Source organism: Gallinula chloropus (genome assembly GCF_964237585.1).
Source record: "Gallinula chloropus genome assembly, chromosome: 7".
Classification (NCBI taxonomy): domain Eukaryota; kingdom Metazoa; phylum Chordata; class Aves; order Gruiformes; family Rallidae; genus Gallinula; species Gallinula chloropus.
Window position 1 is genome coordinate 1,688,207 of NC_140092.1, and position 144,179 is coordinate 1,832,385.

Sequence of the window (144,179 nt, forward strand, 5' to 3'; positions counted from 1 at the left end):
ATTAGCAGTGTTAGTCACACTGCCTGCTCTTTAAACCGTGAGGAACCTGGGCAGGGTGTAGCAGCTGGAAACTGGATACCGGTGCAGTAATGCCTGTGACCCACAGGATGTGTGGTTAGGGGGTATTAGTATTTACTGTCACAACAAAACCTTGATTTCTGAGGCAAATTGTGATCTCAACTGTGTAAGTTTGTAAACCAGGGGTTTCTCTGTGCTTGCTGTATGTGGGGATGGAAAAAGGCAGTTTGGCTTCTCTGCTTTGCTGTGACTTCTCGGTGGTGGGATCACTGAAGTCATTGTATGTCTGATATTTGGTTTTTAGGATCCTAATGACATTCCTCCTGAATTCTGAGGGTCAGTCCTCAGGTCAGGCTGCTGCAGATCTGAAGGCAGCAGTGTAAATGGAAACCAGAGTGTTCATTGTGACCGATAGCACAATGGGGCAAGAAACTTATTCTGGGGTGTGTATTTGGAGAAGAAGAAAAAAAGTTCCTGGATTCACTTCTACAGGAGTGTGCTAAAATCAGCTTCTATCCAGTGGACTGAAGCTACTCGCTCAGATCAGAAGTGTTGACTCCCCAGGACATCCCAAGTTTCTGAAGGCAGATCCGGAAAGTTGAACTTGATTACTGATGGTACGTAGGACGATGTTATGGTGGGGGATAGCCTTGTAAAAAGACCTGGATGGGGAAAGATGCTGCAGGTTAAATGTCTTCAGCAGCACTGCATGCCAGGTCACTTTTTGATGGATGCTGAATAGGAATTTGGAGGGCTAGTTTTACTCACCGTGCTTTAATGTGTGTCTCTTCGCTCACCAGTGATGATAGTGTTAGAGAGGGACTGCCTGTCCTGCTACTGGTATGAAGTGGAGCAGGTCCATGATGGGCTGCCTAGATGGTCAGAGCCTGGGTGTATGAGGAAGGGCTGTGGGAGCCAGGCTCCTTCAGGAGGCTGAGGGAGAAGATCACTCTGTCCCAGCTGGTGGGCTGCAGAGAAGATGGACCAAGACTCAGAGGTGTGGGGCAAAAGGACAAGAGTCAACACCTTGACAACTCCCAACAGGGGAAGTTTGGATGAGATATAAGGAGAAACAAAATTCCCAAGGTGGTAAAGCATTTGAGCAAGTTGAGTGGTGGAATTCCATCCTTGGAGGTTCTCAGATCCGGATGGGAAAAGGCTCTGAGCATCCTAGTCTAGTGGGATCTGCGCTGAGCAGGAGGCCGGACTAGATGACCTCCAGAGGTGCCTTCTGACCTAAATTATTCTGTGGTTCTAAATATAGCATGTGGGAGGGCTAAACTTGTCTTTGGCATGATTAAAATTACATTTAAAGCTAGAGCAGGACAGCAAGGCAGTGCTTCTGGGACTCATATGCAGCACCTCCAAAAAATATAGATACAGGTACACTTTCATAACAATATACCAGCTGGGAGTTTCAGGACTGTTTTAAAGCCCTAGCTATGTCTCAGGGTGTGCATGATGCTTAGATGTACTTTGTAAGGGGTCAGATTTAATTCTCCAGGTCATAAACTGAACAGCTGAATGGATTCAAGGCTTCTATTTCCTATTCTGTGACAGATAATTAAAAGACTTAATCTCTTGTACAGCTGACCTGAGAATAAAGACAATGCATTCCCAATATTCTGTAGGTTTTCTGTGTAGTAGTGTACCCAGCTTGTCACTTTCAAGATAGTGTCTTGATTTAAAGCTGAATTTTGAGACTCTGGATTTTCTTGTGGACTGAATGTAAAATAATCTCCCTAGATGGAAGAGGTTGAATCTCATTAGTATAAAACTGTCTGTAAAATTAGTATTGAAAATATTGAAGAAAAGGAGCTATTTTTAAAAGATTAGAGCAATTTCAAAGTTAAGGAAGCAAAATTTATTCTATTACCTTTTCTAATTATGTCCATGCCTTGTCATGCAACTCATAAATGGCCTGATACATACCAGAATGTAGGATTAACACACAAGCATTAAAGCCTTTCAGGAGGTCTGAGTGTGTTTGAAAGGTTTTGGATCAGTGCTTTAAGTAAAATAATTAAATCTTGCTGCCTGAGTAGAATAATACACTTTAAAGTGATTGTTATAATTCTACCTCTCTACAAATGTCATCTCACTGGTTGGAAAGGGAAAATACAGAATGCATGATATTAAACTCTCTGCCTTGGGTTGTCAGTGTGGTGTCAGATGCTGGAACTGTGACATGATGGGGGTCAGGAAGCTGTATGGCTTGAGGCATAAGTGCCTGTCATTCCCATCTTCCAGACTGAAATTCAGGCCAGGCTTTTCAACTCTGTTTCAACTCAGTTTTAGAAGAGGAACTAACATTGAGATTGCATTGGGATTTCTAATGCTTAGTGATATGGTAGAGTATTACTCATGGAATAGCTTGAAGAATTGGGGCTGATTTGTGTTTGACAGCATGAAAAACACTTTTAGAATGTCTGAATCTGGAGCTAGGTCGAGTTTAGGGTTTCTGCAAGTCACAGGGGCTAATTTAGAGATTTCTGGGTTTGGCACCTGACATCTCACTGGCTTGTGTAAGCAGGCTGGTTAATCAGCAGAGAGAAGCACTTCCAGAAGATGTCTTATTTTGCACAGCCCCAGTGACAGTTCTAGATAGATTTATTACAAATGTGAGGATTGTGTTGCATTAAGGAATTGCTCCTAGTTCTCAGTTCAATGTGTTATCCCTTACTGTGTCCTTCCCCTCGCTCTTATGTAAGAAACTGTGTTGCTGAGGTAATTCCATTGCATCCTGTCATTTTCCCTACCCTGAGGATCTCATGGGTCTTTGCACAGAGTTGGGTATCATGCTTTGAATAGGAAATTGATACTCACTTCTTCCAGCTTGATCAGATTAACTTTATCAGACACTGTTTTTCTTAGGTAGCTCACTTAGTGCTACAGTCACATCCCTGTTTTCAGAGAGTCCCCAGAAAATCACAATAACTCTTTGAAATTCAAGCCTGTTCCTACGGAGACACTATTGAAAACAAGAGGTTTTGAAGTACAGATACTGCCAGCACTTAGTAGTGTAGAAAAACAAGTCAGACTAGAGCAAATGTTGATTTAATTCCTTACAAAGCAGAACTGTCCTTTTGGAATTTGGTGAAAGCAGAGCTGTCGCTCGAAATGATAGAGAGAAATGGGATGTCATAGAAAGGGTATTTACCATCTGAGTCATCATTTACTTTATGAGTATTTGGATGGGGAGGAGAATTATCTTTGCTTCTATTCTGTTGTAGAAATAAACACTGGAAATGTGCTGTGGTGGCATGGATCACTTGCCCTTTGTGTGTTCCATTAAATTAAAGTTGAGCTTCTGTGGTTAAACCCAATATTTTTTGTGTGATACCTTGGGGGTAGTGCAGAACCAGATTGTGCCTTGATGCTCCTTTGGTATATGGTCTGCAGTGGGGAAGAGAGAAAAGAGCTCCCATGTTTTGCAGACCTGCAGAACATTAAGGGAGACTCACCTCCTCCTGCCCCATGGGGTGTCCTAGCGCTGGTGGAAGGAAAGTGTGAAGGAACTGTGCACCCAGGAAAAGGATTAGAGGTGGGGGAAAGGACACATCAAGGTGGGTCAGGGAGAAGCATTTGTGGCAAGTGGAGAGAAGCTAGGAATAAATGGGGCTGGAAGCAAGTAAGTTGGCTGCTGGGTAGCATACCTTCCCTGGCCCAGCCAGGTGCAGTCTGTCCTGTTCTCTGAAGCTGTGTGTGTGCCTATGGGGGACTGGCACCCAGCCTCCTTGCTGGCTGCATGTGAGAGGCATCCTGCTTCTGCATCTTGCCAATGGGGTGAAGAGCAGTCATCAATGTGTAGACCAAAGTCATATCTAAGCAGTCGTCTCCTGTGGGAAGCTGGAAGGGAGCTTGAAGTGTTTAAGGGGGAGTGACTGGGACTACAAACAGCCTCAGAGCTACCCATGCAGCAAGAAGGGGATGTGGTAAAGCATGTAGTGTCATGGGCTGAGTCCATGAGCAAAGCTGTCTGTGTCAGTGATGGCCCAACAGACCACATCTTGCTTCAGTGGCATGTAGGTCATGGAGTAGCATCCTAGTTAATTGTTGACTTAGTAGGTTATTATTAAAGACTTGAATTGGCAGGATTATTGGCAACTGGAGCAGCTTTCAGTCAGATGGAACTCCCTGTTTCCTTCCCTCACACAGAGGAGGAGTGACCTACATCTGCCCAGTGGGATGTGCAATGGGATTGCCAACCTCCACATTGCAGCAACTTGCTGGGCTTTTCTAGGTTAGGGACAGAGGTAAAGGCTTCTCTTGGGACAGAGGAAGATAAAGATTTTTCTAATGCTGTTGCAAAGGTAGCTGGTGTTCATCTGGTCTTGGCTGCAATTTTAGATTAATTGTATATTTTGGTTTGTGAGGACTTACTGGGTTCAGTCTCAGTGGAAATGAACAGCAATTTAGATGAAGAAGGTGCTGCAAAATGGTTTCTTCTGCTTTCTCTTGTTCTGACTTGAACAGTGCTGTTTAGTGCTTTCCTCCAACTGTATTGTACATTTTTTCCCCTTCTGAATCACACTTCTCCTTGTGCAGGGCTACAGAATCACAGAACAACTCAGGCTGGAAAGGACCTTGAAGGGTCATCCGGTCCAATCGTTGGTGGGAAGGGGTGCCTACATAGCACCCTTTCTGGTTATATCTTGAAAGCATCCAGCAGTGGAGACTTTACCACATCTCTGGAAAGATTGTTCCAGGGCACAATTATTCTCACTGTGAGAAATCTCTTTCCTGCATCAAGAGGAAATGTCTCCTACTGCAACATGTACCCAGTGTCCCCTGTCTTCTCCATGTGGCTCCTTGTGAAGAGAAAGCCTCCATCCTAGTTGTAGCCACCCTTTAACTACTGCAGTGATGTGATGAGGTCCCCCTGAGGCTGCTCTTCCTTCTTTTACAGTGAAATCTATGTGAAATGTGAAAACTCTGGCAGCTCCTGTCTGTGCTCACCACAGCCTCACCCTGAAACAGCACTGTGACCAGACCTTTGCCATCACTTTCTCTCACCTCCTCTAAACTAAGGTCTCTGTGCTGAATCAACCTGGGACTAATGGGCTCCAGCATCTCCTGCCCTCAGACCACACATAACCCCAGTGCTGTTCCTTGGGCACAATGTACATGCTTTGTCTTTCAACCCTGTTGAAATCGTGGGAGTGAGGTGACTGTGGGATTTGTCACTGCATTTTCATCCATCCTTCCCTGAATTGCAATTCCATATGTCTATCTGGGAAAAATGGTGTGCCATGTCTTTCTCTTCTAAGCAGGACACAGTTTTATCAGGTGTTGCATCCTCCACTTCTGTCTGCAAGAGCAGAATGTGAAGCTTCAGGCCAAAATACTCAGTTTGACTTAAAACTCATTTGTTGTTGAGTAAGGGGCAATGGATTAAAGCTAAAGGAAGGAAGGTGCAGATTAGATCTTAGGGGGAAGCTCTTTCCAGAGAGAGTGGTGAGGGGCTGGAACAGGCTGCCCAGAGAGGGGGTGGGTGCCCCATCCCTTGGGGTGTCCAAGGCCAGGTTGGATGTGGCCCTGGGCAACCTTGTGTAGCTCCAGGCTGGAGGTTGGTGTCCCTGCCTGTGGCAGGGGTTGGGGCTCTGTGACCCTTGGGGTCCCTTCCAACCTGTGCCATTCTATGATTCTAAGAGGGCAGGTTTCAAATCAATCAACCCAAAACTCGTTCAAGAAGTGGGTTGTATCAACAGCCCATAAATGTATCCATCGGCAGTGGAAGTGTTAGTTGCAGGACTGTGCAAAAAGTAGCACCGTTGCTCCAGGCTCTGGGGTTGTGTTTGTGTGAATATAACACATTTTCCCTATAAATGTGGTGTTGAAAGATAATTATTGCAGGAGTTGTCTAGCCTGGTGTGAAAAGGGAGGTGACATGCTGATGTATCTGATGGGGATGATTTGTAGCTAAGGAGAAATTCTCCTGCTGTGGCAACTTCACCAGGGTTAACAATTTGCACCTGTTTACTGTGACTTTAGCACCAGCACTTCAGTGATGTCACTGCTTATATATATATGTATTTCAAGTAACTATGTGATTGCAATAATCCAGCAGCTAATGCCCTCTTCATGCCAAATTAAGCAGAGCAAATAAAGCCAGGAGTGCAGTTTTTTATTTTGGAGTCATTATTTGAGGCATTTTTATATGCTATAGAATACAATATGAAAAAGAAAACCTTTGGAAAGGTCTGTAAATTACTGTTTGTAATCCTTTTAGGAACACCATTTCATGTAGCATTAATGGCAGATTATGAAATTGTAATTCAATGATGGGAGGTGGTTCGTTGTGGCTTGGTTGGCAAAATGAACCCTTGCTTTCTGCATCATTTTCTCTTGCTTTTGCTTTTTGGTGTTGCTATAACAAGCAGGCGTTATTGTTGTTCTGTTTGTACCAGGGAATGGAAAGAGAAATGAGCCATGGAAATTCCTTCTAAATGGTTTTTTTCCCAGTCCCAAACATTTGCTCATTTCCGAGCCAGGGAATGTGCTCCTGCCCCTCCTCCCTCTGATGGCACAGATGGAGCAAACAGCAGCCTGAAGAGTGACGCCAAGCAGGGGTGCAACCTGTGCAGTGCTGCAGACCTGTGGGCCAGGAGAACTACCACTGAAGGACCTAGGGTCCCAGCTCTCCATAGCTTAAAGCCCTAAAGGGCTGATAGAACACAGCTTGAGTTAACTGGTGAAGATGCTGGAAGAGATTACTGGGTAGCCAGGGAGCTGCAGAGCAGTAATAGACATGGACTCCAGTGGGTTTTTTAATTGATTTGTACGATTTCAGAGCCACCTATGCTAGAACTGAGGGATAAAGAATATCAATTAATCCAAGAAAAAAATAATCTTTCTGCTTTGTTTCTTGGGATTAAAGTGGGTTCAGAGACATACGTTAACTTCAGATGTTACTGTAAACAGGGGAAAGGCTGAACTTTCTGGTAGCGATGTGTAAATTGCGAAGATCAAATCTTGGCTGAACTGAGATCAGAATCAATGCTCTTGAAAGTTTTCCACCTAGATCAACAAGAATTTTAGTGATGGGCTTTGGTGAAGTCCAACACCACCACATTTCCAATTTTTTAAATAGTTCTTAATTTTCAAAACAGCACTCTACATAGTTGGCAGATTCCTCAGTGATCATCAACCAAAACGGAGCTATTTAAGTAGGCTTTGGATCTGACCCACTGCTTTGCAGCAACATCCCTTTATAGAGAATGGGATTTGGAAAGCAGGCAGAAAAACCTTCTGGGGCGTGATCACTGTGGGCTCAATGGAAGGATTAAAGGGCTGGGAGTCAGGTGTGTGCATGTGGGATGTGTAGAGCTGCAGATGAGACCGTGTCTGAAATCCTCCATGTCCTCAAAGGGTGGGTTTCTTGTCTGGGGCTTTACATTTGCCATTCACAGTCTGGATCCTGTGCCAGGTTTCAGTGTCTCCCTCCTCACCTTTGAAAAGCTGAACAGAGCTGTCTCTGAAAAGGTTGGGTTAGAATTGCTGCCATGAGTAAGTGAAGGTTTACAGCTCTGGTTCTCTGTGGGATGTGTTGGGGTTAAACTTCCAGTTTTCCAGGTTGGGAGCCAATAGCCCTTTCTGTGGAAATGGAACCTCCTTGTCTTGCTGCCAGAACTGGAGAAGCCTTTGCTCTTTTGACACGTCCCTGGTCACCTCAGCAGTCTCTTCTCAGCACTCTGTCCTTGCCTCTGCCACAATTTACTCTTTATATTTCCTCTGACAGGCCATTGCTGAGGTGAATAACACTGAGGTGTGTAACACTGTTACTGTAGTTTGCACAAGAAACACAACTGCTTTAGACAAGAGCAAGAAAACACCTCTGTGTTTTCACCTGCCTCAAGCTCCAGCTTTAAAACACAAGGCAGGTAGCAAAAGACAACTTTTAGCAGTTGCTGGCCTGGAACAGGAAAGCGATTCCATTTCCACCTGCTGCCAGCTGAAATCTACCACTGAACCTTGCTCTTGTCCTAGGGAGCTGCTTTGGCAGGGGTTGGACTCGATGAGCTCTCCAGGTCCCTTCCAACCCCTGTGATTCTGTGATTCTGTCCCAAGGAGTGGTGTCTACGTGCATCTGGCAATGGGTACCCATCCTGGCAGTGCTGCACGTCGGAGATGGGCTGAGCCACATGGTTTTACAGCAAGGCAGCCTGGCTCAGAGCAGGGTAAATTGTCTCTCCTCGTTTCCTCCAACATATATGTGGAGGACCCAACAAAAGTCCCTCTATTCATGTTTTCTAGGAAAGCAAGGAGGGTAGCTCTTCAAATAGAAGATGCTCAGATCTGCTGGGGGACACCAAGTAAACAAAGCACTCAGTACCCCACAGTCACACAAAAGTTTTAAGCTCCAAACAGGTCCCTGTAGCTGCTTTAGTATCCACTACATGTGGAAAAAGGGGGAGAAGCCAAAGGAGCCTTCTTGCAGTCCTCTGTGGACAGCTGGGAAATGGGAAGCGAAAAATCAGCTTGCTCTGCCTTTGGACATGCTGAGGAGCAGGCTTGAGGAGGCTCCTAAGGGTGCTGTCAGACTTGGGGCTTAACCTGAATGACATTTCAGGCACAGGAGTCTTTCCTTCTGCCTAGTCACAGGCCTCTTAACTCTCAAAATCTTCCATTTTCTCTCAAGGTTTTTCCCTGCATTCATTTAATTTCTTTGTAGGACACCTCCAGAGCAACGTTTCTGGATTCTAATTTCAACACATGAGAGGGCAGGTTGTATCTTTTTTCCAAATAGCACCCAACCCACATTATCTTTTGATCATCTTGCACGGGAGGTAGCTGGTGACTGCAGCAGTACAGCAAAGTCTGTGTAACTTTCCAGAAGAGATTGCAGCCATGAAGGACCTGGAAGTCTGATCACTGCAGTGTATTCTCCATTTAAACACTCAAAGTTTTCATTAGTTAAAAATTCAGACCATTTCTATGGTAATTGTATATGTAAGCCTGGTAAAGCCACATGTAGTGATTTCTTTCTCTTTATGTGCATGTAGCTTCAGCCCACACAGGAAAACAAAACATCTTTAAAAGCCTGCTCTGTGCTTTAATTTACTCCCAGAAGAAATACCCAAAAAATGATCTTTGTGTCTTTGCAATGCCTGTCATCTTTCTTGTACCATTCGTGGTCCCTTAACTGTCAAATTAATATTGTAGTTTAATTCCTCCTCTATCAAAGGATACAAATTAGCTGTTCTAACTTCTGTGCCTCCTATGTACAGTTTTTGTCCACGCCAGCAGACGTTGTTGCCAGGTTTGGATGGTGGGTTTAGTCTCTGCAGGTCTCGTTACAGTGCTGCTCCTGCTGCAGCTGGGATGCCTTCCCCTAGTACCATCCATCCCGTTACCCCATTCCCTTTCCCAGCTCACTGCCAGGTATTCAGCAGATGGTTCAAGTTTCCCTTTTGGGCTCTCAAGTCCTTTCTCCAATTATTCTCTTGTAGTGCCTGACCTTTTAGAAACTAATACCTTCTGTTAATTGCTGCCCTGAGCCATATTACATGGCAATTTTTTCTGCACTAAATGGCAGCCTATGACCTCTACTTAAGCAGATGTTTTCTTATCTGACATCGACTCTGTTTCTTAGCAGCCATCCCTATCAGGTTCCTAAGGTCAGCAGGTTCCCTCTGCAGCAGGTTAACTTCTGAAGGTGTGACCCATGGTGCCACTGCTGTGGCTCTTGTCTGACCTGTGTTGCTTTGCAAACCACTTTCTGGATGTGCTGATACTGTCACCTCACAACAAGACAGGGTCTTTTGTTCTGCAGTCCTCTAAGGACTCTATTTATGGGTTTGATGCACCCCTTTTTCCCATTGTACAATCCCTGCTAAAGGCTTTGCAGGCTCTCTTTGGTTTCTGCACTCTATTCCATGTGTATGGCTTTCTGAAGAACACTTGATGGTGATTTTATTCTAGTTGGGGGAGTAAAAGAGGATAACGTGGTTTGGTCTGGACCTAGGGCTGCTGTAGAGAGGTCCCCCTGTGAGAGAGGAGCTGGGAGTTGGAGAAGTTCTGGTTTCATTCATCTGACTAGCTGGCCAGCAGACAAGGGCTGTCATCATGAATTTCAGGGCTGAAGTAAACTCTTCATTCCCAAGAGATAGCAGGGAGCAGAGAAGGACTCATGACCCAGTTACCTCTGGAGCAGACACAGCTGCCTGCTCTCTGTTATGCAGAGCTCTGAGTAGACTCTCAGCCTGATCTCACATTTTAAGTTTCCCTGCTTCATAAATATGCAGCATTGTCAGTCTCTCATACTTCAGAGCTTTGTACTACAAGAGCCCACAAATTGCTGTTTTTCTCTGGTATGCTTGTGTGTGTGTTTCAGTTAAAGATGACCTTGTATACAGCTCATTGCTGTTCAGGTGATGAGAAATGTTTTCTCATGCATGGACTTAAGGATGGAAGTATTGGGAAGCCAGATGTTTAAATTCAGGCTGGTTCTGAGTGGGAGGGGTTTTGGTAGAGTGCAACTGGTCACTGAAGGCGCAGTTGGGTTGACTGTTAAGTCCTTTCCCAGCAGGGGTGGGATTGACTCGAGAGAGGCTAGGCAGAAATTTGGAAGACATGGGTTTAATGGTAGAGCCTTTCTAACCAGTGGTGCTATAGGTTATAAAGAATTTACAGCCAGCTAATCCGTTTCAGTGTGGCCTAGATTTGTTGCTAAGTTGCCTGGCTGCTGTTTGCAAAGCCATTGGTGAAGGCATTGACCTCAGTAAGGTAACCTTGGTGAACGGAAACCTGACCCAGGATGGTCAAGGGAGGGCATTGCTGTGGCTAATGACACTTCAGGTGAAGCTGTAGAGGAGCCAAATGCCTCTTCCTTTTCTCTAGCAAGGGTAGTGTGCTGTTACTACCTTGAAACCTGGGGAGTTACAGGTGTTGGTGTGAGAAATCAGGTTGAAGCCATTCTGCTTGCTGGATCTTTTGCAGCAGGAGCATTGGCAGGTGGTGGTGTGAGCTGTCCTGCCTGTGTCTCTGCTGCTGTCACAGCTGTCTCTTGTCACACTCCCTGTGTCAGCCCATCACACTAATGCAGTACAATAGTCTTGTTCCTGTGTACCTACGAAGCCCAGGAGCAGTGGTGGAACCTCACATAAACCCCATCAAAACCCTCTGAGCCCTTCAAGCATGGTTCTCCCCTTGCTGCAGCCAAATGCTGACACCTCAGGGGAGGCTCAGGGATCACACCTAGAATTGTAAATACGAATTAGCCTGCTATCAGACTGCATTAGGGTCATATAACATCAAAATGAGAGTTATATAGCACTTAGCCTTGGAAAGGAACAAGCCTGGTGAGCAGAGGGAAAGGCTGTGTGAGAGGGAAAGCGCTTTCACTTTTCCTGCCTATTAATTTACATTCCTTCAGAAGGCTGCTATTTAGCAAAGTGCCTTCTGTCTTTCTGCCAAGCTGAAGTAGCCTCTGGGAAAAACGAAGTAGGCCAAACTCTGCAAATATCTGGAGAGCTCAGCCAGGGTGGCTGCTGATGATCCAAAAGAGCGTGGAGATGGGTTTGGCCTCATGCAGGCAGCGCAACAGTATTGCCATGAAAAATACTGCCAGAAGGTTTTCATGGCAAAAGTCAGCTGCTGCCCGTGTGTAAGAATTGTTAAACATGGAGTAATTTATAGTTTTGATTCAACATGCAGAACCTGGGATTGTCTGACCTGCTCTCTGGGTCTCAGGCTGTGTCAGGTGGGAGCTATTTAAAGGCACCGACCAAGTCTGGCATGGCCCATGTCAGTGGTGTACTCGCCATATGGATTTCTGCAGTCAGAGCTCCTCAGCTGCCTTGTAGAAGTGCCTGTTGCTTTCCTGATAGTCAGTCCTGGACAAACAAAGCAGTGTTTTGCTTTGTATCTGTTACAAAATGTCAAGATATTTCCTGTAAGTAGGAAACCGAAGAGAAACATTCTGAAACTGGGGGAAATTGATTTCTGCTTTAGTTGATGGGCATTTCTGTGACATCCACAAACTATCGTCTGTTTCTGGCTTCTCATTAGGAAATATTTTCAGACTTCATCATTTTATTTAGATGCTTCTGAAGCTTTGATGCTTTTGGATTTAAAAAAAAAATAAAGTTAAAGAATAAAAAGCCTCCACCCCCTCTTCATATAGTGTTGATGAGAATTCATCCGTAGTGAGCAAGCTGGTAAGAGCTTGAAAAAATTGATAGAAGTTTTACTAAGCTATAAAATTTCCTCTTTATTTGAAACAAGCTCTTTTTTCCTTCTCTCAAAGAAAAAAAAAGTATTTCAACTTTTTAAAAAAATGTTTGGGTTTTGGTGGAGATTGGAAGGTATTGAGCTTTCTGTGAAATGATTCGGCATCGACTGTTGAGGTCAATGGAGACAGCCTTCACCATGCCTGGAGACAGCCTTCACCATGCCTGCAGACTGGGGCAGTTCAGTAGATTTTTGAATAGGATTTGGTGCAAAATACTCTTCAACCTGCATAACAGAGTGAACTTCCTGTGCTTTGTGTGCACGGTGCTTCACAAGCTGTGTTGCTTTCACAGCTCACCCTCAGCAGCATCAGATGCTGTGGAGACCTGTTTTCACATTTGCACCCCTGATAGTTGGTATTTGTCAATAGAGAGAAAAAGCTGTTTCCCTGCTGCTTTGTAACCAAGTAGGCAATGGCTGGGTAAAGGCTGGTGAGCAATAGAGGAGGGAGAGGGTTTTGGCTTCTGTAAAACCTGCAGAGAATGGAATACTCTGCATTATGAAAAAGGGAGGTGTAGTCCTGTTGCTGTCCCAGTGCTTTCCTCCAGAGTTACCCAGGTTATCTCCGAGCCATCAGTCCCTGTTCCAATGCATAAGCCATGTTACTGCTTTCCTACAAATTCAGTCCAAAGCAAGCGCTACGGATTTTAATTCTCGTGGTGTATTCACATCAAAACTGGGCAAGCATTGCTTTAAATAGCTTAACACGTCGCTGTGGTGCCAGTGATGCGCAGTGCAACTCTGTGTGAGCAATCAGGAGAGATTTTTGGCTGCCTGGCATCTCACTGACCACCTTCAGGAGAAAGACCTGCTTAGATCCTCTCCTTCCGAAATCAGTGCTGTGCTCTCCTGCACCCAGGGGAAGGGGCTGCCTAGGTGGGGATGTGGCTAGCAGGGTTTCCCTGCTGCCTCAGCCTGTGTTTTTAATTTGTGGCCGGGCAGTTGGCAGGTTTCCCTCCTTTAAGTCTTTTTTTCCCTAGGTGCCCTGCACCTCCCTGGAGTGGCTACGGAAGGTGGCATCACCAGATGCAAAGGCAGCTGTCGCTGGCACGTCCTGCGTCCGGTCCCTCTGGGACCCTGCCAGGGGTAGCCCACCCCTGCGGACGTGACAATATTTAGGCTTCTGCAGGACTCTATTTTTACACGGAGGCGAGGTGTTGGCTCACCTCCCGCCTGGGCGTGGGTGCTGCAGGAGTCATCTGAGCCCTGGGCGCGTTGGTGCCGGAGCAGGGAGGACAGGCTGCCGCAGCTCATGCTCGCCCACCGCGCCGGCGGTGCTGCTCCCCACCAGCCGGACACGCAGCAGCCGTGCTTCTGGTGGAATTCCTGTGGGGATGCCGGAAGATACAGGTACAGTGTGACGACCCCACGTTTTGGGGAGCCTAGACCTGAAATGACTGTTTTCTCATCCGGAGCTGCGGTAACTAAATCAGATGCTGTCATGAGAATAATTATTCAGTGTTTAGGTGGAAACACAGCAGCGTGGAGGAAGATGGTTAAACAATTGATTTTTAAATCATGCTTCTTGTTCTTTTAATTGTATGAATGATGTTTTGGAAATTATAACAATGCCAACGTTTAGCTGACAGCTCAGTTTAAAAACTTTCCTCATTTTATTTCATGTAAATTGACTTTAGACTTTATATTAGCTTCTATTGAAAACAAAACCCAAAAACAGACAAATTGTTTTATAAAGATATATTGGAGTGCTGGTTCTATATCCTTTCTTACTGTAATCTTGCTCAACCCATACAAAAATAGCCTTCGTGTTGCTGCAGTAATGGTTCCTAAAATCCAGCAGTGTTTTATTCCCTGCCTTTGGATTTGGTAAATGTTTAATTATAATAATAAGGGCAGGAGGTTAGCTTGTGCTAGGCTTGCTTATGTGATGTGAATTTTGCACTGAGCATATGGTGAGATTGTGTGCTGTGTTTCCTCTCATCTATTGTTTTATTACTTCACGTTCTGCTGGGTAATATCCTCCTCTGTCTCTGATCCCACGAACTACATAATTAGCAGTGAAAGCAGAGATCGCTTCAGTTGTTCTCCCTGCCTGTTGTCCTGTATCAGCTATAGATTTCTGGTTTGGTGGTGATCCATAGGAAGTGCTGGGAAATGCAATCCTTTCCCTAGTGCCAAAGGAAAGGCTGTGAAAGCTGTTGTTTAGGTGTAGTAGGTGCAGGTGTAGAGATCAACAAGAAATGTGATCCTTGAACCACGTCTTGTGTATTTTTGGACTATGTGAATTGGTTAGAGACCAACTGCCATAAAGTTTTATTGAATGTTTTGAATTTACTGAGTTGCCTACGTGAGCTAAAGAGAGAAGCAGTAACAGTGCTTTGCTGGAGAAGTTACAGCAGAGGCTGTGGGAAGAGCAGCATTTTGGGGGGGTGGCTGGGCCCACTCAGTGCAGAAAGGCCCCACTGGGGAAGCAAGCTTACTCATTCGTGCCAGTGTGGGGACAGTCTGGCTCTCTGTACAGCCAGCTGGGGGTCTCGTGGGGCTGTCTGGTGTGGACATTCAAGGCAAAACTTCTTTAGCTTTCCCTTTTACCTTTGTGTACTTCTGCTTTGTTGTGGGATGTATGGAAGGAAAACGTATTGTGTTATAATGGCAAGGCACTGTAAGGCATGCAAACACATTTAAACCAGCTTTTAACACAAGCTGCTACTTGGGAGTAAAACAGTTTACCTCTAGATGTTTAACATGCAGCTGCAGAGCATCTGGTCCTAACACATGTGCTGCTTGGGCATGTTTGATACCTGTCCATTTGGGCACATCTGCTCCCTCCTGCCCTGGTGCCTGGACCACTGGGTGCATTGCTGGGCTGGGGAACTGCTCTCCCTGAGCATGGATGGATGGAGAAAACTTGTGATGTCTTCATTTCACAATCATTCTTTCTCTCATCCTTTCTGCAGACAGGGTGGTCAAGATCTCAGGACCCCATAAGGTTGTGTAGTGAATCACCAGGGTTTAGAGGAAAGCAAAACTCAAACCTTATATCTAAATTAAATTTATAACTCCCATGTAGTTCTCTGAACACTATGTGCCTTACCCTGTTATTACTGTGATATATTATCCTTACCCCCACGCCAGCAATCAAGTACTTCTATAGAGTCTTTGTATTTTATAGACAGACACAAGGCGGGTAGGGAGCAGGGGCCAGCTTTAGGCACTTAAAAAACAAGAGTAACTCTTCACAGGATATTTAGTCACTCAAATACTTGTTTCCTTTGCTTTCATCTGGGTGTTTTTAAATCCAACCCTGAGTGTTTGGACTGAGGGGACACAAGAAGGGTTTGGAAAAAAAGCAGCTTGAACTCCAGTCCCTAATTCCAGTCGGGTGCTGGTGCACTTGTCTGCTGCTCCTTTAATCCTGCTCAGAGAAGATTGCAAATTTAATTCCCCTCGGGGCTGCCATGAACCACACCCTCCCAGAATTGCTTGATACAGCATTTCAGCAATCACTACTTTGTCCTGTTTCTCAAATACGTGGGGAGAAAATGGCATTTGGGTCTTGTGTCTCTGTATTTTGGTTTTCAGTCACCACCTCTAGATGAAGGGTTTTGGTGTCAACACACAAGATAATTTCCTGCTGATTCCTTCATGCAGAATAGCTGTTAGCAGAGCTGTGCATTTCTGGTTCACAGTTGGAATTCAGCCTGTGCTTTCGTTCAAAAAACTGAATGTTTTTAGGAGCAAAACAGCTGATATTGGTAATTTTAGATATTTTTGCTCAAACAAAATATTTCCATATCGTGAAGTGAATGTAATGAGTTGTGAAGAGGGATGTTCCTGGTGAATTTATGGACGAACCAGTAGTGCTGATTTAACTTTTCTGCTGATGGAGGGTTGCTGTGGAAGGCAAATGATATATTCATATGAGCCTGGAATGAAAGGCTTGCACTTTAAAAAAAAAATAATAAAAAAATTAATCCAATCTCAGGAGAAAGATTAAAAAAACCCCAAGAAAGACACATAAAGAATGGAGAGGGGAGGGAGGATTCTGTGATTCTAAATTGTGTCATTTGTCCCTTTGTCATTTCAGGCTTCTAATCACCAAGAAGAGTAAATCTAATGAACTGGGTTATTTTCAGAGTAGGGTTAAATAATGTGGACTAAATGGGATATGTGGCCTTTTTTGTGTCTATATATTAAACAAAGTGATCTGTAGGCTTCATATTTGAGGTTTGATCCAAGATTGAATGTATATGCTTAAGCATGAGTTGACTTAACTGCTCCATACTTGATTGCAAAGCTCGGGAACAGCTTCTGTGAGTCTCTGTGCTGAGTTTAACCAAAAGGCACCAAACTGGAAGGAGCATTGGGACTGTGACAAATTCTGCAGGTTTTGGTCGTACGTCTCTTCATCAGGTCTGTAATCTACCATAAAGATCTTTCTCATTTGGCTACCCAAAGCCTGATAGCAAAGGAGTTTCTCATCCTCTGTGTGGGCTGGTCCTAGACAAGATCTTTTGTCATGGGTTTGGTTTCCCTCAGCGATTTGCTCTCATCTCTCTGCTGTGAGCTCAGTGACATTTTCTCTCTCAGGCTCCAGAGTGGAGTGTGACCAGGGACTTGTAAGCATCTTCTCTATTTTGTCACCACCATCAACTTGTCCTGTGCTGTTCCCAAAACACAGCTGTTTCAGCCAAATCTTGTTCTCAACCCTGGCACCTCATCCTGGTCTCAGTGTTGTTAAATCCTACCAGTCTAGCAATGGTTCAGGAGCTGTGTTTAGTCAAAGGGGGACTTATTTTTTCACTATGTATTGTGGATTTTCATGGATCCAGTGTATCTTTCACAAAGTTCATCTCTGTCAGGCTTCAGCCTTTACTCCAAAGTAGTGCCAAAACCAAGGTGCTGTGCTTTCTTTTTAACTTAGAAAACAAATATAATTTATCCCATCCTTTTCCCACCTCTATAAAATGCTTGAGCAGTTTGAAATTTTCCCTCAAGAAATGAGCTCAACACCAAACATGAAGAATGTCAATATAAATGTTTGAAGTTGGCAAAGTTGCAGACACTTGAAAACATCATTTCACGTTTGTCGTAAGATGAATCACGAGCGATACCACTGTCCACTCTTCCCCTCTCTTCCCAAGCCAGCAGCATAGAAGTAAATCTGAGGAATGTGTCTTATTTGACAATTTATTTGACAAGTCATTGCTAATTCAATAATCCCAAATTTAGCTGGCTGGAGGGAGGTTGAGCCTTGATATCAGAAATATGTGAGCACTGGATGTTTGGGAAGACTATTGGCAGTGATGTCTCCAGCAGCCAGAACCTGTACACTGGTGGTGCTGTGGAAAGAGTGTTTGCTAGTTCTTTTCTTGCTGTTTTTTGGTCCTTGTCAAAAAGTGTCTGCAGTGAGATCATTTGAGAGTTCAAAGATTGGGGGAGGCAACTCTGCTAGGGGAAATGAAGACGATTGGGCATTCATTAATATTTCTTCTTAGAAAAAACTCAATATTAAAGTTAAGAAGGAAATTTCTATTTTCATTAAATTCTCTAAACCAAGGCATAAAGCTAGCATTTAGTTTTAAATGAGCTCTTTAGTCAATTAAGATCCAAGGAGAAGTCTCAGTTCATTACACTCCATCAGTAATTCACTATTTCCCTCATTGAATAGGTTGATTGTATCTTCAGCTGCTTGTAAGACTGGTTTTGATACTTAAAGGCATAAGAGTAGAATGCTGAAAATTACCATATAAACATATTTTCTTGAAAATTAATTGAAACATTTTTAAGTTGACATGTGGTTTCTCAAAATTGTGTCAGTGATTGTAATTTCAACATGAAGCACAATGTATTTAAAATACTAAAAATTAAGCTAATGTATCATTAATTACATCATTATGTTTTGCTAGATGAATGAATAAGTATTTAAAACTGTCTTCAGAACTGCAGTTTTATAATGAGCCTAAAGGCCCTGTATTCTCACTGGGGTTTCATGTGAAATATTGATTAGCTTGGCTCTAAAGCAAGAGGAAAGCAAGATAATTATTCATCTGGCTACCATGGGTATTTTAAATATGGTTTGTGTTACTCCCAGATTAATGGAGGAATTCCAACAGAAATACAACATCCTTTCTGTTAGAATTTATTTCGTATCTGAGTTGTTTTGCCATTTGGAGGGGTTTTTTGTGATTTGTTTTTAATTCTCAACCTTGATGCAGAGACCTGAGGAGGAGGAAATGCACTGAACAGTTCTGCCTTGTAGTCCTGGCCACTGAGCTCCAAATGCAATGTGGGAAGCAAAACTTATTCTGCTGCTTTGCTCCAAGTCCAGCACTGAACTCCCAGGGGCAAAAGAACAAACAGAAAGAAAGGAGTTTCCTCTGGAAGGAGAGATGTTTTGACTTCAGGGAGAGAGGGGTGTGCTCGGCATGAAGGGCTGCGCTCAGGGCTCGGCCGTGGTGCATCCAGGTGGCTCTGGCACACACTCTGTGCCGTGGCTGGGACACCCTGTCCAGGTCACAGCCCTGCCCGCAGGATGCCCAGGGATGCGCTGTCATGTCCATCTGCATGCTGCTGTGCCCACCTGGGGCTGATGCCTCTGGGGAGATGCTCTTCAGATGCAGCCATAGGAAGAGTCAGGCATGGAAAAAAAACCCCAAATAATTCATTCCAATCAGAATTTTCTATCTCAAATGTAACTTTTTTAGGCCAACGCATTCTGGGTGTGGTCAGGTCTCTTTAAGACAAGTCATCCTTGAATTTAATACGACAAACTTAATGCTTGCTGGTGACTTTGGAGAGAACAAACCTTCTTTATCCATAGTTATGAACTGTTACCCGCCACTCTACTGAATAACTTGGGAAAACACTTTGTTTTCATTTCTTACAGGGCTGATTCTTTTGCAGGGTGGGTAGTTTGCTTTGGGCAGGTTACAATAAAGAGAAATTCTCATGTCAAAAGTTTAAGTACTGCAAAGTTCAGAGCTTCCTCTGTTTCCTTTTGAGAAATAAGGCAGATGTTCGTATTAGCTTGAGCTGTGTGTGCCATTTGCCCTCTGTAAATCCAGGCATCTGCCTTCCTGTAAACTTGTAATTGCCTGTCATGCTGTGTTGTTATTATTGGATATGTACTTAATTATAGCCAGGGCTTTGGAAAACAGCTCCAGAGTTAACATTGCCTTGAACAAGACTTTTTGCCCATCCCAGCATGCGTAATTTCAGTGAACAAGGCAGAATGCTAATGGGTGCTGAACAATGCTACAGGCAGCTCAATCCTGTGTATCTTCCTGGGGAAAAAAATCCCAAAACACTTGACTTGCAAGAGTAGAAGGTTCTGGTTTGGACAAAATTACAATCCAGTGTGTCGGGTTCCTCCCTGCCCCCAATCTTTTTCTTTCTTTCAGAAGCCTTTTTTTCTGAAACAGCAACTCTGATATTACAGTAGGAATAGAGAATAAAGGTCTTGGGCTGTCTGAGTTTAATCCAGTCTCTTGTAAGTTGATGAGTTGTGCTGCAGCAGTCTGGTGCAAAAAAATTACATCCCAATTTCATTTATTTTTGATTGCTGAGGAAAGAAATGGGTTACGTGGCAGTGAGATCCCTTGGCTAAACCCTGAAGGAAAGCACGTGGGATTCCCATTTATGCTTAGTATATTGCCCTGGGAGAGGTTGCTCCATCTTGACTAGTTGTTTGGTAAGTTTAATTTGAAGCTGAAACCTTAAAACATTGATCACTTTGAAATAGCAATCCAGCCTTAGAATGAATATGCCATATTGAAGAATGTCATTAAATACGTAGTTTACTTAAAATGTTTGATGTATTTCCCTGTTAATAGTATTTCTTCACACAGGAGAAAAGCCAAGTCTCTTGAGTTATCGTACAGCACCTTTATAATGAACTGCCTTGATATTTGCTCTCTAGACTCCTTAGTACCCTGCGATAAAAAATTGATGGAGGTACTGCAGTAAAATAGCAAGAATAAGGTTGTATCTCATCTGTTCCACATTGGGATGCCAATTTATATGGTTATCAACTGCCCAATAAATGCAATTTCTAATTTACATCACCAGATGGCAGCAAATTTTTAATTAATTTAGTATTTTACTAGCCAAGATAAACCTAATGTCTTGAAATCATGGTTTTCTTACAAAATGACAACAACCTTTGCTTAATGGTCAGATGTACGTGGTATTTACAGGGATGTCAGTGTCTCAGAAGTATGAAGTCAAAACATCCACGGAAGTGTATCTCTATCTTAATATCAATTAAGAAGGCAATTACCTTGGATTTTAAGGATTAGTGTAAGAGTAGCTAAGTCGTGTTCAAGGTATTTTGGGTGAAAATCTATAGTCTTGGTTTTCTTGAAGAGAAAATGCAACAAAGCATTTCTTGAAATGCAGGCAGAGGTTCTCAAGACTTGACCATGTGGATTCTTCACTCTGTAAGAAATTCTGATTTGTTTGAAATGTTTGCAGGCACGAGCTTTGAAAGTTATGAAATGGGAAGGTTGGCTTAGCTCCTGTAGCAGGTATTTCCTCCTCTGCTGGCCAATGCCAGAAGTTGAACTGTTTTATCAGCTTGACCTGTTCTGTCCCAGGTCTTAATTGTCATTATTTGTAGGTCTTACAGAAGATTCATCTGATGGCCTTTAAAATGACCTACCTTTTGTTTTCCCTTACAGTTTCACAACCACAGGCTGTACATAGCCAACTGGAGAAGCCATCAAGTACTGCAATTCTCTGCAATAACTGTGGGAAGCCGTGCAAAGGAGAAGTTTTGAGGGTTCAGAACAAATATTTCCATATCAAGTGCTTTGTTTGCAAAGGTAAGTGTGTGTGTCTGTGGTTACTGTGAGTAGGCATGTGCATTAGCACCAGGCATGTGAACTTATGGTCCTGAAAACTTCACAAGCATGTTTTATGATCCAATCCATGATTTGTTACTGTAAGATTATAAACATCCCAATAGTGGAGTGTATTTTAAATGGGTATAAACCTGTGGAGTTTACTGTAGAGTTGGGACCTGAAGAACACTTCAGGAGAGCTGATGTGAAACACAGTGCAGGGGTAGGAGAGAATTAATGTTTGCAAAGTAACTCAGTGTCATCCTTCTCTGAGCTTAATAGCACATGCCCCAGCGTGGGCTGTGGCCACCTCTGTTCAGACTCTCTTGTGTTGGACTGTGATGCTTGAATACCAGTGTCACCCTCTGTGCTTTCCCATTTTTGGGAGAAAGTGCTTGCTTTGGTGCAGGCTGGTGCCTGGCTGTGATAGAATATTGTCACACTGTGGATGGTGGAAGGATGGTCAGGGAAATGGAGGATTAGCTGACACAAGACCCTTCTGTAGATGCTTGCTTGGATGAAAGTTTATCTGTGAGATCTAGTTGGTTTTGAATGTACAAATGAGTTCATGTTAAAGGATGTTTAGTGGACAACCTGCTTAGCTCATTATAAAGTGGTACCTTGAGTGACACTTGTGGCACAGCCTAGAAACATGAGAATGGCTCTGGGCTCAGCTGGGTCAATGTGAATACTTCCATATCTATTTAGGTGGAACTATCAGAAAGAAAACTGCCAGCTACACTGGTTTTTATAAATCCCATAGAATTAAGTATATAGTATTCACCACCTGAGTCAGCCTTTAATGAGTTAGGCAGGATTAAATGTTTACCTCAGTAATTGTGTGGTTTGTGAAATCTCACACAAGAAAACCAAGCATAGTGCTCGATCTTACAGAGCAAAAATATTGTGGACACCTATTTGGAACCAGGATGGTTGTTAAAGCAGAACACAGCCTGTACATACAGCTTTCCAGCTCTTTCCAAGCCACCTGCTCTTATGGCCAATTTGATTATCAAATTAGTTTTTCAAACCTAACTCAGGAAGAGAACAGCTAATTTGTTATTCAGGAGGCTTGTCTCCCTCATGAAGTCTCAGTAGCATACTGATATGTGCTCCATATAATTACCTTCATGAAATCCAGGCCTCCTTTTATACAGATCTGCTATGAGAAAACACTGTCAAGTCCTATGGGAGGAACCAGACACAGTTATACTCCCACATTTTTATTTCATAGGGCATTTCTTCTTAGAGGTCACCAGGTCACCTGCAAATGCAGCAAGTGGACTCAACTTGTTCAGTGACCCCAAAGTAAGGCTGTGTGGAGGCTTTTTTCCCCACTCCCATGCAGAAGATGATGATTAATATACTGTAGAGGCTGTATTACCCCTACCTGTCTGCAAGGGATAAGAAGAGTTGGTTTGCTTCAGAAAGATCTTGCATAAAATGAGGGAAACCAATTGCTGTGTCAATAAAGGACAAGCAGGTTAGCATCTGTTAGGCACCCATCAGACTCAGCTGGTGCAGGAGGTAGTGTCAGAGACAAGTGGTTAAACTGCTGCTTGGTGTCAGGGCTCTTGGAGTACGGATATTCCTCCTTACTAATCATTTTGCTAAGGTTGCACACATAGTTGGGTTTTTCCCCCCCTTCATTATTTGAATGCCATCATTTCTTTTATCACTTTTCAAGGGTTTCCATCGATTTGCTGACATCCTTCTGGTATCTGTTTTTGTTTTGTTCCTGGGTTTTATTTGTTACTTAGGAAGCATAAGTTGCTTTCTAGTGTGGATGTACCATGCTGCTAGGTGAGAAGAGCTTAGGAACAGAGCACTGAGCACACTTTTCACTAGCTAGCATAAAGGGCAAATAAAATCAGGTTCAGGAACTGTGATCTGGGTTTTTAATTAGGTGCTCAATGGATGATGAAATGTAGTTAATGTGTTAGAATTTAGGACTAATTACCTCCTCTCAGCCTTGGAGGAGAGGTTCATGCCATGACCCCTTTTCTGAACCCCATTTCTTGTCATGCTGCTGGACTGTTGTGCATGGGCAGGTTGATGATCCTGGGAATGTATTTACCTTAGAGTTGACTCCTCCCTGTGGTGCATTTATTTTGATGGTACTCAGCCATCCTCTTTGCCCCCTCTTACCTCACCCACCAAAGACTGCCCCTTGGAAGAGCCATGTGCAGCTGCAGGACACTCCCAGTACAGATCATCTCACGTGTGGGCTGGCTGCGTTGCCATGCTTAGGTGGTGCTGCCTGCCTGCCTAGACTGACTGCATCCACATGGAACCACCTCACAGCCTTCATCAGAGAACCTTAGATATCTGCAAATCTGCAGGAAGACATGGTCCTTCTCACAGTGTTTACAGATGTGTTTAGATGGAGACCACAAAACTGACAAAGAACCCCTCAAGAAGGACAAATTGAGAGTGTCTAGAGGCATCTGAGGTCTGTTTGGATGACTTCACACTTATTTCTGAATATGTGCAGCATGTGAAACCATTTGTTTTATATAGCTGCATAAGTTATGAGGCAGAGACATTTGACTGTTTCATTATTCTAGCATAGAAAAGGAGTTTTTTGTATTGCCAAATTGTCCATCTATGAGGACTGTGAGTTTCAGAATGGTAACAGCAAGCATGTAGGTACCTTGGTGCCTTTTGCTTTTAGATTAAATTATACAAGCAAGGAAGGTTAGTATGAAGTCACTCATTCCCATCCAGTTCTTCCTACATTCCCCAGACAATGATTCTAAGAAAAGTTGGAAAAATGGAAGAATTATTCAAGTTACACATCCAGATTAAGAATTTTAATATCAATGCACTTTTTTCTTAGTATAGCAGTTTATGAGGACTTCCAAAGGTAAATAGGCATTATAAATAAGCTTTATACTCACATCTATTCATGTATTGTTTCGTTTTAAAAGTGCACATCCAATCTGCTGGTAAAAGTCTGTGAGGAAGCTTGCCATCTAGTGTCACTTCACATTTTTACTTTTTCTCTTTAAAATACCTCCCATTTTAATTTGGTTTAATCAGAATGCAGTTATAATAACGTAGATGTCTTCAGCATCATGTTCATTAGACTTCAAGGGCTCTGCTTCCTGTGTTTGTGGATTCTCTTACAGTTTCTTAACTCTGTGATGAAAGCACCAAGGCAAATGACAAAATGTGATAAAATGTTGATGACTCAGACTGTCAAATTAAATTGTGTTTTCTAGTTGGTTCTGAGGGTGCCCTTCAGGTCAGGACTCCTCCTCATACAGGGGATGGTATTAGGCCAATACTCGTGTGGAGCTCGATTACAGCAGCATAACTTACTGACCCAGTGGAGACAGAGGCTGGTGTAGAATTGTAGATAGGAAAGATGTAGGTGCTGCAATTATATTATCCTGGGTAACCTTTCTGACCTACCCAAATGGTGGAAATTGCCTTGGTTTTGGAGTGTTTGTCAGATACTTATTTTTCTTTGGTGTGGTGGCATCCTGGCGTTTCCAAAGTAGTAGGAACCTGTGGCAAATACAGCACTTGGGAAATATTGGAAGCATGAATCCAAGCCCAGTATTCCCAGGATAGTTTGATTACACCAGCTTTGTGTAAAATCAGAAACTGGACTTTGCAATGTTTTATATAGTGTGTCTAGCACACCAGAGTGGGCCATCCATGGTATGTTTGCACATCTATTTCCATGCAGAAATCCTGCAGCCTCCACCCCAGTGAAATGGGGAAACCTGTGCACTCCTGCCAAAAAAGGTTCTTTGTACAACGTCACTCCTGGGTGAGAAGAGCTGTAACATCTGTGTGTCCTTTAGCAGCTTGGCCTTGATGAAAGGAAGGAAGCTAGCAATCTGAGCCATGGATATCAAAACATGACCACTGTGCTGCAGCAGCTTTACTTGCCATGTCTGCTTTACCCCTAATCAAAATTCCCCAGATGGCTGTCTTGCTGTGGATGCAGCACATGCAGTCCTCTGAGGTGGCATGGCCAGCAGTTTCAAGCATAATTTCTCCCCTATGAATTTTCATCTACTTGTTTAATTGACCTGTTAGAACCTATCACATCTTCAGCTGGGGTTGGGTCTGGGTTTCTCTGGGTCTGATTCTTGAGGCACTACATTTTCCTGGGAATTCTGAAGAGGCCCTGGGCTGGATTTATCACTTCTATACCTTTTTTTTTCATTAGAACATCCAACACAACGTGGAGTTGCAGCATTTATCATGAAGCCATGCCAACAGCAAGGGCTAAGACAGAATATGTGATTAAAAGGTTAAAAACAGCAAGTAACTTGGTAATAGGAGCGATTTGTTTGTTAGATCAAATGCTTCTGCTAGGATATAAATATGCTAAAAGCTATGCTCTGTAATCTGAGGGACTTGCGTTTGAACATAGCTCTGGGGTTTCACATTGCAGAATGGGAGTCATTTACGGGCAGCTCACTAGTAGGGTTTCTGAGTGCCAATTTCTGGCAAAGCTGTAGCAGCTGATGGCATGTGTGGTATCTTGGGCACTGGGGATGCCACGTAATGGCTCTTGTTCATCAGGCACTCTCAGCAACGTGCCTGTTGCTTCCCAAGGACTTCAGGAGTTTGCAGTCCAAGATCATATTAATTCATTATTATAGGGGAAAAACTGTGGTTTTGATGCAGTGCTCTGAGTCTGGCTGGAATGTTATGCTGGGTTTGGGGCTGACTTACCAATGTCACATTAGCTTAGGATTTTATTTCATTGAAATAATGAAAATTATAATCACTTTTGCCAGTGCAAAAGGGATTTAATGCAGTTGCCAATGGTTCTGTGTGGTGGCTTTGAGATTTTTGAACTTGAACTTTAAAAATCCTTAATTACTAACTTACTAAAAGCAGTTCAATAATCAATCATGGTTAAGGGTATTGGAAAAGGAATACCTTCCCAACATTTAAGTACTATTATTTCTGGTTACAACTTGATTTGTCTCCTTGAAAGGATTTGAGGTTCTTAGGGCATAGTGAAGCTATACATGACTCCCATCTTTATACCCAGGATATCACATACTACCCCACTTTACTTTCTTACTAATAGACAAGTACATTTCTCTTTAGTCTTTTCATTGCCTTGCTTGTCTCCTTATTTAAATCTTTGTAGTCCAAAGACTGGGAAGTTATGCTGGAAATTTAAGTCCTCTTTAGAAACACAGATAGGAGTTTTTGAAGATGTAATTGCTGAAACTTCTTGGGGAAAATCCAAAGTACAGATACAGCCTCATGCAGAAGACTTTTGCATTGTAGAGGGAATCATCACTGGGAAAAGCTACCTGGGAGAGGTGCTTATCCATGCTGGGAATTCTGAGGTGGATTTTGATAAAAAATATGGAGAGTATATGGAGACAAAGGAATGGAGAGTATAAAACTCACCCTAGTTGAAAGAAAAGTAGAACCAGGAGAAAGCTGAATCTGTTCACAAATGCTGCCTGATGTTGGTTTGATGAAGTTTTAGATGCAAATATAAGCTTTGCAGGCAGATAAGGCAGTTTTGAGAACACATAATTCAGCCCACGTTAGATAGTGTCATTTTGAACTACTCAAGATCTTCCAGGATAAAGTTTTTCCCCACTCAAAAAATGTCAGTGCAAGAAAACCTTTGTGCAGGGGGGGGCTTCCTGTCTCTGTCACACTCTTCCACGTGGGGATACAGCCAGCAAGCTGGAGTAATTACTGGGTGTTTCCACACACTGAGGTGATGTGAAGCCTGTGTAGACACCCAGAGAGAGTTGTTGGATAAAATTCATCACTGCCACAGTGGTGTTAATCCACCTCCCTCTTTCTCCGACTCATTAACATCAGACCATCTGCCATATCTGTGCATAGTCAGAGCAAGCTCTGAATTTGCAAACCTGTAACTGGAACCCCAAAACATCATGATGAAAAATCAGAAAATATTTATTGTTGTTGCTTTTCATGGGCTCTTTTTTTTTTAAAAAAAAGCAAACTGTTTTAATTAGTCTGGCAAATAACAGTAGTGTTTTATCATGAACATTTAAGGTGCTAGTAGGTTGAAAATGGATTTAAGCACATAATTCTCTCTTAGGTCTATTCAGCATGTTCATAAATTTAAGATAACCAAACTGAGCTTCCACTTAGCAGAAGGGAAATGGAACTGCCCTTTCTGATGCAAAAATTACTAGATGTTTAGTTCCCATAAATTATAAAAGTGCATAGGAAACTCCCCAAACTGTCCATTTTAATTGGTACATCTGAGTTGTCCTTGTTTTGTCAGTCTCATAAGAGCATTCTGAATCTCTGAGAGTTTTCCTGCTCTGAGAGGTACACTTGGCACATTGATTTCTAAGTATCGTGGCCAGTAGAGCTTGTGAGCTTGTATAGATGTGCTGTACGCTGCATCCTTTATAGCTTTATCAGTGCTACACATGCATGGTGAAGTGTTGTAAGATGAGTAAGATCTAACCCACAGTTTTATCTCTCTTACCCTCGCCAGAAAGTTGTTCTGGTTCTCCTCTGGCAGCACTGCCAGGGTGGGAGCTGGGGAAGGGGCCAGCAGGTCTGCCCCAGGCTTTCCTCGTGCTGTATGCTCCTAGTTTTGCTTACCTCTGACTGCAACAAAATGAGGTGAGATTCCAGCCCTTCAGACTGTAGTGGGCATTTCAGAGATGACAGCTGAACTGCTGCCAGGGACTGACAAGCTTGAGTATTCTTGATTTTACAGACATCTGCTTGGAAAGACTTAGATGCAATCACTCCTACATAGAAAGGGTGACTGGATTGTATGGATTACATACCATCACAAGGGTCCTTCTGTCTTGCTGCTGCCTCCCCTACAGACAGAAGTTTCAGGTGGAAGTTGTCCAAGAGGGTGCAGTTATTCCTGTGCAGACTTCACATGGTCACCAAACTTCCAGATGGGGAAGTTGTCCCCAAAACCACTGTGAAAAGCTGACCTGGACTTACTGACACCAGAGCACACAACAGAGGGAGTATCACAGTTGCAGTTACCTTCTGGAAATGGGCTTAGAATGCTTCAAATAAATTGCAGGTCAGTTTGAAGTTGTTTAAAAGCTGAAGCAGTGGAAGATTGTTTCTCACAGGGATAATGGCAAGGAGAAATGCTCCAGATATAATCATGGGCTTTTGGAGAACAGGCTCCCAGACTGCATCAATGGGGTATGAAGGCATGCAGTTTAGTTGCCAAAAGAGAGTTATGTCAATGACATACTTCATGTCATTCTTGGGTACTTAGTGAGCCACCAGCATCCATCTCAGAGTTGTAGGAAAATCCTAGAAATGGATGTAAAGCTGCAGTGCTGAGGAAGACACTTTTATTTAGCTCTGAGCAAGCAGAGATCTTCTCTTGTTTTTTCTGTAACAGCCTTGTGATTCTGTGAACTTTATGACCAGCTCTTTGTACCTTCTGTCATGCTGAGGGTCTCTGCCTCTCTCTCTCCTGTTGGGTTCACACCTAGTTGCTTGCATCAAGCAACAAATGGGAGAAGAAAATACAGGCTTCATACGAGCAGTTACAGGCTGATAAGCCAAATTCTGAATCCTCTCGCAGGCTAGATGCAGAATGGCACTATTTGGATGACAGAAACTGTTCCATCCTGCTGTAGTGCACAGCAAGTGTGGCATCCTCCAAGCCTTTCAGTACAACAGCTGGTTTTAAGGACCAGCACACAGCCAAAAGACTAATCTACTTGCAGTAGGCTCATTTGCCAGCAAGGAAAACAGAGATGCATTTTATATTCATCCAGTGCAAGTGGAATACTGATGACATATAATAGTGGGCTAGCAACATGCTTGAGGTGCATTAATTAATTGCTGTAACTGATATTTATTTTTATAGGCTGCAGGCAATAAAGAATTATGGAGTCAGATTGAGTGTAAAATCACACAGCGTAAACGACAGTGCTCTGGGTGCTGTTGAAGAAACTGGGCTGGGAAGAGAAGTAGCCTGTTTGTAAGTGGAGAATCACAGAATCCTAGGCTGGTTTGGGTTGGAGGGGACCTCAAAAGCCACCCAGTCCCAACCCCCTGCCAAGGGCAGGAACACCCTCCACCGGCCCTGGTTGCCCAAAGCTTCATCCAGCCTGGCCTTGAACACTGCCAGGGAGGGGGCAGCTACAGCTGCTCTGGGCAGCCTGTGCCAGGGCCTCACCTCCCTCACAGGGAAGGATTTCCTCCTGGCATCTAATCTAAATCCACCCTCTTTCATCTTAAAGACAAACCCCTCAGATCTATAGCAGGTATTTAAGTGTCTGATAACTGCAAACCATCTTGAACCAAATTCCTGAGTTGCCAGAGAAGCCTTCCTGAGGCACCCTCCTCAAATTGTGTGGATATCCTTCATCTCAAGTCCCACAGCATGTCCAGGTATTGTCTTGCCGCCAAATACCATGAGACAAACATTTATTCACTCTTAAAAATTACTCCTAAAGCTCATAACTGTTCTGCACAGGCCATTGCAGGGTAATAGCAATGCAAGCACCAGGTTACTCAGTGTTAGTCTCTTCATTATCATAAGTGCTATGTTTGCAGTGCTTTTCTTGTTTCACTAAAATTAAGCTCAGTAACAGTTGGGAACTGTTTCTAGCTTTTAAATAGCCCTACCTCCAGATACTCATTTTCCTTGACAAGTGTTGGGTAGGAGGGGATCTGTGACATAATCCTCATTTCCTATCCTACAAGAGTGAGGTCTGGTAGTTACCTTCAAATGTGCTCCCTCAGCTTCCTCCAGCTGAGTTCTTGTCTCTGCAGATGTGCAGGATCATCTCAGTTGGTCAGTGTCTCTCTGTCCATCGAAGCAGCTGGCAAGGGGCACACATGTCACCTGGGGGATGCTTAGTGGGTCTCTTTTCAGAGCTGCTCTTCTCAGCTTTAAATTGGGACAATTTTAATTTCCAAGGAAGTTTAAGTGGAATCCCTGTGTCCTTGTATGATCAACCAGGTGTTGAGCTGAAGTGTATCAGACTGTTCAAACCATACAGGAGCACAGAAGTGTTCACGACTGGGGTTGTGGCTGATGGAACATAACTGGTGGTGGAAGGATCTGCAAAGGGCATGGCAGGAATATTTGGATTGCAGAGAAGCTGTGGCTTCCCCCCAGCCAGCAGAGTCAGTGGGTGAGAGGGAGGGCATAACCACAGAGGTTCCTTTCTGTGCCCCAGATATGCACATGAGCTAGATCTCTGGATTCAGGAATACATTTAAGGATTTTGCAGAGGGTCCTCTGCAAAGGGTCCTCCTCAGCACCTCTCTGAACTGTGATGTATGTAGTCAAATGCCAAAGTAAAATGTAAAGAAAGGGCTAAAAGTCCACCCTGTGCAGTGTTCTGTGCCAAAAATGCACTAATGATCTCTCTCTTAGTAGTTTTGCTTATAGCTAATAATTTTGGAGAAAATACTAGAAGAACTAATGACCATTGACAAAAATTGAGATTGAGGCCAATGTGGAATCAGGGTCTGATACAATTTTTGCAACCTCTGAGTGCTGAAATGCTGAAAACCTGTATCACTCATACACATAAAACTCTGTGTGATGGCTGAACCTGATATTAAAATCTCTTCATCCCACCTTTTTTCTCTGAAGAAATATTTTACTGTGTACCTCACACTTTTGCATTAAGAGCCTGTTTTCCTTTAAAAGTTGTAATGAAAACAATGTTATTTAGCATGGCCCATGTAAGATTGCTTCAGCTAAAATCTTCACTGGTTATGTTTTTAGTGACAAATCAGCTGGCTTTATAAAAGAAATAGGGAAAAAAGTTGCAGTCCTCTGCCATAAAAATGTTCTTGTATGTCAACTGATTCAATTCAGTGCCAGTGCACTTCAGGAGAGTTAATAGCCTTGCTGAGCAGAAGAGGTTATCAAATCTCTGAAGAAGAATCAGCATGTCGATCACTAGTCTCAGTCCAATTTGTTACATAGGTAATTGGCTCCAAATAAATTTATACTGTAACCTATTTCTATGTCTGTTTATTTCTACTACTGTATCACACAGTCTGGTACTGTCAGTGAAAAAGGAGCTTGTTTCCTTATTTCCATGTATTTCCACTGTAACTATAGAATTCAAGGACTTGAAATTTCATGCAGCATCTGGGACCAGTTGAATAAAACTGTTAGGCATTTGTTATAATGTTTGTTAAGTGCTGATTCTGTGGAAGAAAACCTGCATCTACTTAATTAAGTAGAATCATTAAACAGAAGAACTGTATTTTTTAATGTTGATCTTGTAGGCATGGTATTGGGTTTAAGGGACTAAAATTCTAAGATGTAAAAATATATAATTTCCCCATTTCCTCTAAGCTTGTTTAACATCTGATACTTTTTATGGTTCTGTGATCTCTCTCTCATTATCCTTTAAAATCATTAAGCTAATATTTTAACTGTATCTCATAATCCCTTTTTAATATTGCTCAGACTTCATTCCACAAGTATAGAGATCTGAGACTTTCTTCCTCATCATTTTTTCCTTCTTGCTGGGATGCTGTTTCACAAGCTCCTTCCTGCCATGGTTAGAAACTCTTCTATTAATTTGCAGTCTCCATTTATTCATGACATGGGGTTTCTCACTTGTTCTTGTGATAAATTTCTCATTTGGTTTAAACAGCTCTTCATCTTGTTTGGCCCATGTGCCTTACTTAGCACTTCAAAACTTCAATGACTTGTATTTGTCCTGTGATGACTGGTATTTCTCAGTCTGCCTTTCCTTCTGTTCCTCAGAAGGGTTTTTTTTTTGTTACTGTTGCTGCTCCTAGAGTGTTGTGTAGCAGAAGCCACTAGAAGAAAGAGCCCATTGCTCTGGCGTGCTGTTCCCTTGTTTCTGCTTGCTGCTCACTTCAGCAGATGAGTAGTGGCTATAGTAAGATGTGCCACTACTGGCATAAGGACATACTCTCTAGGGAACTAAACCCTCCCTGCTCACTTCAGAAGCCTAATTATGCCCGTTAGCATTTTTCTCTTCTTTCCACTCTGCAAATGCAGCACTGTACATTACAGTTTAGAACTGCTCCAGTGCATTGTTAGTATCAGCTCAGCGTGCTGCTCAGCCTCACCTTAACTCAGTAGTTGGTGTGTGGCTTTGTCACGCCAGTACATATCTAGGTGACATATGTAGACTAAAAGAACTTCATAATACTTATCCAGTTGTGCCATATTTTTAAAGAGTCTGTCCAAAAACCATGTCGTCACTAAAAATTAGAGCACAGGTGGGAAATGAAGTGCATGTGTTAATCCTGTGTGATAATGTCGTGGACAATGCATTCTAAGTCATCTGACCCACATCTGTTTTCTGTGTCAAATTCAATACAATTGGAATTTACTTATAAGAAAGGTTAATTAACCATGATTCTCCATCTTCATTCTTCGTGGACATATACTAATACAATTCCAGTATGATTGTCGTTTTCTGTCACTTAGTGGTTGTCACCATCACCAGGGAGAGAGAAGAGTTTAAAGAGGGCCTTGACCCTAGGCCTCTAGCTACTAAGATGATTAAAATAGAATGTGAATAGATGTGTTTCTGAATGAATGTGCCAGGCTCCATTGCTTTCTTGGGGTTTCTGTGCTGTGAGTATGTGTTATTTTGTGCCTGGAGCAGGCCTGCTGGAGACTCATTTCTCAGAGCTTAGATGCAAGATGACTGATTCTGGTGTGGCCGGCAGCCTGAGGCGGGAGGCGTTACATGTGGAAGCCAGAGTGCCTGTGGACTCTCGGGTACCTAAACAGAAGTCTCAGTCTTGAAATTTAGACTTTGAGGTGCCTGTGCTGTTTTGGGATGGAGGAGCTGAGCAGCTCTGCAGTGTGTTGCACATGTAGCCCAAATCTGACAAGCAACATCCCCACTTCTCGACGCGCTCCCCTAGGTGCACATCCCCAGGAGCAGAAGTACACAGCAACAAGCCTGATGCTGTCACTGTGAGCAAAGCAGTAGTCAGCACAGCAGCTGAGTCCCCTTTTTGAATAAATCAATTCCAGTTGGCTTTCAAAGATCCTGATAAATACAGATGTGTGTTGTCTGCATCTGACTCCTGTATGACTTCAGCCAGACTGTTGTCTCTCTCCTTTCCCATCTTACATGTTCTCAAAACTCCGGCCTAGCTCCATCCATGGTGCAGTGGAGAAAGCCCCTGAGAAGTCTCAGAAGGCTCTGGTACATCAACTTTCTCCTTTTCCTGCAGATTTTAGATAGAATTAAAAGCTTGGCTTTTGCCTGGAGCAGGTTGTTCTGGTGATCACCCCAATTCATACTTGATGTGTGAGGTTTATTTGACAAATGTAAGACCTGATTTTTTAAAAAGGATCTTGTAAGCTGCTGTAGAGGTTTACAGCAGTTGCCAGGCACATCAGTGCCTTTTATAGGGAGCAGTATTCTAATAAGCATTGTGTTCAGGAAGAATATCAGGTGATTGTAGGCTAGTCTGGCAGAGACATTTCTGGGTAACATTGGTGCTTTAGATTTTGAAAGCGTGTATCATTTATGCATTGCCTTTAACCTGTTCGATATAGCAGTGTGTTGTGTATGCTAGCCTTGATATCATCTCTTAAAGCTCTAATTCTGCACTACCAGCCTCTGCACTAAGGTTAATGTTTTTACTTGGAATAAATAACAAACTATTCCTGTGCTAAATACATTGCTGATGTAACTTACTGTAAAAAGGTAGTGTTTCTCAGACTTGCTACTGTTCTGAGTTCACGAGCCCTTAGATCAGAGTGCTTAAACACCCCACTAGAAACCATACTGATCACAGTTGAAAAGTCAGCATTGTCATAGAGAGCAGCTTTTCCTTGTCCAGCCTTCTGAGTCTGCCTTTTCTCTTCCTGCAGCTTGTGGATGTGACCTTGCTCAAGGAGGATTTTTTGTGAGACAGGGAGACTACATCTGTACTTTGGACTACCAGAGACTCTATGGCACGCGGTGCTTCAGTTGTGATGAATTCATTGAGGGAGAAGTGGTCTCAGCACTGGGCAAAACCTATCACCCAGACTGTTTTGTGTGTGCTGTCTGCAGGTATGTTGTCTACATGAACTTCTATTTCATTTAAAAACTAGCTTTTGCAAGGTGAAGGCCAGGTGTTCAAATTCATAGCATAGAGGTGGAAAAAATAGTTCTGTTTTCTAGTATCCACTCATTAAAAAGTAGTAGTGGGTTTTGGGTGTTTTTTTTCTTTGGGGGGAGAGGGGGAGTGTGGTATGTGTTCTGTTTGGGTTTTGTTTGTTTGTAAAGCAAATTCTGAGCATCTCAGTTTTTCTCAGATGCTTTGTGTGTTATGTTGTGAGGCTTTCAAAGTACTTGAGAAGCTGCCCCTGCCTCTACCATCAGCCCTTTTGCCCCAAATGCTGCTCTCTTTCTCCAGTGCCTGCTGTTTGGCCTTTTGATGACTGAAGTTACAAAGGATTATAGTGCCAGTGGCTGAGTCTTTTGGGGAGCTGAGTGGATGCCATATTAATAGGGTTAACCCAGAGTTTGACAGTGTTGCTTCCCAGAAACTACAGTAGTCATTTAAAGCAGGACAGAGAAGTCTTGGGCTCAGAAGCACGTATATCTGTGTGGGATCTCCCCAAAGGTCTCCAGCAGCTGTGGAGGTGACAAGTCACACAGCACACAATTTTGCCCCCTACAACCCAGTGTAGTTAAGTGGGATCTTTTCCCATGTGGGTGTGTGCAATGTGACCCTGTATAGGTGGGGATGTTTTCAGAGTCTGCAGTAGAAGCGACTGATATCCATTTGAGTTGGGTTTTAACCCTCTTCTGTGGAAACAGCACAAACAAATCTGCTGAAAACTCCCAGAAGAAACTTTCCAGCCCACCAGACCTTCAGGATATGCACTGTTATAGTGGTTAGAAGGAAACAGAAATGCAGTTATAATTTTTCTGGCTAAATTTGAGCCTTTAGCAGTACAAGAGAAGTAATCCCACATTCAAAGGAGAAGCACAGCAGGGCACTGATGCACCACATTGTAGATGCTTTGTGTGCTGGTGCCGCATCCAGGTGGCTGTGTGGTCCAAAACCAGCATGTCTGTGTTGCTGTGGCCATCTGCCAGCCAAACCTGCCCAGCTTGTAGGGCTGCCAAGCTCAGATGTCTTCCTGTGCTGATGCAGAAGCAGGACTTTGAATTCCAGAGCAGCCGTGGTTCATGGCAGGATATCCATTTAATGTATCAGTTGTGGGAATAATTATGCCACCATGTTAAGGGGAAGACTCTGATACTGACAAGCTTTTGTTATATTAAATTCTATCAATTCAGTTTTTGCTGCGTTTAATAGGAGACTTTTTCCTTTTGGATACTTAAAACAAACAGGAAAAGTAAAGATGATAAAAAATCCTAAAATCTTGTTTAATGAATTTAATTGGCTGATGGTGGATCTTGTGAGTTAACTGCTGGTTGCACACACTCTTGGCCATGCAGCCTGTCAGTATCACAGTTGTGCAGATAAGCACAGATAATTCTTGGTACCTTTCTTAGCACCAGTACTGATTGTAAAGTGAGGTGCTTCTTCATTCAAGAGAAAGAGAAAATCTGTTTGATTCCGTTTCCTTGCTAAATGTGCTTGTATCCTCAGGGACACCATTAGGGTTTAGCGTTGGGACATAAACCATTTACATGTGTGTGCTTAGTGTGCTATTTAACTTGGGTTTCAGTCAGGCTGTTAGATATACTGACCTCCTGCTGTATTTAGTCAGCCCTTCAGCTGAGAGTTTGGAGCTTGATGGTACAATTTGTCTTGTTTCTAAGGAAATTCAGAACAATTTTCCATATGACTAAGCTACTTGTTCTTAGATACCTAAGAATTCAGGTGAGCTGAATTGTAATACAGTGAAAATACTCACTAGAACATGATACAAATGTGTATATTGAAGAAAAGCTGAAGCTTTTAAAAATTGTTTCTGATACAATGGTATTACACATTAAAAAACAAAGTTCAGAGGAGTTACCTGGCCTTCTGTATAACTAAATAGTTGGATTAAAAGTTTAATTACTGCTATCTAGGACTTCAGTAGAAAGACACAGATTGGCTTCCTTTGCTTTCCTTAGAAAGATGGACAAATTCATGTTATGTTGTGTTCATCAGAGCCAGCGAATGCCCTGCTGACTAGCAGGATGCAATTAGTGTCTCCCAGGGGGATTATAACACTGCCTTGTGGTGCACAGCTAAAGAAGAATCCTGTTTATAGTTTTGAAAAAATCAGACTAGGTCTTCAAGTGCTTTAAATGAACATTGCATCAATCACCCCACTCTCTGCAAGCCAGACATAGGATTTATGTTTGTTTTTTTTAAGGAAGGTGTCCTATCTAAACATCATCAGCACTTATTTTATTGAGTGATATCCTCAGTAATAATAATTTTCGTAGATTATAAATACCTGTGGTTTAAGCAGGAAAAAAAACCCCAAAACAACCCAACAGGGTTGGTTTTGTTTGCTTTAAAAAAATGTATCAGAAGGCCCAAAAAAAAATTGAAATTGGCATTTGATTTGAATGAGGTACAGGACTGTAAAGCACTCTACCTTGGCATTCTCTTTGTGTACTAACAGAATCACAAGGTTGGAAAAGACGTTTAAGATCATCAAGTCCAACCATTCCCATCCTAAGCTAAACCACATCCCTAAGTAGCCTTTTTTAAACACATCCAGGGTTTAAACACTCAGCCCCCTCCCTGGGCAGCCTGTTCCAGGCACTGACATCCCTTTTGGTGAAAAACTTTTTCCTAACATCTAATCTGCCCCTGCCCTGGCACAGCTTCATGCCACTTCCCCTTGTGCCATCTCCTGTCCCCTGGCTGAAGAGACCATCGCCCACCTCTCTGCACCCTCCCTTCAGGTAGTTGTAGGTGGTGATAGGGTCTCCCCTCTTCTCCAGGCTGAACACCCCCAGCTCCCTCAGCTGCTCCTCAGAGGATTTTTCCTCCAGCCCCTTCCCCAGCCTGGTTGCCCTTCTCTGGACTCGCTCCAGGACCTCGATGTCCTTATGGTGAGGAACCCAGAACTGGACCCAGCACTGGAGGTGTGACTCAGGAATACCATTTGTGGCCTCATTTGGGATTGGACTGGGCAGAAAGCTTAAATAATGTGCCAAAGCAGGCTGAGGTGCTCAGCTCATCCCACAAACTGCATCTGATTTTGCCTTTTACAGTGTGTGCACTCTGTTAGAAATCTGATTTCCAGAAGGGTGTGAACAGCCTCTTGCTCAACAGGGTGTCTGCCAGGCCCCTACATACTTTTATGCTTTCCAGTGTGCAACCCCATACTGATGTATGGGGATATTTTTCTCTGGGTGCAGGACTTAGCATTGACCCTTGTTGAAATTTGTGTAGACAGAAGACAGCAATTTCCTCTTTGTCTCATCAGGATTAACACCCTGGGTGAAATTCTTCCCCGTGGAGTAACCTTGAGGGATGTGACTGTATCAGGTACAAGCTAGAGCAGAACCTGATCCTGTAGGTACTTAGGTTGCAGTCTAACATTACCCCTGACCCAGGCTAACTGCAGTTTGAAATGAAATGAATAGCTTTGCTCTCCCCACAGCCCTGACCATATGCTTCTGTTAATGTTATTATATCAAATTTAGTTGACTGTTCAGCCACAGAGTCAGACCAGGAACTTAAAGAACAGAAGACCATCAGTCTGCTCTGAAAAAATAATTAATACTTTCTTTTGGCCAGGAAGGCTTGAATGACTTGCCCACAGCTGCATAGGTTGTGGCATTGTGCAGAGAACAGAACCAGGACCAGACCTTTCAGGTTGAGTGCACAGCTACCCTGGATTAGGCTGACAGTGGTTAGATGTCTTGCAATGTAATTTTGTTGGTCAGTTCCAATGTAGAACGAAATTCATTGGGAAGTAAATCATAGAAGTTGTATTAAAATTCTACAAGCCATTTCAGAGAGCTCCTTTAAAGATGCTCCTAGTTCTCATTTTAAAAATAGATTATCCAACTGTGAAAATCACACTGAATATTTTTTAAAGGATAAATAGCTAATTAAAACCCCTACCTAGCAATGTTCAGTGGGTGACTGGTGGTGAGATGTCATTATATTCAAAGGCAGATACACTGCTCTTAACCTACAAAGCTATATATAGTCCTGCTCACAAGTTAAAGAGCTCAGAAGTTGAAACCTCGTTAATTGACTGTTACCACCTTCTGTTGTGCCTTCACTTGTACTGGGGTTGAAATCCTCAAGCAGGACTGCTTGTGAAAGGGAGAGGTCACATGTTACAGAAATACTGGCAAATGTGTTGTGTGTGAATTCTCAATTCCCAGTAAAGCAAATCACAGTCTCAGAACGGTTTGTGCTGGAAGGGGCCTTAAAGATGGTGAAGTTCTCACCCCCCTGCTCTGGGCAGGGACATCTCTCACTAGACAGGCCAACACTGAGGCCTTATTACAGGTTTGGAAAACCAGGAAGGGAAGTCAATGTCTGCCTGTAGATTTGGGTGGACAACTTTTAAGGACCATTTTCCTGCTTTTATGGAGCCAGGTATCTTGCAGACCTGGAAAACTTTCTAGAAAAGTGAAGTTATTGTCCTCTCCCCTTGGAATAGAAGGGCACAGGGATGAGTTTCTGAGTTTTCAGAAAATAAACCTAAAAGGGTGGGAAGCCCCACATGCCCTTCCCTCTGAGGAGAGACTGTGGCATGCTATGGTACCTGTGAGTTCTGGCATGTTCTGTGGGTGTCATCTACCTGGTTCTGTCTTTGTCCCACAGGAGGTCAACTACCCTATGCTTCTCTTCTAGTTTTAATGGATTTCTTTCAGATTGTCTGATTGTCTAATGTGGATGAGCCAGTTCAAAGTAATCAGTCCCTGCTTCCACTTTACCTGATGCTTGGTGCATCTGTTTGACGTGGGCTTCTGTGATCTGCTGGATTTATGTTAGATAAATCATTAAGTAAAAAAATATATATTAACCTTCCCTCTGGCTACTGTTCCTAATATACTAGATTCAAGAACACTCATTCAAACTGGTACTTCTTCAAAGTAGGGCTCCTGGATCTATACTAACATGGCATTTGACTGCACCAGAATCTCACATGGGTCATTTGCTTGTGTCAAAGAGCAAGACAATTTAAAGGCTATTCTGTAAAATACCTTGCCTTAGCTTAACTTTAGGTAAGTAAGAAGGTAGCAAGTATTTGGGGTACTAAGTTATCAGTGAAGGAAAAAAAGTGAAAATCAGATTGATTATTACTTATCCAAAGATACACAAATATTTAAACTCCATATCTCCTTATAATTTTTGAAGTATTGCCTGTGATCTAGAAGAGATGATCATGTTGAACAGTCATTTAGACAGTTGAAAACAGATTTTGGTACCACTATTTAGAAACAAAGCTTTGCTTTTGAACATCTTGAGGTTATGAAAATTTTCTTTTAAAATGCAACTCAGCTGTGGAATAAGCCACACTTGCATGGCTTAGGGAGAAAAACAATATTAATTTTTCACAAGAAGTATCTGTGTGGCTTTTCTATTGAAGACAACCTCTCAATTGGTATGAATTTGATAGTGGGGGGAGTGGGTGGAGAGGATTGTCATGCAGAGTTTTAAGGAAATGTTCATGAAATAATCCAATCAGACAGACTTCACCATGAAGCAGAAGGCCCATGTTATGTTTGTGCCCCACTTAAACCATATTTTGCTCACTTGGGATTTAGTTGGACATGAGCTTTGGGTGGAGTGAAATGTGTTTCTATATCCTCATCATCTTTTGCTGCATTAGAGAGTGATTTGTCCATCTGGTCCTCTTACAGAAAAAACATCATCTATTTCCGTGCCCAGACAAGAAAACTCAAAGTGGAAAGCTTTTCTTTTAAGCACATGAATAAAAAGGTGGATTTAATTAAGTGCTAGGAGAGCTGTTGAATAGAGCAAACAAGTAATGCAGATGCTTTGGGGTTTATAACCAGATTTTCTCCTGTGAGAGTTCACCAATATTTGCTTTCTGAGCAGAGAATGACTTTGATATGATTAAAGTTGGGAGGACAAGCACTGGTTTTATACATAAAGTTATCACTCTCATGCAGCATTTTAACAACATAAATGCAGCTGCTTTTCATGTTCTTACTCCCTGTGATGCCAGTTATCTTTTCCTTTTGTAACTGATCCTGTTAGTGATCAACCCTTGCTGATACTACATTTCTTAGTTACACAAGGATTTGTACTTGAGTGTTCAGGCTGTCTGTGTATCTTCAGATGTCTTTTTTTTCTTCTAAGTAGCTTTAGTATTTGCCTTAGCAATTGTCTGTTTGATACATCCCTTCAATACTTCAGCCTCCTGACTGAGAGACTGTGAATGAGAACTGGACAGGCACAGGAAAAGAAACCAGAGTAATAATCAGTTCCTTGATGGAAAGCTCTTCCATTTTGACCAAGGTGTGAGCCTGTAACCAGTTTGCTTGTGGTTGTCCCACTGTAGGCTGCCCTTCCCTGCGGGCGACCGGGTGACGTTCAACGGGAAGGAGTGCATCTGCCAGAAATGTTCCCTCCCCCCTTCCAGCAGCACGGGCTCCTTCCCTGTACAGAACCTACGAAGTAAGTAGAGGTTTCTGTTCTCTTTTATTGGCACTTCTTGGTCTGTGCAGGTTTAAAGAACAGAGTTCTACACCAGTGTGGAACTGGAAATGCTGCCGTTATGCTGCATAAAAGATGTCAAGAAACACAGTGTAGTCCTGTGAAAGAGTGTGTGCTGGTTACCTGAGAGAGTCTGATACTAAAAAGAAACCCCCATGGTGACACAGGGTTAACAGAACTTCTGAAAACCTCTTATTAAAACTGGAGTAAATGGAATTATTTGGAGCAAGGCATAATATAGATGTCCAACCCCAGCCAAAACAAAATCTATCATGAAATTTAGTTTTTATTTTTGAGTGTTCCAGTATTGCAGCAGAAAATGTCAGTGGCAGGGCTGCATGGCTAAATACCTCAGAGGAGATGCTGATGTAGGTAACAGGACCAGAGACATTTGCCAGCTCATTGCTGTATTTATCAGAAGATGCAGACACTGCAGAGAAGAAATGTTGGTCTTCTCATGGCAGCTTTGCTGTATCAGATCATAGAGTGGCATTGTTGCTGTAAGCTCTGTTCCTCTGCTGATTTGTTCACTGGGAGCTGCTGTGCTTTAACAGTCAACCACTGCCTTTATGTAACTGAACAGCAATTCAATTAAAAAGCAGAGACAGAGATATTTTTAATGACTATCACATCACATCGAGCTGGCTGAGGAAGGGTGCCATAGTTTGGATATAAAGAATCCAGGCCGGTTTAAGGGAGAAATCTCCTCTTTTATCATTTTTTTTTCCCTCTCTCCATTTCCACACACCCCCCACCCCCACCATTTCTCTAGAGAAGTCTTTACCCATTGCCTTTCTCCAGTTTGCCAGCAAAAGCTGCTGTGTGGATGCAATGAGAAATACCAGGCTGATTCCTCTCTTCCTAGTGCTGTTCTGGTTTTGGGGAGGGGATGGGATGGATTGCCCTCTCTCTTAGATGCGTTCTCCTGTCACTTTGTCCAGAGATGGATCATCCTCAGCCATCTCATCTGGCTGCATTTCCCTTTAATGACCTGTCATCTGTTTGTCTCCTTGTCATATGGGAAAAGTGTCTTTGACTGTAATGGACTTGATTTGCATGGTTGAGTACTGACAGAACAGCTTTATTTGATTATGTGTGATACAGAATCTTGTAATGTATTTACATTCCCTGTCTCTGTACACACACCCCCCATGGGAGTTTCTCTTGTTTTGGATTTTCCCAGCACTCTCACTTCACCACACTGAGTCTCCACAGAGCCCAGGCACCTACCTGCAAACTTCAGCAAACCACTTGCCTCAAAGGACATAGCACAGGATGTGTGTCTTTGTGGCAAAACTTGACCTTGGAAAACAAAAGTTTAGCTTTCCCCCCCCCAAAAAATCTCAAACTTCTGTATTTAAACTTCAGACAGGTGTGCTTTAAATCTCATTACAAATGGTGGAAGCCTTTCCATAGGGTTTAGTGGAGTTGGCTAAGAGTCTTTGTTCAGATTTTGATGGGATCTGCCCCACAGACAGGATTTCTAAAGTAACTTGATCTTGTCTTTACCTGAGATTAACCAGTTCTGTTTTTCAAATGATGCAATGATGGGGTGAGCTTGTAGATATAATGACTCCTCAAAGGGCAAACAGAAGTCCGAATCTGGCCTGCAGGTACATTGTACCATGATGTTGCCAGGATCCCAGATAAATATCCTCCTTACATGTGTAGATTGTATCCTTTCTTATCTCTTCCTTCCTCCATTTCACCAGTGTCTTGCAGTGCAGCTGCAGGCCAGCTTCTCCTGACTTCATGGCAACATGCAGCACCCAGCTGGCTCAGGAGCTGCAGAGCTCATGGGACTCAGGAGACCAGCTAGCAATGGTAGAATCCCTCCTTGATGTGAGGAACAGAGCTGTGATGGGTCAATGGGGAGCACTGTAGCCACAAATACAGAGCAGTGTGTGTGCATGTATGCATAACAGGACACATGAGAGCCTGACCAATGGCATTACACAGAAAGCTAATGAAATATCTAAAAAGATAATAAAGACCTTTGGAAATAATATGGAATATATGAAAAACCAATCTGTAATGCCAGCTAAGCACCTAATCCATAACCTAGAGCCAGTGTCTCAGGAATAAACAAGCAGTGTCAGGGACATCTTGATTGAACTGGAAGATTCAAGGTCCGGAATGTCTGTAGCTATTCAACATATTATGCAAAGCAATAAATGGTGTTAATGTCTCCTTGTGTTAAAACAGCCTTCTTAGTAAAGACCTTAATGTTTTAACCTACCAGTTATTTTTCTAAAAGAACAGTAGTGCTCAAAGCCACATGACTTCAAGCCAGATGAGTCAAGGACCAAGTAACGTGTTGACCCACTGTCACGCTGGTTTACTCTTGGCTCAGAGCTGCCTGATACATACTATGCATTTGTCAGCCTGTTTATTTCTGACTTGGGCTCAGGTATGATTTTAGGGCATCTCTTGGGACAAAACGAGCTCCCAACATCACTGCCCCTTCTGACCAGTCCTATTTTCATCTTCCCACTTTGTTTTTGACCTGCTTTATGCATCACATTTGGAAGAAAGGAAGAATGTCTGCCTGTGTTTTGCCTGAGTCCTTGAATTTGTTATTATTTTATAAATACCTACCTGCCTCTCCTGTTTCTTTTATAAAATGCTAGCTGTGAAAACCTCTTGTGGCAGTGTTGATGTTGAAAGTGTACTCAGGGAATAATATCAACATATAGCAGCAAATTTATGTGCTCTGCAGAGTTATTGGTTGAAATCAGGTGAGTCACCAAAGGATGCTGCATCCAAGACAGGAAGACAAGGATGTTGCACCAATAGGCACTGTTGCCATAACAACCACGATATTTGTTTTTAATTATCTGGAATTTAACAGAGAAAGCAGGGGTTAGGAATATAAAAGTAGCTCACAAAAAGCTTCATTTCTCCCCACCCAGGCATAAACCAGATGAAAGGTGAACAACATCTCAGCACATGATGTTGTATTAAATTGGGGAAATGAACCTCTAAACCAGTGAGATTAAATTAGATTACCAGATGAACTCCTGCTGCAGGAGAGATCACAAACAAGTTTCTTACTGCAGTTAAAGGATAGATACTGCAGTATTCACTGTCTTGTAGGACTAAATCCAGACACATAGCTAAATTCAAATGTTCTGATCTGTGGCACACACAGACTTTTCCCCATATTGGTGCTCTACAGGGTGACATTACAGAGGCAATTATTGCTCCCTTAATCCATTCCAAGTCCACTAAAGGAAAATAAGAACTATCATTTACTGTTATGTGCTCAGCAATGAAACATTGACAGTAGTGCCAGCAGAACATCTCATTAGGGTCACGTAACCAGCTAAATAGACTCTTAAATCAGAAAGTTTTAAGAAGATTGTTTAAGTCTTTTAATGAGATCCTGTGTTTGAAGTTCATTCTTAATAACTAGATAAGTCTTTTCTAATGCTTTTGTGTATCTTTTTCTTTCCATGCAAGACGTGGGTGGGTTTTTTTCACTTCTGGCATCTCTAAATGACTTTTCAAGTGACTTTCAGGGTTTCTCTTTTCTCTGGAAAATTATTGGTACACCTGAAGAATTCATCTTAAAATATTTTAAAATACAGTTTTAGATAAGATGCAAGATCTTATGGAGGGTTAAAAGGGCTACTGGGGTATTGATACTAGAGTAATTTTTTTACTGCTGTTTATTCCTGTCTTTCCACATATTCCATTTGAACATTTTATAAGAAAATTATATCTAGACAGGAATCTGCAGAGTCAAAAGTGGGAGCTGGACCCTGTGTGGTCCAGGATTAATTTGGGATATAGAAAATCAGGTTCAAATTCCATATCTACATAGCATCCCTGAACAGTGCCCTTGCTGATGGGCTGTTGCCATGGAAGCTGAGAGTAGATTTGGCTTTTGCTCCCATAATCAAAAGCATCCATCATTTAGAGAAAAAAAGAAAAAAAACCCAAACCAAAACGAAAAGCCCAAAAGCTTGTCCCCAGCTATTTTTTCCAGGGAGTGTAGTTACTTCACACATAGCCTGTTTAACCAGGATAGCTTAGCCTGGGCTATCCAGTATGATATGCTTTGCATTGACATTTCCTTAGCAGTTTTTGGACGTTTATATAACTGAATTCTATAATATACAACCAACCATTGTTGTCACATGGTGCAGTATCACTACTACTCCAAAGTGTCTAATGCCTCTCAGGTACTGGTGTAATTTCCTTGGTTACAGAATCATAGAATGGTCTGGCTTGGAAGGGACCCCAAGGATCACAGAGCTCCAATCCCCCTGCCACAGGCAGGGACACCAACCTCCAGGCCTGGAGCTACACAAGGTTGCCCAGGGCCCCATCCAACCTGGCCTTGAACACCCCCAGGGATGGGGCACCCACCCCCTCTCTGGGCAGCCTGTTCCAGCCCCTCACCACTCTCTCTGTAAAAAACTTCCCCCTAATATCCAATCTAAACCTCCCTTCCTTTAGCTTTAGTCCATTCCCCCTTGTCCTGCCATTGTCTACCCCTTTAAAAAGTTGGTTACTCTCCTGTTTGTATGTTCCCTTCAGGGACTGGAAGGCTGCAGTGAGGTCCCCCCACAGCCTTCTCTTCTCCAGGCTGACCCAGCCCAGCTCCCCCAGCCTCGACTCACAGGGGAGCTGCTCCAGCCCTCTGAGCATCTTTGTGGCTCCTCAGAACCAATAAGTTCACATCAGAATTTTGTTTTTGTTTATTTCCACAGTTGCAAAAAGAACTTTGAACCATGAGGAAACCTTTCAGCCCCAGAAGTGAAGTCTAATATGAGAGGCTAATTATTTTATTTTAATCTCAGAACTTTTAGGTCTTTTTTTAATTTTATTGGGCTGATCTGTGATGCTTGATAAATTAATCAGCAAAAATTCCTGTCTTGTAAATACAGTGCAACTTTAACATAAACCTGAAGTCACTAGGAAACCTAAGTCATCAGGTCTTGCTTTGAATGATTCATGCCTTCTAGCAATGCCAAGGCAATAGCTGGGCAGCACCTCTTGTCATCCATCAGTGAGCAGCCAGGGCTGAGCTTTAAAGCCTGTACAAGCTGTTACTAGGACACCAATGGATCCTCATGCTGCAGTAACCAGTGTTGTTGCATGACCATCTCGAGCCTGTGATTCACTCATTTTGGATTTTTCTCTTGCAGATTGTGGAGGCTGTGGTTCAGAAATAAAAAATGGGCAGTCATTGGTTGCCTTGGACAAACACTGGCATTTGGGTTGTTTTAAGTGCAGTACCTGTGGCAAGCTACTGAATGCAGAGTACATCAGCAAGTAAGTGGAGTAAAGGAGCACTTTCACTCAATTTTCAGCATTCTTTTAACACCAAATAAGTAATTTAGCATCATATGTCCCTTAGTTTTTGTTTATGAATTTTTGGAGCTATATAAAATTAGAAATTATTATATAAATTCTTACCTAAGTTGTGTTAAAAGCAGAAACAATCCAATGAAGAAAAGTAGAAGTCAAATTTGTCCATTTATCTGGACTTGGACTTGCCAAAGCAGCTGTGCTATGGAAGGGCAATGGATGGAGAATGCTTCAAAGTCCTTTAGATACGCCCTTAGTTGTCTGAGTTTGGCGTTGCTCTGTGCAATGCTGTAATGTGAACAGGCAGATATTGTCCTTCCCATGTGTTACACATAATGAACTTTTTGACAACATTTTTGCTTAGGGAGGTGTATATCATGCTTTTGTAGCTCCTGACCCTCATGTGCTCAGATATGAACTGAATGTGGTGACAGCCATGAGAGGCCACAGAATTCACACACACATACCAAGTCCAATGCCAGTGCTCATATCAGTCCAGTGAGATACAGGGATTTCTGCTGCCAAGGCACCTGGGATTAATTTCCACTTTAGAGAAGCGTGTTGATATGATGAAATTTTCCTAAACAGCAAAGTCAGTCAATCACTAGTGCTTTGAGATGGGAGAATTTCAGAGCTGATGTCCCACTGACTTCCAAGAGTTTTTTGAATTTAGACTAACACAAGTATAACACTTAATTTTACAGCTTGCACTGGAGAAACAATATTTAATAAAGAGGTGTTTGTAAATAAGGGTTTGTATTATCATAAATGTTATGCTGCTCTGCTGTATTTTGGTACAATGCTTTTTTTCCTGCTTGTTATTTAATAATTGAAAAAGATATTGTAAATATCTAGTTAATGTGAAAGCTTCTTTTAAAAAAAGCTAAATGCCAAAGAAATTAAGACAAGAAGCATCCTGGCTTCAATTAATTAAATTAATTATTGTGATAATTTATAGGTTAGTCTCTAAGTAATCCTACTTGTATGCTATAAAATGAATTTTCCTTTTTCTCCAGGGAAATTTCCAATAAAATTATGCCTCTGCTAATAAATCTTTCTGATCATGGCCTCTTTTAGCATAAAATACTAACCATATTTTACTATGTTTAACTTGCACTTTGGAAGAGAAGAGTCTCCAGTTCCTTCTCATTTATTTTCATTTATCAGTTTAATGGTCTGCATATAAAACCTTGTAAAATTTTGATCTAAATGTAAAATTAACAGATATGTTCTTTTCAGAGTAATAGCCCAAGTGTTCTGGTTCTGTCTTTGTAGAATAAAGGCTGAGACTTCTTATTCTAGTCTTCATATTTTTGCATTCTATTTTGTCTGAAGTCACTTGCGGTGGGGAAATCACTGCTCACATCATGGATGTACTGCAAGATCTCTGCTGCTGCTCCTCATTGCTGACTTCCACAGAGCAGGTTCCTGAGTTGGTTAATCCATGATTGTCTTTTTTTAAACAAGTCCAATCATAATGTCAGCCCACTTCAGTGTTAATCAAAGTCTGGTTCACAGACAAGGAGTCGGTTGAGAAATTACACTGTGTGGCCTTAAGCTCAAAGTGCAATTACATGATAACTACAGAAGGAAATCATAATATGTAGAAATAACTCTTTTTTTCGAAGAGCAGGATACACATGGATGAAGTTTGATGAGTAACAAAATCAAAGCAAATGGTGTGAGACACTGAGTGACAGAGACCCTGGTGTTATGACCCGGAGAGAGGTGTTGATGGCTGGATTGGGTACTGAAGCGACAGAGGGGTATCATGGTAGACTTGGAAGGGCCAAAGTAGTTTAATAACTATTCAATTTGTTACAAAATGAATAAGTGCAAGTATCTGGGAAGTGGGCAAGTCCATCACCACCCTGTGAAGTGTTGAGCCATTAATGAGTTTTATCTGTATCATCTCCTGGCGAACTTATAAGTCTCCTTTAAGCAATCTCTGTATACCCTGTTCTTCCCTAGGGATGGTGTTCCATATTGTGAAACAGACTATCATGCCAAGTTTGGTATCAGATGTGACAACTGTGAAAAGTATATCACAGGAAGAGTGCTTGAGGTAAGGAGAAGCTGTCATTCAAACGCATCTCAAAGTGTACAAAGATACTCTTGTATGGTCATGACTGAGTGTTAATGCAACAGTTTAACATAACTTTTATTAAATACTAGGAAAGTTGTCTCAGCAACGAACATATTCCTTTGAATGAATGGAATTTATCCATTGATCTAAGTGTTTGGTTATCCAGTCAATGCCAACAGCTACCCATTTTATCTTTCTGCCCTTTCTCAGTGCCTTGTTAAGTCTTAGGAATACTGGAGTTTGGGGAAAGTTCACCAGATTTCTCAATTTAATCTTTTCTCTTCATCAATTAAGAGTATCTAGAGAAGACCCTAAGGATTTCCCCCCAAGAAAGGAAACATACAAAGACCTAATTATCCAAGTGTTGGACAATTACAGCTGTGGAAGTGACTGAGAAGTGAGTGGGAGGAAACACTGAGTCCATACTAGATGGCATGGTATGGGTTAGTGAATGGATGGCTTTTCCATTATCCAGTCTTTTTGACATTTCAGAAATCAAACATTTTATAAGGGATATGAAGGAGTCTAAGGACAATTTTCTCACTATTTATAGAAACCTCTTTCTCACTAGTTAGAGAAAGCTCTTTCAACCTCTTTCCTCCTGTCTTGATCCTCTGAAACTTAGTAGAGAGGATCAAAACAGGAGGAAACAATAAAAAGTTTTAAGAAATGTAAGGGGTGACCTGCTCCATGTTCTCAGAGATGTCAGCTTTTGACATTGAAGGAAAGGTAGTAAGTGGAGGTGAGCTTTGAAGATGGAGCTAAATACCTTACAATTTACGTGGTAAAGATGAGAGGTAAATGCAGAGAGTGTCATGGTCAAAGCAATAGCAAAGTTGGGGTGTACTTACCCACAGCAGGTTACAGGGAGCTTCAATTTCTCTACTGACACTTGGCTTCATAATATTTTTTTCTGTCTTGGTTCCTGCCTTGAAATATATGTACAAAAATATTCTTTTTATGAGGCAGTATTTTAGCACAATATAATTAAACAGCGTGATGTTATGAAGAGCTAAGTCCTTGCTGTCTCTGGACAATGAAAAGAAAAAAGGTTTAAAAAAATTCAAAAGGCTAAAAATGAGGTTGGTACAATAACAGTGCTCAGTTGGATTTGGAGGCATGTGGAGGCATGTGTGGATGTGTCCGTTTCCTCTAACTGCTTGGTGAGATCATATTGAGCATTATGAGAATTCCTTGGGTTCATAGATGGACCAGTAACAAAATTAATTCTTTTATAGCTGTCGTAGGAGTTGTACCATGACTGTTTATATCCATCATTGTGGGTCTTGGTGGTGTTTTCTGCTGGTCCGTGTATGCACCACTCTTCCCCTTCCCCAGTGTTTCCCTGATGACAGTGCTGTAGCACTGAGTCTCTTCTTACTTTGGTACTGGTGCAGACAGGGAGTGGCCTTCAAGTCTGTGGCATCTAATTGTGGAAAAAATACTTTAGCAAGACTCTGAAAACTTTTGAAGGAGGAGAAGGACAGGTAAAGAGAAAGGACTTCTGTGATCTGTAACAGCACAGCACTGTCAGACAGTGTCATTATCAGATAGGAAAGATAACAGGGCAAATGGCTATTAAAAGTGGGGGAAAACCTTAACAGCTATGCTTACTGGGCAGAGGAATTGTCTCCCACTTAGATCATATTTAAAAAAGACATTGGACAAGGCATTGGAAAATCTACGTTAGGGAACAGTCCTGCAATGACAAAGGGAGGGACTCGATGACCTCATAGGATTTTTTCCATCTCTGATTTCTGTGATAATGTCCAGAGGACAGCTGCTTCCACAATCACGCTGTGCCCAGATTTTATAATATTGTCTCCCTTTCCAACACTTGTTCACTGTAACTGTTTATTCAGCAGACCAGGAAGGGAGAGTTGACTAGTGTGAGTTACTGATAACATAAAAACACGGCTGGTTTTGTAGGTTGCCAGCCAACTCTGATGATGTCTTAGTCACTTAAATACTTCCCTCAGCCCATTTTCTGAGGGCCACATCCATCCCATGTAGTAAATTGGCTTAAAAGCAGGATAGCTGTGTATGTAATTCCTTTCTTGTTTTGTTCTTTCCCTCCAGTTGACCTTGGCCTGCCCCATCTCCAAGGGAACTTGTATGGGGAAAGCTACAAAAGGGAACCAGCAGCCCAATTAGAGACCGTAAATTCTTCTGTTGCTTTTCAAGGCAACAGTTTTGCTTTCTTTTTACAAAATCCTGCCCACCACGGCTTGTATGGGCAAGGTTTGCTTTGCTTGTGAAGCACACAGAGCACTGTTTAATGCAACATCAGTCCTCATCTGAGCACTGACCGTGTCTATTGATAAATCTACCATCTTAAATCAGGAACAAGAGGTGATTGGAATTAATGGTTTGACTGAAAATGCAGTGTGACAGAAAACCTTTAGGGAGAAAAAGGGTTTATTTTAGTGCTTATGCTATGGCTCTGTTGCCAAACCAGTAATAGCTGAAGTCATGTACTAACACAGAAAATAAGCATGCTTTAAAATAACCAGCTGTTGATTTTTATAACCAGCTATTTCCCTTTTGTCATGGTGCAATCTATTTCTCTGCATTTGGCACTAAAAATATTTTTTTCTCCCCTTTTCTATCACAAGCAGTTATTTATTAATTAAAATCTCAACTTATGCTAATGAGTGTATCATAAAAATAGACAAAATAAGTGTAATTGCCTTTTTTTTCTATAAATATGCTGCGTTTCACATGATAATTCAGAGCCTGATACAAACCTCTTTCAATCAAGAAGACACTTTCCATTTGTTTCTGTGATCTTTCATCAGGATTCTAGCTGTGCTTTGCTGGGAGGAGGCTGAGGAGGATGGCCTACCTCCCAGTCCTTCCCACACGACAGGCTGTGCAAAGGCTTGGAGAGCTGTAGAGGAGCTGTGTGGAAGCCAGTGACTCCTGGTGAACGTGACTGGGTTTCTTTACTACCTGATACTTAGAAACTCAATTCCAGCAAACTCGGTAGTTGTGATTGGTCTCTGATAGTTATTAATTCTACTGATAGAGTCTGATTTTTAGCTTTTTCAATATTTTCCCCTTTAACTGATGGACTCTAAGGGGAATTTATAGACAACAGTCTTAGTTCCTCTCAACTTTTACTTAGCAAACCTCAGTGAACCAACTTCTGCCTGTGAAGTCAACCTCAGGCTTTTCTGGTGATGCTGGGGGATTTTCTCACCATCTGTTGCCAGCTGAAACCACCTTCTCACAGCTTGGATGGACATTGTATTCCTTATGATGCTTCACCTCTACCTTGTGCAGTGATAGTAACCCTTTGTAGTATTTCTAAAGAAAGTACTTTCCCTGCTATATCTTTGTCTAAGCATGGGGGTTTTTTCCTGTGGCTTTGTTAACATTGACAGCCTGTAGTGAGATATGACTTGGGGGGATGTCTCTTCATCTGCTGTTTCAGCTAATGATGTCAGAGAAAGCCTGGGTTGTTAGAGGAAGGCTTCGTATCCAAAGATAACCTCCTGGGGATGTTTTGATAGAGAACATGGTATAGGCTGTGAGGGGATCAGGTGTAGTTGCCAGTGATGGCCAGGCTGAGGTGTCTCTTAGCAGGCCTCCATGACCAACTCTACTGGTAGCTGATGAACAAGCTGGATCTCCACCACCACTAGCTGGTGTTTTAAATTTCATGTGAATAATAGTTGACAGTGTAGCATGTTGGAAGCTTGCTTTTGGCAAGGTGCCTTGGGGCTTATTTACATGGAACCCAACTGCTTCTGTAAGCACTGAGGGATGTTTTCAGTGCTTGATTAGACTTCTGTCTACAACTGTCTAATGGTTTACAGCTGCAGGGTTGTGGTGTAAATGTTTCCTACAAGTGCTGGCAAAATTGGTTGTATCACTAAATAGAAAGTTTACTGTAGTATCTGACATCCTAAGATGGCACCATGGCACTTGGTATACATGGAGGAAGAAAGGGTTAACTGCTTTCTGCTTTAGAATGCCTAGAAAAGCACAATCAAGATATGTTTTTTTTTTTTTAAATATACAAATCATAATGTTGTGCTACTTTAAATAAGGGATCAAATGCAATAGGCACTTGACATGAATGAGACATGAAATGTCACTTACATGTCAATTAAATGCCAATTATACTTCAGTAAACATGAATCTGATTTTTTTTGTAGTTTGTTTTTTGTTGTGCCCCAGGGTTGGGCTGGCTTTATTTGCAGCTGCATCTACTTTGTAAATCAATTGTCTTTCCCTCTGCAAAAGCCTCAGTATAGCCGAGAGACGAGACTAATTCTTTACAGCAGGGTGTACGAATTCCTGCCTGCAGTGTGGAAGAATGGTTCATTCTGAAATGTCTGTTCCCCTGCTGTTTTGCTAACAACAAAACCTAGTGATGTGTGAAAGGTACTTGAGCAGCTTCTAATATAGGCATTAATACTGAAACACGCAGGAAAAGCGGCTGGGTCTGTATGCAGGAAGGGAGGAAGGGTTAGCATGGGCAGCCTTGTGAAGGCTGTCAGAGCACCAGAAGCATCCAAGTGTCAGCACTAATCTTCAGATAGAAACTGCTCTCTATGCCAGATTTCTCCCAGCACAAGAGAAGATGGAAAACTCTTGGAAAAGATACATCTAAATAAATCAGCGCTAGCTGGTGCAGCAGGAACCCACCTAAGGTAGGAAACATTAACTAGCGCTTTCCCTGCATCATGTTTACTGAGATGTGAGGTGTTTTGCAGCTTGAGAACAGTCTCTGGTGCCACTTGCATTTGTCTGGGGCTGCTGCTTTGCAAGGGCAGGTTAATAGCATCGTCAGTGCTGGACTTGGCTGGGAAAGTGTTAATTGGCAGTTGCTTTAGACTTTTTTGCTTTAAAGAAGGCATTATTAAAAATACTATCAGCAAGCATGTAAATAACAATGAAAAGGGTTTTAGCCTTAGCTTTTAGCCTTTTCTGTAGCCCAGTTTTACTGGCTTGGATACATTCACCTTGACCTGTCTCCCACCCTCATCCTTTCCCTTTTACAGCCGCCTCCTCTCTCCAGAAAGAGACACAGAGCTATACCTGTCTGTACTTATAACCTGAACTGGTAAAAACTTCACATTTTTGGCATGTCAGGAAGACAAAGTACATGTTAAAAGGAACTCTCTGCATAGTTTTTACCTTGCAAATAAGCTTTTAGGTTTGTTGAGTGAGAGCTCTGAGTAGTATTTGGCAGTAGCCTAAACCTGCCACATTTTTACCAAAGTACCGGGTTTTGCAAACTGTTTCTGAAGAGCAGAATAGGGAAGTTCAGATTTTGAGGGAAACAGTTTGAACTGGTTGATGCAGAGGGAAGAAGTACTATGGCAGGCTTGGGTTCATGTGTATTTTTTCCAATTGCTTGCTTGCTTTTAGGTTGAGGATTTCCCTCGTATGTACAGATCCCCCCGAGCCCAGTAGTGCTCCTGTGCCTTCATGCCTGTGTGGGTTTGTGGGTGCCAGTTTCAGTGTGGGGTGGTCTCTTATGCCCAGCAGGCAGGTGAACAAATACTGCCTGTGACCTTTTCCCGTTAGGCAAACATGTAGTACTGGTTTTCTTAAGTGATCTTAATTGATTAATTAAGGTATTAGAGCAGCACTTTCAGTAGTTGCCCTGGTACCTTCTGAGCCTCAGACACAAACAGCACAGGGTACACCAGTTACAATGCCTCTCTGAGCAATGTGTTGCTGTGGTGATGCATTATTACCTAGTATCACTTGCCAGCATTTGAATGTTTTGACAATGTGAAATGTTGCACTTTTTGACTGTCTTCAGTTCCTAATCCTGTTATTTAATGTCATTTCTTTCATGTGTGGTGGTCTTCTGACCCGTGCCTGGGGCATACTGCTCCGGAGCTGGTGCCCTTTGCCTACTTGTGATCCAGCCAACAGCACAGGCGCCTCCTTCCAGCTCTCTCCCGTAACCATGGCAGTGGTGCAGCACGAAGTGCACTTAGTGACAATTGGCTTTGTTGATAAAGTATCTCCAGGATGCTCAGGATCACATGACAGCAGTTCAAGGTGTCTGCTGATAGCAGGAAAGCTGCCTGTGTGACTCCATTTCTTGTATCTTCAAGGTTTTTCATCCTGCCAACCTTCAGAGTTCTTTGTGCTTCCTCAGAGTTCTTTTTTTCCACCCAAAGTGGGAACTTCTGAGTGGTGTCTAGAAATGGAAATGTGTGTATGAGTGCAACTTCCTACTTCCAGGAAGGACTCTTGGTGTCAGTTCATCATGAGACAGCAGCATTTCCAGTCCTAGCTAAACTTAGGGATCCAAAATACCAGTCTTTGTTCAGGCACAGAGTGAGAGACAGATCTTTGCTGCCTGGATCACCATGGCAAACATGAAAAGAGCTGTGCTGGCTTCATCTGATGAATCATCCTGCCTCTCCAGGGCAGTGCCGTTTGGTTGCAGTTCCATTCTTCCCATCTGAAATGGGTGGGCTAAATCCACAGCTGCAAAGTGGAAAAGGAAGGGGAATACGTCTGCAAGTCATCTTTCTCCCCCTTCACTCTCCCATATCAAGGGATGGCAGAAGTGAGAGCCAGCTGCAGCTTGTCTTGGTCTGTAAGTGGGTTGTAAGGAGTGGGAGAGGAAAGTGGAAAAGAAATGAAGGAGGTTGTTGAGTAAATGGAAAACAGAAGCCTCTTCCAGTCTCAGTGGGTGGCAAGAAAAACTTGCAGAGCTGAGAAGAAAAAGACAAAAGGAGCAGATCACCCCTTGCGTAACAAAGGCAACCAAGTACAAAGTCAGTGATTGTAGACATGGCAGATGATTTTGGTTTACGATTTCTCTGCAAATTCTGTAGAAAAAAGCACTGTTGGGCTTTTTCAGCTTCTGTCTGACTGTGGCAGGGCTGAATTTGCTCCTGAGTCCGATCTTGTTTGCAGATGTCACAGAATGAGATTGCAGTTATAGTGCTGATTTTCCTAATTATTCCCTTTAGGGTTTTAAAGTTAATTTTTAATTTCTATTGTAAGCATTACAAACTTCTGAAAGTCCAGTGTAGAACAAGTTACTGTCATTCTGAGATAGTAGATGACTCTCCTGGTACATTCAATCTGCACTTTATACCTGGAAGAATAAAAAAGCGTGTGGGAGGCAGTAAAAATGACTCAAATGTGGGTGGAAAATCTCAAGGCTCTGCGAAGTACAGCGGGATGAGCCAGAACCAAGACAGTATGAAATAGCCGCACGTGTGAGACAGCAGAAAGCTGTAATCCGTGCTTCAGGTGCATGTAGTGAGCATTGCACGTGACCTGTTTCTTGGCATTCATGATAAATGAATCCAGTCAGAAGATGAGAAGGATCAATTCAGACCGTTACACTACATGTACGCTGGTGTAGGCCCTGTTGGAAATGGTTCATTTGCCCTGGCACGCTGCTGAAGTGACTCAGTGGTGAGTCAGGTCCACTGTGACTAAGAATTAGTAAGAGTTTTCCTCCACATAATCCTCCCTTTTCCTCCTGGCTTTCACACTTCTCTGTCCTTGGCACTGTTGTATACCATAAGCATTAGATAGAAGCCAAATACCTCTACCTTGATAGTGTTGCCTGTCCCTTCACACCCAGTAGCTGATGTGACAGCTGTTTACTAACTTAACCAGTACTATATACAACTACTACTGAGTAATGCTTCAAGTTCTTCTGTAGCATGTGCAAAACTCTGGCTTTGTTAATAAATGCAGATGGAGATTTTATGTGGTTGTGCTCAAAGCTGGTAATCCAGCAGAGTTGTCTAGTCCAAGCAGCAATGGTTATCTGATTTTCTGGATATCATTACTCAATTTTGCAAGTACCTCATGGACCCCGTTATGGAGCCAGTATATTCCATATAACACGTGCCATGTGAATGCACTGGCAGTTAGAAACGTGTGACCATGGAGCAACACTTGGTGGTGCAGTGCTGTGCTCTCTGGGGATAAAGACAGAAAGGCAAAAATCTGGATCCTAGATTTTACACTGTCCTTAGCATTACACCCACAGCACACAATCCCATCTTTAAGTGGTAGTCAAGAAAAGAAGTTATTTCAACCTAGTTGTGAAAACTTGATAGGAAGATTTTCTGGGCCAGTTCTATGCTGTTAGGTCAGAGAGCTATTAAGTAATAACTAATTTAGTTCTAGGAGCATATATCAAAATCTTGGCTGAACCCAAGTTAGGGAACTGCATTTACTTACAGTAATTGTAAATACACTTCAATAAATCAGTGCAGTGACTCATTGGGCATTTAATGTTAAAATTCCATACCAAAAGATACTGATTAACTGACTTGCTGATAGTTTAGGGGCTGAAGCACATATCCTGTGAGGAAATGTTCTAGGAGTTGGAATGTTCAGGCTGGGGAAGGGATGGCTTTATGAAGACCTAATAGCAGCATTCCCATCCCTATGAGGAGGCCCTCAGGTTGTGGAGATGAGCTCCTTACTGAGCTTAATGGTGGTAGAGCAGGAGACAACTATCATTACTTGAAAGAAGGGAAGATTCTGACTGGGTAAAAAGGAGAGGGGGGGAAATCACTGTGAGGGTAACAAACCATTAGAGCAGTCTGTCCAGAAGTTATGCAGTCTCTGTCCTTGGAGATTTTCAATATCCAAGTGGAAAATACCTGAGGAGACTGGACAGAACTGAGCATCAGCCCTGATGGTATCAGATAGCCTCCTGAGGTCCTTTCCAACCTGAATTATTATTGAATTGAAGTTTTAAACTTCTGCCAGCCACTGCAATACTTAAGTATTTTCCCCATTCCCATCCCAAGTTGTACCTCCTTTCCACTTGAACAGATAGCAGTAGTCAAACCCTGTGTCTTTTGTAACAGCTTTAGCCCTTCATTTCAGGATGAGGAGCTGCCTGATGGAAAGGCTTATTGATGGTGGGTGGTTTTGTGCTTTATTCTGTTTCCCTTTGAACAAGGTGGTTGTCTGGTGATGTCCCAACTCTCCAGCAAATTTGTTCCATGTGAGAAGCTTTTAACTAAGAATGCTTTATGCCAGTCTTCTGTGGGCTTTGTTTCTGGGTCACGCAACTGCACCATGCCTTGGCATTCCGGCGGGCTCAGTGCTTTGTAGGCAGAACTTCCGTTCTCTTTGTTCAGGATAGGACACAGTTAGGACTTCATTAGGAGATTTTAGAGCATGAGCATGGCAGGATTTAGACCTACCTCACTCAGTAGATGACAGTGAGAAGTAATAAAGCACTCTTACAGAAACCTATATTGTATTATACCCTGAAATGGAAAATACACTTTGATTTGATTGAGTCATTGCAGCAGTATAACCTTGTCTTGCTTCCACAAACTTTAGTCCCAGAAGTAAATGATGTCAGTTACCACCATGCAGTTTGATAAGATAGATTTTTTTTATACTATTTTTTTTACAGGAAAAAGTTTACTGAAAACTTTTTATTCTCAGGAAAAGGAACCAAATAGTTACAAGTTTGTTTAACATATTAAATGATTTTTTTGTCTGCCTTCTTTCTTCCCTTAGCTAGCTGCTTTTTTGAGTATTACAGTGAGATAGGATGTACTTAGACTTCATGGGTGAGAGAGAAATCTTTAGTCTTCTTCCCAGGACTCAGCTCTTGCTTTGAGCTCTCAGGCTGCTCTGGTTCAGTCCCTCAATTGTCAATCCATAAGCAGTTGTCGCTCGTTACCTGCAGTAAAAAAAAGATATCAATCACACTCCTAGCAATGGCATGAAAGGCCAGATGAGCAATGTAATGGTGATAGAGTTACAATTATTATACGCAGAATCTTTTATATATTCTACCACTTCATCAGTTATTGCAGCCACAGCCAGAGAACGAGCTGAGTATTTTGCTGAGCTGTCTGCAGTAATGTAGTATCATTTTCCTGAGTGATGACAGCTAATTTCAAATCCAACTTTAGGTAGCTAAAGTTGTTCCTTCCAGTTTTGCTAGCATTGCATGTTTCCCTGGCTGGGAGTTCATAACTGTTCTGCAGACTCTAGGATAACACCTCATACTGTCTCCAGATTGAGCTTCAAACGATGGGATTCACATTTGTCGCATGGGGTTTATTTTTCTTTAGATCAGTCCCTAAAGTTGTGAGAAATGAGAAAACATGGTTGTATATACTTCATTGCAGAGCTTTCTGGTCCTGATCTTGTTTTAAATGTGTTTTGTCAATGTGTTGCGGGGCAGGTAGCAACACTGCAGTGTCCCCCACTTCAGACAGGGAGTGCTCAGAGAGCCTCAGCTCCTCTGGGAAAACGTTCCTCATGTTGACTCAGCCCTGAAGGCTCTGCACAGAGATTTGCTGTTCAACATAATCCCTCGTACCTAAAAGGAATGAGGCAATTCCTAATATTTGGCCTCAGATTGTTAAGGACTGTTTTGATTCCACCTTTAATCTCCACACCAAGACTTTGGCTTGGTTGTTGTGGTAAGCTGGTGTAGTCACTTGAAAAGAAATTAAACTGTGGGTAGTGTGCAGTGTTGCTAAGAACATCTTCAAACTGATCTTTGTAATAGTACTGTCTTCACATCTGGCTGCCTGGGCACAAAGAACTGGAGCAGGCTTGAAGCACATGTAGGATGTTGGGAAGGTTTCTTACGCTCTACCACTTGAATCGTAAGAGATCTTTCAGAGATGGATGTTGCTTCTTTTGTGCTATGTGTGTGTTGATATTTTATTAAACACTGAGGCAACAATCTGTCAAACTAAGCTTTCAAACTGTGCAAAGAAGTAACCATATGGTTAGGAATTTGTTTGCTGCATTTAACTCCCCCACATTGGTATAACCAAGAAAAGAGAAAAAATAATGAAGCCATCATTACAACTAAACTGAAAATATAAAACTGTTGCCATTCTGAGCTCATAAAATTTCTGGGATCTGCTGGAACTTCATGTTCATCTATGAGATGAAGCCTCTGAAGAGAGAGGAAAAAGGGGCACTGATAAAAGCTTCCTTGCCATGTACCCAAGTGATCTTACTATTCACTTTCACACCCACTACACACAGGCCTTGTGGTTTAACAGAATTTGTGGTGCCACAAATCAGGACAACTGTGTAAATATATCAGGGAATATTATTAGTTAACTCCTGTATGAAGTCCTGTCACCTTTCATTTAGAAAGGTAGTGTGACCTGTTATAAATAAGGTGATCAAGAGTCTGCCACGTCTTGTCTCCTGTGCTTTGCTTAGAAGCATGTAATTTATATAAAGGGAGAACAAAGATGAGTGTCAACAGTCTGAATTATATGAAGAGTTTGAGTATGTCCTGTTTTATTTCAGAGTTGCTTATAAAAAATCCAGGGGAGTTACTCTGGTGGGAGGGTCGCTGAACAGAACGCTCACCCACCTCCCCCTACCCCCCTGATTTTTCTGTTCTACTTGGATCCAAGCTCTAAAAAGAGGTGTCTGTGTGCCATTCTACAACTAGTTGATGTTACTTTACAGAGTGAATTAAAATGATGTTTGGCTGTGCTGTTAAATTTAGGGAAATAAGACTTAATTCTGTGATGCATCTGGGTTATATGAGAATGTGTTCTGACAGCTTATTTTAGCAAAGGAGTAATTGAATTCCCCCAGAGACTGTTAGCCTGGGAGTTGTAATCAATCGAATTATTAGCAGTGCTTGCACAGTACAAATCTTCCAAGGGGAATTTTATTTATTTCAGCTAGAAATCCCAAATTTAAGATCATCTCATGACAGATAAATAACCTTCTGTGCTTAAAAACCTGCAGTCAGTTGAGAAATTCTAAACCTCAGATTTAATCTAAGCCAGGTACTGGTACTTCCCACTCTGGTACTCTAGTGTGTTGACACAGATTCACAGAATCACAGGGGTTGGAAGGGACCTCAAGAGATCATCAGGTCCAACCCCCTGCCAAAGCAGGGTCCCTAAAACACGTCACACAGGTAGATGTTCAGGTGGATCTTGAATCTCTCCAGAGAAGGAGACTCCACACCCCCTGGGCAGCCTGTCCCAGGGCTCCCTCACCCTCACTGGGGAAAAGTTCTTCCCTGTGTTGGTGTGGAACTTCCTGTGCTCCAACTTGCAGCCATTGCCCCTTGTCCTGTCCCCACAGACACTGAAAAGGGGCTGCCCATTTATTTCTGTCTCCTACACTTAAGATATTTATAAACATTAATCAGATCCACAGTATTTGTGAACATCTTCTAAAGTTGCAGAAATCACCCAGCAGTCTGCACAAATGGCACCAGAAAAAGCCCTGGAACAAAGTTCTTTTCAAAATGGCAATTCTGATGCTCTTATTGCTGATTTGAAATACAGCAACAGATTTTTGGGGTGAACCAAGTTAACACTGATGAAGTACAATCAGAGACTCTTTAACCTGAATGTATCACTGTCCTGAATTTGGTGGTGTGAATGGCAAAATAGCCCCCAGACACAGATGATGTTCTTCAGTATAAATATCTGTGAAGATTTTAACATTCAGTCAATGAAAAAGGGTAAGACAAGTCATCCCTGAAGTAACAATGTTAAATTTCTGTATTAATAGAAGAGGCATTTACAGTGTAATGCTGTGAATGCATATTTATATGTTGAAGACAGTGGGGCAATACTTGATGGTAATTTCTTAGAGGTACTCACAATTCCCTTCAGGCCTTTTCCAGATAAGCAGGTTATGTAGCATTTTATATGGACCAAAATTTGCTTATTTTTAACTCCAGGAGAATTTCTGCTGAAGTCAGACTTAGCTTCACTTTAAGTTAAACTAGTTTAACTTAGCTCTAAGCTTTACAGTTATTTGGTCTCCTGGATTTTAGTCATAATAAAAGTGGCATTGACCTTAAGCCACAAATCCTGGGCCATTCTTTCTATCACAGAGGAGTGTGTGTCAAAGAGAAGGAAGGAGATGCCAACAACCCTGGAAACTCTCCTGAGGAGCAAAGGCTGCTCCACCTCCACTAGTCCAATTGTTCTTTCAATTTTGCTTATTTCAGTTCAGTAAGGGTTTTGAAGAGTGATGGGTGCTGGGAGCATGCACAAGAGCCATCTTTGGGCTGCTCACCTTTGTTTTGTGAGTATCATCTGAAAGATGGGGTATGGGTGCAGTTTGGAGAAGAACACAACTCCCTGAATGCTATTTCTGTCACTGGCTCAGGCCAGTATTGCTTTGCAGTGCTGCTGTCCCTGCCTGTGGGAACCAGAGCGAAGCAGTTGGTCCACAGATGGACACAGAACTGAGTTTTGGCCAAGCTACCAAAATTGACTCCTGCATAAATCCTGTGATCCTAGAATTTTGGGTGTTTTTTCTGACAGTCATTTGAGGTTTAGTTGACCCTTGTTTGTGTTAGATATTGATGTTCTGATATGGATGAGCCCTTTCTCCTCTTCAAAAACACACTGAGGCCAATGGAGAGACAGTTTAAATTAATGGGGTTATAAGGTAGTTAGAAATTTAAATTTCTGAAAATAGGTGAGGTACTAAGCTGTTCTCAGCAAATTTAGGACTTGGTCCTATTCGTATTCCAATCAATGAAAATGGTGATATTGAATGACTAAGATTAATCTGAAAAGAACTGGTAAAGCTCTTGACTTGTCTACATGAGGGATTTACTGTGCAGTACCAAAAACTGGCAGCTCTGAACTTGCAGTCCTATAGGCAACACCACACACATTCCTCATGGAAACTTTATTAACCATGACCTGCAAGCCACATTCAAAGCAGATACAAGCATTCCTTCAGCAGCATGGGCTTTGCTGTGTGTTAAAAGTATATGATCAGTGGGACCACAAAAAACACTCAGTGAAGTTCAAATGCATGCTCAAGGTTATGACCTCCCAGCTCCCTTCTGCAGGTGAGTCCTCAGCTACCTTGCACTTGGTGCACAGTATGCTTATCTCCAGGAAAAATGTGTTATCTAGATAGAATTCTTTCTGTTCTGCAAATTGAGAGACTTAAGTATTGCATCTCAATGTATGGGTGTAGGCAAGACCATAATGGCATTGGAATTCATCAATTGTCTGTAATAAAAAATAAGCATTGTGGTGGTAGAGACTGTTGAGCTAATTTACATTAAATAATTCATTGTAATTAGGCATATCCTAAATGGCAAAAAAAAACCTCCTCATAGTGAAGCTACTAAATTGATCCATGTACTTAATCATCTGCACCTTTTTTTCCCCAAACAGGCAGGAGAAAAACATTATCACCCGACGTGCGCACGATGTGTCAGGTGCAGCCAGATGTTTGCAGAAGGAGAAGAGATGTATCTTCAAGGTAAAAAACCAACCAACCAACCCCAAAACCCAAACTTGTTACACTTGGCAGCGTGGTCCTCATCCCTGTATCTACAAGCATGGCAGCTGAGCTGATGTGCACACACCCTCATTCTATAACTACCAAAAAAGTGACAAACACAATGTGGAGGGTGAAGAAAAGCAAATAACAGGCACTTGTTGCTTCTTACTCACTGTTTCTTCTCTCTCTGTTCAAATCCAATACCCATGTGAATCATAGAAAAGATAAGTGGTAGCAGATATTTCCTGCAGATGGAAGTCCATTTACTAAAACAATATGGATTTTTTCAATAGTCCAGAGGAAAGGTAAGGAATATATGGGGCAGCAGGTTCCCTAAACCAGTCCTAAGTCATATTCTGTACCCATGGCCCATTTGGGAATGAGGAGAAAATCTGAAGGTCCTTACCTGAATTCCTTTCAGTCAGACTGTCCTCAGAGGATAAGTCTGCTGTGTTGCTGAAGCCCTTACCAGACTATATCCCTGTATTTATGCAGTCATAAGCCTGCAGCACTTAGGAGAACTCTTATGCAGGGAGAAATTTGGTCTTCCTTGTCAGGGAATTCTGGCAGTAATAGAGAATGACTTGCACAGTTACTTATCCAATGGAAAAAAAAGTTATTTAACATAGGTATGAGCTAAAATCTGTATTTTGTTTGTAGCAACTTTTAGCTGTGCTAAACTGATCAGAGAAATGAATGTCTACACAGTTAAATGCAGGATCAGGCCCCAGGGAAAATGAAGGCTTTTGCATATGTCTTTGGTTGGCAGGATCTTTTCAGAGGAAAACAGAAAAGAGAAACTCAGTAGGATGTGGGAACTGCAAGGCTGGTGTATCATCCTAAAATCACATGCTTGCCCACATCTGTGTTACAACTGTGCAATTGTGAGTTTTCTAGAAGCGTCCTTTGCCATCATTCATTATGCTGGATAAAGTTAGACTTTATTTAAAGCACAACAGTGGTCTCAGTAGCATCTAATTATTATTTATTGTGTTATTTAAAATGACACTTCTATTGTAACTTTGGTTTGCAATAAGAACTAGCTCGTTAAAGGACATAATGATCCTTGTCTGTGCTCATAGATTCTCCCTCAGGAGCCAGAAAATGCTGTGGTTCTTCCAACTGCAAAGTAGCTGGGAAAATAAATGCTTTAAAACAGATATCAAACCAGACCTTTGCTTCTAGATTTCAAGCTCTCTGAAAGTGGGTTGCAGTGAATCTTCTTTTGCAGTTCAGTCTGTTATAAGGGTGAATATTTGTCAGGTTTTGTGCTGGGTTTTGATTCCAGTAATCTAAAAGTATGCTCAGGTCTCATTCACTTCGTTTTCTGATGCATGACACACACCAGCTTACAATCATACACTTTTTGCCTTCACATGAAGATCAGTTTCCCTTAGAAACTGGTGTTAACTTCATGTAAGATCTGTGACTAGGGATTTGAACTGCTGGACCTGATGTGATAGATAATAGAAAACGTCAGAGCCCAGGGTTTTGTAACTTTTACTTCATCCCTGTGATAATCTGCTGTGAAGTTCCCTTAGGTGTTGCATGTTCCTTAGCAGGAATTGAGTCGGCAGTGGTCATCCAGTAGATGACTTTTGGGTAAAAGGACTCTTTTTCTTCTGTGTGAAAAGACCTCAGATAGGAGTAATTAATAAGTTGATCTAAATAATTCTTTAAACCATTAGGAAGATTTAAATCCATTTATGCAGCAATTGGGATAAACATTTTCAGTCAGCCAGCTCAGACACACTTATAATTGCAAGGTAAATTAACATTGAATTTAAAGGTGTTGTAAAGATGTCTTAGTGGTTCAGTCCCAAAAAGGTTCAGTAACTTCAAAAGCATAATTTATCTGTTCTGTACTTATAGATAGTCTTCCTGCTGAAGTCAGGGTTCATCTGGGTTGTTTTCATGAAATAAATTCTAATGATCTCCATCTGCCTTCTGGGAAATAGACTTTCTGTTTCTTTCTCGTTTCCAAAACCCACTGGTTAGAAAACTGTCAAACTGCTGTGAAAACAAAGCATTTCCAATAAATCTTCTTGCTGCTCTCCACCCAATATAAACATTAAACATTTCTAACACAAAAGTTCTCAACTTGTCCTTTAGTCAGGCAGAAGTTGCCGTGCCCTCACATTATTTAACCGTGTGGAGCTTTAGTGGGGGGCTTGGCTGAGCTCTGTAATAATTGTAAATTGGCAATTCTTTTAAAAATTATTTTTATAGTTACACACATTCCACTTCCATTGAACACAAAGTATTGAAAACTGTGTTCAACTTTTTGAAAGGTATTTTTTTTTCCCCTTGTGAGTGATGTAAAACTGTGAAGCTTCATCCTCAGCTTATGTTTTCTTTTACCTCGGGGGTTCGTAATCCTCTCTGCAGGACTGACATGCAGGAGGGAATTGGTTCATTCTGTATTTCCTGCTTCCTTTAGGATGGGTATTGCCCTGAATTTATGCACTTCTTTAGTGTTTCACTTGTGGGAGACAAACGTATAAGAGGTGCAAGGTCAGTACAGTCAGTAATTCAGAAAGGCAGGCTGGATTTTCAACTAGTGTTAAATGCTACCATGCTATTCTGTCCCATCACAACCTGCTTCTCAGTATGCCCTGGGCCAGGCCGTTACAAGAATGTGTATAATAGGAGTACAGGAAATTCTGACTGCATGTGAAGAGGAAAAACAGGTGCAATGAGAGTGGAACAGGTTGCCCAGAGCTGTTGTGGGATCTTCCTCTTTAGAGGTATGTGGGACCCAACTGGGCAGAGCCCTGAACTGCCTGCTGTAAAAACACCTGCACTGAGCATAGTTTGGGCTGGAGGAGCTCTGGAAATCACCTATTATGCTTCTTAGGTCTCAGGTTTTGATGCTGATCTTGCATATTGTACATGCACTTAGCTTTCTGAAGTGTGCCTACTGGCTTACTGATGCTGAGAGTTATCAATTTTAGCTTGGAAAGTATCCAGGACATAGTGACTGCAGTGGAATCAGTGTACTGTGTCCTATAAAACCTTCTAGCAAGTTTTAATAAGGTTCTTATTTTAAACCTCTTAAGGGTTGTTTTGATAACTAAATTAAGCAGAACTTTAAATTTCATTTCCAGGTACATCCATTTGGCATCCAGTTTGTAGACAGGCTGCAAAGGCTGAAGAAAAAAACAAGGTAAAAAGAAAAAGACCATGTTTTTACTTAGTGTTATTCCATTGTCAAGTATCCCCCCTTTTTTTTCCTTCCAGCTGCCATGGAGGGAAGGATTTGGGGTTTTTTTCCACTGCTATAATTTAAAATTTTAAATTACATAAGTCTAGTAGGTTGGTTTAATGTAATAATGTAATATAAATATTCTGCTTTTACTTAGTGATTAAAGCTACAGCTTCAGGAGAATGCTGACCTAAGAGTTATATACAAGCTGAATAAGGAAAAATGTGAAAATAGGAATTAGGAAAAGAAAAAAACCAAGTTAATTTTTAACTTCTGTCTCATTATGGTGTGATCAGTGAGCAACCTCTTCTCGTTTTATGTGGCTCTGCACTTAAAAGATCAGAGGAGTTTCACTTTATTTGTTTTTACAAAAAAATATTTCCTTGGAATTCCTTTTTTATTCTTCCTTTGTAAAATGTTGGCAAGCCAGCTCCAACTTAATTTAATCTCTGGCTTTAAGTACCTCCTTAAATTGGATGATTTGTGCATCTGTTCTGTGTGCAAGGGGAAAAGTGGGGGGGAGGTTCTGGCAACTTCAGTAATTACAAGGTTAGCAGATGAATAAGATGCCCCTAGGAAATGAAGAATTAATCTGTGGCTGGGGAAATGATCTCTCTGAAGTGGTGGGGCTGAGGCACAGCTATCTCATTTGATGCAGAGGGCAAGTGTGGGGCTCTTCAGTCCTAGTGTCCTCTGGTGATCCAAGTTGTATCCCTGGTATTCTTTTTGGAAAAATCAAGGCTTGGCCAGAAGGCACATGGGACAGGTCAGAGCAGCAGGCAGCAGCTATAAAAAGAGTGTTGAAGAATCTGGTGTGTTAGCAAGTGCAACTTTTGTCTAAACTACAGCTTTGAAAAAAAACTTGGTTTGAGCTTTGCCCTGAAGATTCTGGCTGTGTTTTTTGCACTGATGTGTTTGGGAAGCAAAATTGCTCTGGTATTCTTCATGGCAAGCTCTGAATATGAGACAAGTAATGTTTCAATATCAAAATTAATAATACATCTGTATTTACAATTGTTGAAATAATAAGTGCTGCTGACTCAGCATAGTATTATTAATCAGTATTTCAGGCTTCCTAAGGATTTTATGCTGACTGAGTAGCTGAAATAGCGATAGAAAGGAAGACATCTGTATCTGAAAGCCAGTGGGAGTTTTGTCTGAGTAGGGGGGAAAAAAATAACCAGAATGGAGCTCAAAGACTTTTTTCAACTCTAGTCATTTTTCCTTTTCTTTGGGTTTTCCTCTTTCTTGGTCTTTATGGTCATTGTTGAAAAAACAAACCAAGAGGAAAGGGTGATGTTTCAGAGAGGGCAGTAATGCACTTTTCAACATAATTTGTGAAGCTGGGAATAGGATGTACTGGTTGAGAAATTTTCTGGTCAAGCCTTGCAAGTTTGTTGTTTCAGAGGTATCTTTCTGTATATTTATAGAGATGTATACACAGCATGTAATTAAAGTGGGTGACAAAGGCAGAAGGAGTAACTGGCACCACACTCCAAGACTTTGGAGATGGAGTGGAAGGGAAAAAGAAGTTGTAAGAGTGACAGCAAAAAGGAAAATGATGGGAGAATGTGATTGTAAACTCATAAAGGAATCTGTCAAACAGAAAGCAATAAAGGTCTGTCACTCAATGCCAGAATGATTGAAAACACAGCCAAACCAGCTGAAGATTCCTTTTAATTTGGCAGTATTATAGTCGGAGAGGAGAGAACTAACCTACTGGGTGTCTGATTCAGGCTGCTCTCTATGGTATCGTGCTGTTTGCTGTGAGTGAATGGCATGGTAACATGTTCCAGAAGTAGTGTGGATTGATTTGATGGTATCACCTTAGAGTAAAAATCACCTTGTGACCCTAGACTCAGAGCTTCTATAGCTTGACCTGTCCCTGGCAGTGCCCCAAGGCTGTCCTGGCTGCCCAGAAAGGCTCCAGGCCATTTTGTTCTGAAGGGAGGGGAAAGGAAAGTCATATGCAAAATCATTTCTGCGTTTCTGAAAGTCAATTTGATTGACTAATGGTATTTTCTCTTTAACTGTTTGGTGTGCCTGTGTGTTTTGAGCTCTCTGTGGTATGTGCTTTTTGACTGCTAAAGGTTAAATCAAATGAAATGTCTTGCACTCTCTTTTTGAAGTAAGTTACATTTTCTTTCTATTTCTTATCTGCTTCACTTCTGCCATAGGAAACGAGGACTTCATCTGAGAGTATTATTTCTGTACCTGCTTCAAGTACATCAGGTTCCCCAAGCCGGGTGATCTATGTGAGTACTTCACGCTTCAATTCATTCTGGGGATGGGAAAAACCTTGTGCTTCCTCCCACAGGTCAGCACCTTGTGTGGAAAGCTAGCGTCTCCAAGCCACTGCAGTTGGTGGTTCCTCTAAAGTGGGCTTTACTTTCTCATGTTTAAGAAGTTGGAATACTACATTTACCATAACAGATTCCTGGCAGTTTCCTGTTATGTTTTGTGGTCTATTTATAGCACTTATATTACCACTGGAGCTGGCTTGTACCAAAACATGCAGAGTACCACAGTGCTTTCTACAAGGGAAAAGTTTAAGTAAACAGTGCAGCCCACAGGTAGATTACAAGCTTGGGTTTGAACACAACTTGTCTAAATGGAGCTCTTGAGCCTGCAGCTGACTGCTTATGAAAACCCTCGTGTGTGATTGCAGGACTTGCGCCTTGATGAATGCCAGTCTCTGTCCTCAGAGGACCTTTGATGTGTTCATGGCCTAAGAAGTGCTAGCTGTGGAAAGCTCCTAGAGAGGGTTTAAAACAAGGAAAATAAAAGGTTTTGCTGTACAGAATTTTTCAGTGCCAGGTCATCACACCCTACTCGTTATAGTTGCTGTCGATAATGTTCATGACTAAATTGTCCAGGCTACCACCAGCAGGTAAAACACTGGGGCATGTTCCATACAAACACCTCTTGGGCTATTCTTTGTCCTTAGGTAGACAGGTTGTTCTCATCGTGTAAGGCAGAGAAAGTGGCTGGGGATGTGATTGACTGACGGAGGGGTGGTTATGCAGAGATGAAGGGGATTTATCTTCTGCATTGAGACAAGCAAAAACGTGCCTTGGGGACAGGCTTCTATTTATTTTTTCTTCAAGTAAAAATTATTTTGAATGCAATATACTTTTATCTGAGTAAGATCAACCTGGAAGTGGAGGAACTGCCCTGTATCTAAATGCACAGTGGTGTTCCTGAGCTCTTCCTCCAACAGAGCTCCGTGCTGGTGAATATGAGTATAGTATACTACTAGTAAAAAAATGTTGTTGCCTCAACCCCTGTGAAGACAATTCATGCTGGTAGGAGCCTGTTACCATCTAAGTGCTTTCTTCAGCTAGATAGTCTCTCTCTCCCCCCAAACATGGACCACTTTGTTGGTTTTTTTAAGCATAAGCATTCTTCTAAGATTTATATTTTTTAGTGACATTTATCTAACTATTGGATGATCCTGTTTTTTCTTGCTGTTTGTGATTATAGCTTTAAATATGGTTGACAGCTTTTAAAAGTCAAGGACAAACTTCCATTCTCTCTTTCTGCTTCATTTTTTTCCAAAGGATATCATTAAATCAGCACACAACTCTAATGTTTGTTACTCTCATACACTTCAGAGGCAGCTGGGACTGTGAAGGAATAAAGTTCTCTAGCAAGTATGAGTCAATTAGGAAAAAAGACTCCCCAGAGGCTTGCAAGTTCTTGCTGTATCTGTCTCATCTCTGACTGCTTAATTGTCAAAGCTGTGAGATTGATTAAATCCCATTTTGGCTTTCATGAACAGGAAAGTAAAAAGAATTAAAACCATGTTCTTGGACTTCTCTCTCAACAAAATGATTCTTTGGCTGTCTTTTACATCTGTTTTCTATTATAGGAGTATCATGACAGAGGCATGCTCAAGATTTGTCTTGGGTGCTTTTTGTGATGGGTTTTACCAAACCTAAATTCATGCTGCCACTGAAATGAAGGTCCCACCCACACGTGGCCCTGTTCCTCTCCAGCAATGTCTCCCCATCTCCTCTTTGGTGTTAGTACTAGTGGCTACAGAGGTATCATCAGTCAGGTTTGAGACCAGATTCAGCTAAAAAATAACCCAGGGAAAACCTCCAGACAACCAAAGAAAAAACCCAGCCATCTGCATGTCTCTAAAGCGAATGCAGAAGGCAGAGCAGAGTGGGAAGGTGCACACAGGACAGCTGCTTGCACCAGTAGCGTGGGTTCAGGTCATGAAAACCAAGAGTGAAATTGTACCTTGGCAACTGGTGAGGTCTATAAAATATTGTGTTGGACAAAAGAAAATTTAGAGAGAATGGTTAAAGCTTAGGAACTGTCAATTTGAGGAGCTCAGACTCTCAAAGTCACTGAGTCAGAGAAACACAATTGTTCTGAATAACACCCTGTCCCGTGGGAGCCGTGATCCTGGGTGGTTCGTTGTCATTGAGTGATCATCTAGGGGAAGATGAGGAAAGCTATAACTAAACCTGAGCATGGTTCATACAGCTGTACTTGTTTTCATTCTGTTGATATCAGACTTTGCTGTCTCCTTGCATTGACAGAGGCCAATGCCCTTTGAATGCGGTGGATGGATTATATCTAGACTGCAATTCACCCCAGTGCACACGTCCCCTCAGAGTCCTTAAATACCACGTAAAAATCAGTCCATTTCTAATTTCATTTCTAAATTAAAGCCCTACTTTATATGTAGCTAAATTTCATGAAGAGAGAATTAGGAGCTCCCTGCAAAGTTGTGTCTATCTGGAAGATTTGCAATAGGTTACATAACTGTGTTGTATGTTCTCATACTGGACATAGAAATCCCTTATATTTTTGTTCAACATCATATTTGCAATTACACAATTGTAAAATTACACATCCCAAAAGAAATAGGTACTGTAAACTTAGAGCATGGTTTTAACAGAATCCAAAATATCAGATTATTGAAGAAATGGCTTAAAGTCTCTTAGCTGTAATTTGAGCTGTCCCTACCATATTGGAATTCCATTCCTGTATTTTAAAGTAGGTGACCCAAATAAAATAAAAAACAATGTAGGCTGAATGTTTGTAGAATTGTTTAGAAAGCAACTTTATCTCTAAGGTGGCTTTTTCATGCAAATTTCCCTACATTTGGATAATTAAACTGAAAGGAATTGAATAACTAGATCAGTTTTGCTCTTGACAGTTCTGCAGTCTAGTGGGAGGATCTGGTTTCAATTCTACAGGAAGAGGTAGGGGCTAAAATTACCAGAGGTTCACATTTCTATATTCCCAATTCTGAACTTGCTGGGTTTACGTGAAGAATCTCCACAACCCTGGATACCTTAAAATAGAAAGTATCACAGGCTCCTTGGCCTTCCTTATAGGTGCAACGCTGCCCAGACCTGATGGGCAGACTCAGTGTTTTTGCATGATCTGTCCCTGCATCAAACCTTGCCACTGGCTTCACAGCAGGGGGGATTTATTCTCATTCATTGCTCTTTATCTTCTTAAAGTAGCTGCAAGGAAAGTGAGATCTGTAAATCACTGAAGGATCATGTATTTGATTAAAACACATTTTTTTTCATTAGTGTTGAGGATCATAGAACCCTAGAATGGTTTGGGTTAGAAGGGACCTTCAAGATCATTTAGTTCCAACCCCCTTCCACTAGCATGGGTTGCTGAAAGCCCCATCCAACCTGGCCTTGAACACTGCCAGGGAGAGGGTGTCCACAGCTTCTCAGGGAAACCTCTGCCAGGGGCTCACCACCCACACAAGGAAGAATTTCCTCCTAATATCTAATCTAAATCTACCCTTTTTCAGTTTAAACCCATTACCATTTGTCCTGTCACTACTTACCCTTGTAAACAGCCCCTCTCCAGCGTTCTTGTAGCCCCTTCAGGTACTGAAGGCTGCTCAGAGCTCTCCCCAGAGCCTTCTTGTCTCCAGGCTGACCAAGCCCAACTCTCTCAGTTTGTCTTCACAGAAGAGGTGCTCCAGCCCTCTCATCACCTTCATGGATGTCCTCTGGAGTCAGAGTAGAGGGGCAGAATCACCTCCCTTGACCTGCTGCTCATGCTTTTGATGCAGCCTAGGAGACTGTTGGCTTTCTGTGCTGCAAGTGTCCACTGCTGGGTCACGTTGAGTTTTACATTGACACCCCCAAGTGCTTCTCCTCCTGGCTGCCCTCAATCCATTCTCCACCCAGCCTGTAGTTGTGCTTGGGAGGAGAATATGTGATGGTTGTGGTGGCTCTGTGGCTTTGTTCCACTTTCTTAGGAGGAATCTTTCTCCTTCCTGTGTTGCTTTAATTTGCACAAATTCATACGCTGTTTTAGAAAAAGAAATAAGTGAAAGTTGTCAATTTCCCTAAGAAAAAAACTTCCCTGGGAAACCTGTTGAACTTTTCTTAGCTCATACTAAGAAAAATATAATCATTGCACACATAAATCCTGGATACATTCATATTTTTGCATGTGGCAAATGTTATTACAGTTTTACAGCTGATCACACTGAGATTGTCAGAGAATAACAACATTGGCTCATCATTTCATTACCAGCAAAGAGCTGAACTGGGAAGGAGAAAATTACACTGCCTGTTTCTCCACCCTCAATGTGGCCAACTTGTGGTTCTATCTACAAGACAGTACGTGCTGGATACCATTTTGGTGCAAGTTACCATTATGCTAAGGATAATCTGTGCAAGTGGCATTTTGATGATTATATGTTGGTATATGTGTAGAAAGAGGTGAATGGGGAGTGACATAGCCCTTCCCTTCTGTTGGCTGTGTGAGTCTCATAAAAGGATTTGAACTTTGCTTAAGTGGCATCTGTGATCTTCCAGCTAATCCACCATGGTGCAAATCCATCATCTGCTGGTTTGTGAGCAGTAATTAAGGGTGACTTAGACATAGCTGGGAAAGGACACTGCTGTGGGACACGGCTGAATGGGGAAAATTAAAAGACCTGACTAAAGTTTTTCAGCATCTGGAGAGTATCTGTTGGAAATGTGTAGGTGGTGGTTCACTACTGCTTATAGTAGGGGAACCCTGCACACTGAAACCACTTTAAAATGGAAGGCATTTTGCCTGAAAAAGACTACAGTGTCTGTCCCCCATGTCTCTTTGTGGAGATAGCATTAAGTGGCATATAACCAAGGGAACTGGACTGATGCCATGCTACTCTTATTAACCAAATGTGAGTGGAAAAAAAAGAAGTAGAAAATGCCAATATATAAAAAGAAACCAGCAGTAATATTTAGCATTGTGTGGTAACTACAAGATTTAAATGTGGACAAATGGAAAAAGTGATTTATTATTATGATTATGACTTTTCTATCTACACTTACCTATCCTTTTCTAATTGCATCCTGATCATATTCTTTCTTATTCTCACTGCCTTCTTTCCTCCTTTTCTTAGGCAAAGCTTGGAGATGAAATTCTTGACTACAGGGATTTGGCTGCTCTTCCTAAAAATAAAGCCATCTATAACATTGACCGCCCAGATATGATCTCCTATTCTCCATATATCAGTTACTCTTCAGATGACAGGCATAGTTACGGGGAGGTACTGAAATATGGGTAGTATTTTTTTTTTTTACCATGAATTTGAGATTTCATTAAACATGTTGCTGAACACTCTTAAATGTGCATAATTTGGAAAAACCCAACACGCTGACTTTTATAGCTTCAGCTAATGAAGTCATGTCATCCATTCATTCACAAGGCATTTCAGCCTTCCAAAAAAGCAAGCCATGGGTTCATTTCACTTGGTAGTTTGTGGAAATTAAAGAATTGCTTTCTGTGATCGTTGTTTAAACAGCTGACGTGTAATTAAAATGTGTTTTTCTGAGAGAGGAGTTCTGTGTGCATGTGGTAGGAAGCAGGAGCCATTGCTAAAGGTAATGCAAAAATCAGAAGCAAAGCCAAATGTCTTTTGTGATTTTAATTTTTGTTTTTCTTTAAAGTGTACCATGCCATTTTGGTAAAAGAGCTATAATATCATTTTCCTCTGTACAAATTTCTTTCCACTGTCCCTCCCTGAAGTCCATCCTCACGAGATGCATGCGTTTCGACCTGCTAACACGCAGAGCTAATATTAGGCTAATATTAGTTTGTGCTAATGAAATCTAACCTGACATAATCTGACTGGTACTAATTCTGATTTTTTGTGGAGCATATTTGTACATAACTCCTGTCATGCAAGTTAGCTTTTCTTCCCTAACTTTATCTACCTTTTGTTTGAATTCCTGATTTCTTTTCTAATTTTAGATATTTTTTTACCAGTTGATCCTTTTATATGTACTAGGTATATTATGGAGATATATATGGTCTAGAATGGAGGTCTTATTCTCTATGAGTGTAAGTGAATGAGTAAAATAGTACAAATTAGAGCCATACTGTTTATAATAGCTCCAGTCTTGCTATCACTTACACCTTTTACACTGAATCTACTAAAGTTTCAGCAGCACTCTCAGGTGTGCAGCACATCTATTGGATCTTGCAGACTCTCTGCCAAACTCTGCACACAGTAGCTCTATTATAATGCAGGCTAAAACAATTAAGATTGTACCTGGTAAAGGTTTTAAATGGTATTTAGGTTTCTGAACTCACAAAACTGAAAGTGGTTTGCTAGCCCTGAACCTCTGGAGTACAGACATTTCCTTTCTGTGTCAAAGTTTATGGGTGCTGGTAACGTGTGTGGCCACCTCAACTGCCCGTTTACATCTAGACTTGGCAGAGGTGCATAGACTAAACAACCTTCCACCCAGCTCCAATGGCTCCTCACTCATTGCACCTGCTCTGAGGTGATGGTTATACAGGCATCACACACAGCTGCTGGAGGGAGAGCTTCTTCCTGCCTCTCCTCAGCATCTCCTTGGCCACTTTGTGCTGCTCCTCTCCATTGCCAGAGCAAGTGCCTGTGTGGCTGTGCTAAGGCTTAGGCTTTTTCTAGACTCCTGGTGTGACCTGCTGCAGGTGGAAGAACCACCCAGTGGTGCTGTGAAATTGCCCATGTTGGTGGCAGCCCTCTGGCCTTTGCTGGGACCAAGCAGCTGTGACCTGGACCCACCCAGACATGGTCCTGTACAACCCGGTCTAGGAGACCTTTAGCAGGGATGTGGACTAGATGATCTCTAGAGGTCCCTTCCAACCCTGAACCTTCTGTGAATCTGTGAAAAAAAACCCCAACAAAAAAACCTCAGCAAAGAGGATATTTCTGCTGTCATCTGCTTTTAGTGGGTAGCTCAGTGGGTAGCCCGTGGCCAGAGGGGTTTATTGGGACAGCTGGATTCATTGCCCTCTTCAGAAAATATGTACCTTAAGAGAGAAGATAAAAGAGACCACATCATGAGAGACAGCTGTTTCCCTTGGGGCTGAAGGAGACACCTTGGCTCACTCAGAAGTATCAGGAAAACCTGCCTGGAAAACGTGCTTAATTGCTCTGAAAAACCTATGTGGGCCCAGGAATGGGTGTCTTCTGCATCTGCAGTTGCTGGCATGTGGGGTATGTTTAAGTTTTAAGCTATGTGTATTACATCACAATTACCAGCCTTCAGGTGGACCAGCCACATCTGCTCTTTCCCCAGTGTTAGCACCACCAGCTTCATGCTGTCTCAGGCAGGTCTGTGCTGATGTGGGCATTCCTGGCAAAAAAGAATGAAAGAAACAAACAAAACCTACCAAAAAACCCCAACCAACCAAGCAAAAAACCCAGAGGATTAATGGCAATGGCTCACACTCCAACCTACACATTTTCATGGTGCTCCAAATATTTATGCCCTTGATATTGCTGGGCAGGGGAGGGAAATTCTCTCTTCCAAATTTCAACATTCTGGCTGCTACCTGCAGCTGAAGTTAATTGAGATTTGCTCAATTAACCAAACTTAGTGTTTCTTTTCCTGTGAAAGGAAAGGGAATGAACAGCACATTGTTAAATTACATGATGTGTAATTAAAAAATAAATAGTATAGATTTTTTTCTTTCCCTCACTACAGCCAGCTCTGAGCATCAAAGTTCGACTGCAGATTTTGGAGTTGCTTCAGTACAGCTTTATCTAGAGCTTGTGTGTAGTTTCAGGCAGTTGTTACAACTAAGAGTTTCCCTACTAGCAGTACTCTGTGCAACACAGGACTGGCCTCACCAGACTCCAGGATTTTGTACTAAAGAAATCAGAAAAGTTTTATATGAAATTATATCATATTCCTTATTTATTTGTTTAAAAACAAGTAAAAATTGCCCTAACTTGATTGACAGGTGTTTTTCCTAGCTGTGTCATGTGTTATACATGGATATTGATATTTTAAGAGTAGCTCTTCCTGATATTTTAAGAGTAGCCCTTCTCACAAGTAACATCATGCATGAACTTGTATCACTAATTTGTTGTGTGTTGCTGTTTGCAGTCACCTCAGTTGCTCTCTCCAACACCTACTGAGGTAATCCCCAGTGCCTTTGTTCTCCTGTTCTGACCCATTTTGTGATGCATAAACCTGGTCATATTGATAACCAGCAGCGTCTGAAATGTGGGGTTTGGCTCCTGCCTCTACAGTGCATGGGGATATCTAATTTCTGTTTTCCACAGTGTTACTTGTGTTGAATACATGCTCTGCTTCTGGATTGTCATCTGTATGCATCTATCTCCACTGTCATCCATGTTTCTGCTTTCCAAAATAAAGGTTGTATTGTGGTCACTTCTTCAAGCTCTGCTAAATAAATTCCTTTGGGAAGTATGGTTTATGTTAACATTTCAAGCTGCCAGTGTGGGTTGAATGGAAATAATGCTTAGCATAGCTTTCTCTTCTTTTCTTTTCCCACAAATAGTTAAATTATTTATACTATTTGTGCAGGCAAACCATTTGCACATACCTGAACTTCTAGGTCTGTGTATTTTGATGTGATTTCATCATCAAAGCCAGTCATTGTTTCAAGATACATCACCTTGGAAGCAATGAAAGCATTTCAAGTAATTCCCAGATAGTAACTCAATTACATATCACTGGCCTGGCTAATTACTTCGTTATCCTAATTTTATGTCAAGAGAAACTATTGCAAGATTTTGGTTATAGAGGAGAGTTGTGGGTTTTCATGAGGGTTTGTAACTTGCCAGCTGTCACTGTAAGCATTGGTTAAGCAGAGAAGTTAACCAATAGAAATGTCATTTAATTGATAGTATAAAAATTACTATGTCCTTTATTTAATATTGGATTTCATGAACTTGATCAGCTGTTCCTTACAGAGACACAGAGTACACAAAAGGTAAGGTCTGAAATAATCAATATGAAATATGGGTGTTTTGGAGGATTAGAATAATTTCCTTTAAATTAGCTACCAGTCAGCAAATGGTCATACTGTGAAATTCCAGAAGTGATGCTGGTGTAGAGGTTGGTGCTGCCATGGTTCATGCTGTGTGAATTCTCCTGGTTATGTACCTCTGCCACGCTCGCTGCCTTTCTCTAAAGTGTCAGTGGTCAGGTGCTTAGCCAGAGTTGTCACTAGTTTTCCTGCAGGGATTTTTATTAGAGGAAGATTTCACTGTTCACACAATTGGACACATCATAGACCACTTGCTAACTTGTTATGGTATTTAAATATCATTGCAAGTCTTTCTAGAGGTTGTTATACTCCTTGTAGCTCCCTTCACAAGGATTAAAATGGTCACTAAGCAGCATCGCTGCTTTGGGAGGGGAACATCTCAAACTGGGCAAAGAGGGGTTGGGGGCAGTATGCCTACAGAGTGCTGCATGCTGGGGAAGGCGTTAGTTGTTCCCCTTTGGTTTTTAATAATTTCCACTGAGATGGATATTGAGGCAGTAATGCTGCTCACCACTGTACACAGCAGAGATTTTCCATTTCTGAAAATGCAGTCTGAGGTGGAAGGGACAGAGTGCACTTGAGCCAGAGTAGATCTGATGATGGGAGAACATTGCTCATCTCCATAGATTCAAGGATAATCCCCTAGAGGCGAAATGGAAAACAGCATTTGCTTAAAGTGAAATAGATGGGTATAATTAAGTTGTCCTGATAGGAGTCTGGAAAATGTCAATGGGGCTAAGTAGGATCTCCTATGTGCTTAAATGATCCAGTGGGAATCACACAGATGTCTAAAGATGTCCCAGGATTCACGACACATGGCTAACACCTGCTATGGTATAGTCTGTTTTCACTCACTCCTACTGAAACAGGAGAGAGGAAACGTTTTGGAGTATGACTTTCTATAAGGGGACATCTGCATGTGACATTGATTTGTTCTTATCTGACATTAACTCAGTCAATTCTAACTTGTCTAAAACCCAAAAAAAACAAACCCAAAAACCCAAACAAAGAAAAAAAAGAATTTGCTTTTACAGCCAGTTTGCAAAGAGTCATTTCCACATCTAAGTGACTCAGTAATGCTTTTACTGTTTAGATGCTACGTGCCAATTGCAATTGTAATTTAACTGGCTATAGAGTGAAGGGTTTGAATGGGTGTGTGTGGTTTTAAGTGGCTGAAGCCCAGGTTTTGGTGGGAAATGGATTGCAAGACTTGCTTTGCAGAATGCTGCAGTATTAGTGTTCATGCTATATAGATTTTTTCCATTGGTCACCTAGCTTGTAAGGACCATGTTGTACCATGCAGTATGCTGGACAGTTGATACAGCAGACACAGTCCTATTTCTGTGATGTAATAAAGCCAACAAATGGTGGGGTTTGTGTTGTATGTAACTGCTATGCAGCCATTCATATGGGTACAAAGTGACCATAGTACTATCATGCTGACCTGATCCCATCTTCCACCCATCCATGTATGTTCAGGGAATTACTGTGTCCTGAAGCAACACTTCTAGTGTTATGCGCTTTTCAGGTGATACTGTCACTATAAATCCATGTATGTGTTCACTTTCCTGGGCACACTATTGTCCTCTGATACTTGGCAGAGCTCCCTCAGCCACGCTTCAGTGGTGGTGCTTACGGCTGAAAGCCACCTCATTTCATTGGGATTGCATTCCATCTACAGGGCACAGACACGTGCAAAATGGCATAGTCTGCTTGTTTCTGAAGCAACTTCTCCTTCTTAATGACATATTTCTTCTGTTCCCCTCAGGGTGACCAAGATGACAGATCTTTCAAGCAGTACAGGACGTCAAGTCCTAGCTCTGCTGGCTCGCTGGGCTACGGTCGCTACACTCCAACCTCCCATTCTCCTCAGCATTACAGCAGACCAGGTAATTGAAAAGCAGCCTTACTTGTTCTCTAGACATTTCCACTAGTTTTTCTTGCACTGTAAGTAGTGTAGGCTCTGGTAGGCAGGGATTTAAGGTGGCGTAGTGGTTCGTTGCAGTATTTTATTTGCTGAGAACAGAGAGTCCCATAAACAAGTGCTGCAGGAGTGAGCATCTAGGAAAATGAAAACAGGCCTCTGGAGAGATTGATTTTTGTGTATCTGTAAACAGAAGATAGAACAGTTTAGGCTTGATTTTGGTCCCATCCTGCCTGAAGCCACACGTTCAATCCACAGCTCTTTCACAGTGCAGCAGAAAACACCTGCAAAGCCAGGGGGGTTATCAAGTGACTTCGTACCCCACCTTGACCATGTCTCCTCTTCACAGTGCAAGAGCTGGAGGAGTGACTAGTGGTTCTAATGGCTGGATTTTGAGACCAAGATGCTATAGTTGAGAAGTCTACATTAATGGTTATTGCACCTTTGGGCTGTAGTGACAGCTGTGTTGATGTTCTTGTTGCACATAGAGGAGGGATCACCCCATTTTGATCTTTGCATGGGGCCCCCACTCCAACGCCCATCTGTATTTGGGTCTTTTGCAGAATTTAAAGAATTTAATCCTTAGAAATAACCCAACTAATTTTTTAGAAAATTAATTTTAAATTAATTTTTTTCTAATTTTTCTCCACTCCACCATTTGAGTGGAAAACCAGAGCATTTCTATTATTTTCTTGGTGTCTTTTAATTTAATTTGGGATACATTATAATTGGTACATAAACTAGTTTGGAAAATTAAGAGTTCTTAATCTTTCCAGTGGAAATGAAAACATTATGGGCCACACACACAATTTTTACAGGAATTGAATATTTTACTACGTAAAGCCTTTGATGAGGTGGAAATGAGACTGAGTACCAAAGATCTATTAGAGGAAGGATTTGTCTCCTCTGAAGGTCTGGCAGCTGCCTTACGCTTGAGCTTAGCTGCACGCAGAAAACAAGGAGGAAAGATGAAAGAAAATCCACACTAATTCTAATGTTTTACAGCTTCATTGAAAACTTAGAAGACGGTCATTATAGTTGTTACCTCTAGTAATTGCCATTTTTCCTCCAAAATATGTTATCTGGAGATTGTTACAACAAAGCAAAGAAAGAAGACTTCTGAGAACGTTTTTCAACGTGGGTAATCACGTCTGACTTTCAGAGCTGAGATAACCACAGGGTGTTTCTTCAAATGCCTAAATCAGCCGTGCGCTTCAGGTGCACGGGCAGCGGCGAGAACTGGCCCCGCTCATAGCACAGTTCTCAGCAGAGGCAAGGCTCCCCCCATCTCATTTCACTAGATCCATTGTGAGCATCCCTCATTCCCCCTCTCAGTGCAGCTATGCTTGTTGCGGTGCCTTTTCTGGAATATTTTCTGATGCGTTACACTCTCAGCCTTCCACTTGCTGCTCTTTCTGTCCTCAGAAAGCCCGTGTCCCTTGGCCAGTCAAATACGGCCCCCATGAGGGTTTTAGCAATAACCAGAGAAAGATAAAGTCTTAAATATAAACTATCTGTTTTCTAAGCATCAGGAGGAAAATGTTCCTGGAAAAAAGGATGGCATTGTAATCTGTGGCTTTCAGTAAGTGAACTAAATAGTTTATTTTCACTTACTCTCTGTTGCCCCCAGCTGGTACTCAGAGTCTTGGTACCAGTAGCTGCATCTCCCTGCCCCAACACCCAAGCCCTACATCTACATTCAGACATCATTACATCCCTTTCTTCAAAGGTAAGGTCCAGGAATGCAAAACTGTGCTGTGATACTGTAGACTTATTCAGATGTGTTTCACTTTTATGTCTGTGCAAGCATGGCTTCCACTTGGATAAAATTTGTCTTAATTTTGTGCAAGTGCTTTCTTGATGTACTGTGTAAGTTTTAAGAACTGAGTTGGGTATGGGTTGTTTTCTTTTTGCTTTTTTTCAGTGAGTGTTAAGTGTTTTTCAAAGGGGTGGGGGAAGGAATTAGATTTTCTAATGAACCTGAGGAGGGAAAAAATTTAAGTCTGCTCTAAAACGCAGCATTTACCCTATTTTGGGGATGCTAAATAAATATTATAACAAGTTTATATGTTAGATCCAACATTGGATGATCAATTACCTAACTTTCTAACCTATATTTAGGGATTCTTCGTAGTATTTTTAGCATTACCAACAATTATGTCAGATAAGCTGTTTAAATCAGTATACCTGCAATGATTAGTAAATAACATTATAAAACAGAGTAACTGAGCCTAGTCTCCTTGCTATTTTTTTTTCTGCAGTAGATATTAACTTAATGACCTTCATGTTGTGAATGTGAGACAGTAATGATGAGAAATGCTCAGAACTTTTGAGGTGAAGGCTATTTTTTTAGCTAGTTAGTTAGATGTCATAGAGAAGGCATTCGGCTACCACGTGTCTTCCCCAGAGTCTGTCCCCTCTAGTAACAATGAGTGGGGAGTAGATGTGAATGATGAATGACAAATGTTTTCAGTGCCTGTTCCTTGACTCTCATGAGCTGATTTAATAAAGCAAAACGATTCTTCTTGCCCTTGTAACTGTCACAGAAATGGAAGTGACCCTCTACAGGCACCAGCCTTACAAACAGGTCTGACATGCAAACTCAGATGAATAGCAGGCACTTGTTGCCTTTGGAAAAATAACTAATGCATCTCTGTTGAGCCCTAATGAATCCAGAACCAGTTCTGTCCAGAGTCAGCTGAATTTCAGTGGTACAAGCAGGAGCAGAGTCAGGCTCCAGGCTTCCAAGAGAAAATGTTGCAGGACATGCATACCCTGTATGGCTGGTGCACATCCTGGTATTCATAGAATCATAGAATCACTGAATCATAGGGGTTGGAAGGGACCTCAAGAGCTCATCGGGTCCAACCCCCCTGCCAAAGCAGGGTCCCTAGGACAGGGCACACAGGTCGGTGTCCAGACGGGGCTGGAATCTCTCCAGAGAAGGAGACTCCACACCCCCTGGGCAGCCTGTCCCAGGGCTCCCTCACCCTCACTGGGGAAAAGTTCTTCCCCATGTTGGTGTGGAACTCCCTGTGCTCCAACTTGCAGCCATTGCCCCTTGTCCTGTCCCCGCAGACACTGAAAAGGGGCTGCCCATTTCCCCTGCATCCCATCCTTCAGATATTGATAAACATTCATAAGGTCCCCCCTTAGTCTTCTTTTCTCCAGGCTGAACAGCCCCAGCTCACTCAGCCGTCCCCAAGGCACCGCTTGAACGGTCTCTTGATCCATCCCCTAAATTTGGGTAACGCTGTCCAACCTGGTGTACTGAGGAAGAAAAACCTCTGGTGTGCTGTAGTGCACGATTTCACTGTGTGGAAAGCTCTTACCCCAGAGCCCACCTGCAGTTGCTTAGCAGCACTCCTGTCCAAGCCAGCACTACCTGCTGTTGTTCAGAGCAGCGGCAACTACTTAGCAGTGCTGTTTGGAGGATAAAACCCTCGAGTGGCAGCTCCTCACCCCTGGATAATTACAAGTAGTGTGATCAGAATAATTAATATTTTGCAGTTCTGCAGCACTTCTAGTCAAGGAGCTAAAATGCTTTGAAAGCAGTAGCTTGCAGAGCCTCACTGCGCTCCTGCCAGGCAGGTGAGCCTGTTTATAACTTTCCTATATAGACAGTCCTGAGCCCTGCAGAGGTTGTATAGATTATCCACTCTTGCATGGAGTTTATGTCTCAGCCCAAAAGGAGTCAGAATCCCCCCATCCTCTTGAACAGCTCAGAATTCTTTTCTCTGAGTTGCAGACTGGGTTTTTTCCTCCCTGTCTTGAGAAGCCTTTTGTGGGCATCGATGTGCTATTTTTTTATCGAAGTGGTCAGTGTGGGAAGAGGAGGATTGCAGAAATAGTTGCTTTCTATCCAGACCAAAGTTCATGTTGCCACTTCAGTTTTAAAAAAGTTAAACCACATTTTTTATAGGATTTTTTTGTGTTAAATCCAAAAGTAATACACTGGTTAATAATAGTAGTAACATTTGTAAAACCAGTACTCCAAAATCATCACAAATAGCATTTCTTTAAGCGTCCAGGAGGCAGAAATATTACTCCCCAAGGGAAATTAAAGCAGGCAGAATCTTCCTTTTGACTTCACTGAGTTTGCAATGTATTCATCCTGAGAATTACATGGTTCATCGTTTTTCCAGCAAAAAAATGTGATTACTGAGTCCTCTTCCTGTGTACTGTAGCCTAGCTCCCATGAAGTGTAATAGGATGAGCTGTTCTTTATCATGCAGGCAAATGATTTGGTTGTGCTCTTTTAAGGATTTTTGTCTTCAAAAGTTCTTCAAAATAAATCCTGTGACAGCCTCACTTCATGAAAGCCTCACAGTTCATGCCCTTGCGATTCAAAGGGTGTAATATTTCAAGTACCTACCCTCAGTATAATTCTTCCACTTGGGGTGATGTGTCAGTGAGTGTACAGGCTGTGCTGAGCCCTACTAAAAAAATGCTTACTTGAACTGCAGTGGAAGGTGTCTTGCCTTTCTAGTGCAGGAGCACAGCTTCCAAAGCCCATTTATTTGGCTTTGAGAGCTCAAAAATAATTAGTCACCAAACTTCAAAAACCTTTATCTAGCTCAATGCTCTATATGCAGACATATTAAAGGATCCAGTTTCTGGAGTAGGCTCTGACATGGCTCTCCTTACACCAGTGGTATCTGTTTGTTGTTTAATCCCAAACTTAGACAGCTTTTACTGTAACTTGTTATCAAATTTCCCATCCTCCCAGATAAGAGAAAAGCTGACTAGGACAGAGGTATAACCAATATGAGACTTTTCCTGACAAGCCCTTGAAAAGGGAGCATCGTCTGTGCTCTGGTCAGTTGACTTCACACACACACAAGGTTAAAAGAGCAGCCTCCCCTGTCAGCAGCCAAAAGACACAAGGAAGTTTCTGTGGTTGAAACTCAAGTTCAAAGTAAACCTTTCCAGACACTTTCCAAGTTAAACAAAATCCAGGGAAGAGTTCATGATTCTGGTTCTTTGCTTTGCACTGACCAGTAGAGCAGATCAAAGCCTGCAGCTGCGTGTGGCTGAAGACCAAACCAAAAGTTGAAGAAATCACTCCCTCTTGAAGTTTTATTTTCTCTGAGTCTTTATTTGAAGTTTTTCTTCAATGTATACCAGGCAAACCTTGAAAGAGGCAAATTCTTGCAGTCTCACTTAAGGGACTCTTATTATAGGCTAGATTAAATGAATGTCTGGAGTTCCTACACATGAACTTTCTGCATGGGTCTTCAGTTTGCTTTGTGAAGTTATTTTTATACACAAAAGGTGAAATACAGCTGCTCTGCCATGAAATCAGTGGCAGAGTTATAATTTAAATGTACATCAGCTTCTAAAAGGGGGATGCAGGAAGAACCTTTCCCCCCATTTCATCCTTAATTTTTCCCTTTTGAGCAAGTCAGAGGTGGTGGCTTTGTAGACTGCTCCACCCAGCTGGTTCTTGCACCGAGCAGTTTGCAGATTTGCCAGTCTGGTACTTGTTCTTGCATCCTGTTTCCTTACCAATTTATCTCAATCAATGCTTCCTCCTGATTCCCTGCTGACACCCTAACCCTGTCCCTGTAAAATAACTCTTCATGCGTGAACAATGACAGCCCCTCGAGGTCACTGCTTAATGAAGTAATTATTCATGCAAGTCATAATTAAATACAACTTTTTAATGCTATGTTAATTTTAAATAAATGAGGATTTAATACACTAAAACATTTCCTTTTTCTTTTTAAATTGAAAAAGTTCCATTAATAAACACTCTGGGGTGGTTTTTAAGGTTGAGTTGTCAAGGATCTTACTTAAAGAAGTGCCTACCACTGCCCTTTTTGTTGAAAGTTGGAATGATACTGAAGCTTCTTCCATTTAGTAGGGATGGCCAAGCATCTGAGCACCAAGCAGCAAAGGAAGAAGGAATCAGTAAACATGCCATGAAAACCTGTCACCACTTCTTTGCTTCCAAAAGCAAAGTGGGAATCAAGAAATTGAGTAATGGTCTGGCTCCTTGTCTGAGGACAACTTGACTCCAAACTGGTAGTGACACACCAGATCTTTAGAAATGCCATAATTCTTCCCTTGCTTTTTGGAAGGACCATCTTCTTACTGGCACGTGGAGTTGTAATTTCAATTTCCAAACGGCTCTGGTTCATTTTTTCAATGAGAAATGAGTACACAGCAGTAATGGCTGAATAGTTTCAGGGTTTTAATTTTTCACAGACTATAAAATTAAATGACACAACATTTCATACAGATCAGCTAGTGTATCATCATGAGATATGCAGCATGCTCTGTTGACCTCATCCAACCCACTTCTGCTCCCATCGAACTCAGTGGGACAACCCAGTTGACTTCAGTGGAGCACGTCAAGGCTGGCTTTGGTGACAGACCAATGACCAGGTGTCTGCTGCTTGTCAGCAGAGACCAGGGTTCAGCAGAGACCACCTCCACAAGCATGGCCTTGATGGTTATGGTAATCCAGTAGTTTTATGGTTGTAAAACTTCCCCTCCCTGAAGGCAGAACCCAATGACTGATGTGAGCTGCTGCGCTTCCTTTACCCCAAAGAAACTTGCTATAATTTCATCACTGCTGGGCATTAAACTTGGGCTCCATCCCCACTAAAACAATAACAGCAAATTAACAACCATTTTATGTTAGAATAAATGTCATGTTTTGCTTCCAGTCGCTTAACAGTGCTGTAAATTAATTGGATTTTACAAGTCCCAAAAAAGTAGAGCTTTACTTTTTTGTTTGCCAAGCAACGCTATAATGCCATAGAATGTGCATCAGGGAAATGAGCTGTGAGGAAATGGGTGGCACCTAATGGTCATTTGACAAAACAAGTAGAAAAGTGAATATATGTATATCTTGAAATTTGGTGAAGTGACTATGGCATTATAGATCCATGACTTGATAATCCAACCTTGTTTGCATAACTATAAAATGCTGTGGCATGTTACCTGTGGGAAAAGTTTGCAATTAAGAACCGAAGTTCAGCATCTGGTTTTAGTCACTAAAACATTCAGGACTATTTGTAATATTTGACTTAACCATTACATTTTTATTCTTTTTCTTTTGTGTAGTCCTGCTTTAAATAATTCAAACACTACTGAAAGATTTTATTACTGGTTTCAAGGGCAGGCTGTGAGCCATAGCATTAAACTTTCAAAACACTTCATTGGTAGGCTATTCAGTTATGGCTTTGCAAAAGACATTGCAAGAGTATGGGTGTTCTTATCCTTTTATTTTCTGCATTCAAGTGTTGATAAAAGAGAAGGTTTAGTTTCCCAGTGGGGCAGTGTAATTGGATAAGATCTGATATTCACTATTGATGGGATGATGGAGAGACTGAGGCAATACACTGTGCTGAAAAATATTTGGGTTTGCAAAAGCCATATATTTAAAGCTGTTGGATTAACAAGTCATTCTGGACAAGCTTTTATGCTGGAAATACTCTACTTTGCTTTCCATTTTTTCTTTTATCTGCTTTCTTTGCTCTTCCCCTTGGAGGCAGTGAAAGTGGTCGGAGCACTCCAAGCTTATCCATGTACTCAGACAGCAAATCTTCACCTTCTGTCTATCAGCAGGCTCCTAGGCATTTCCATATTCCAGGTAGGCATTCACTGCTTAGCTTTTGATCTTCAATTGCCAGCTCCTGTTTATTTTCTTCTGAATTACATTTTGGGTTTTTTTTTGCATTGATTTATGAACTTCCAGCTTCCAAGACAAGAAAATGTCTGATAAGTCAAAAATCTGTTAACTGCTGAACTTGGTCTCAGGAATAAAAGAATGAGCGAGCTGTGTGCTTATGTATATAAAAAAATGCATTAGACAAGACAGACAGTGACAAAAATTATTAAGCCTACAAAGATATAATAATTTATAGTGCCATGGCTGCATTGGTCTGTTGAATTTGTGTGCAGGAGGGAAGACTGAAGGGGTTTTTGGGTTTCTTTGTTTTCCTTATCTGTCTGTTCTCTGAATTAAAGTGTCATATTTACATGGACTTTAAAAATAGCTGGAAGACTTTAGACCTCCAGGAAGCTCACTGTGGTTGTATCTTTGCATATGTACTGTATTCTTTTCAAGTTCACATTTAGTCAACGAGAACATGAAATTCATGTCCACACTGTCTGGCTTCTTGACTGTTAAGCACATCTACCTGCTCTGTGAAATAGTTTATTTATGTCTTGCTTCTGGGGTTAATGTTTCCAAAGCACACTACAATTAGGAATTGTATCTGCTCAGGGCTGTAGTACTAGGTAAATCTCTTGTCTGCACAGCATGATATGGGCATCCTGGATTGTGACTCTGAGGCTTTCAAAAAAATTCCTGGAAGGCTGGGAGTTACCTCCACAATTTAAAATACAGACAAACAATAGGATTTCCTATATGGGGCATTTCCAGTATAAATATCTATAGCTGAACATGTATACTTTCTTCATAATTAATGGAGAGAGTCCCTTTTCAAGTGTGACTGTTATCATCATCTGTTGTACCTACATGTGGATTTTAAGTAGTGGCAAGAGTAGCCAGTTCCTCTTTGTTATTTATCAAGTCTCCGTTAGTAGTGCAGATACAACCACCTACATTTCAGCAATTGGTTTCCATTCAATGTGTCTTAAAGCACTTTGAGCAACTCTAGGAGGGGTTATACTGCACAGGTAGGTCTAGCCAACGTTTTAAATATATAAAGACAATGGGTAAGCTTCATTGTCTTGTAATACCCAGTGACTGACGAGCCACTGAATGAATGCATAGAGTTTGCTGAAGCATTTGCATTTTAAGTGATGTTGAGAGGAGGCAGGAGCAGCACAGTCAGAACAGCTTGCTTACTCTTTTATTCTTTCCTTTCTCTTTCCTTTTCCTCAGACACTGGCGTAAAAGATAACATCTATAGGAAACCTCCTATCTACAAACAGCATGGTACAGACTGCTTTTCTCCACTGCAGTTCTCTCTCCTTGGCTTTGTAAAGAAATGCATGTTGACTCCTGAATTAATTTGCAGCTGTCTTTGCATTCCATTATGTCTCCATAATTTCAAGCAGAAAAGGAAAAAAAGCAATGTGAGAATTCAGTAGTGTTTTCTATAAGACGATATCCAAGGATTCAGTAAGTTCTTCAAAACTGGGATACTGATAGTTTGATTTTTCTTGGTACTTCAGAGCTGATATGAACTTCAAATTATTTCTGGAATGACATCAAACATGTAAATGTAGAATGTTGGTCTCCTCTCTTCAGACCATGGGGTCTAGATAGCACGTGGTGTCTGGTTTTGTGAAGTAATTTTGACTTCCACATTGCTGAGGAAAATATGTTTGTTGTCAAGTGGTGTGTATGAAACTTTGGATCTGCAAGTTCATCAGGATGTGAAATGTCAGGGACAAATGTAGCTGCACCGTGGCAGTGAGGAACGAGTTCAGTAGCTGGCAACATTGGTGAGATATGACTGGAAAAACAAGGGTAAACAGGGCAACAAAATTGCTGTCTGAGTTTCTAAACAGCAGAAATAAATATACAATGTTTTATATGACTGAGGATCTGACTTAAGACTCAAGTAAATATAAAAAAATAGAAACTTGAAGTCTGCATTTTCTGTTGTTATTTTTTGCTGTATATTTTGCTGATAAGCATCAGAGCAATTTCCATGTTGGTGTCAGTTCTTATTGTGTCCTCAGTGATGTTTGGCCATGATTTTGGTTCGTGGCACAATTTTAGTAACACAGAAGTCATTTTTCTAAGCTGAATTCCATTATTAGTCTTTGAATGAAACATGTACAGATTCTGCTGCAGTAGGGTGTCTGAAGAGTGCAGACATACACATCTGATCAGGTCGTGACTCAGGTGCTCCTGTATTCAGAAGCAAAGGAGAAAAATAAAAATGAAACGTCATATAATTCTCCCCAAATGACAAGTTGTATTTTACTCATGATTTCTCCCTGAAGGAGAGACTAAAATAAACATGAGAGATGTTTATCACACTGTGAGCTGTAGCTAAAGCACTTTGGAGGTGAAAACTTGTAGCTTTGGAGATGCAGATAGGAGAGGGAAGCTGTGCCACTCCTGGAGGTGAGGGAAGGTCCAGTCTGTGCCTGTGAACAGCGTTTCTCTTGGAGCAGCTCCTCTCATCCTGTTCCTCCTGCATCGCTGCCTGCCCAGAGGTGACGTCCCATGTTGTATGTAAGAGTGAGACAGCCCCATCTCCATAAGGCAGACAGCTCCATACTTTGTCATTAGCTGATAACTTTCCCTGAGTGAAAAGTTAGGGAACTGCAGGTACATCACTTGCTTCATGGTCGAAACACGGATTATACAAAAAAAGCTGCAGTCAAAGCAAGAAGTTGAATATTCTAGTGGGGTTTGGAAAAATCATGAGCAAATGCAAAGTTACAATCATCTGACATAGATCAGCATAGCTTCACTGATTTACACAAGCTGATGATGTCCTACATCCTGGCTGGGTCATTTAATTTTATAGATATTTTTGCTTTGAAAAGAGGATTGGAAGCAGCAGCTTTTTTTTTTTTTTTTGTAGTTGTTCCAGGCCAGGAATTTTCATATCAATTTTCCATCCATCAGAGATGCAGTCAAAGTCTGGTTTGTGTCAGTTTTGCACTGCTCTATGGGGTTGTTTCTTGTAATCACTGGAATAAGCAGAGAATTAAATTATCGAGTCAGCAGTCTCTATAGGTTAACAAGGAGATATGTTTTAACTTTCTTTTAGAGATAATAGTTGTTCTGAAAGGTCATGTTGAAAATACATGCTCACTGTTTTTCTGCTGAAGAGCAAAATGCATTTATTCTAACTCAGAAAAAAAAAAATCAATGAGCTTTCCTGCAAATTAAAAAAAAACTATTTTAAAAATTACCTTTTATTCTGGAAGAAATCCTGGCTAAAATGTGAAGACATGAGTGACTGGTGATTCACCTCCTCAGACTAAGGGGACATTGAATTGATACATGCTGAAAAGGAGCCAGAGAACATTCCTTCATTGAAGAGACCAAGTTTGAACAAACAAGCACAAAAATGTTCTTTAAAACAAAAAGTGCAAGAAGCTCTTCCAAAACATTTGGCTTTGAAAGGTTTCAGTTACAGCAGTGCCCAACAAATCTGCTGTAACTACAGCTTCTGTGTTTCTATTATAAACACCCAACTGCAGAATGAAAAGAAGGTGGTGGGAAAACGGGCCGTGCAGGACATCAGGCTGAGAGCTGGGGTCGGGAAGGGAAGAGTGCAGGAGCCTGTGTGTGTGCACATGTTCCAGAAATATTTGAACATAGTTCAAGGCTTAAAAAAAGAAAGTGAAGAGGTTTGCTCTTCAGTGATGCTGTTCAGCAGCCATCCTTCTGAGACATGCAGCTCACACTGGGTTTCCCAGCGGAACCGACTGTCCCTTTTACCCGTGAAGTCAATGCTCAGTGCTGATGAAACTCAGGCTAGTTGGGTCTATCTGCTAGCCACCTATTGTAAAAATACTCCCAGGGACTTGGGAGCAGCAGGCCTGCCTGTTGGTTTTCATTGTACTCCTCTGCATCTCTGTGTAAAGCCTGGGTGTTCAACCTTTTTGAAGGTGGATGCTCTCAGGAGCCTGTGGAACATTTGAAATGTCTGAGTAACACTTTCGATTCAACTTCTTGAAAACACCAAATTCTTGAAACAAAAACTATTTCAAAAGAAGCATCAGATTCTCTGGATGGATTTCTGATTAAGAGCATGATCTGTGCATATACCTGGAACAACTTGTTGGCTGGTGTTTTAGGGTGTGCTCCCAAAATATCAGTGAGCCCCGTTTGAGTCCTCCTTGCAATGTGAGGACTTCATTCTTCCTCTGTCATTTGTGGATATTTCTTTCTGTCCCTTTCTCAGAGAAGCACCTTGCCATCTTGAGAAAATGCCCTCGCTGGGATGCTGTTGGTGAACTGTAAAAGCCTCAAGCTTTTTCATAAGGCTGTTTTTATTTTATGACACAGCTTTGTTTTGCCACGTTAAATTGAGACCAAACCCCCCTCCCTCCCCCTGCACTAAGCCAACTCCCTGCATTTCAGGTTTTCACCTCTAACCCAGAGATGTTTTTTCCTCACTGCAATTTGCCATCTTCAAAGTACCACCTCCTCAGAGAAACCAATTGAGATCTGGATGTGAGCTGTGTGATGGCAGCAGAAAATTAAACAGAATAGCACTGAATTGCTAATGGCCTTTTGTGGGGGTTGTTTAGATGCAGGGCAGGTCATCTGCACACATGCTGGTTGGGGAATTGGAGAGGGCAGACTTGTTCCCAGCTGGCTGAGAGTGTTACCACACTTAACGGTGCAATTTGATCTCCTCCCCCTTGTCATGATGGCTTCTCATGGGCTTAAAAGTGTGCTTGGCTCCAGTTCCATAACCCTCCCCAAAACAGCATAGAGTGCTAGAAAGGCAGGTAGGATTCAAATTTTGGGAAGTTATCCAAAACGCTGTGAAATTTGCCACAAAACCTTTCTGTCACTTTCTGCACTGTGTCTAGAACACTGTGCTGATACATGAAAGGCAAGGAAAACCACACTTGATGGTTGGGATCTGTCTAATGAATAGCATTTAGGTTTTCAGCTCTGCATTTTTCATTGCAGCCAATTGGAAAGTTACAGGAGAACTACAGTAAATGATCAGTGATTTGGCTTTGTTTGTTTGTGGGGTTAGGTCTTCTGTTTGTTTGTTTTATTTTGGTGGTGTTAAAATACTCTTTAAGAGGGCAATACAGCCCAAAAAGTGGTTGGTCACGAAATTGTGAATTTTAGGGTCTGAAACACCCTCTCTTGCAGATTTCATGAAGAGACAATATAAAATGTATTTCTGTCACGTTTACCATCATAACTGTCCTTTTGGGGAATGTAGAAGGCCCAGGTGTGCAGACCACAGGCTGAGTATATAACCCTATGTACTTTCATGGACGTGGTAACAGAGAGGAATGGGGGAATAGCTTGTTCTTGTGTGCAGTGACTGTATAAATCTCTCCCTAAGTTATGATACAGGCGTTTTTCCCCATCAATCATTGCCCAAAAGTAGATTCTTCTTTAAAAGTTCAGGTTCAAAATCCAGATGGAATAGATTGTGTAAGTTCACTGTGTGCCCAGAGGATGAGTGTTACTGTAGGAATTTCAGAATTATTATTAGTAGTTCTGTAAAATTCTAGTTCTGTACATAAAGTTTTCTGACCTGCTCTGTTCTGCTCTTTTGTTGGGTTTTTTAAAAACTCCCTCTAATTTGGAACATAACTGAAATCAAAACAGAAGATGAAAGAGTTATATTGTGTTCTGATTTTTAAAATTAACTTAATCTTCCAGCAGCAAGAAGATCAGAAGGGGAGGATGGAAGCCTGGATCAGGACAGTAAGAAGGTAATGATCAAGAAGAACATCAGGGAGGAGTTTATTGATCTTTCTTGAAGCAACAGTTTTTTAAAACATGTTCATATACAAAGGTGCTCTCTCAGATAACTGAAATAATCATTATGACTTTTAGGTCTTTCCAGGAATATGTAGAAAAGCTTAAACTCTCACTCAGAGGGTTTAGAATCTACATTGTACAGTAAAGGAAGAAATAAGGATATTAAGAACAATAATTTAATGGATTTTTACTCAGTCTTAGTGTATATGTTGGTGATTGAGCTAAGCCTGTGGACTTAGGGTGCATATTGACAAACAAAACAAATGTTAACAGCAGATGGATTGTACGATGACAGCACATCTTGTACTGAGGGAGAAACTATCCTCAGAAAGTTAAAAAAGTTGTTGGTAGCTGTGGCATGTAGCAGGGAGTTCCATGATAGGCTGAACTTTCAGGATTTGATAAAGGATGGTTCAGGCTGTGATGAGCATAAATACGTCATCGGTTCACAAGGCGTCCCAAAGGGGCGAGGTAGCAGAACTGCGTTCATGTTAAACCTGAATCCTGTAACAGGCGTCTGTTCTCTCCAGCTGAAAACCAGTTGGCTGATTCTGAGAGGGGATGTGGACACCAGAACTAATTCCCCGGATTCTGACACCCGATCCCTGTCTCTTACTGCCGGAACCGACAGAGACAACTTCCCGCGGGCGCAGGAGGGCGTGACTGCCGGCTACTCCCGTGAGTGCTGCTGCCTGGGTTCAGTACACTCAATGGTAGGATCAGGCAGATGCTTGGACTGTGCTAATTGCTCCCTGATACAAACTATCTATTTTGAATATTAGCAGAGCCATTTCTTGTGACAAAGAATACTTTGCTCCACAGGTGAATTTCAAAGAGGCTTGTTTTTATTATTTCTCACAGTTTTACCTCTTAAATTCACAGAGACCCTTCAGGTCTGTATATGAGTGACCAGGTGCAGTAACAACATCATTTTGTTTCTAAGAACTGGTCTGAAGACCAGATGTCCGTGGTTGCTGTCAGAACCAAAACTATGTTCTAGATGTTTCTTGCTCTGCATTTCAGCAAGTCAGGAGGTGAAGGAGATCATCATCACAATTAACTCATACATAAATGGCAAACAGCTTAAGTGAATTCTAATGGGTAACCAGGCCATTCCTCTCCCTGTCTCCTCTGCTTTACACCATATGGCAGTAGCAGGTCATCTGGGGTAAACAAGTTGGGGAAGCAGTTTTCCAAAAGAATGCATCCAATGCAAGGCATGCCTGGCAGCAGGGCTAGGATGTCAGTCTTGTGGGCATTTTGGTAATGTGATAGCTGGCTCCATCAACTTATATTAAGGAAATTACGGCTTAGCTATGCAAGGAAGAGGAAAAACAGATGCCACAAAGTTTGCCACAAGGCTGTAACAAGATAAAGGAGAAGAGTTATTTAGGATCATCAGTCTCACTGGTCTAACCTGAAGGGATTTGATTCCTTAGTCCTCAGCAGACATCACATACGTGTGCATGAGGTGCATTGCCCAGAAATGAACTCCTGAAACTTTCATTGTAATGTGCATGTCAGGTATGTTTGAAAGCTTTCTGGAGCTGATCTGATGCTTTTCTACATATGTATTGAGAGACTGGTTGATGACAGTTTTCGTTGCAGATCCATTCCCTCTGTCTCAGAGAGGCTATATACTCTGCCCTCTGGTGTCATTGCCACTCACATAACAAGCAGCAGGAAACTCCCAGGTTGTAAACTGGAGTAGCTAAGTGAACCATAAAATTCAGTGTTCATCACTATGGCCCTCTATCAGATGTGGAAAACCCCTGCAGAAGTTCTGCTCATAGTTTATACCACTCTTCAGAGAGTGGTTGATTATGTTTCTAAAGCATCTCTTGCTTTTATGGATCATCTTCATTTTGCTACCTTAAATAAGTGAAGCTTACCAAGACTCCCCTCCTTGATGAGCTCTCATTGCACCAGTTATCCTATGGGGCAGTGGTCTGGTGGAGTTAATTTGATGTGCTTTGAATGCTGATGGACAAGAATGGCACAAAGAATTCCTCCAGAATCTCCTGTCACTGCCCAAAACCGCTACAATTATTTCCATATCTTACACGTATCAAGACAAACATTTCCACCTTATGCCTTTTTTTTCCTATACTTGCATTAGCAACACAAGTCACCTTGTGATTGAGCTGTTTATCCAATCAGTCACCTCCCTATCCTTTCCAAATGATGAGCTCTCAGACTAAATATTAGAAGTTTGGGGGTTTTCTTAGTCCCAAAATACATGTTTTTTTGCCATGGATTATTAAATGTTATCCCATTCCTAATACTCTAATGTTCAAGGTTATCCCAGTTAGTTATGATACCTCAATCCTCCTCCATACTGGCAGTGCTTTGTAACTTTGTTTCAACAGCAAAGTTTATTAGCCCAACACTGCTGGTGGTATCCAGATGATTAACGAAAACATTAGGCAATTTCAACTCAGCACCAGTCTCTGCTGACACTTTCTCAGCTCTGTGCAGTTCTCACTACCCATTTCTTACATTTCATTAATTCTTTACTGGCCCTAAAATTCCTCTGTTAAACTCAATCTTCTCTGGGTTTGCGTTTAATTCCATACCAAACGTTTCAATGAGATCCAATAACATTTATGTTGTGCAGAAGTAATTGCACTTGACAAAGAAAACTACCAAGTAAGTCTGGCACTGTGTCTTTAACTTACCCCAAACCAATTAAAATCTACATGACTGTTAATTGATTTTCTGTTTACTTCAGTGTTATTGTTCAGTCTTTCCTTTCCAGTTTTCTGGTGGAAGCAAGCTGGTAGCTCCTCATCCTCTTGTTCCTCTCTTAAATATAAAAACTATACTTGCTGTTCTCCAATGGGAAGAAGTATTGGACTTAGGATTTGATGCGAGCTTAGTGCACCTTGAGTACATTAGGTGCTTTGAATTATGTTTTGATCATGACTGATTCACTGGCATACCCTTATTCATTAGTCCCTCCCTGTTGCTCAGTACACTGCCTTTTGTTCCTAAAAACAGCAGTGAAATACCCCTTCAGTGTTGGAGCCCACCTAGGTTACCTTTCACCTCTGTTGTGTACTGATACAGCATAACTCCCAGTAATCCCATTTCTTCTTTCCTTGGACTCTTTCTATTTGGATAGCTGGAGAGCCTTTTGCTATTTATTTTAATATCATTTTCAGTGTTTAACTCAGCTTGACTTCTGGCATTTCTCACTTTATCTCAGCACATCATGAGCCTGTTGCTGATCCATCTTTGGGTTTTTTCTTTCTGTATGCTTATTCCTAGTCATCTCCTTAGGGTATTTATTAATCCAGTGGGGTCTGGATTCCCTTCCTACATTCCTCTTTGGCCAGAGATTGCTAACATTTTTGACAGAAAGAAGCATTGTATGTTCAGTTCTTTGAGCTAACTGACTTCTCTAACTCTTTGCATCAATTTGTCAAAGTTTCCGGTGCTGGAATCAAGAACGTTTATTACACATGTGTTTGCTCATCTTCTGTTTAATTTAAACTGATCCAGTCTGTCATTTCAATACAGCATCATTTTTATTAACCAGAAACTAATCTGAAACACTTTTTGTCCTTTCACTGACAAAAGGAGCTTCCAAACTTTCTTATTAGACTCTCCATATTAAAAGCAAAGCTCTTCAGTTTACTGAAGGTAGTGCCACTTTCCCGATGTTGTCTGTCTTAAAACTTTCTTTCTCTTTGTATGTTTTTTTTTCCACTTGAAGCAGTAGAAGTTGTTTTAAAGAAAGAAATTTGGGTGGGTTTCTTTTTACAGTAGTAGGTTACCAAATCTCCTATTTAAGAAAATAAACCCCAAATCGTATCATCGTGATCAGAAGTGGTGTAACTCTAAAAAGGTGGTACCTTTAATCCCGTTTGCAAGTCATGGTTTAACACCAAGTTGTAGGGCAGGGGTTCTCCTTTGCATCAACATAGCTGCATAAGGCTTCCATAACTTCAGTCCCATGAAGCTCTCTTCATGTCATGCCTGCAGGTGATTGCTGCTTGACGTGCTGGTGCTGGTAGAAATTGTTGCACATGTTAATGTACATTAATTACAGCGAGGAGATCAGCAGTGCTCTGGTATATTTCATCCTGGTGATAGAAGGGACATATTGATCTTGTAATTACTGTTTGGGGTAGTTTCCTTGAATTTCTTGAATTCTGTGTTTTAGTAGGCTGTAAAGGATTTACAGAAATAGAGCTGTCTCTTATGTCTTACAGGATTTCCATATTCTAAATCTGCTTCTCTACCTGGCTATGGAAAGAATGGCTTACATCAGGTAGGTACACCTTTAATTGCATTCTCCAGGAGTAAGTGTATCATAAACAGCTTGGTAACTAGTTGAAAATCTACAGTGATGACATTTGGAAGGTGTTTTGGCTGCCAGCCCTGTCTGACAGATTCGTACCCTATGTGGGTTCCAGTTTGTCTGGAGGAGTAAGACGGACTGAGGCTTCTCCTTTTAATTGTGTCATGAGCATTAGGAATCTTGATTCTCCTCCCAAAACAAACAAAGCTCCAAAATGTACAGGCTGCACATGTTCATAGATCACAGTGCAGCTTGAATTAATAATAGAGAAGTTTAGGCCTATAATTAGTCAAGTAATTCTCTTAGAGGAAAGGTGGAGCAGCCCACATTGCATTTCCTGAACCATCAGTTCTTTTTCCTCTGTGTGTGTGTGTGTGTGTGTGTGTGTATGTGTGTGCACACAGTTGTCATACTTTCAAGGCAGGGAGGAAGCAATACAGATAGAATGGCAGGCACCAATCTAGAGAGCAAAATGCATAACAAAATTGTGACCAGATTGGACTAGGGGTTCTTTATCTAATCTTTACCTAATCCTTTACTATAGTTTTTTTCAGTTCATCAGGGAAAAGGCATCTTTGACACTGTGCTCTCTCTCTCTCTCTCTCTCTCTGGCTTCCAGCATAAAGGATTCTCAGTGCATGGCTCATATTTTTATGTGCAAACCCAGTATTGTTTATAGTGAGAAGTTGGCAATACATAGATGCTTGGGCACTTAGATTTTGAAGATTGATTTGTGTCTACATTAAATGGACAGGACCTCATTCTCTTTTCTCCAGGAAGATGTGAAAGCTGCAAAATTACACAAGCAGGATTCAAGTTCCCCAGTGATAGGAATCAAACTGCAGGTCATTGGAAGGAGCTACAAGAAAGCAACTGTTGTTGAGTAGATAAATTGATTTTCAGCAGCTACCATCCCTTTGAGTGAACTAGTGAACATTACAAGGCTAATTGTGTCTGCATCACTTCAATACCTGATTGCTTGAATTCCTCTCTGAAGGAACTTGCTCAAATGAGATTAAGGGACTTGAGAGGATGTACATAAACCTGTCCCCACGTAGGAGCCAGCAGCTTTTTTCTGACTTTTCAGAATGACTGTTAGCAGCAACCTGAAGCGAGCAGGGGACCGTCAGAAGGCTGCACGAGGGTGATGCCAAAGCAAACTCCCTCAGCAGCGGGGCTGGCTGAAGCCATGCAACGCAGTATGGAAGCAGCAGGTGGCACCCTTTGTCCTGCCTAAAGGGTCCAACCTCGCAGCTGAAAACTAGAAAGCTATAAGAAGTTGCTGATGGTCATATCCTTACGGCCAGAATTCTTCTCAGAATGGATGTCCTCTGTTTGGATTGCAGGTCCATATCAGTTTTTGTGGGGGGTTTTAAATTTGTAATCAGCCATCCCAGTCCTGCATAACAAACCAAACAGTAAGGAGCCTTGCAGGTGATTGGGAGTGTAGCTGTGCATGCCATTGATACCCTAACAAGCAAACATGGTACTTGGGGCTAAAAATCGTACAGCATTGCTTTTCTGATCTCCTGTAGTGGTGGTTATCATAGCATCTGCCAGCAGTGGGTCAAATAAAGCTATGGCACATGTGCACAGTGGTCCCTGGTCTCGAGTGGCATCAGCAGTGTCAAGCAGAAAGCAGAATGAGACAAGTTTCTGTGCAGCATAAGTTATCTGGTCTGTTTGGATGACTGCAGTGAGATGTCTGCATCACAGTAAAAGGCAATTTCAATCTAACTGTAGTGCCAGGTCTTCAAATAGGGGTGCCTGGTGGCTTTCTGGCACCTTTCTGCCTCATTGAAAGCTGCAAGGGATCAGAGCTCAAAAATGTCCAAGGGGCTTTGAGGTGAGGTGGGTTGACACAACACTTCAATTGCCTCTCAGGTGACAGCTTCTGCTTCTGCTGGACTGCAGGAGTTCCCAGTGTGGGCAGCAAGCTGCACCAAGGCACCAGGCATCCCTCTGACACTCCGTCCTTGCCGACAGGACGAGCTCTGTCTCTGCAGTTAAACACTGATGGATGTTGCCAGCACTTGGGTCTCCTGCCTGGATCAATTGGGTCAAGTTTGAATGAAACCTTATTCTCTTTCTGTCTCACAAGGATCTCTTTTGTCACTGTGTAGTACCAGCTGGTTTTGTTTTTTCTCTCAACAATGTGCAGAGTGATTTTGCAGTGTGTTTTGCTGCTACATTGCTGTTTTCTTTCTCTTTCAGCCTGAAAATATGGGCCAATACGAAATGAACCAGGAGGCAAGCTGGGGCATGAAAGGTACATTGTAATATCATTTCCACTCCATGTTTTCTTCCTTTAGGATGCTTGCCATAGAGGGTTACTCCTTCAAGAAGTAGCTAATAAAAAGTCCACTGTGCTTCTTTGTCCTATAGTGTGGTTAAAATGTGCAGAATTCAAAAAGCAGAATTTATTTGCTTTTTGTTTTATTGCAGTTTAAGTGTACTGTGAACTTAATGCAGAAATTGGGTTGGAATTTTCAGAAGAGCTGAGCAGTTTAGCAGCATGCATCTACTGATGAGGGAGAGTAGGAGTTTCTTGCCGAGGCACACAATCTTGTTTTGAAAAATCTTACTCTGATGCTTCACTTCAGGCCTCTGTGTTGATACAGATCTTTGTGTCTAAATAGTTTAAAGTACAGATTTTGAAAAGTAGACTTACCACTGATTTTATTTCAGACCATTAAAAGGTCTGTGAAACATGCTGGCTATCCTGGCTGCATTTAATCATCAGTGTGAATAGATCATAGAATAATAGAATCATTAAGGTTGGAAAAGACCTCCAAGATCATCTAGTCCAACCGTCTGCCTACCACCTATATTACTCACTAAACCATTTCCCTAAATACCTCATCCAACCTTTCCTTAGACACCCCGAGGTTTGGTGACTCCACCACCTTCCTGGACAACCCATTTGAATGCCTAACACTCTTTTTGAGAAGAAATTTGTAGTCATATCATACATAGTATACTGATCTAACTAGAATATTCCTGTGTGAGTTGAGACCCAGGAATCATAGTCCACTCACCCCTATATCATCTTTTCTTCACTGTCATTATTCCCACTGCCCAAGTGCAGGCTGTTGGCATCTGGGAATATTGTATTAACTCAGTTATTTCCATATATGTTCCCAAACTGGCATGGCTGTGATAATCCATATATTTTAACTATTTTCAGTAAAGAACAAATAAGGGCAGGACTTTGGATGACAGACTCACTTAACTCTGCACAAAAGCCTCCTGTAACAAAAAAAAGTCCCAATTTTGACAAGCATACTTACTGTGCAACCCAGTGGCATCAGGAGATGGGTTTTCTGTAACAAGTCTTTGGTTTCAAGGACTATTGCTTCAGTAATAGTGTTACAGGCATTAGGAGCACGGGCTTGAAATGCTTAGTATGCATGCAGTTCCCCAACAGCTACTCAGAAGAGAGGAATACAGTTGCATCACAAATTGCTGGTGTACCTAAATGTTCATTGCAGCGGCTTAGGGAGACGTCTATAACCTCTCAACCATGAACCTGTTCTCATTCTCTTGCAGAATACAAGGTAAGAAGGGCTTTTCCAACACTGGACGAACAATCCGAGTCACCACTTCCTAGCAAGGTTACGTGTGTTCCTTTGTCCATTTGCTTTTGCTAATGTTTGCCCCTGTGAAATACTTGTCAAATCGGGATGCAAGTATGTACCTCTTCTCTTAGTAAGTTCCCCACACTGTCATTTCCACGCCTCAGGCTCAAGTTTGTCTGGAGTTCACATGCTCTTGTCTTTTCTACAGATTTATCCCTATGAAACCCTGATCGTAACAAACCGAGTTCGTGTGAAGTTGCCTAAGGACGTGGACAGGACCAGGCTGGAGGTAGGGATGATGCTCGTTGGCTTTGCAAGTCTTTGTCCCATTTGTTTACCATCTTAGATATTCCTGTGTCCAAATAATAGCAATGAAAGAAGAGAGAAGAGAGGAATTGCATTATATATTATATGTCATTTCAAAACACTAGTGTGCAAGCAATTTAACTAAAAAAGAATAGCCAAAAACCTGGCAAATAGCTGATGACATGGTGATTTACCAAGCTACTGATGAAACTCTGTAGTTTTGGGTGATTATACAGTGTACCGAAAGTTGGAACAGGATGGGTGGAAACTTGCTTATTTAATTACTATTAAAAAACCTCCTAGAATAACCTTATTATTATAAAAATGCTCCATTTGTCCTGCAAATATATGGAACTGCATTTCTTGTTCGTTGACTTATTCTGCCTTCCCTTTGGCTGTGTGATCCATACTCACTGCGCTACAGATTTACTGTGGCATCCACCTCTCTCAAAGAGTAGTAGTACAGACTTAAAGAGTGCAGATAACATTTATTGGAAAGGGATGTTTTGTTTCCAAAGGCAAAACTCATGAGGTTGCTTTTTTTATTTTTGACTGATTAATGGACTGAATAAAGACTAAGCTAAATTAATAAACAGGCATATCTTTGTGTGAATTACTATTAAGAAGAGATAGTTCAATGAAAATGATGCAGTTAACAATATTGGGCTTTTGGAAAAAATGTATTTAAATAAATGTATTTTAACTTTATAATGTGAAAAGAAAAGAAGAAACCTGAATCAACCCAAAAAAAGACATAGAAAAAATGATGAAGTAGCAGGAAGTTCCTCACTAAAGATCACATTTTTAAAAAAATTGCATGTACCAAATTTCTATACCAGTAGTATGTCTTGGAAATGGTGTCATGTTCTGAAATACTTCAACGTACTTGTCTCTTGATTCCCCAGTGTGTAGTATTGATTTCTTTCTAAGGAAAAAAAAGAGCCTCAAATGTGCTGGTTTAAGCCTGGATAAGGCATGATTGTAATAATAAAAAGCATAATCAGTGCAGAAAAATGAGAGTTGTGGTGATGTTCATTTGGGGAATCAACTTTTTAAAAGGGTGGATAGTGGCAGGACAAGGGGGAATGGATTAAAGCTAAAGGAGGGAAAGTTTAGATTAAATATTAGGGGAAGAGTGGTGAGCTGCTGGAACAGGCTGCCCAGAGAGGGGGTGGATGCCCCAACCCTGGGGGTGTTCAAGGCCAGGTTGGATGGGGCCCTGGGCAACCCTGTGTAGATTCAGGCATGTGGCAGGGCGGTTGGAACTCCAGGATCCTTGGGTTTGTTGTGAACTTTGAATGATCCAGCGTAGATGTCATGGAAAGGGCGTTGTTGTTTGTCTCTGATTCCCTCTTCCAAGGGAAGTCTCTTATATTGAGTGTTCCTGTCATGACAAATGAGCTCAAGTAACTGGTATTAGCTCCTTGGGTCAGATTAAGGGAGGCTGCAGCTAATGATTGAGGACCACAGGAGGGTGGGGTTGTAATGGGTGGTAGTGTTTTCCTAGATTTGCTCCCATTGTGAGTATGTTTTTAAATTACTCTGTTGTATAAGAAATTTATTTTAAGGATTATAAAAAGTATATTTTTTATTTGGTAAAAAATCATATTTTTCTATCCCAAGCAATCCCTAGAGATTAGGATGGCTCAACTGGTAACAGATGCATTCAAATAATGGGAATTCTTTCTTCAAAAGCAATTATATCAAAGTGTAGAAACACTCAGCTTGTTGCTGTTTGCCTGGTCTAATGCAGCAGTGAGGCAGAAGTAGCCCAGATCCTTGTGCTTCTCCAGGGGATGTTTACACCAACAGTGAACTAATACACGCAGCACTGAGAACTAATTACAGTAAACAACCTGCTGATCCATTACTAGCACTCTGAGTTTGGAATGAATAGTCTGGACCTTCATTTGGTGTAACCTGAAATAAGCTTAGAAATGCAAGGAATTTACACTAGATAAGGGTCTGGCACAGGAATTTTTTTTAAGCTTCTCAGTACCACAGTGCTGTTTATTCTAATGTTGGATGACCAGAGCAGCATTCCCATGAGATGCTCTAAAGGGAAATGGTGAAGAGAAAGTTAGTTCAGATGATGTTACAGAACAACTAAGCGGTAGGCTAGGAGAGGATTATACATTCTGGGTGAAGAAGAGGAATTACACTCTCACCATGTCTGCAGATGACACAAACTGGGGAGGACAGCAGTTGTTCTGGTGAGCAGAGCCTCTGTTCAGAGGCCAGGCTAGAGGAGTGGGTCAACAAGGACTTCATGAAGTTCAGCGAAGGTAAGTCCAGCAAAACTCAGCTGGACAAGTCCTTGAGGGAGGTAGCCTTATTTTAAAGTTTGCCCTCTGCAAGCTCCTAACTGGCTTGTATTGTTATAGTCTGGGAAGACACATCCTTAACATAATTACAAAAGTGGATTATTTGGTGCTCTTGCTACAATAGCATTTGAGAAAATACGTGATTTTTGTCTCTCTTGGAACATTTTATCGAAAGGATCATGCAGGGGCTTAAATATGAAGTGTCCTGGGGCAAACTTTCCTATTTTGGACAACTCATTATTGGAGTCTCCAGAGACTAAGCCATCACTTTGGAACAGTACACATTAGCAGGTTCCTTACCTACTGACTTCTCAGGTGGTGTTGCACATGGGCTCTTTTTTTTGTTCTTCTTATTTCCAAATGAAGTTGGGTTTATGGACACGTCTGAAAGTCTCAGTGCCTCTTTTAAGTACTCAAATATCTTTTATGATTAAGGCCTTGGGTTCCTAGAAACATGCACTTGATACTTTTGTCTTGGATTGGATATTATTTGCCTGTTGTTCAGTCACAGCCATGTGATTCAGCACTTGCACATCCAAACTGGTAGTTCATACCTGGCTGAATAGATTGATTTATTTGCTCTCCTCCTGAAGTTGCTTTTATCACAGAGTGTAAGATTTCTTTTGTGGTCACGGGCTGGTAGTTTTGAAAGCCAGCATAGTTGTAGTCTTCCATTTGGAAACCATCTTTTAGTGTTTTCATTTGATTTCCTTATCTTAATGTATCTTAGTTTCTTTGGCCTTTTCTTTTGATTGTGGAACAGTTGAATGCATTATTCATTCATGCCTATCTAATACAGTAGAAAGTAAATTACTCCACTTTTGTTTGAACCTGCTCCTTCTTTGTTTAACAAGGATACACTGAAACAATTGCACAATGGCTAAGGAAAAGAAAAGTATTCTGGAATGTCAAGTAGCAAACCTTCCTCTGCCACATGGTGTGTAAACAGAAAGGAGAGGTTTGAACATGGGTGTGGTCTTGTTTGAACAGAGCACTCACTTTAATTCAAACATGCTTTTCCTCCTGAAACTGCCTGTCTGGATGTGTTTTGGGGATGACATTTTTTCCACGGCTTTTTGTTCAGCGATTACCCTGGGTTCTTGCCATTTGGGCTGGAACCATTTGAGGAATGGTTTCCAGTAACTGAGCCTGTATTTGTAACATCCCCAGCTCCTAATTGTCATTTATTCAAGTAACATCGTGTGTCCCACCTCCTCTGTAGCTCAGATGGAGAAAATCAGAGCAAAGCTGCAATGTGTTTTAACCTGGAGAAGAGCAGTTTGTAGTTTGGGGCTGAATTCAAGGTTACAGCTCACTTCAGGATCAAGCTCGCTCATAGCCTGGAGTGAAAAGGTGTGGTTCACTGACTCCAGGCAACCATCACAATGTTTAACTTCCCAAATGTGTGTGTGGCATTCCTTACTCTAGGCAAGATGCTTGTGTTGTGATCAGTGCTGGATGCCTGTATCGGTTTCCAAAGCCCTTATGAAAAGAGCCATCACAAAATTAAAATGCTCTTTTCAAATGACATGGTATGGACCAAAGCTGCAATTCCTATCAGAGTGGAAACACTGTGGGGGTGAACAGAGATTAGATGTGCAACGTCCATATTAGGGCTGCACTAAAGCCAAAACTAAGGGAAACTGGACAACCTGTTTTAAGGTGTTTTGTGCCTAAAGCAAATGAATATGGAAAATTTCATGTTGACTCCATTATACTTTTCTGGATCAGGCCCAAAAGCCATAGACATACCACCTGACACTGAACCTCTGAACCCCAGCTGTGAGACTGGGACAATTATCCAAACAAGTGGTAGCACGAACATCCATGAACACACAATAAATTACTAGATTCTCCAGTTAATCACCACCTGCCTCTTAGGGTAAAACTGCACTTACCTGTCTTAAAATTCTGAAATTCAGGGTCCTCTATATATTTTCATAATTTGTTGTAGATTCATAGATTTAGTTTTATTTGTGAATTATTTCATTAATTATCTAACATTTTAATCAGAAGTCTGCTGAGGGCAAATACTTATGTAGTTAATAGGAAAAGGCTTGCTTGTTAAATGGTGGAATGATGTCACAGGTTATCCTTAGAGCTGTTCTACTGTGTACCACTGGGTAGGTAATACACTGATACCCCTGAGCAAAATACTTGCATCTTTTCAGCTTCTTGCATAACTGCTCAGCTGGGGAAAACAGTGAATCTACAGTGCTACTGCAGAGTGTTTTGCATGTGCCTTGTGATATTTCAGAAGAGGTTAGATCTTAAGTACCCCACAGTGGGAGTGCTGAGCAGAACCAGAGCTTCTCTGTGAAGTTTCGTGGTACCCTGAGATACTAAATGAGATGCATCCGCAGATGCAGGAGCCTTGTATAGACGCCTGGGGTTACACTGGTGGAGCCCAAGGAGGTGGAGGGACAGTTCAGACTCCCTCACTGCTTCTGTTACACTCCTTTTCCTGGGAGCCTTTTTGGGGAGCCACATTGCTATGTGGAAGCCAAAGAGAGAGTAGGATCTACACCTCCTGCCACAGCTCGGCTGCACAAGTGCTCCAACTGTTCAGTGTTGCGACTGAGTGCCCTGATCAAGCATAACTGCAGCTACAGTGCCTCCTGCCTCATCCTCTGATCAATGGGGTGGCTCTAGTTATCTTTTGATACCTTTTGAACTTTGTTAGGTGGCAACTCATGCCATTTCTTAATGTTGCCTCCCCTATCACATAATTACTTAGTAGTTTGAAATATTTATTGAGCGTGAAGCTTAATTACTCTGTGGATGAGCATCACATTCACTAGTCTCATGGGAACATGGCACATGGCTAATTGCAGCTTTGTAATTAGCCATGCAGTAGCCTTAGAAGGAACCTCTGAAAAGCTTGCTGAGCCCCAGCAGTGCAACAGAAAGAAGGGAGGGAAACAGTGCAAACCTTGTGACAGCAAAATGAGGATTCGAAATTCAGCAGATAAAAGAGAAAATTTCCCAGAAAATTATGATTGGACATCTGAAAAGAGATGAGAGGCAAACTTTGAGAGGCATGGGAGAAAGGAATGGAGTGGAGGGGGTAAGGATCAACACTGGAGAAGGGAGGAGGCTATTGCTGTTCCAAAGGTCTTCAGCCAAGATACTTGGCACATCCTAGTGAATACAGGAAAGGACTTGGTCCCACCAACAAAGCCCTAAAGAGCTATCATCTGTGTAGCCGAATGCTCACTTAACTGTGGGTAAATCCTTCCCAATAAATCCCAGTTTACTTAGACTGGGTTGCATTTTAAAGTCTTTGGAAAAGATCCTGTAGCTCTAACTTCTGGAGTTTGTGGATCAGATGTTTTGAATTGTGAGGAGGACTGAACAAAAATGAATTGGAGAACTACTTAAAATGACACTCTATAAAACAGAGTGCACAGTAGTGCTTTAGAGAGAGCAACTAGCTGACAGATTCACTATAGATTCAAGGCAAGGCAATGTAATGCTCAGCTGTCATTTTCTATAACATAACAAAAAGCAAAAGAGAAACAAACCCAAGGTTTGAAGTGACCTCTAGGAATTAGCACTTGGATTTTTCTCATCTTCACCTCATCACCTCCTGCCATCCAGCGGGTTGGTTTATTGGTTCAATATTGACTGATGAGGAAGTATGATACCCTGTAAATTTCCTGCATCAGCAGGTTTGCACGTGAGGACTCCCATCCCATTGCTGACACAGAATAAACATGCTTGTGCAGCGTGACCTGGTCACAGCTTGCTGCAGTACGGCTGGAGGTTAATTGCAATTTTCCCTTCCTGTGAGTCATTCACACTAATGCTGTAATCCCAACTATTAGTTTTGAAGATCTCTGAATTTCATTAAAAGTACTATTATTCTTGGGGAAAAGAAATCTCATCGAATTAAATAAACACTGTAACTCTATTTAGAATGATTAGTGGCTTTTTTAGCAGGCCACAGAAAAACAAAGACAAGCCTCATCAATTTACAGCGGAAAGCCATCAGTTCTCTCTGAGATAACACTGTGGAGCAAAGTATTTGAATGTGCAGTTAATTACTTTTGTTCTGAGAGGCTCAAAAAGGAGCACGTATCTGTACCACTCATCCTGTTTTTAGAGGAGGAGGATTTTCCATCGTAGGGGTTGCACTGCAGTCAAGAGGTTTAGCACAGCCCTGGCTTAGTTCTGTGTATCTTTATAAGAAACATTTGTGGTTCAATTCTTCTGTAGAGCGTGCATGTATTTTAGGAGAGCTAGCTACACAGTTACAGCAAGGTGTGGTAAGCCTTTTTGTATAGCATCGTGCCATATAGATAACAGTCAGGTGAGGAGTTACAGCAGCAGCATTTGGTTCCCAAGCTGCAGGCCACCTTATGGCTTCCTGAAGTCTGATTCTAAGGTTGTGACCCTGTATTTCTAAACAAAAATGCTTCAGCATAGGTGAGAGATTGTGCTTCTGGAGACATGAATTTCCTCTTCCATTCAGAGCCACCGCTATGACCCATGGAGATAACTCATGGGACCAACACGTTACTCAACCCAAGTCTCCCTGTCTTGCTCTCATTTCTCATGCAAGCTGACATAAAATACAATCCAGAACAACAGAATTGAGCACTGTTAACGTTAAAAACCACAGATTAATACGATTTAATCAATACAATATGATGTGGTAGACCCTTCTAGTGTAGCAGTTATCTAGCCAAATATATCCAAAATGCTGATGTTCTGATGCTGTGAGCTCTGGTACAGCAGTCTTTTCAGTGAAGAACTGTATTTAAACTGTTAACCATATCTTTTCACAAGGCTTTCAGGCAGCATCGTGTTAACACCACTCTGCAGTTTCCACACTGATCTCACTTACATGGAGGCACTTCAGAGTGTGGGCAGAAGGGGACCTTGATGGGGTCCCCTCTATCCTCCTCAGTGTCAGCAGTGTGCCCAGCTTTGCTGCTGATGCAGAGTAGAGAAGTAAATTGAATTAAGCTGCCTAAATATGGCCAAACTGTCACAAAGGGATTCAAGAACTGGTTACTAGCACACTGTAAAACACCCAGACTTCCTATGTAAACAAGGCCAACGCTAGTAAAAAAGAGGAATGACTCTTACCAATAAGTTGGGCCATTCATTTAATGGCCCAGTGATGCACTAGTGACATAGCTAGATATTTTAAGCTGATCTAATCCTTAAAAACAAAAAGAAAGAACCCAACAATGTTCCTGGCCTTGGCAGGCATGGCTTTAAATACACATCTTCTCTCCTACCTCAAATTCCCTATGCATAATTTTCAATTTCCCTTCTTTTGTTTGACTAATGAGACAAGGTAACATTTCAGTTGAGACAAATTAATATTCAAATAGCTGAGGAGAAAGATAAATCAATCTAAGATTTCTTAATGGTGCATTTTCTCTTCCTTTTTTAGGGAAGAGCTCTAGGTCTTAAAGCTGTAAGGTTAAGCATCACACACAAAAAAACTATGAACATAAACTTCCCACACTGACCTATTCCCATGGTGTTTAGATCCTTCAAATACTTGTAGACATTTACCATATTTTCCCTTAGTCATCGTTTGGCTAAGCTTATGCATGCTTAGGCCTTTTAGTCTTTGCTCATAAATCAAACTCTGCAACCCATGATTACTTTTGTTACTTCTATCTGAAGCTTTGCCAGTTTGATGACATCTTTCTGGGATCAAGGTTTATTCCAAAATTTGCAGACAGAACTGTAATCACTGCTGCTTCTAGGTTCAGTCCCAAAGCTAGAGTCCATGATGCTTAAGAAAGTGATGGTGAACGTTTCTGAGATGCAGGGAATACAGTGGGAACTATGCAGCATTGGGCTCACTCTGGTGTCCTTAGCAAGGGTTCAGACCAAAGGGGAAGTGTCCCCATCTACTAGAATTAATTTTCCATGTGAATAATGCATTGAGGGAGTAAGAAACATTGCTAGTATTGCAGGCTGGTTGTTAGTCCTACAGATAAGGGATGGTATGTGGAGGAGAATTCAAAGCACAGAAACTGCCTGGTGGAGAATGGGAGGTGGAAATAAGTGAGCTAATGCTTTCCCTATCTCAATCTCTGCTGCTGCATTCTGGGCTGAAAACTCAACTGCTTTAGGACCAGGCAGCACCATCTGAGAGCTGCTGTAAGTCAAAAAAATTTATAAAAACCCAAAACCCAATCCAAAGTGCAGTGTAATTAGAAAGGGAGTGCATGCAAGGAGTGAAGGTGGTGCAGAGGAGCAGAGCACACATGTAATTCATGCTGACTTGGATAGTGCATGCAGACTGAATGCTCACTAAGCCTGAGTGTGAAGCAAAGTGATAAATGGCCAAGTTCAGCCTTGAAGAGGAACAGAGGAGTTGCAGAGCTTGTATTGAGACTGGTGGCAAGCCTTGTCGTGAGGTCAAGTGTTGTGAGTGTTCATCACCCTGCAGGAAAGGCCTGGGGCCTGACATAAGGCTTCTGACTCTCCCTCCATTGACCTTCAGCACTGAAACAGATCTGATGAGACCACAGCAATTTCTAGGAAGAGATGGTGTCATACACCTCAAGAAATGATTTGTTAAAACATTATTTTTCAGGTTTTAAAGTTCCTGTGGTTTTGAATGATTGGCAAAGTGGGTTTACCTGCAGGGTATGGGCTTTTTGATTTTGAGCATAAACTACAGTTTGTCACTGCTTTCCCCTGAGTGAGGGGACATTTCACCTCTTATCCACAATCTAGAAAGCAAGGTAAAACAAAATATGAAAAGCTTCACTCATCCAGACTTCTTTTTTGATCCCACAATTTACAGCTTGTTCCTTGCTGTGAGAAATTGCTGAAGGTAAGCATGCTTACCTTGGTCCCCTGGGCTACCAGGAAGATAGAGGGAAAAAGAATGCAGAAAGAAGTTACTTTTTCTTTCCAAACCCAGTAGAATAAAATTCTGTCAGTGAGAGATTGTTTCTAAAATACATTGTCAGATGTTGCTCATTTCCATGTGAAACAGGATCTCCTTTGCCAAATATGCATGGCGTGTTCCTTCCATGCTATGCACTGTGCTTATGGTGGGTTGCTGTCATTGGTCAAATGAAAAATGAAGGCTCAGTTCCAAACTCTTAGTCACTGTTGTTCTGAATATGTGGAATCTCAAGGGAAGGAAACCAAGGCTGTCCTTTTTTAAGAAACCACATGAGCCCATAATGACCATTCAAGGTAATTAAATGTAGTGATTTCTTATAAACAATTTCAGTAATTTTTCTTGAGTAATTTACATCACAAAGATAAATGCATTGTTAATAAGTGGAAAGTAAAGTTTTGCTTTCAAATTTGTCAAAAAAATAGGTAGGCCAATGAGGTTGTGTCCATCCTGGTCAGGTAAACCATTGTGGGATTGCCAGGGCATGTTAGCATGCTCTGGGCCACAGCTTTGGCTAAAGAGCACAGAGCATGTGCTCTTCCAAACAGTGCTGGGGCCTGATTCAAATGATAGACAACCTTGACCTATTAACATTGCCAACAAAAGCATAGCCTAAAGGACCCCTGGGCTCCCTTTCCCCTGGGGATTGCTGTGCTCCCCTCTGTATTCAGCATCTTGCACTCAGCATTTGGAAGCAGTGTTACTCACATTCATGGGGACTTGATCGCCTTTGAAGTTACCCTGCTGTTTGGCTGGCTGGCTGGCATGCTTCTTGGGAGTGAGTAGTGTGGACTACATGGCAAGTTTGAGCCTTCTCCAAGTGGCAAGGAGATTGAATCTGGGTCTCTCACCTCTTAGGAAGTCCTGCAGCCAGGAGGCAAGGAGATGAAAGGAAAAGGCCAATATCCTTCTCTTGAAATAGTGCAGCTGTCTAATGTTTGATGAGCCTGATTATGCTGTGGGAGGCATGTCCAAGCATTTCCTCCATCCTAAGAGCTTTACAAAACCTCATTTCTGGGTGCAAGTGATGCTTCAGCAGGCACGGAGGTGCTCAGGATGGGGCTGCCCGGTGTACCTGGAAGGAGAGTTGTGCCTTGAGAACTTCAAGTCAGAAGCTTGGCTGGGGAGGAGAGGGTTAAATTGCAGGCCTAGTCCCAGGTTTCAAGGAAATCTTTGTGGAAGAGGAGTGTCAGTATTTAAAACATGGCAATTTGTAATTCCCATTGCACTGATAACTGTTACTACGGAAATGCTTGAGCAAGAGCTAGTCCACAATCATCAGATGAATTTAATACAATACTCATTTCTGATTCACATACTTATGCTTTCTGCCTTGTATGTTTGTGTGCATAGCAGTATTTGTCAGGCAATTATCTTAGCTCCTTCCAAGTCTTTGTGTTGGGATTCTCCCCTTTTTCCCTCTCTCTCTCTTCTTTTTTTAATATTGAATCATGAAAACATCAAATAGAAGCATAGTTCTTGGCATTTAATAGAACTCCAGCTTTATCCAACTTGACTTCTGATACAAGTCTATCCCCATGGATAAGCATATTTTGGATTTAAGAATTTAGCAGTGTGCTCTCTCCTTTGTTACAAGGCTGCTATTAGTGGGCCAGTGTGGCATCCACCACTGTCATTAAAGATCAAGGCGAAGCAAATCCAACTCTGAAATTACATTGTTATCAATCTCTTTAAAGTCCTAGAATAGCTTAAATTTGTCTCAGGGTGTTCTGTCATCAAGCACCGTGTATAAACACATCTTTTTCCCAAGGACCAGAGCCTCTTCTCAGTTGGAACTACATTGCAATGATTACTTTTGTTTCAAAAGTCACTACTGCCATCAATAATTTCATTTTTCAGCTCCTTTGAGCTCATTTGGTTATGATGCAGACTTTTCCAGAACCAAACTGGGAATTTAAATGCAAATCTTAATGCATTATTTTGTGGTATGTTTTAAAACCTAGGAAGGGCAGAAATATTCCCGTGCACAGAAGAGATTAATGATACCTTTTGTGTTTTCATTTTCAAGAGGCATTTGTCCCCTGAAGAGTTCCAGGAAGTCTTCAAAATGAGCATTGAGGAATTTGATCGTCTGGCACTTTGGAAGCGGAATGACCTGAAGAAAAAGGCCCTGCTTTTCTAGCCCCTCCCAGATAAAATATGTGCTCAATCAAAACACAAATAGTCTTGCCAGAACTATCACATGCACTTGCTGTTGAACCACTGTCCAGCTTCATTGTGTTAGTATGTGTCAGGGGAAACAGGGCAGATTAGATGGCAACGCGTTGGAATATGGAGAATTTGCTAATCTTGCATGACCAGATGGTTTTGTCAGTAACTCCTGGTCCTACCCAGTTTACAATGTGCAAAAAAAATCTAGCTTTAAATTTATTGTTGCTTGCAGTTATTGCTTGATGCAAATGGAAATTATGAGGGGAAGAGAAAAAGTGTCGCTGTGACAAAGGAAACGCGTCCAACATTTTGTCCCATTAATTCCTACAACACAATTTTGTACAAAATCAAGTAAGTAACGAATATAAAATTCTCCAACGGGGGCTCACATGCTGTTAAAAATATGGTAAAAGCCAAAGAAGAGCATGTGTGCAAACAACTATTGCTATTGTTTATGTGTGGTACTTTTTAAGAATGAAAGCAAGAATATGGAAGCACCTTAATTATTCTACTTCTACTTTAGACACAGCCTACTCTCTAAAAGGTCCTGTTTGTCTATAAGGTAATTAGATATCTTTAATTGCAACACGAGAGTTTTTATTTTATTAAGAATATATTATGACATAAAACAGGTATAATGACTAAAATGTATGCAGACCTACTTTAAAAATTTCATCCCATTCATCAGGAAAACGGAAGCCTTATAGAAAACTGGTGTGTTCTGCCAGTTAACTGTGTTTTCCTACTAGTTTGGGGTGCTTGGAGATTATTTTTTTTTACATTTCATGCTGATAAAAATACCATGTAATCTTAATTATATGTAGATGGATGTATCTATCTATAAAAGAATTATTTTCATTAATATATATCCTAGGTAAAAACATTCTTACTTTCTCCACTTTCTGGATTTGCACAGGAAGCCACGAGACCTGAGATGGCAATTGGTAGGTGCAGAAATGAAGCAGTTCAGCATAAAATGTAACAAAAAAAAAGCTTGGTGTGCTCTATCAACAATACATCCAATAATAATCGAATATAGAAATTCCTCATGCATTACTATTTGCATGTTTCTATACAAATCAGTTTTTAAAAACCCTATGTGATACTGGTGCAGTACCTTGAAACTATCCTAAATAACAAGCAAAGCTAACAAAATCTAGGCGTTTGATGAGCGTTAGACTTTGATATCTCTTCCAGGTGAAAGGCTATGAAATTTAACAATTTCATTTGGTCAGAAGTATGGTTGCTGACAAAGAATGTTTTCAAGTGAGTTGCTAGTTTTGTGTGATACTAAAAGAGCATTACAAAAAGGACATTTTCCAGCCATGTGTCAGTATTCTGCATTTTTACTGCCTTGAATGTTTGTACTCACTTCCTACTCCACGATGTCTTTTTGCATTTCCTTAAAGTAACTGGTTAATATATGCACTACAACACACTGGTTCAACTGACCTAGCGTTGGAAAGACCATAGCATCAAACATGCCTTCTTTCAACTAACTTCCAGGATCCATGCTGTTGAAAATAAATATTTTCTCATAATCTAAATGTTTTGTCTGATGATACAAATGTTTAAGAAAATCATTAAAACAAAGACATAATTGAAGAACTTTGCTAACCTGCGTGTAATTTTTAGATTGCACTGCTGCTCTGGATAGGGTCTTCCCATGATGGTAATGTCAGTAATATGTAATTTGCATTAGTTTTGCTCAGTGAGGAGACTGTTGTGTACCTCTGAATGTCAAGTTACTGTAAAGTTGGTCAAGATTTAAACAAGTCATTTAATAACTGGCACATCTCACCAAGCGATAGCTGCTCACTGGTGATGTACAGAACCATTGTCCAGTCTAAACTGGGAGCTCCTGATCACCTGTAGACCACATCTATAATGCTGTTCAGCCTCAGAATAGCTTGTTATGTTTTGCATAGACATGAAAACTGGCAGCATATTGAAATGGGCCAATATAAAATGTGATCAACACACTGCTATGAAAATTTAAACCCAGTAGAATAGTTGGTTGGAGAATGATGATGAGTAAGTTTGGTATTGGTGAAGACAACTCTTCTGGTCTTACACCTTCCTGAGACATCAGGCATCTTCTCCATGAGTAAAAAACTGCAGGGTGATCAAAGAAATCCATATATTGGCTCAGACCAGGTGCAGTGTGTAACTTTGTAAATAATTTGGAAACTGCAGCTACTGTACCAGTGTAGGATTCAACCAATGCTGCAAGGTAAAAGTGTGTTATGAAGCAATACATGTGATCAACAGCTCCTTGCTGCTTAGTGTATTATGCAGTTGTATAGCTGATGACGAATGAGGGCAGTGAGAGCATGTGAGCTCTGACCCATTTATGCTGTTTTGAGACACATAGTCTGTTACAACATTGAGCCTTTAATTTCAGTGTTCCTGAAGCTCCTGGTCTTACCTGAGCTAAATCAGATACAACTTGTTTTACATACCCCTATGCAGATGAGCATCAGTTCTTACCACAACGGCTCAACTATACCTAGGAGTGGTACCCCCACCATCTTTCTGTACTTTCTTACAATTTGTCATTCTGTGCTCCCTTTTATGGTCAGTGAAGAGGAAAAAAAGCACTTCAGTCACAACCCAATGTTCAAAACTAGTGACATGAATTGTGGCTCCTATATTTCTGTCTACTGAAGATAGAGAAGGCTAATCCGAATGCAGGAGTGCATGTTGCAGGCTCTCTAGTCTTGGATTAAATTAATACTATGCCTACAGTCTGCAAGCCAGATTTTGCCAAGTTGGTGGAATACCTGTCTTGGAACCATTGGCAGTTCCTAGGCCAGTTTACCAAATCCCCTTGATTTGCACAGGTCTCACAAAATGCCTTAACACAGCCATTCTTTGTGTTCGCTGGTCACCAAACAGGCTCGTACTCGGTGCCAAACACACAGAAATGTTTGAGAAGACAGTCAGTTTATCAACTTACGTTCCTACTACCAGCCAAAACCAAAAAGGAATTTTGGCTTCCATGCACAAAACCTTTGCTGACGTTAGATGAACAAGCAGGCTTTTGTGTCCTGCATGGTTCCTTTTCCTGAAGGTCTGCAGTGCTCTGTAGATGTCTGTTCTGTGCAAAGGTGGCAGAACTCAATGGGCTGTTCTGTTTTTCAGGTGACACATGTAGGTGTATCACTCTGGATTTAAAGCATTCACTGTCATACTGTGTAGGGACCTATTTAGTTCTGCTTTCTAGCCTAACCAAATCCTCATTCACAGTACGCTATTGTAAGCTGGATTTGGCACCAGCCAAACACACCAGTGTGAACGGGCCATAAAGTGAATAGTGTTGTAATTGATTCCACTGCTGAGTATTTTGCACATTACCTAAACTCCATAAACCAGGACAGGGATACCAGAGTGTACAGCATTTCTGTCTCTAAAATTTGTCATATTTTTTCCCCATTTAAAAAAGTGTGAATTGGAATTTTAGTCATGTAGTCTTCTTTCAGGAACTTGGAGTGGCTTATTAAATGCAAATAGACGAACATGTGCATAATCAATGTTCTGGTTTATTTCTAGAGTTCCATATGCTAATCTGAAATGCCATTATGAAATGGAAAATGCAGTTCAGAGTAATGAGACAAATCTTTGCCAAAATATTCCATCTGATAGTGTGGTCCAGCATTGGCAGTCACTGAGAGTCTCAACAAATCATCGGCTGTTTTTTAGATAAGTCTTTAATTTAGAGTTATTAAGATACCGTTCCATAGTCTTGTTTTCAAGGAAATGCTGGCTCTCAGCATTTTGGTAAGTGTGGATAGGGCCTTGCCGCTCGAAAGGATCAGTATAGCTCTTGAAGAAACCTGTTTGGATATGTATACAATAAGCAAGGGAGTTTTGTCAGAGATTTCATTTTCGTACTTGGATCTGAGTTGTATGTCTCAGCTGTTCATGACAACCCTGATGGATGACCTAATTCTCACCTCATGTATTTTAAAGAAGGCATGTCTCACACACAGCAATGAAAGAGCCAACTTATTTCATCATCATAATCTTTGAGACAAAGGAACACATGGATTTTTGTGGTTGCTGAGGAATATCTGACCAACAATTCCAGATAGGAAACCAGGCGTGCCAGATCACCATCACAGCTGTCTGAGAAGGCTGGACATTTTTGTCTGACCTTCTGCTATTTCTTTTCCTGTGGTACAAGGGAGAACTCTGAGAAATGGAATTGCAGAAACAAGAAAATACACAGTTGTGAGAAGCTACCTGCAATCTGATAACCCCCTTAGACATGAGGAATGTAAGGCAAGGCCTCTCAGCCTGAACTGTATCTTTTTTCTTTGTGCAGAACTAGCCTTTGTCTCAAACACGTCAACCTCTAGATGAGGAGACATCTAACATTTCCCAAGTGTGGCCAAAGCAGACCACTGATTTTATTAGCCTTTTCACACATCTGCAGGAAGATGCTGTTCTGCTGTTTGCAGATGAGCTAGCTGAGATCCCAGGTACTGCCACATGGGCTCCAAGGTGTCCTTATGTTCTCAAGTTCCTTCACTTTGTGTGTGGGGAAAAGGATCATGTTTTTTCAGGCTTCCAAGGATCTAGACTCAGCCTTGACCAATGTGATTACCTGATAACTTACAAGCTGGGCTGCCATTTTTGCAGACACCTTGAATATCTGAAAGAAAGAGGAATGTTTAATACCTGTGACAGAGTGCAACCCTTTTGTACATGTAAAATTATACTGGGAGCTTACATTTCTTCTTCATATCCAGGCCACCTCTGAGGTATGGCCAAATCCCCACAGGCTCACAGGAGGTGCCAGCACAGGCTTTTTGAGTCTTTGTAGCCCTTCTCACTTCTTTTATTCTTTGAAAAGCCCTGCTGGAGGAGGTGGTACTCAGTACAAATGCATATGCCTGTACACATCAGATCTCAGTGGTTTGCTTCTCTGGTAATGAAGCACACGCAGCAAATTGAAGGTTGTTGGGTTACTGTACCTGGTTATTATTCCTTCCTCACAACCGCCCTCTCTGAGTTACAGCTAAGAGAAGTAAGTAGTTATGAGTTTTTCTAAGTGCTCTTACTTTTACCATTTAGTGCATTTCCTTCCTACCACTGTGTGTGACATCCTGACTGTTATGCACGCAGGTATTTGTAACTGGGGAGGGTCTGTATTTGTTTACATGGCTGAACAAGCTATGCAGCAGTCCACCAGTTTGGACCAGCCAGTAGTCCATCTGTGCCAGACTGTCCAACAGCAGCAGTTCCAGAGAGTGGGAAACTAAAATCAGACAGAAGCAACATACCCCACGTATCTAAATGTGTGTGATTCAAGGCTTTAAGGAAGAGGTTTACTGTCTCAGCCCTGATGTATTTACCATTTGTTAGAAGAAGTCTGGATATCCTTGATGTCTGTTTCTGAATTTTGTAACATTTGTCTCCTGAATGATTTGCTGTTGACCTGTTCTCTCTACTTGCTATGATGCACTCCTTCATTACATTCTCTAAGTCACCCCTCCACTAAAACTGGCAGTGTTTTCAATTTCTTTGGAGATTCAAACCTTTATTTGCCCTTGATAATTCTTCTGCAAGCTCCTCTCAGACCATGGTCCTTTGTATTCAGGAGGAGGACTGACAGAATAAAGGCATTACAGTATTTGCTTTATATTCACCACATTATGTCAAACATCATATTTGTTTTTACAGGGAAAGAAGAAAGGTAAGAATGACTTTGACTTTTTTAACTACAAATACACGTTATGGGGAAGCCCTGCTTTGGCTACTCTCACTATTGCAAGTTGTTTGAAAAAAACCCAACCTCTCAAGGATGTGAAGTATAGACACTTTGGGCTCCCCAGTTTTTGCAAATGTTATGCTAGGCATTTTTCATCCCCCAGCTAGTTTTTGATAGATGGAAGTGCCTGCAGGACTTTATGAGTCACTGTATAAGCATCAAATTGTTCAAATTACATTTTTTTTCCTTAATCCATTTCTCAGTGTAATAACTGGTTATTTTTATAGTGCAATAAAAATGACATCATAATCAAAGGCTACTGAAATACTTTATTCCATTTGAAATGGCACAGAAGAGAATATAAATACGGAACAGAAGCTGAAAAGTATCCTTTTTTGAGCAGGGGCTGAAATGGATGGGTTCTACAGAAGGATGTTCTCCTGTTGTCATTAGTGGAAGGACTCTGGTGCTTTAGGTTATTATGAGGTGTTGAATTTCAAGGCAGACACCTTCCTCCAGGGTCTATAAATGGTTTTGAAAATATTGTGTAAAAATATAAATATCCAATTATGTGTTTTCACATAGAACCATAGAATATGCTGAGTTGTAAGGAACCCATAAGGATCACCAAGTTCAACTCCTGGCTCCACACAGAGCCAGATTTCCTTTCCCTTTGTACCTCTGAAATAGGGCCACATAAATTAGCACACTTCGGGCATTCTACACCCATGAAAGGTCTAAAATTACTATTTCTGTACTAATACCAGTTTTACAACACCAGTATTTTTCTGAAATTAGAAGCATTTATGAAAATTTTCTCGACCCCTATCTTGCTTACTTAAAAAAAATAGTGAAACATCTACTGTGAGAAATTTAGTAAGAAATAGAGAGGCCTAATACTTGCAAAAGAAACCTTACAAGGATACTCTTCATCACCAGACCTGGATTTCCAAACACTGTACAGAAGGTAAGCATTAAAGTAGCAGGTGCCCAACTAGAAATAAGTTCTTTTTCTTTCAAAAACCTTCTAATTTATAGTCTTGAATGGGAAAATTGGAAAGGCTGTTTGGGCCAGACAAATAAAAGGGCTTTCTTACTTTTGAAAGTATCGTTAAAAGCAAACCTGGCCCAGCTTTCTTGGAGGAACATGAAAATCACTGATGTAAAGAATGAACATTGTATCACTGTGCTGCAACTCAAGAGTAAATAAAGTGTAAATAAGGCGTAACTTGAAGTAGCTTTTCCAGTGTTTATGTCTGTTTCTTTAGGAAAAAGCAGAAACTGATGCACAAACAAAGCAACACGGTAGATTTATCTGAACACTTGAGCTTTTCAGCAGAATTACACAGGCACTGTTCTGACAGATGATAAGTTTAAGAACTGGCTGCTCCCTGATCTTGATGATAAAGGAGAAGGGAGGTATAGAGTTTCATACATACAATGCCAGGGGGAAAAAATGAGGCAGGGAAGGGCTGAGATTCCATTTTTTGGCCTAATCTTGCTTGAATTCAAAGAAAGGAGGAGCAAGGAAGTGATATTTACTGGAAGCCTTCTCCCAGTGTGTTCATCTCTAATATAAAAGTAAAAATACCACGGCCAGGACTTCTTTTTCTGAAGTTTGTGCTACCCAAAGGTGGTGCTACTTTTCAGTGAGGCTGGGGGTTCAGTATGAACCTGATCAAAGGATGTTAGCATAGCATTTTGAAAATGTCAGGTGCTAAATGCTAAGCCCCCTGAAATCACCAGCGATCTTACCTGCACAACCCTGCAAAGGTCAGGTTATATAGCAGTTCTTCTAAGATTGAAATCAGAAGGAGGGATTGTTTATCTTGAGCTCCAACAGAAGAGCATGAATGGGAAGTAACCATTTTTAGCTGCACATTAAGATTCTATACAGTAAATATTATCCTTTTGTATGTATTCCCTCCACCCTGATTCAAAGTCAATTAGCAGTGGAATGGGCAAGGTAATTCAAGATACTTTACATCTCTGTAAAGTATGAGGAGATTAAGGAGAGTAAGAGAAGAGAGTAAGGAGAGGCCTGTGTATTATAGAAAAGCTGCATGATGCCTTTTTGTGAAGTTTCTCTAATGCACAGTTTCCAATTTGCTTTCTGAAGAGAAGCAAATGGCATTTCTATAAAAATAAGTTTTACCTTTATAAGAAGTCCCTTCAGGATGTGTATGTACTCAACACTCTGAGATTCCTGAAACAGATTTTTAAGAGTATATGTAAAATATGATTCTTTCTTTTTCTCCAGCAAAACCTGGAAAGTCTATGGGACCCAAGAAAAAACAATTTGTTGAAGAGATACTTCAAAAAAGATCCTCTCATTAAAAAAAACCAAACACAAAAACAGAAAGATGCTATTACAGTATTAATAACAAGAGATTCTTCAGTGTCACAGTGTATGATAAGAAAATAAAAAAAATCAAGATATTTTTGTTGTAAAAGACATATATTCCTAGTTTACAAGTGCCTCAGCCATCTGAGACAGCTGTAGAAGTGCTGATGTTTTCCTCACAGAAAAATAACAGTTTTGAAGTAAGAGAAGAAGATTTTTGTTGTAAAATGCTGTGGCGTGCCTTCTGTTCTTTGAAACCCTGCCAGCTCTGTTTCCCTGAAGAGAGTGGTGGTTACTGCAATGTCACTCCATCTCTTGACAGCCCAGATTGTGCAGTGTTTTTTCCTGCTTTTCATGATTCCCTGAGACCACCTATTCCCTTGTGCCTCACGATGTGAGGGCAGGAGGTTGGACACGGCAGGAGGCAGCCGAAGCAAGGCTTGCTCCAGGGAGCCCTCGTCTCCCCTGCCCCTTGCACAACTGTCTCTACATGGGCCAGTGTCTGGTCCCTACGTGAAGTCAGCATTTTGACACTTGCAGGGTTTTATGTCTGCTCAAACAGAAACACACACTCACCCCCAAAAAGGGAAAAAAAAACCCAAATCAATAAACCAACACCAACCAAAGAGGCAGATTGTGTTGACAGCCTTTCTGGTACCAAGTGACAAGAACATCCAGGCTCGCTCTTACAGCTATGAGTTCACTTCAGATACTGGAAAAAACCCTCAAACTGAACCACATACTCTTGTCAAGGCATCTTGAAAGGTCTTAGGGAAAAGTATTGAGCAGACATTTGGGGGATACCAATCATCACATCAGCCAATAGCTTTTCTTACACTTGTTTTCTCACTAGGATGTTGCTGACGTTTTGGGGACTCTTAAATTAGCAAGTTGTCTGCTTGTGGAATCAGTCCAAGGCAGATTTGAAGTGGAATGGGATGTATCTTTAAAAAGTGACCCCTACTTGTAAATACTGTTTTCCTGCCTTTTTACATAACTTAAGTGAGCCAAATCCAAATTCCTTGAAGTTTCTTACAGGACATAAATCACGACGAGTCATTTGGAGATTTGTTTTTTCTCATGCCTGTGTTTCTCACATTTCATCCAATGTTGATTTTTCAAGGGGATAAAAAAAATAATTAAAACATGCCTAATAACTTTGCTAGGCACATCCTAAAGATAATAAATATGGCCTGTCATTGTCATAACTTTTCTCCTTCAACACGCTGGGGTTTATCTGATGGTTAGTGTCCCAGTCCTGTAAACAACTATATTTGGATGTCTTACTGAGGGGACTGCTTGATTATTTTCTTTTTTTCTTCTCTGATTATTGTCTGTTTTGTGATAACCAGTGCTGAGATGACAGGAATATAAGGGCATCTGTAGGACTAAGCTTCACAGAAGTCATGCCTAAGCTTCTGAAAAGTATTTCTGTGGTACTGAAGATACCCTTGATAGACCAGGAACTTATTGTGAGTGATTGAGAAGAAAGACAGTATTTGGAACGTTACATGAATGCTTGGTCTGAAGGCTGGAAGGCGCTTTGGGAAAGATGGAGGACGTGTTTCAAACTGGGAGATTTACACAAATTTGCCTTCTACTACTTTGTGTTAGAAGACGATTAGTTTAAGAAGTTTGTTGTGTGTGAAGTAAGACATACAGTTATTGTGAAACACAGGGTTCCTGTTAATGACATGACTTCAGTTTCCATGCAAGCAACTCCTTAGTAATAAATAGATTTATTTTGATCAGACTGTGTTTGAGTTATATGCTGTTCCTTTTAATTCTGTAAAATAGAATTAGTATTTAAACAGTGTCATTAAAGGCTCATGGGAAAGAAACGCACTGAATCACTAAGGTCTGTGTTGCAGCTGAAGTAGTTTACAGAATGCACAAAGCCAAACTCAGAATGGGAGGGTGGGGGAAGCGTTCAAATCTATCAAACCAGAGGCAGTAAAGCCACCAAATGCTGGAAGTGCTCACTGCCTGCATACAAATCAGCAGTACTGTGCATGGCTCACACTGCACACGCCGGAGCAGCTGAGAGCTGTGCTTTTACAGCAAACTTTTGGATCGTTCTCTCTAGTGATCATGTTTTACAGGTCATGATACAAATTGAGGAGCTCTAAGACAGCAATAACTGAAAGCAATTGAACTGTGGAGAAGAGGAGCTACGCTTTAATTTTTCAAGGCCGACTAAGCCCTTTTATATTGCCAGAGAAAATCACTACATCTAACTACTCCAAACCCTACTCCTGGCAGCTCGCAACAAGCAGAATGGAAAAAGGCAGGTAGGAGCAGGCTGCTGCTCTCAGAAGAGCTCATCCAGTAGGCAAGTCTATCCCTGCCCATAGCCAAAGGCATACAAGAAAGAGACTGGATGGAAGTGAGATTTTTAGGCTAAATAATTTGTCCTGATAAGGTTGAGCTGTGAATTTGGCAACTCCTGGTTTAGACTACAGAGATCTTATGCATATTTTAGCTGGTCACACAGTGTAAATGCTGAGTAAATACAATTTTCCCAGTTTGAAGCTGTTACTCTGGGTATCACCCTACTGGAATGACTTAGGATGATAAAACAGGACAGAAGACCTTATGAAATTTGGGCTGATCGAACCAAATTCTATTCACCAAAATTAAAGATTCGTAATGAGTTGTATACATGTTGAACAACAGCATAAGCTCTGAGCTTGTACAGAATGGTGAACTTGCATGCAGCATGCTTCCCACAGACTTCTGACAGAGAATATTTGTGCATCCAACCGTTACAGATGAAATATAAGAAAAGATGCTTTAGACCCAGCTGTACTAAAGATGAAGAAATACCATTTCCTTAATTGATGTTTTTTCCATTAGTACAATTTTTCTGTGGCCTCACTTTTCCAATTTCTTCATGGACAGAGAAGAAAATAAACACGTGAACTTGCACAGTTGGAACACGTTCCCTCCCCTTGTCTGTATGCATGTTTGCACTAGTTCCACCTGCACTTCTGTTCAAAGCTGAAGCCTGCTTTAATTAAGCTCTGGGGGTGCACTTTTAACCAATATAAATTTAACTGACACCAAGTGTCTCACGCTCTGGATTTGCATCTGGCTCGTGTTGAGCTAAACTAAGATGAGGGGACCCAAGAGGTTTTTAACTCAGACTCAGGTGTGTGTGATCTTACACCACTTTAACAACAGGGCTTCTACTGTGACTCCAGATCAACGGCAACACGCTCGGGGTGCGCCAGCTCCCCGCTTTGGGTGATTCCCCCGCAGCTGGGTGCCGGAGTGACGGTGGCTCCTGGGCATAACCGGGAAGGGAAGGACCGCGCTGAAGCCTCAGTTGTGCTACGGCAGTATTTCGGCGTTTACCCGCGGCAAAAGCCTTCGTCCACCAAGCCCAGCTCTGAACCGCCAGCATCTGCCTCTCACGGGGGTACTTGGATTCACCGGTGCTGGGGGCGGGGGACAGCTTCGCCACTCGGAGCCCCCTCGCCCGGGGGATGTCTCGCACACACACCTGCCCCCATCCCGGGGGCTACCGCACCCCGAGCCATCCCGGTGGGATACACCACCACCTATCCCCCCTCCCCGCCTTTGTTCCGCTCGCTCCGCCTCGTCTCCGAGCCCCTCCCCGCGGGGCGTGGGCTGGCGGCCCGGTGGCGGTGAAAGCGGGCGGGCCGGCCCCTCCCGCCCGCCCCGTCCGCGCCTTCTTCCGCCCCCGGCCCGGCGCGGCGCTCGGCTGCGCTCCGCGGCGTTGGGCGGTCGGAGCTGTGCCCGCCCCGGTGCTGCGCGGAGCCCGCTTTGTGCCGGCAGCCGCGACAGGACGGCCGGAAAGGTAAGGACGGCTCCCGCGGGCTCTCCCCGGCTGCCGGGCAGCATCTCTCTCTCCCGAGCTCCGCGGGCGGGGAGGGGAAATAGGAGGAAAAGAGGGGAGGGGAAGGGCTGCATTCAGAAAAGGGGCTTTTGCTGCCTGGGCTCTGCTGCTGCTCCAGGCAGCCCTGTGCTAGGAAAGCTGGGAGTTTGCTGGAAAACAAAGTCTAAACAACAATAAACAATCCCGCTCGGTCTCTTTTCGTGTCCGGGAGAAGCACACGCTGTTTTAAGGAGCTGCGAGACAGCCCGAGTATCAGGCGGCGGCTGCCGTCCCCCGCGGCTCCTCGCCGGGCCCCGGCATCGCTGCGCGATGTGGCTCTGGAAGGTCAGGAATCCGGCTGAGACCCTCCGGAGGGAAACCACCTCCGTGTGCCACCCCGAAACTCGCGACTCCTCCCGGGGAGAGGCAGCAGCCGGGCAGCTGGAGGAGCCCCGTCTGCTGCTTCTTTGTACTGCCGAGGCTTGAATTATTTTCTGCCTTACAGGGTGGGGAATAGGTGGTCTCTCTCTCCAGACTTTTGCCATCTGAACCCGTTTCATCATAGCAGAGAGATTGCATCATGTTACAGTCCTGGATTCAGTAAGGGCAAAGGCTACGAGAACCATCCTTCCAGATCTGTCCCATTGGCTTCCCCGTCCCACCCCCCTTTTATTTCCTGTTTAACGGGGAGGTTAGGGCTCGAACGCAGCCTGCCATTGGTAGGCGCCGCTTCAGTTCGCAGCGACGTATTTTGATTTCTTCCACTGAGGGCTTTTTTTTTATGGAAACTCAATTTTAACTTAGTCGGTTCTGCCTGCTTTATGTGTCCTGGGCGGGAGGGGGGGCAGAGAGGAAACTTGCCAAAGATTTAGATGGTGGGACAATAATCGGCGGCAAAAGAGCCAGATAAACAGCCAAAAGCAGATGGTGCTTTGTAAACTACAAGCTCTGGAGTCGGAGGAGGTGAACGGGTTCAGGCAGGCATCCCTCAGAAACCGAAGCATTCACCTGCCCAGAGAGGCAGTGTGGGTGAGTGAAGGCACAGTTCTGAACAGCGAGACCAGAGGGATGTTGGGAGCAGAGAAGTATTGAGCTAATCTCCCCTCTGGATCCTATATGATCAGTTTGATGCAAACACTTGGCGTACCTGTGCTGCTTTATTTATCATACCTTTGTAACGACTGGTCTCTTCTCCAGGGATTTGGCTAGAAAATAGTACATCGCAAAGGCAGAAAGATCTAATTAAATACTGTATTGCAGTCCAGGGCTTCCTAAGATGACAGATTCTGCTGTTCTTTGTGCAGTTCTTTGTTTTGTTCCATGGGGAATAAAAATGTCCTAGGATGGCTTGGTCCAGCTCTTGGAGGTATTTTCCGTAACGGTGGCATCCCGCCCTCGCAGGTGCTCGGTCGCTGCTGGCTCGGAGTGTCACAGGACCTTTTCTTCTTCCTTTTCTGAAAATAGCATGGTGATGAAGTTCTTTCTGCTTCTCCGGGAAGGGTCGGTGCAGGGGGACTAGGGAACAGCTTGGCAGCCAGATGGATCCATCCATCAGCGCTCTCCTATATGGGCGCTTGGTGCCCTTCAGTCATCCCTTATGCCTCCTGGTGGTTTCCATGGGAAGAGCCGCACAATTACTTTCTTTTGAACCATTCTTTTCCCGTTTTGGAACTGTGTGGAACAGGAGCAAATCCTGTCTTACAGCCACAGTGAGAGCAGCCCTGCCTTTCTGCAGCTATAAGGCAGCAGATGGGTTTAGGAAGAGTTTGAAATGGATCCTGAAAAGGAGCATCTACAGTTTTCTTTGTCTGGATACCCAGTGAATGCAGTGACAAGCCTCTGCCTGGAACAATGAGCAGATACTCACTGCCTTTGCTAATATATGGCACTGTTGGATGTTTCCCAGGAAATATATCAGCAAAATTCAAAGCATTCCATGGCATTCCTGGTTCTTGGGTAGATTTTTATATGAAGGGATTTGGAAGACCTTTGGGGTTGGAATTGCAGTGCTTCTTGAAGCAGTGGCCAGGAGGAAGGGTAAAATGCAAAGACATGTCAATAGCTCCGCCATTCACAGTATTGCAACATCTTACCACCTCCGTGGAGAGGTTTTTCATTTTCATCTCCTGAAGCTCTCTTACCCTGCTGCTCACTGCAGACTTCCTTGAGACGTTGCCCCAGGACAAAGAGGCAGCGTTTCAGCGCTGGTTAATGCGATCTGGAGCCGGGCAATTTAATTTCCGGCCATTTCCCAAAGTTTCCTATCAGATACATCAGTCAGTGAGAGTGTGGCAGTCAGGAGCCTGTCTGGTGAACTGCATTGTTCAAAGCTGTGCTCTTTGTTTTGCGGGGAAGGGCAGAGGAGGAGGGATGGATGTGCTTTATATTCATTTGCAAGAGATCTCTAGCTGAAGTGGGAGGCTTGGGATGCAAGGACTTGCACTTCCAAACTCCCATACAGTTTAGGGACAAAGCCTAATGTGTCAAGTTTTAAAAAACCTCATGCTTCCCTTCCACTTATGCAATTCACCTTGTTTTGCATATGAACAGCACCCAGCTACTGGCATGACCCTGAATTTCCTCTGATTCATCAGTTTATTGACAAATACAGTGTTTCATCTGGCATGAGAACTGTCTGTCTGGGTAGGGCAGGTGAGTGTTCCGCACTCAGCAGATATTATTCCAGTATATACATATCCAGTAGATATTATTAGATACAATATAAAAACCAACATGTTCTTAGACTCAACTCATACACCCAAACCCAACAAAAATAGTAGAAAAATAGAAGTTAACCACAGCCCAGAGTTACTGTGAACTCTGAAATGGGGCTGAAGAAACCCTAACTGTTCATGAAGGTCCTCCCACTCTGTCTCTTAAGGTTATGTACTGAAATATAGGAGGAATTAGCTTTTCTAATATGCAGCATCCTAAGCTGGCCTTAGAGCAAATAGGAGTTTTTAGTATCATACCAGACATCTTGCTGGAGAGTGTCTGTAATGCAATACTGAGAATAGTCTGTCAGTGCTATGAGCAGGTGGGAAAACATGTAGCTGCAATCACATGGGGCTGACCCTGAGTCCAGTGTGCAGGTGCTCGGATGGCACCTACTGATCTACGTGTACATAAAGGTCTTGTACAGGTGTTGGATATGCAGCAGCACTGTGAAATGCTGTGTACAGATTGAATTGCTGTTACTCTCTGATTAAAAGTTAACTCTTGACTTTCTGGGCAATGAAACAGGTGCTGATGCTGGTGATGCAAACGAACAGTATTGCAGGAACATCATTTGGGGCTGTGGAAAGAGGGGATATCTCATAGCAGATAACAAATGAACCTTTTGGGACACAAACCCTACTTTCCAGAGTCATAGTAAGAAATGAAATCATGAATAGCAGAAAAGTAGGGCTGTCTGCTGTCCGTTACACCTCTGCCACCTCAAGAGAAAGTCAGTCAGGCATCCAGCACCCACTAAGATTCAACTGCTCAAGGTGCTGAGCACCCTTAACACACAGGCACATCCTGATGAGCTAGTGGTGATCACCTGGCTCAGAGTAGCCCTGGGAGAATACACTAGGCTGTGAAAAGTATGAGTCAATATCTGTTGTGTATCTTACCATATAGATTTAATTTCTATTTCATCAAGAAATCTAGGAATGAAATTCCTAAGAGGACTTTTCTTACTGGCTTCCTTCTGTATAGGTACCATGTCCTCACATGGAGTGCTATCTTAAATGTCAGTGGTGTATGTTTGGCAGTAAAATAAGCAGAACTGCATAGGACTGTCTTCTTTAAATCTCTTTCCTAATCTGAAAGAGAAATAAAAATTTAAAAAAAGATCTACAATGCATTGTTCCTTTCATGGTGACATCGGGGTGGGATTTTTTTGACTATCCGAGAGATTTCTGCTGCCAGCATTTCTCTGCCATTATGTATTTTTGAGCTGAGTGATAAAGGCTGTCTTTCTTTAGGACAGATGTTGGTAATGGCCTTCTTGTGCCAAAATCTTTATGAGTACAAAATGCTGAATAAAAATATTTCCATCCATTAATAAGTGCCAGAAAAAGAGTACACAAGTTGTTTCAAATTTAATCAGTAATGTAGCTGATGTCTCGAAGATAACAGCATTTTACCCCCAAGAAATACAGCACTTTGTGTGTGTGAGGTAATTGCTGTGAGTTGCACTAAATATATATTATTCATTAGGGCACTGTCATTATATCATGTTTGTGAATTCCCCAAAGTCTCTTATCACTGTCCTAATCACATCTAAACATTCATGGAAAACAAGATTCTGGCCTCCTCCTTGCCTGACTGATGTTCTGGTTCACTGAATGTATCTTGAGCTCATAGCCCCTTTTGAGTGTGCTTGCTTGGTTTATCTAAAATGAATGAACTTTGGGAAAGGAGCTTAGTTCATGTATTCCCTCTATCACAGATAGCACTCCTTCACAGCCAGAGTGTAGGGGGAGGTTATCTCAGTTGTGCAGAGAAGCAAATAGTAAAAGCTCTGTAATATGCTGCTTCCCTGAAGCATATTAAAGTCTCAGTGTTGGGCCAGTTGCTGTGGGTGGAATTTTTTTTGTCCGTTCAAGTACATTTGAGCATCTCTTTGGAGCTCTGTGGTGCCTCGTCAGTTACGTGTGTTGATCAAACCTGGAAGAGAAGGGGAGGCAAGGAGTGAATTTCCCTGTTACTAGCAATTAGCAGGTGCAGAATGCCTTTTGCTGTACAGTTTCTTACCAGGAGCAGCTGCAAATAGGGAATTACAGTGTGACCTTTGCAGCATTTCCTAGAGCAGTCATCAATCAGATCTGGCAGGAGCTTTATCGCATCTATCACTGCGGCTCACAAGCCACATGCTGTCTAGTCTTGTGGGGGGGGAAAACAAACAAACAATGGGAGCTACTGTAGGTTTTGTTTAAAGTAAAGCAACCAGGACTGAGGTTTTCCCATGTGTGCCAGCTTTGTGGGCTGATTTCAATTTCTACCGTGTGCTGTTGGGCTGATTAATAAAATGTGATGATTGTGAAGCAGTGGAAGAGACATCTACCAAGTCTCAGTGGCGTTGGGAAATCGTTCCTGAGCCATTGCAGCTTCAGCCTTTTGCAGGCTTCTAATCTGAAGCTTTATTTGTATTCAGGAGTTCGTGCAGTTGGGTTATTTTAGGTGTTTTCTGCACACATAAACGGTAGGGATAAATGAAGTATTTTTAGACTTCTCTGATTTTTATGAAGTAATGTGGCTTTCTCAGATGAAGCAGATGGCTCTTTCTTGTGGGAGTGTGTGTGTCTTCACGGGCCACCTAGGGCCCTTTCGGAGGCACGTTTATGATGCAGTGTCCAAGGTCAGCCGATCAGCTGCAACATCCCACTTCTAAGCATGCAAAACATTATTAAGACCCTGTATTTTGTTTGTTTGTTTTGTGGTTGGTTGGTTTTCCCTACTGACCTTGGGCTGGTTTTGAAGTTGCACTGAAATTGAAAACGTTTTTGTGTTTTTTAACCTTATTTTTTTCCCGGTGTTAGACCAAGTTCACTGCCTGTTTCAAATTCCTTTCTTCTCCTTTTCTTACCAGTTGCAGTAAGCACAACACTCTTGCCTTCCTTTTCCAGGGCTCAATACCATGACAAGTTGTCACTTCGTGCCTGGCTTCCTTGCAGCGAAGTTCTGACTAACAGGTAGACAGGAGAGCAAAATGAAGACAGGCAGAATTGCTTCTGGAATTCTGACTCCCTTCACGGGAATATGTGTGTATATTTGATACATACACATATACATGTAGAGGTGTATAGGTAGGTAGTGTGTCTATGAATAGGTGATAGATACTAGAGCTGCCTTTATCACACAGATTTTATGAGAAAAATGCCTAATAAATATATATGTATTTGCAGTTATACTATGAAGTAAAAGGTTAAGGCCCTGACCTTCCAGCTGGTAATGCCCCTGGCCTAGAGCAGGGTAGGATCTATCACTTGTACGTGGTTTTAAGTAGACAGTTCCTGGCAGAAGCTACATTGGTACCAGATTTGGGCAAGGAAGCTTGAAATGCTGCAAGAAATGTGCAATAGCAAGTGTGAGGAAAATGCTCATAAAATGTGAAATATATTTAGCAAAATGCTTATCTGCTCTGTCAGGAAAGAAAAAAATCTCATGCATTGGCTGGCTCACTATGGAAAGAATGAGTTTCGGGGCGTCCCTCCCTGTGTGCCTTGTCAGTTTGACAGATTTTATGGCCCCAGCTGCTGACCTGGCACCAGGCAGGGCAGCAGCTCTCAGCCCGTGCCCTGGAGATGAGCAAACTTGAGTGGAAAGGAGCCTGCCCCAAATGGTGCTCTGCATCATTTGTCTTCAAACACCAGGGCTGTCTCCGAGCATTTTGTCCACCAAGGGGAAGGGTTTGACAGACAGTTATCCTCGGGTGGTGTGAGATGGTGCTGTGCTGTTAGCCACTGTGTTGCTTGTCCTCACTGTTGAGGCAGCTTCAGCCCCTAGGTCCCAGCTCAGCATCTCTGCCCGAGCAGAGGATGGGGCTGGGAGAGGCTGACACGCTGGTCCATGAGCTCCAGCAGCCAGGCACCACAGCCACTTGGGTTTGAAGGGGTTTTAAGAGGCCAAAGCCCTAAGTGGTCCCATTTCAGCAGGAGGATGAAGAGGAGAGGGGAAGCTACCAGCAGGAATAGGCTTCCAGAGCTGAGTCCTGTGTTGTTGTTCGGGGGCTCCTGTTTCATGAGCATGCAGCAAACCAGCTGGCTGGCTGCTGCTGGCATAGAGGGAACAAAAAGATATCCTTCAGACCTGCAAGCAGGGTGGGCTGAAATGAGGGAATGATAAGATGGCAGGAGTTGAAAATGAGCTAGATAAGGTGAAAGGCAAAGTCGTTAGATAAGGAGAAGTGGGGCTGCTGAGTGTCACCAGGGCAGCGGTGGCCAGGAGCTGAGCTGGAGAGGGACCAGCCTTTGATGCTGTTGTGCTGCTGGAGCTTAGTGTGGATCAAACCAAAAGGAAGTGCCCTTGTGGAGAGTGGGATTTATCCTTGTTAGCCAAGTCAGTGCTAGGAAACGAAGTGGAATACTTACTGGATCTTGTCGCTGGCTGTAGGAGATATAGACAGAAGAAAAATACCTGAAACGGATAGGAGATAACTGACTCTCAACTCTGTTAACACACAACATGGTCAGAGAATACCCTTTGGAAAATGAAAAGATGTGTTTCTGGGAGGAAGGGAAAAAATACTTGGGCTGAGAAGGTTCTGTGAGTATAGAGAGCTGCTCTTCTTGCCTGACCCCTCTGTCTGCACCGTGTGTTTGCCATTAGGACCATGAGAAGCTGCGGGTCTCCTGGGCAGGGGATGTTGGGTGGATGGTGGGTCCTGTGGGAAGACCCAGCAGAGCTGAAAGGAGATAGAGGCTAGGTCAGGCCACAGCATTTTGTTTTAAGCTTAACAGGAATGAAATCCACCCTGAAGAGTCTTGGGGAAAATTCTGGATAAGGGCCAGTGTGAATAATGCTGAGTGCAGATGGGTGGAACCCCACCTGGTTACAAAAACAATCCTATTTCCAAGGTTAGATAATTCTGCTGAAAAGGGAGATATTTAACAAGTAAGGTCTCATTTAAAAGAGGAAAAAAAAAAATCAGTTGGAAACCTTAAAAATAAAAGCCAAACAAAAAAAAAAACACAGAACACCAAAAAAACCCTAAAAGTCTCACTTCAGAAATTAATGAAAACAAGCCCCCAAACATTCAGACAGCTGAAAGCACATTCCAGAAACCTCAGATAAACAAAACAAGTGTCCTCTGGGGAAAGGAAGAGCTGTTTTCTCTCTGGGAAAGTTTGTCTGTCCCTGTGGCTTGTGAACTTTTCATCTTCTCTGGGACTTTCTGCTGTCCTTGGGTCACTTTTTGCAGCTTCTTGGTCTCTCCCGCACTTCTTTCCCTGGAGTTCAGAGAAGTGTTTATGCAAGCACTCAGCTTTAAGTAACTGAGTCATCCTATGTGGTGTGTGTGAGAGCAGTTGTTCGGGCTGTGTGTGTGTCTACGCTGCGCGGGAGCCCCTTCGGACAGGAGTCAGCACAGGTGGGTGTAAATGTGCCCATCTCACATCCACCTTTCTCACCCCAAAAAGAGCCTCCCCACTGACCTCCGCTGCTGCAGCTTGGGGCCACCAAGACACCTTGTGACAGCCACATCCTGAGCCTGATACCAGAGCTGATCTGGATCACACTGTATCCAACAAGCCAAAAAGATGCAAGAGTTATTTTTAACCTCATTTAAGGCCCAATTAGGTTCATGCTTACTGCTTTTCCTGACTGTCTGTCTGCAGGGACTGAGCTTTACAGCCTCTCAGCTCTGCAATTTCACTCACATCCCCTTGGATCTTCTCCTTCACTATTGTTTACAAAATGCCAAGTCCAGACTTTGCATATGTGGAAAAACCTTGCTGAGCACGGTCACCCCATTGACCTCATCTTCTCCAGATCTCTCATTTTTCTGTCCTCTTGTTTATGGTCCAACTATGTAACTTTATAAAGTAATTTGAATGTTAAAAGTAAGCTGTGATGAATGTTTCCCTGCAAACAGTAGCTCTCTGTACAACATCAGGGCAATTATGAGCATGTGTAGAAGGCTCATGTGACTGTCTCCCCTAAAGAAACAACTGAAGTATTGATTAAATTTCAAGGAAAGAAGAAGCTGTCTTGAAGAGGTGTGAAGTTTGGGGATTTTTTTAGACTTCTTCAACCCTTTTCAACTCCTTCAACTTCTTTTTTCTACCACAGTAATATCTTTTTAAGCATTATGGCACTAGCTCTGCTGTACTTGCATTTGAGGATTCCTTTCTGTTTTATGGTCAGCACATCTATGGGTTCCAAGAGCTGAGTGCGAACTCAGATTGCCCTGAAGGTTATTGTACTTTATGAGAGCAGAGGGTGAAATCAGTCTTTGAGACTTGGGATCATTTGGGCTAGGTTTCCTGACATAGAAGCCCTTGCAAAAAAACAGCTGTTCTGGGGTTGTCATTCTGCCAGTGTTAAAGAAAAACAACCAAATAAAGAAAAAATACCCTGCCAAATAGGGATCAAACCTTAGCTTGGTTTGAGTGTGCTTTAAGTAGTCTTAGTCTTTGCATTTACACTAGTTAAGTTCTTTCCCTTCAGGGAGGTGCCTTGGAAGCAGTATTTATGGAAGAGGCCAGCCCTCTCCCTGTGCATCTCTGTAGGGAAGGGCTGCTTCCTACTGAGGTCTGAGTGCTTTCCTCTGTGAGTCAGGTTTCTGGACAACCCAGAGTGAGATCTAAGCCTAAATATCTGAAAGTAAAGATACATGAAAGGCGCACAGCTTCCCTAGGTGTGACTGCAGAGCTGTGCTTGGCCAGGAGGCATCACCGGGATGGTCCAGTCATTGTGCTGAGCCAGGACCAATGTTGCCCAGAGACATAGCAGGAATGTTCGCTTGCTTGAGATAAAGAAGTATGTGCCCTTCTGCTAAGTTGTCATCAGTGACTTACAGAGCCCGTGGTACTCTTGAGCAGGTCTTTACATGTTAATAACTCATGAAAAAATTAATGGCTTCGTAAGATGGGATGGGGAGTAGGAACTGGAAATGGTAGACTCTCAGGGTGCAGAGGGAAGGAGAAAACTGACCTTGTCTCCCCCAGTGCTTGAAACAAATGCATAGGTTGTAAGAATTTTGGTACACTGATCATCTGTCTCATCCACCCTGCTAGTGCCCTGACACTCCTGAGAATTCAGTACAAAATCATAGTCCAACTTCAATGAATTATACAGAGGAGAGAGAAGCATTTAGAATGCTATAGCATCTTTTTCCTTTTCTTGCTGTAGTCACCTCAGTTTATAAGTTTTCACCTTAACTCCTGCAAGTCAAATGAGTTGAGGAACACTCCTAAACACTGGGATGAACAACCGGTTACCTTCATTACCCAGGAAACAATTTTTGGAGTAATGCTGGGTGTTACAGCCATAAGACCATTTGTCACTCCACTTTGGAACTGCTGTTTACAGGGGTTTGCTCACTTTTCCCTTCTGTCACACTGTCTGTGGAGCAAACAACTCACCTGCTGATTTACAGCCCTGTGCTTCTTCCATGAGCAGTGTCATGTAATTCTATATGATTTGCTAGTAAAATTACAGATGGCATTCTGCTCCTAGCAAGCCAGTAGAGAAGAGCCATGCAAGTTGCCTCAGTGATGTGATACGTAATGGGACTCTCCACACATGTATGCACTTGCCTTTGATTACATTCACTGGGGTCAGCTGTAGGGGGTCATGACCATCCTGATGATCAATTCACTTCGTTACAGCAGTCTGCCAAAATAATCCTTCCCCTACGCAGTTCAGCTGCGCCCAGTGTGGTGAAGCAACCAGAAGTATGTGTATAATTGTTGAAGGTTTTTATCAGCTCTGGGAGGGGTGGAACGAAGCATGGCTGAGTGTGTACCTTAGCACTTCACAGGGTGGCTTTGCTACAGTCAATAATAAAGAGCATTTTTGCATAATTTAGAAAGGCATGAAACCATATTGAGCAATCGTACCTGTGTGATAATAGAATCTGCCAAGGTGTAACTCCATGAAGGCAGGCAAAGGGTTTATTCTTGGATTGGAGAAATCATTGCTAGTCTTGTAATTCTCCAAAATTGTAATTATTGGGTATTTTCTGAGGTAATCCTATCTAGGAAAATGTTAAATTCATCATTGGTTCCTTTCTTAAAGCAAGAATTTCTTCCCCATGAGATTTTTTTAAGGAGGAAACAGATACTCCACATCCACCAGTGGAATTTGTCCAAAGCAGAAGGGGAAAGTGCCATTGCAAGCTGCTAAGAACAGAATGATAAAAGCCACCTGGAAAAATAAATTAAGTGGTTGCTGATTTCTCAATGTAAAATACTTTTTCCTATGGAATTTTAAGTGATTGTGTACACTGTAGTAGGCCAAACACAGCATTTCATAATTTCATTGAATTTTTAATTTGAGAATATAATCAGAGAGAGTCTTTCTTCTGTGCTTAAGAAGGATCATCCATGCCTACAAGGTCTTTTCCTCTGCCTGTAGGTGGGTGAAATTTTGTCTTTGACTAATACACGAAAGATTGGGGACTTGGGGCCCTGATAATAGGTCTGCTGGGAAATCACTGAACACCAGCAGAGAGCCCTTTGGGAGAGAATTTCCCCTGTCCGCTGCCATTAGCTTGTTTAACATTCAGTTTGTCTGCTGGGTTGCGACTGGTAGTGATGATTAGCAGAATCTGGGCTTCTGAGGGTACACCATTACTTTCCTTTCTTTATCTGATAGTACCTTGGAATTGTGTTGCTGAACTAGAATTCTGAGGGTGGTAGACTGTGTGTCCTTGATGATTAAAAGCTTTGTCAGCATGAAGCTGCGTGTTCTTTAATTTAAGGATCAGAGGATCAGTTCCAAGTGTGAGGGCTATCAAATGGCACTATTCAACCAGCGAAACCAGTAAAATTAAGACTCCCAAAGGAATTGATTTGGATAGCTTTGTATTGCTCTCGCTGCTTTATCTTCCCCAAGGTTCCTCTTTACCTTCCCCACAACGTGTCACCACTCTTTTGCTGTATCATTGCTGTAGGATTTTTGCTACAATAGGGTCAAGTGAGCTTGCTATCAGTTTCCAGTTTGACATATTAACTTCTGGAGGGGAATTTTGAAGTTGTGTATTATTTGTGAGTGATAGCTGCTTCTCCAAACACATTTCCAAGCAATCATCTATCAGCTACTACTCATACAAGATGCTTTACAATGTAGGGTAAGCCCAATATAGCTGCATTGTCCAAAGATGAGAATATTTCTGCTGGACTTGGAAAACATTAAATGGGTTTGTGTCCACAGTGGAATCACCACACTTGTAAAATTACCCCATAATATTCGTATTAATTATTATTTAAGTTGGTGCTTGTTCTTAAGCAAAAGCTTGCCCTGTACTGGAGATGTTTTGGACTTGGCATACATTCATGATTCAAGACTGGCTGGGGAGCTGTCAGGCAGAGAAGGACCTGGGGGTGCTGTGTGACTGCAGGCTGAATATGAGTCTCTTCAGACAGGTGACAGGAGATAGAACAAGGGGAAATGGCCTCAAGCTGTGCCAGGGCAGGTTTAGACTGGACACTAGAAAAATTTTTTTTACTGAAGGAGTTGTCAGTGCCTGGCACAGGCTGCCAGGGAGGGGCTGAGTCACCATCCCTGGATGTGTTCAACAAAAGGGTAGATGGGGTGCTCAGGGATCTGGTTTAGCTTAGGATGGGAATGGTTGGACTTGATGATCTTCAAAGGTCTTTTCCAACCTTGTGATTCTGTGACACTCAATCCTCTGCCATCTTTTTTCTTTGTTTGCCTGGCCTTACTCTATATTTCATCCAGTACCTGCATCTGCTGTGAACTTACATGCGAGAGGGCGTTATGACAGGGCCATTATCCTGACAAACTGCTTCAGGAGAAAAATGGTGGGAAAGTCCCTCCTGGTAAGAAATGAGACCAAGGTGCTTCAGCACGGTGATTTTCAGAGTCTTCTCTGAAAGTCTGTTCTGTCCTTCAAGAACAGAACAAAACCCAACCAAAGGTAAAGTGAAGCAGAGGTCAAACAGCTTGATCATTGATCGAAGAGGAGAATGATTCCAAATAGTAACAGGATTTGTGAACTAAATGCATCGATGCTTTTCTGCATTAGGAGTAGGATAGTAGTGACGGGGTATAGAAGAGTAGTGACGGCGTTTAGAACTGCATTATTCAGAATCTGTGATTCAAATCTGTTCTGATTTTCACACCAGACTTTTGAGGCTGGGAGAATCCATGAAGAGGCTGTGACAGAAGGATGGCATGGGAGCCAAAGTTAGAAATGAGAATGCATTTTTATGAAGTGATGTTACTTTTACTGATCTTGAAGATTAGCATTTGGAAAGATGCTTTCCAACTGAGGAGAAACAGTTTGTTGTAATCTGTTCACTTCTAAATTAGGACTCAACTATTGGTACTTGCAAGGCAGTAAGGAAAGCACACACATGGACCATCTGTATTGAGAAAAAATGAGAATGTGGAGCTAAGTGTCATCATATGCTCACAAGTCCTGCCTGTCCCTGGTGCTTGTAACAGCAGCCTCATGTGCATGCTGAGCGAGTCAGAGACCGAGGAGACTCAGTGTGAGCTCCACTGTGACTCCCAGTGGTGCCAGTTAACGTGTACTTCAGAAAATGTAGTAGATAATTCTTTTACTTATATTCTCTGTAGATATTTCTTTTACAGATATTCTCAGTAAAACTGGTTGATGGCATAAAAATATAAGTAATAATAGCACCATTGAATATACATGTGAAAATAACACGACTATACTGAATGGACTTTTAATTATATTTAAATAGCTTTTCTGTAATGAGAAGGCTCTTCTTCATTTTCATTTTAGTAAACATGGTATCATATTTTCGAATTAAATGCATGTGAAAGCTGATAGGCACTTAGAGTGGGATACCAGACTCAAGCCACACACAGGAGGTCTATGGCTGAGCTCAGTCCCTGTAGATTTCCTTTACAATCGGGGGCTAGAAATCTGCTTCTCTAGGATGGAATTAATCTGATCTGTTCTAGATGTCTATTTTAGGAAGCCTGAATTTCTCCATTGATTGTGCATTGAACCTACAGCAACTAGCTCAGACACAGATGTCTGGATTGTAAGCATTTGCACTTAGAGTAATGTCACCTCTAAAGTTCAAATGGCCTATCACAGAACCACTAGGTTGGAAAAAAACTTTGAGATCACGAAGTCCAACCATACCTGTCCTCTACTAACCCATGTCCCTAAGTACTTCATCTATGCATCTTTTAAATACATCTAGGGGCGGTGATGCAACCACCTCCCTGTGCAGCCTGTTCCAGTGTCCAACAACCCTTTTGGTGAAGAATTTTTTCCTAATGTCTAATCTAAACATGCCCATGCTCAGCATGAGCCCATTCCCCCTCATACTATCACCTGTCGCTCGGGTGAAGAGGCCAACACTCATCTCTACAACCTCCTTTCAGGTAGTTGTAGGTGGCGAGAAGGTCCCCCCCTCAGCCTCCTCTTCTGGAACCATCTGAAACAAGTCATTCTTCTGAAGTAAAATAATTTAGTCAGGAGGTAGTAAACCAAGATGAACATTCTTTGGATTTGCATAGGTAGGTGGATTATTTGTACTCCTAATCCAGGTCTACTCAGTGTTTACAAGAAAAGTCTGGCACCACATCTTTGCGTGGCTGCTCCAGGGCCTTGAAGGCTGGAGGTACTCAACATTGAGACTGGAAATGCGGGGTTAATTCCTGAGGCAATGTCCTTGTTCCGGGTAGGACAGAGTTAATTTGCACAAGGAGCCAGCAAAGGTGTTTTCCACGCTGTGTGACGTCATGCCCCTATACAAGGGGGCTGGGTGGGGAGGGGCAGCTCTGGGACAGGTTGGTCTGAGTGAGGGCAGAGCTCCTGGTCCATCGGTCCTCGGGTCGGTGCCGTGCTCGGTGCCATCACCTCCTCGGGTCAGTGAAGTGCTCTGCGTTACAGCTGTGTGTGCACTCCATCACCATCCTGTTGCTGGTGTGGGGTTTTTACTCAGGCTGCTGGCTCACTAAGGTGGATTTCTTGTGTTTGGGTGACCGTTGTTCTTAATTGGACATAGACCCAAAATAATTAGCTTTATTACCACTGTTAAAGAAAAAAGATGTGCAATCAAATCACAGAAAAAGGGAAAAAAACCCTGTCTGTGTGGTGGCTTGGGAGTCATCTCTTGGAGGTACATAGGAATCTACAGCTGGAATTTGGGAAAAATTTCTTGCTTCTGTCCTTAGGAAAGGTGCACATTAGAGGTCATAATTTCTGGGAACAGGAAGCATCTGGATTTAACCAGTGATTTCCTAATCCCTTTAAACATGAATCCTACATTTGACTAATATCAGGGACTTGGGATTTTGAAAGGTAGGCCACAGAGAACTAGTGGCTTGAATTTATTACCTAAATGTGATTCTTTTTGTAAGTATACTTCAGATTTAGACAGGAAGTATAGATATAGATGATGGAGAAATACGTCTGTCTTTGTATATGCATATATATATATATAAAGTGTTATATTGCAAGCTGATCTTGCAAGCCAATCTTCTTAAAGGTTGTTTTATAAACAAACTTAACAATTTGTTTTCTATTTTGCTTTATCTAGTACATTACATACTAAATACATTATATTGATGTATTATTCTCAGGTAGTTCAGTAGAGCAGTCATTTCCACAGAATTTAATGAGGACATTTGTGTAGAGATGGAGGAAACCGTAAGCATGCACCAGTACTCAAACTACTCCAGTAGGAAAAGAATGCCTCTAAAAATAGGGTTTTACCCATCAGACCCACTCAGGCAAAGTTCTTTACACGTGTGTGTGTTTGCATTGAAGCCAGTGGGAAAATTCAGAGGCTTAAATATGGCTATTAGCGTGCCAGAAGGTCACATAAAACTGCAGAGCTAGAAGACGCAGAGCGCCTTGTGAAGCTGCTTAGTCCTGGCGTTAACTTCACCCATCAGGCAGGCAGTGTACATAACCTATGATCTGTATTTCTTTTCCTGTTGACATGTGTTTACTGGTATCAGCCTTTGTCTGACTTTCTTGCTGAATAAGTCTTAGAAGTTGTTCAAAGACTTAAAATACTTGTAGCTGTTTTTATAAAGAATGGAGTATTTCATCACTGCTTGGGGCTGAGTAATTGCTCTCTGGCTACATCTTGCTTCTATCACCTATTGTAGGTGACCTCCCAGAAAGATTCATTATTGTTTGAAATGTGATGATTATTGCTGTATTGTTTTACCTAAATAATTGTTATTGAAAGAGAGAGCTAAGTTAAATATTATTAAGAGCTGGAGAGGTAGAGCATTCATTAGAAAGTGCTGTTCATAAACACATCACATTCACTCGAGTGTAGACCACCACATGATTGCTGTTTAGTTTAGGCAAGCTTGCACTTACATGTTCTTTACAAGGGCTTATGATATGCTGAGCAGCTGGAGTTTACATTAACATTCTGCATTAACCACAGAAGCAAGAGAAAGCTAAATGAGGGCATCAAACCTTGGTAGAGGTTTCATTGCTTTCCCCAAAACTGTATCCAGATCCTTAGGAAAACACCATCAGTTGCTACACAGGTTGGCAGAAGCTATCTGTAGTAAATATTCATGCAACCCTTCTTACCTTACTGCTGATACTTCTTAGAGATAAAGATCTTAGATGCAACAAAATATAAAGGGCTGGGCTGGGATTAAGAATATAAAAGCAAATAACAACCTTCTGGAGATGCCTACCTTTCACTATTGACCTTGATTTGTAAGAAACTGGTTTGTACCTGCAATTATATAGGAGCTTACAGCTCTTCACCGCGTAAGGATATTAATAAATAGGATTTATTGACTTAAAACTAAGTTGAAATTAGCCTTCTCCTCTGGGGAGCAGTGAGCTCTGACTTAATACTCTAGTAAAGTGTATTGCAAGGGTAATTCAGGAATAAAACCATACATTGTTCCACAAGCCTGCATCATGAGAGCACAGGCTCTCAGTTTCAAGGCGTGGATGCATCTCCATTTTTCTTGAAGTGGCCTCATTTGCTGGCCACAAAAATATTTGGGGAGAATTGATCAGGGCTTCTTATGAGATGACTGGCTGGTGCACATGGTTCCCCCCCACCTTCTGTTGCTATTCCACTATCATATGGAATATCCCTCTGTTTGTGTGTGTGTGTGTATATATATATATATATATATATGAATGAAGATATACTCTGGGAGCTTCTCTTGGGTCCCTCTCAGATGGCTGAGAGAAGCCATGCTATAAAATGAATCTTGTGTCTGCCCTTGCAGCCTTCCTTAGTAACATGTGTTTCCTGGGTTGTTGCAGAAGATCTGATTCTTTTCCTCTTAATTTAGGCAAGCTTCTCAGCTTTTTGTGAGTCTATGATGGAGCTGTGGGATTTTGCTGGAGAAATACTTAAGTAAAATCAGATTGTGCTTCCAGCTGATGAATTGTTTTAGCTTGAGCTGTGGATGGGCAAGACACAGTTACTTACAAATGTGTGTGTGTTGTCTCTTGCATTAACACTTCTACACATCTATACTGTGTAACAGACATGCATAGATAAGCAACTAGAAATACAATATTGCACATAACCTTCAGTGTTGAAATCCTGACTGCCTTCAGGAGAGATTCCTTCATATCATTTCAGAGCACCAAAGCTTTCCACTTTTCCATACTCCATCCTTGGAGGGTACAGGTTCTTTCTGTTTGGTTAGTATTTTCCTTTTTTCCATCTCCCTTTTTAAAATTTTTTTTACTGCTTTGATTTTCTGTGCTACCTGTGGATTCCAAAACATCCCAAGGAGGTACTTTAGAAGTGCTGACTTCTCTTAGTTGTAACATTTCAGCACAAATCAAAATCTAAGGGTTCCCCCCCCCATAAGTAAATTCAACTTACAGTATAAAAATATGCATGTATTGTCTATTATTATTATTACTGCTTCTGCAAGGGTTAAGTAATATGTTTGAACCATATTTCTAGAAAAATGAATGTAGAAGAAACTATATTTTACTTGGTTTCATCTGGAGAACAATGTCCTGAGAGTTAAGATACACCAGAAATTTAAATAAGTCTCCTTGAAATTAAAGATATGAATAACTCCGCGCTCATCCATTGTAACAATTGCTTATCTAGTTTCAGTTTATTCTGTTTAATAATCAGGTAGAAGTACAAGGTAAAAAGGATAAAAAGTAAAGGATAGGTGTGGTGCCCACTGGTTTGGTATTTTTGTAAAATAACCCCACCAAAACCACCCACTAAATCTCTACTGGTGTTTTATTTTGATGCTTTATTTGTTGACCTTAAGACAGATTTCTGAAGGGAAACTAAACAGTCTCCCTAGTGTAAAATAAAAAGTACTTCTGGGATGTTCAGTTCTCACAGAAATCTTTAGAATGAACTTTACTACACTTTGTAGTCTTTCAAAGCACAGAACAGCATTGTTATCAGAGCAGCTAATGCTTTCCACAGAGATGCAGGATAACACCCCTGCTAGGAATGTGCTGCCCCAGGGAGGAGAAAGCTACATGTGAGCCTACTTGCAGCTATTGCTTTCATTTGAAAATCATTATATTATTTAGGCTATTGGTGACATTGCCTCCGGTAACTGCAGCAGCTGAGCGTGCCTGAGTGGATTTCACATCTAAAGCACACAAGTAGTTTGCATATGTGTTTAATAACTACTGGGTTTTACTCAAGAGTTTTCTTACAGTAGGGTCTATGCAGCCCAAAATGTCTTTGAGTCATACATGCTCCAAGAAGCACACATTCTGTGCAATAAAAACACCCTTATTCCTGCTTCCACAGAGCTACTGAGTCTGACATATAAACAAATGAAAGCCCACAGGAATGGTGGCTCGTCTCAGGGTGAGCTGCAGCTTTCCTGCTGTACCTCCAGTGCCTGACCCAAGGGACAGACATATTTTCTCCCTCTGCTCACATCCTGGTAGCTGATGTGCTTCCACCCATGTCAGCATGAGGAAAGTCAAGCATGTGTATTTCCACCTGCATAGAGCCAGACGGTGTGTGCACAGGTCCCTTCCAACCTGAAACTGCTGTGTGACATCTATACCAGTCTACTGACTGTTGTTCCATGAGAGCTTTAACTTGAAATGTAGGATCCACCCCATCCTCCCATCCTTGCTCTTGTTTTGCCTGGGCACCAGCAGAAGCTCCTGCAGGCAGGCGGTGAGCTGGGGCTGCACACTCCTCTGCCTCACCCAGTGGCCCCAAAGATAACGTAGGCCCAGAAATGCTAATGTTGGCCCAAAGGGAGGCATGAAAATGCAGGATCAGAGATGAGATCGGGCCCTTTGCAGTAGGCTAACAAAGTTTTTGGGTTGTTTCTTTTCCCTGGACAGCTTGCAGGAAAGGCAGGGAGGAAAACAAAGCAGAAATAGCCATTTAATTTGAAATGTAACCACATTTGCACACTTGCACATCCTCCTTTCACTTGTACAGACTGCACTAAAGTCACCTCAATATCACAGACAGTGACTTTCCAGATACTGATCTCTCAGAGCATTGGTAAGTCATTTTAAGGAGAATATCTAGCCTGGTCTCAGGATCACATATTCTCTAATGAAGAAATACTTAAGCTGAAAGCACCCTGGCAGGACCTTGGAAGGGGAGGAGGAAAGCGTAGAAAGCATCAACAGGAGCTTTTATTTATGTTCAGTTGTATGTGTCATCTTCTCAGAGTGCTTTATTTACCTGATGCTAATCTAAAAAGAAGATTAATAAGTTTTTAATTTAAACTCTTAGAGATGTCAAAACCACCTTCTTTCTAATTTTTACTTGGATGATATATTACAGCTAATGTCTAAATAACCACTAGGTCTGGGCAAGAATCAGCCAGATTCTTTAGGAACTTGATGTTTTTCCTTTTCTTTTTTAAACAGCACTCTGCATGATTAGATCTAAATCATTAATGAGAGAGACTGATTTCTTGTGAAAGTTAGTGATAAACTAACAAGAAAGGAGGGTCTTAGAAAGGGATCAGTTACTTTCAGCACAGGCTGTTTCACTAGTAAAACTTGCATGCATGCCCTACTTGATGAAGAGCTCTGGCATACCCTTCTTGCCCATACTACTTGTGCAGGGCCAAACTACTTGTGATTCTGCTGGTGAGCTGCTGTGGCATTTAAATACCAACCAGAATCAGGGATCCTTTACATTAACATGACTCTTTGAGCCACTGTAGCTCATCAGCTGCAATACAACTGGTGCAGCTTCTGTGCGTGGGGAGGAGGGAGAGCAATATCCTTGGCAACTGTACCAAGGTATGTCCAAGCCCTAAGACATATGTAACATTCTTTTGAGATTAACTGATTTTTGGAGGGCCTGTAAAGCATCTTGTCATGTAAATATTCTGCCTTTTCTTCCTGCCTGAGCTTCTGTAGCAACTCAGGACAGATGGAAAGGAGCCTGTAACCTCCACTACCTATTTAGGCTTTGGCACCTGTCTACTTTTTTGCAACCTCCTAGTGTTTCATAGCAGAACTGTTTCCTCATGATGACTTTTTTACTGTGGAAGGGTAAGGTCAGCTAGGCTGTGTCTATAGTCACTGTTAATACTTCAGACAGACAGAGGCTGTTTCTCTGATTGAAATGATGGTGCAGTAAGATCAGGAGGTGATAGATAAAGTCATGTGCATTCCCCCGGTGCTGGCACTGTTACTTAGGCATTGCTTAGGCAGAAAAATGACAAGTCCAGGCTTAAGGCTGCTCCTGGACTCCTGGGCACCTCATTTGTATCATCTACTTGCAACCCTTCCTCTTTCCATCATTCTGCTTCTCATAAAACTGATTGTTACAATGTGGAGGAGGAGTTAGCAGGTCTGTAAAATCTTGGCATGTGGGAAGAGGGGTCTCAACCTGCAGCAAAGCAGTTTTTTTCAGACAGCTGCCAGCTAGGATGTTTACAGCTCTTCTGTTTTCTTGTTTCATGTCCATATGATAAGAAGATTTATTATTCTAGGCAATTATAGAGAGTTTTCCCCACTCATTTTTCATGTT

At 41.9% G+C, this 144,179-nt stretch overlaps 1 protein-coding gene across 1 annotated transcript; it reads left to right on the forward strand.

The window, feature by feature from the left end:
- Positions 1-13,586: 13,586 nt before the first annotated feature.
- ABLIM2 (actin binding LIM protein family member 2) lies at positions 13,587-113,262 on the forward strand (the record flags this gene model as incomplete). Its single annotated transcript, XM_084266749.1, has 22 exons — positions 13,587-13,602; positions 20,895-21,038; positions 33,874-34,057; positions 40,465-40,580; positions 45,776-45,902; positions 47,910-48,003; positions 62,157-62,244; positions 65,373-65,431; positions 67,648-67,725; positions 72,861-73,007; positions 75,844-75,876; positions 78,522-78,642; positions 80,308-80,406; positions 86,179-86,280; positions 87,541-87,594; positions 91,990-92,042; positions 92,622-92,769; positions 96,309-96,367; positions 98,612-98,666; positions 99,947-100,011; positions 100,184-100,264; positions 111,521-113,262. The coding sequence occupies 22 exons, from the start codon at positions 13,587-13,589 to the stop codon at positions 111,632-111,634; spliced, it is 2,037 nt and encodes a 678-aa protein (XP_084122875.1). The 3' UTR covers positions 111,635-113,262.
- Positions 113,263-144,179: the final 30,917 nt, after the last annotated feature.